Below are 113,542 nucleotides of genomic sequence, written 5' to 3'. Positions count from 1 at the left end.
CAAAAATTTGATCTACCCATGGAAAACCAGGAATTTCTGTGCCAAACCAATCAATGGGTACTCTTTGTTTCTCAAAGGCAATTGCAATTAGCATTCTGGGTCTGAAAGAGCAGGCCTAAATCCCCTAGGAATATCAGTGCTAAGTTAGGAAAGATGTAGGGGACAGACGGGTTATTATAATGGTGAACAAACATGTTGACTTAACTTCTCTTTAAATTATGCCAGTTTATCACAAAATAGTAGGAAAAATCTAATCCACTGTTAACAAGAGGCCATATGGGAGAATTATTTGAGGATGTGTAACTGCAGAGTACACTTGCTGCGTAAGAATGCAAGATCCTTACTGTGTAAGCTTTGTGCTAAGGAATGGCAATGAAGCAGCAGATCTGAGCCTGAAAATGTGACAGCACTGCCCAAGCCCTCCCTGTTGGACTTAGGCAAGCCTGAAACTGCAGCTTCAGCTGCTGCTTGCCGAATGTCACTGCGAAGAGTGGCTCCCGTGATCAGCTATTATGTCATGCCGTGCAGATATTTTTGTTTGAATTCTTGCAGCTTCATGTGAACCATGTGAATGAGACCCAGTGCTGTCTCCGAAAATAACAATGCATAGCAATTAAGTACAAGAGTCATGGTACATTCATGCTGCATCATAAAGTTCAGCCTTCAATAAGTTTCAGAGCCTAAAACCACAGAAACAAAAAATAAATGACAGTGACTCACGAGGGCTATAGAGGAATACTTCTGAATTAGTAACAATATTCATGTGCTGCTTTCCCATCAGCTTATCAACCACAAGTATCCAGAGGCAGTTGGTAGAGGGTATGACACAAGACATTCATTGTGGGGGATGACTGGTGATGGTGATGGTCCCATTCTGCTGATGGGTCCTTCTGCTGCCACCTTACTACAGGGTACAGCAAAACCTGTCATTTACTCAGTGCATTGGTCAGCCTGACAAATCTGCTCTGGTGGCTCAGAATAAAGCTGCTGGGACAGTTTCAATGCAGGGTTCAGCAGTTCAGAGCTTAAACTGTTTATGATACCTTGACACTGGATTCCTTTATTCAGGTCTTCATTAACATGGAGCCAGGTGAGAGAATAAGCTACAGCTTGGTCTGTCAGATCTGAAGCTGGGTCATAGCAGTTGCTTTCTTGCATTTTTCTGCCTCTTTGTTATTGATTATAATTCCATGAGCACCTTAACTGTCAGAAATAGCACCTCCTTTGTGTATATCTACTGACCATAACTGATATTTAGTATTTTATTCCAGAACTGTTCTTTAATAATTAACACACTATGAATTTGGCTGACAATTAACACTTATTCAATTTAGCTCCCATTTTCAGAAACATTGTTCATAACCCTGCTCTGTTCATAATACTCCTCTGGAAATTACTTAAAATTGACTCTTAAGGTTTTGAGGTATTTTGTAATGGGGAAGTAATTGTCAGGAAAGAATTTTCACACAAATTTAGTCACACCTACTTGCAGTACTTAATCAGATCCGCTCCAGTAAGGTCATAAGAGTCCCCATTAGCTCTTACTCAGCACGTAAGATCATTGACTCCCGATTTTACATATTTATTGCTGGATGGGCGAGAAGTGTCACTGCAATATATATTTGACCTACAAAGGTCCATATTCTTCTTCAGTTTCTTGGGAATTCCAATGGAGTAGTTCACCTACCATCAGGGTAGTCTACATTCAGTGCCAGGATTGGAGCAACTTTTAGTTGCCCAGATGAGCTGGGTTTGCTTTTTAGTGCTTCACCATGGCTACAGGAAATATTATCAAACATTATCCTGTGTGGGAGGGAACAATATGACAGCATCTTCCTTGATCATTTCCAGGAAAAGTTGTATCATGGTTTTTCAGGTACTATTGTATGAATTATTACTGCCACGAGCCAAATTCCTTTTACATTTTTTTCCTTTGCTGAAAGGTGACAGTATTCCAAGTCCTGCTCTTGGTAAGACAAACCGTCTCTTTTGTCACTGCCACTTGCGTAAGCAGGGAGGGACACGCTGGAGTTTGTAATAAAGGTTTATGTGGCAGTGTATAACAAAGCTCACATTTGTATCCTAAATTATCCTCTTTTCCTTTCACCCTCTTTTTTTTTCCTTCAATCTGTAGCTCTTGAACTACTTGATACTGCTTTTCCAGTCTTCTGTCTATCTTTGCCAGATAAATGGCATTCCTTTGACTCCTCCAAGTGTAGTAGAGAATATGAGATCAGGGACATTCTGGGTTTAGCTCCTTGTTTTGCTTTTTCCTGTTTTTAATTCCCCTCTGAACACTCTTGTTCATTTTTATGGTTTTTGCTTGTGCTTTTATGAAGAGCTGCCTTCCATCTGACACCCCCCACCCCCCGCCAATTAACTACTATACTTAATTAAGACAGAGAAAAGACTCAATCCTACTGGTTAGTTTTAAGAGTTGTGGGCAAAGCTTTCCTGGGTTCAGTTATCCATGTGATCCAGCTGGTGTTCTAGTTTGCTGAATCCAACTAGAGATACTTCATCTGGCCAACAACCTGTCCCTGGAGGAAATAAATTGAGCAGTAGATCCTTCCTGAGCAGCTGAACATCCCTGTCTGCCCACCAGCACCCCAGACAGATGGGTGACTGCAGCTGCAAGAGAGGGTTTGAAGCAGCGAGTGATGCTTTCTGTTGTGATGCCAACCCCTATCAGCCCAGAACTGCTGCTTGCACCTCATTTTTTGGTACCAACCTCTGAGTCTGGCAGCTCCAGGATTTCTCCCTTCCTCTCTGTGCCTCCTTTCAGCATCACCCAGAGCCTCGGTGCTGAGCACAGGTCCTGCACCCTCCACTTCTCTGAGACCAGCTTCTCCTCAGTCGCTGCTGCCAAGAAGGTGGGAAGCTGTCGGTGGAGGAAGATGACTGCTGCTGCCAGGATCAGTAATGGGAGACTGAGACCAGCTCACTCTGGAGGAGGGTGTACGCAAGTTATGTGATGGAGCTGGGAGCCCACAGATAGCCACCCCCACTCCAGTTTCCCTCTGTTAGGTACCTCTTGCAGGTATTCAGTACACCCTGCTTTTCTCTCTCACCCATTCGGACATACATGCATATGATGCTCATCTCCGTAAAATTTAGCCCTTAGCATTTAGCTCTTCTCACCAGCAAAAATGTAGTATATGTCTATAATCAGGGACTGGTTACAGAAAGGTTTGACTAATTCTCCTGAAAGTTGGAGACAAGCTGTGGGAGCCTTAAACACCCATGTTATTAGACTACTGTATCTATACAAGTATCATTAAGAGATAAAGCTCTTACAAAGCCAAATGTAGGAAACTGTCCTGCATCACTGTCTGGATGATTAGGATATTCCTGCAAAAGTCACTGAAGCCTGTCACTCAGGCTTCCTCAGCCTGACAGACAGGCTTCAGTGTTGTGCAGAGCCTTTTTTAAGGTCAAACTCACTTTGAAAACCAGAAATAGAGAACAGGGACGGAAACTGGCTGGGAAGGCTTGCCTGCCACGTTTTCTAGTCCACACACCACACTGGGCAGGCTGTTATCCCTAGGCCCACTGCCCTTGAGGAAAGCACGGCAATAAAACATATGCTATGAAGCATGTTGGTTCCTCAATGTATTTCTGTAAAGGGTAAATCCATTTCTGAGCAACGAGTCAGTGTATAGCATAGCCTGACCTGTGGGTCACTCTAGCTACTAATATAGTCAGAATGGTGCCAACGGGTTTGGTTTGTCCTCTGAGCGTGGAGATTTCCACCTCTGCTGTGTCAGAGAGAAGAACTAGAACAAGAATTTAAGTAAAATTGGACAGAGTTGTGGATATTCTTCCACTAGATGCACATTGTGGGTGTAAGTTGTGTCCTCTTCTGTCTGTGAAGCTATGAAATGATTCCTGCCCCCAGTAGCAAAGGCAACACCATCACTGTGAAAAACACATGCTTACATGATCTATTTTTCTGGGTTTTATTAACTCAACATTGTCTCCTACAAATACGATTTGTCATTCACCAGAAGATTTGAAATGTAGATTTAAGTTACACATAGGTATAAAAAGCATAAAACAGCACACACGGTACCACTGTTTAGACCAGAAAACATCGTGTTGTCCCACAGGTAAGAGTGCTATTCAAGCTCAGCTCTGTCGCCTTCTGCCTCAGGGATTCAGTCTTCAAAGCTGCAGATGCTTCTGCTTCTTTTCCCTCAGGTTGTGAAGCCCTGCTGGCTTTCCCCTGGTGTTTCTCACCTGCGTCTGGAGTGTGGACCTGGGAACCACAGGGCAATCCTGTCCTGGTCCACCAAAGGTTATAAAACCTTCGGTTCCTACTGGCTCTTCAGAAACGTTTTCCTCCTTCTCTTAAAATTTATGTACAATATATGAAGGGATACGATTTGCCTCTTTGATTTAGACATATCTCTTGCCTCATACTTAAACAATAGCTTGAAAAATATTTTACAAAGGAAAAGAACATTGTTCATCTGAATGTCATTCATTATTATATTGCTATATTTTATACCCTATTATTAATATATACAAAATTTCTTAATTGCCTTTTACAGACGCATGGAAGCATATAATATAACAGTTTTAAAGTATCCCATTTTTAGATTTTTTTTTTCTTGGCTCATGTCAATCTCTTTAATAAACTATGGTTGCTTGGAGAATATAGGAAGTATTTGGAATGTTGTTTAAAGTTTAATAATAACTGGTAGCATTGTCCATTTGCGGCCTGAACGGTTGGAACACCTGTCAGGGCGATCTGGTAGAGATAGCAGCATCATAAGACTTAAACAATCATGGAGGGCTGTTAATGTGCAGTGTCGACGGGTGCCAGGTTCTGTTCTTTATTTGGGGCTTTTCTTTTCTTCAGCTGTGTTTTGTTGCTGTTTTCCCTCTGTTCTCGGTTTTGTCTTCGGGCTGCTCGCCCTTTGCTTTCCTGTCTTGTCTCCTTGCTTTCGTCTTTGTTGGACTTTTTTCTTTTCTCCTCCCTATTTTTTTTCCCTGCAATAAAAATGATGGCACATTAGAAGATTTGCTCAGCCTATTGCAATTTCTGACTCCCTCGCTTTGCCATAGCCTGTAAAACCGGCCCTGGATTAGCACTTCCCATTAGAAGCTGGACACTAGTACTAGTGTTTACAAATGTCCAACTCTTCATCAAACTACTAAATTTGGCCACGGGACTAGCAGTCTGACTCTGAGCAAAGAGCCAAGAACTCCCTGGGGAGTCCCGTCCCAGTGCTTTAGAGCTGGTACAAATATCTCACACGCTCATAGCCTGTCTCCCACAGACAGGGGACGGCTCCATGTGCTCCACCAAAACACAATTGGTTGGGGGACATCTAGGACTGAAGCCAGGTAGCATTAACTATTGACTGGTCTAAACTGGGCTGGGACCCAGAGCATATGATGAGAGGAAATCAGCCATCATGTTACTCCCCTTCATTGCCAATGCTCAGCATCTACATCTTTTAAAAATCCCTCTCCCCTCCCTTAACCCCCACCACAGCCACATCCCAGGAGATTCTTGGTATTGCAACATGAATCCCATGACAAAGTCTCAGCTCCAGCACAGGTATGTGACCCTCTTCAGAATAAAAAGTGGTGTTCCAAGGCTCAAGTCAAGCTTTAGACCATCATTACAAAATTAGGTATTCAAGTACTTTATTGCTTTAAATACTTAGAAAGGTAAAACGTTGAGGATTTTGTTACTGCTACAGACCTCTCCAATAAAGCCTCCTGTCCCCTTAGGAACATTAAAACTTTGTGTATTGGCTGTGGAGATGATATCAGATAGTGCATTTATTCTTGGACATAAGGAAGAAATTCTTTACGCTGAGTGTGGTTTGGCACTGGAACTGGTTGTCCAGAGAAGTTGTGGATGTCCCATCCCTGGCAGTGTTCAAGGCCAGGTTGGATGGGGCTTTGAGCAACCTGGTCTAGTGGAAGGTGTCCCTGCCCATGGCAGGAGGGTTGGAACGAGATGATCTTTAAGGTCCCTTCCAACCCAAACCATTCTGTGATTCTATGGTTCTATTCCTTCTATTTGCTTTACAAACCAATGTAGGTATGACATTGCATCAAACTTGTATGTACGCACAAGCCTAAAACAGATGAGATTTGTTCTCTGTGGAACTGGTTCATCTACTGAGCTATACAGCTGAAATTCACCCGTGGTTAGATGAATCCCAGTGAAGTCTTCAAAAGCAACCTCACTTGAGATTTTCATCATACAATGTCATACTGACCTGTATGCCTCCTTACGTGGAGAAATTTCTGGACAAGTATTGAAAAGCATCTGCCCAAACTCTGTTTTATGCTATCCTGGTAATGATACTAACAAAAATAATCTATCCCTCTTTTTTACAGCAAAAATACTTCTTGCTTTTAAATAGCAACAGAGATAATCCAGGCTTTCCTACACTTATACTGGGGGAGTTAACACAAACCTGGCAATAGCTCTTGCTGTTGAGGGTGCTGAATGCAATGAATTGTGTCCATTCCAAGACTCAAAACCAGAGCTGGGAGTTTTTGGTGCCTCAGTGGGCTCTGTGGGAGTAGGTCACAGTGGGGGAGCAGGTGCAGGGGCAGCATCTTGGCTCTGAGAATTGATGACCATCCAAGGAGGAGTAGGTCAGATAAAGGAAGAGAGATTCAGAGGAGGTGAAGAGAAGGCAGAAAGCAAGGAGTAAGACTAAAATGTAAGGATATGCTGTATCCTCTTCTTGTTGTGTAGCTCTATGGGCTTATTTTACAGCTTCTCCATTCCTTACCATCACAGTCTGAGATCGCAGAGCAAGGGAAGTTTTAGATACGAGTGTTAAGTCAAGTAGGAGCAAACGTCTGCCTTTCTCATCTGTTGTTTCTGAAACATGCAGTAAAGCTTTAAATGTAAAACGGCACCTCAATTTTTAGGTAACCAGTCAGAGACTACCCCAATATATGCCTGCATACCTGCAGAATCTCTCTCTGAATTTGGCAATACCATCTAAGATGCCCACAGGAGACCTGCAGTGTGGGCTTGCGAGGCTCAGCAAGAGCTACCACCACTGGGAGAACTGGGAGAGCTCCATGCAAAAGCGAGCCTGCATCTTACCCCACTGTAATGCTGTCTCTGTACTAATGGATAAATGACAGTATGGAATTTCATTCCTGGGTTTGTAAATACAGTTGGCCCAAGATGAAATGTTATTTGAATGGAAACTGTCCAGACATTCAGTGTTTGACATTGTTCACTTGATGATTAGCCAAAATCCTTCAGCTGTGACTTTCTAGCCACAATTCTTTAAGTAAGTTGGAATGACATTTAATGGTTTCCCTTCTAGTCTTGGATCAAGATGTATGCATTTGTAAGTATGTCTGTGAAGATACTAATAATACACTATCTCTGTCTAGGTAGAGACTTATCTAGGCATGGCTTTGCTGTTTCTGTTTTAATCAGACTGGTGTCATTATAAGGGACAAAGAAAACTGATCTCTGGAAAGAACTTAAAACTCCATCCTAATTCTCTTCTGCTCTGAGGATAACTAGTTTGGAGTCTTCTGTGCAATTTTATACACGGTTTAATGTCATCATCTGCATGCTGGTGCCATTTGTGAAAGGAACGGACTGCCCTCTAGACCTGTGCTGTTCTGGTAATGCCATAGAGCATAGAAGGGTCATCTTTGTCCAGGCTGGTTGCTGAGCTCCTTTCACCACTGTTTTGGCGGTGGTTTTTATATGACAATATAATGCTACTTCCAGTCAGTCCTTGGTTCAGTTTAGACCCAAGGGAAGATTCTACCAGTAATTATCTGCTAGCATCTGGGGGTAGCTGGAGCCAAATTCTTGCATGCATCTCTCCCCGTTTGTATGCCTGCACTCTTCTTCCCAGAGTTTTGTTCCTGAATATTTTTTCTTCTTCTTACTACTTGCTGAAGCCCACTTCATAACAGCACATTGAGCTGGACACCAGAAGTTGTGGAAATTCATTGGAAATTTGGGCATTTGGCTATCTGTGAAATGCAAAGTGCAAAAATGACCTGGGCCATTACGTTTACAACTTCACCTCTGAACTACTTTGCATTTGAAGAAGAAGCAAGGCCAGCACTCAGACTGAAGCTCACCGAAGAAGTGAATGACGCGACGATGTAACTTAGGAGAAAACGCTCTCCTGAAATTGCCGTTTCCCTCGTGAAGAGTGGCGTTGTTAGAAAATCCTTCACGCGTTTGACGGTGTAACTTTTCACGCCTCTCTCTCTCTCGGTGTTTTTTTCACGGGACTGTACCGCACTCACACGCCGGTCTCCCCCCCAGCCCCAGCCCCAGCCCCGTCCCGGGAAGCGAGCGCCGGGGCCGGGGCGGCCGCCAGGGGGCGCCGCAGTGCCGCGGCAGGCGCGGGCGGGCGCGGGAGCCGGCGGGGGGAGCCCGGCGGGCGGAGGGTTTTTTTTTTTTTGGGGGGGGGGGGGGAGGCCGGCGGCCCCTCTGCCCTCGGGGGGGGAAGCAAACGGCTCCGCATGCGTGGAGGTTTCCTTCTTCTTAGGCTGGAGGTGGTTTTTCAGGAGTTAGCGAGGAGCGTTTCCTGTCCAATTCCCGTCCTCCGCGCTTCGTCTGCCGTTGCGCCTTCTCTCTGCGCTTTATGATAAACCTTTTTCTTTTTTTTGTATGCCAGGAAGGGGATAGGAAAAAAGGCAGCGTGTTGTGCCACAACATGGGAATATCGTTGTTTCCTGATGGGTTAGAGAATTCTCTTACAGTGGTGACTAACGCTACTAACGTTTATGCCCTCTTAACGGATTCAATAAAACCTTTCAAAATTAAAAAAAAAAAAAAAAAAAAAGAAAACAGAGGGTAAGTCTTTTTAAATAGGAGATAGTCAAACATTTTCCAAGAGAATGTTTTGCGCATGAAGATGTGGATTCATGAGATTCTAATAGTTCTGTGAAGTAATTATTTGGCATTAAAATAGCTTCTATTCCAGAACCAAAACTGTACAGCCCACTGTTCTGGAAGAATTAGTCTGTAGGCACTGTCCAGTGAATTTTTTTGTGGATAAGGGATACTTCACTGCTTCTAATAATAGCGATTTTGTATACTGAAGAAAGTCTACAGACATGCTATAATTTTGAGAAGTGCAGTAGTTCAAATTAAATGCAGACATGAAATTAATTTGGAGAACAGTATAATTACATGTCAAATCAGCTTAAACATGCTGAGTTCTTGTTAATCTAATTTATAGCCCCTGGTCAAAGAAATCCCTGCGTCAGTATTTATGCAATCCGTGTCTGAATACATCTTTAAGTATGCAAGCCAGAGTATTTCAGAGAAGTCTGCATTATCGCATCAGATGTGGTATTTCCACTAGACCTGTAGCTGTATTTTATGGAGTAAAGGCTTGAAGGGTTGGTGGTGACTTGGGAGAACTTGGTACTTAAGGGTACCATGTGAGAGAGAGTTACTTACTAAAAAAATCACAACTGACCTGGATTAACTACTGCAGGTTCCAGATTTCATCTACTTTAGGCATTGTCACTTAGTCCCACCCTATTATATGCAGCTGTAATTACTACAGGGAACTCAGAGCAGCGTATTTGTTCACTTGTCCCTTCTGTGGGCACTGAAACCCCAAACCACTGTAGGAAGGCATAAAACCTGACTCTGCAAACTGCTTCACTTTGGTGGGGGAGCTGTCACAGGGTAGGTCTCATGGAAAAACCCAGAGGGATGAGAATCTGGTGTCAAGCATTTGGGATGATCGTATTTCTTTTGGAGAGATCACTCCCACAGAGAAATTTACCCTGGGAGAGCAGAAGGGGTAAGAGGAGTCACCGAACAGCGCCTGGCGGGTTTGCAGCCACCGACGTAATTGGCCCCTATCTGGGAGGGTCCTGGCGCTTCTACTGTGCATGTCACCACGGACCACAAAATCCTCCCCACTACACTGTAGTAAGCTGAAGAGCTATAATAAAAGACCACAAGCCACAGCTGTAACGTGCCACAGTGTTCTTTGACACCCCTCACAGCCTCGGCTGACCTCTCAGCACTTTCCTAGCTCCTGGAGCACTGTCAGCACTGGTGCTCCAGTACCAGTGCCCCAATACCTCCGAAACCCATGAGGTACGGGGACAAAACTTGGGGGCTAAGTGCCACCACTCTGTGTCACCCTCCTTCCCACCTATCTACACCCTTCTCAGAGACTTTTTCAACTCAGTCTGTCACCCTTTCCTCATGATGCAACCTGGACAACAGCAGCATGAGTACTGGGTGAAGAGACCAGTAAGAGGAGCATGCCCCAGGCTCTAAACCCACTTACTACAGCACCATCTACAATACAGTTGTGTTATGTTATGCAAACAAGTAGATCACTCTCATTTTCCAGAAGAATGACACTTTTTTTTTCTGGAACACAGGCTGTAGCGTGTACTCACACTGCTTGCCAAGATAACAATCCTCCAAAACCCCAACTGCCCGGTGATGCAAAGGACATTCTCCTTTCATTCACAAGCCATTAGCGGCTGATTCATCTGGTATGTCTTTTGAAGTTTAAACAGCATAACTTTCTTATCAGCAATCATTGTTTTCCTAGTTAGAGTGGCCCTATTTTATAATCACTAGATTTTCAGGTGACCAGAGTGGCGAGGGTCAACAACTTCAGAATTACCTAGGTGCTACATGGCTCAGTGCATTTCCTGGCCTTACTTACTTGAAGATGCACCAACTGCTGAAGTGAATATGGGTAAAAATTTTAAAGGCCCTAAAGTCCAAAGGCATTCAAGGAGCAATTAATTTGGCCAAACCTAGGTTCTCCTGCTGTTGAGATGCCTGAGGACAGCCTGGCTGCCACATACCTGTCCAGATGGATACAGGTCTTAAGGTGTGTGTCATATCCACAGTCCTATATAGTGATCTTAGATAACCCAAGATACCTCAAATGATACCGACACTTACGGTTGAGCAACTGCATTAGGGGACTGAGTGACTAACTCGTACTTCTGTCCCCTATCTCCTATTGAAAATGGAAATACTTCTCTAGATGTTGACTCCAGGAGCCTGAAACCTACAGAAGTCTTGCTATGAGATATAGGATCCTTGAGCTTCATTTGCCTCTGAAAATATGATCTGGACTACTAGATTGCATTCGCTTGAAAAATGTTCTTATGTATGTTGTGTGTGCTAGCCTGTCCTGGCAAGAAGAGGACAAGGCTGAGGCAGGCACGTTAGGGGGAACGAGAAAGTTGTGTCTAAATACGAGAAGAGATCAGGCCTGTGCAACTGCCATTTGCGTAAAGCAGGCAGAGAGGAAAGAATGGAGGCTGAGCAGATCAGCTGTGTCGAGACAGGAGATGTCAGGCTCTGCTGCTGTAGCAGACAAAGAGCAAGTAGTATCCCATGAGGTGTATGGGAGGTAGGAAGGGATCATTCCTGCTTTGGGCTGCTTGGGAAATGACACTGCTATGCTCCTGAGCTCATAAGCAAGGCTTATGGAAAGACCCTGGCTTAACTGTCTTGTGATGACCTCTTTGCAATAGAAATGGGTTGGATCTGCCTTTCCTGTGCCATAGAAAAGACATTACCAGTTCCTGAAAATACAAGAATATCCTCCGGTCAAAGAAGCAGCCAGAGGAAGAGGATTTCTATAATGAGTTCTGTTTGCTGTTTGCGGAGACATTTACTGCTGTCTCTTCAAACCAGAGCCTGTGGGGATTTATTTTCTTTGCACTTGTCTGTTGGGACTAAGGGAATTTGTTAGCAGCCTTGTTTTAATCAGGACTAATGTTGTGCTAACAACAGCAATTTTATAATTACATAACAGTTTTCATCTTATAAGAACCCACAGCTTATAAACCCTGAACAGAGCTTCCAAAGACAGGAAAGTAATGGCTATTTAGCAGAGCAGAAAACCACTCCACATTGCTTAGGACGGGAAGTGATATACACCACGCTGGTATTTAGGAAAGTGACATTTTCTTGCCGAGCTCGCTTTGAGATTTTTAATGGTGGCTTCTGAATGGGATTTGATTTTGACAGCTCTCCTAAAAGTGGCAAAAAGGTAGATGAGTGTCTAAATCCACCTTATAAGCCTCTTTTAAGACGAATAGAATCAGATACCATACAAAGATTGGTGACAGTAGCAACTGGTACACCAAAACCCCTTACCCTGTTGTTCGAGCGTCAGGATATTGGCAGAAATCTATAATAGCTTGTTTTCCTTTTAGGCATCAATAATCCAAGCCCTCCCGTTAGCCTGGATTGAGGTCATAAATATAGTCCTTTTTAGAGACTTAGTTCAGCTGGTGCAGGCTTTTGAGCAAACCAGAAATGAAAATGTGATACTGCATTATGTCAGACCCGCATGTTTAGTCTGCCTCTCTAGAAATAATCAAGAAAAGTTATACATGATAAGAGACAGATGCTAGTGCCTCAGCAGACATTTGAACTCTTTCTAGTACAATAGTAAAAAGGAGAAAACACCCAAAGAAACTTGTTCCTTTAGTACTCAAATTTGTACTCGGAGTGCTCTGAAGGGAGGGATGAACAAGAAAAGATGTTTTCCTTGGCTTTACTTAAACCGAGAGCATTAATGTAACCTGCCAGTTCAGAAGATGCTGATATGACCCCAATGTGTGGATGCATCCATAAGAATGCCTTTTTCCCTAAGTGACTGTGGCTTGGATCTGGGCTACACCGATGACCGAGTACTGGTCCTGGAGGGGATTTGCTAGTGCCGACTCCAACGCTTGGGCCAGACCAGCAGTTCCTGCCCTGGTACTAGACACCAGGGCCAGGGAACCCGGGCGTCTTCCACCGTTTCATTTGCTGGGGTAGGTGCAGCTCTATGCTCCCTCTGGAGCCCCCTCCTTACATCTCCTTAAGTTTCCTGATGTGCCAGGAAGGTAAAGGAAGACGAGGAGTCAACAGGATGCACCTCTGGCCCTGCTCTGCACGGTTCACTTCTCCCCTCCACCCTAAGCATGGTTTGTTTGCATTCCCACCTGGGGTGACACCTGTGCTGACAGGTAGACGGGAGCCCCTGCACATCCCACAGGTAACCCAGGCCAGCCTGATGGATGGATCAGCCGGTCGGCTGTAGCAGGGGGATGGCAGCCCCTGATGGATCCACTCAGCAAAACCATCAGCCCAGAGCCAGGGTGCTATTACTTAAATTTGCCAGAAGCCCGATTCTGCCCTCTGTTGTACTTGCTCAAGCACTCAGAGGTCACCAGGGTTGGTCTCTGGTGTAAGTGAAGGGAGAACTTGCTTTCAAGGATACTTTTCAAAACAAGGTGTTGAAAAATGACTGTTTCTTTCTGTTCTGTGTCTCCAGTGTGTGTGTGTACTATTTCAGCTGGCCAAAACACTGATCCTCCCCTCTCTAGGTAGTGCCAGTATTTCCAAATACAATTTCATGCTGATTAAAATGACAGGTCAGGTTTCTAAATTTCATACAGATCAGGGACTCCAAAGGTCCCCTTTCAAAAAGGGGGACATGATATTTCACTTTGGCCATCTCCATATGTTTCTGAAGAGTTTTTCTCACCTACTGAGAGGATACCTGGCAGTTCACCAGGTAGAGAGCAACTTGTAGAGAAGGGAATTGGGATCACCAAGACTCTTGGGCTGCCTTTGAAAAAGGCTTGGGAAATTTTTATGCCAAAGTGATTCACAGCTTAGCCCTAGGAAGCTCGCAGAACTCAGGTGAGCAGGATGCTGTCAAAGGGATGTCAGGTTTTCAGGCTTTCGAGTCCTTGTCAGCCTGCCAGGTGGGTTGCCAAAGGCCAACCCGAAGGACAAGCTGGCACGATACTAGACAGAAGCGTAACACAAAGGCAAAGTTGTTTCAAAACCTGCCTACTCTCCACTGGGGCTTCATTGAAATCAGCAAGTTTCTGGGAAATGTGATGACTTTGGTAATCTGGTATTTTCCATTCCTTTGGAAAATTCAGCCCTATAAAATATTAAATAAAGATTTCTAAGTAGGGGTCATGAAGGACATGCATGAAAAAAACTTGAATGCAAATGTTTTAACACTGCCTGTAAGTTTTCAATTTAAAATGAATCACAGATAGAAATTGTCCATGTAAATTTTATCCAGTCTGTCTTGTCTTCTTTTTTTTTTCCCCCAAGAATGTGATAAGTTTATTCTTTTTAAATCCCTCTGGGAACAAACTGTGCATTTAGAGCTGTTTGTAGTAACACAGGCTTTGCACACTGAAGTGTGCAAAGCACCCGGCTTTATGAGTAGCTTGAATTGGAATGTGAAAAATGAGTATGCCATGTGACAGTGCATCACTGCAGCTCACTTGAATTAGTATACTTTATAAACTGACCACCACGGCATTCGGATCGGATATGAACGGGTTGCATGGCCCAAAGTTTAGAGGAGATGCAGCCTCCCATGTCAGAGGGCCATCAAGTGCTAAGGAAAGTCTGTAACCCCTTAGCCACCCCACTGGGAGATCTGCCCTGCATCCTACAATGGCAGTTCAGCAGAACTTGCTGTAGGCATGTTTTATTTTTCTGCTTGGTGCTTGGCTGGTGTCGTAAGAGTGCTACAGCAGTGCTGTTAAATTGGTGATGATCCTAGGCTTTACACTTGCAGGTGTGCCTGTGGGGTGTGCACAGCCCATATGGCAGGGCTGGTTACAGGAGCCGAATTGTAGGGCTGCAAAAAGGTTCTAGGGAACCCGAAGCAAAAGTTCAGCGAGTGATATTTTCTGTGCTACGATGCATTGCAAGAAGTCGGGACCTTCTCTAGCCTCTGAAAACTGGGACTGTGGGCACCAGCAGTGTCTCTTTCCAGCTGCCTCCTACCTCCAGATGAAGCAGCCCACTGTACACTAGTCAACTAATAGGTTCGTGCTTCTCTTTAAAACTAAGTAACTAATCACCTTCCTGCACACTCCAAGAACCTTTACCTTAGTCAAAAGGAGAAACTACTCACTATTTCTTCAGATCTGAGAGCCACCTGCTTTTGCTAGCAACTCCTTAGGCACTCTTTCAGAACATCTGAGACCAACCTTGTAGCCACTAAAACCAATAATATTTTGCAAGCGTCTGGAATGGCATGCTCAGAAACACTTTATAGACTGTCATACAGAAGTGTAGAAATCTCATGGGCAAGAAAACAACAAACAGTTGGTGCACACATACTGTAGTAAGATACTAAAAGGAGCAGGATGCTTTGTCCAAAGAATACAGACCAAATAGACCGTGACTCCAACCTCAACCAGAGACTCCAAGAAGTTACTTAAAATTGTTCGTGTACTTTTGAAAGTGTTACTTAAGATGTCTCTATGTCAGGAAAGTTAATTTATGTGCTCTGAAAGAGTTAGTTGCTTTCAGTTAGAAAATAGAGATTCCATCAACCTTAAACATACAGTATTCAGAGGGATTCACAGAGACTCTTCCATCTCCATATTGCATCTTCCACTGTGTCACATTTAAACTTAAGACATTTATCCATCATAGCTTTAGTTTAATTTAAGACTACTGGAGAAAAAAATCCAGCAACATAAAATATGCTGTGGCTGGGAATGTGATCCTTTGTCACAGTGACGAACCTTTTTTTTCTTTATAATACAGTCTTCATATGACTTCCTTAGGTTCCGCAACTGTAAAATGGAGATAAGAGTTCCTTAATTTTGGTAAGTGCTTTGGGATCTGTGGATAAAACCCACTACTCCTGCAAATCAGAGCCACTGAAGTGGACAGAGAGTCCTCCTTACTTCAGTTAATGTTTTGAAGGTCCAAACATCATGCTTCAATCAAATACAGAGCTCAGGATCCTTCTTTACAGAGTACCGTTTCCTTGCTCATGCTTAAATGTAGCAGGGGCTGGATCACCCACTGGCGTTCCCTCCCACCACCCACATCCGTACAAGAAATACAGTCACTTCTTCTGGATTTAAACTAAATCCTTCTGGTTTAGCAATGCACATTTCTACTTAAGCAATAAACATCTGTCGTCTGCCATTCATTAATATTAATTATAAATGGTCACTAGCTCATGGGATCCAAGTCCACCAGCTGAGATTTTTCCAACTTTGACCTTGTTAGGGTTTGTATAAAAAGTGTTCAGAAGGGTCCTTCGAAGCTCGAAGCCAACAAGAAGTGCAGTTTGCAGAGTACAGCATTTAGATTATGCACTTAGAACAAGGGCCGTCAGAAGGGGTGATGGGGAGCAGGGGAGGGAGGGAAGGAGGGAATACAGAGCCTGAAACAGCGTTCCTTTAAATGTGTAAGAGTTTTAGACCTTTCTGCAGACTAATGACAGGGAGAGGCATTGTCCACAATGAAACTGGCCCATCCATTAAACATTACTGTAAATGAAAGGTTGCATGAATTAAAGGTTGTTCATCTCATGTTTCAGGAATGTAGCTGTGTTTCATGTCCGAAGCCTGTTTTCCTTTTAAATGGAGTTCTTCAGATGACAAATGAGAGAGAGAATTTCAGAAAGCAAATGGGCAGAAGTAAATACACACTTAGGAACAAAGCAGAGACATAACTGTAGCTGTAAATCTTTATACTGGGGCTACTGTTTGCCATAGATATTGGGGAGGATTAGATTAGATTTGAGAAATTTCATTACTGGGTCATTTTGCTTGTAAACCAAAAAAACAATAGAAAAATCCCTGCAGTTAATTGTTAAATTCTAGCTTACTATCACCTGTGTATGCTTTGCTCATGGACTGCTGGTTAATTCTTTTGCTACTATTTTGGATTTCAAGGAACTAAAAAAAGAAAATGTAGGAAATGCTTTTCCTGAATTCTGTGTGGCCACTGCATCTTTAAATGATAAATATTGGGGGGGGGCGGTTCTCCCCTTTAATTTCTTGCTGCTGCAAAATTGCTTCAACAAATATTACTGAAAAATAATATTTGTTTGCATCAGTCCTTAAAATTAGCTTATTTTTTTTCAGGCCTAAGCATACAGCATTATACTCCTCATGGGCCACATCTTCATCTGCTCTTAAAATACTCATAGCTTCATTGGCAGAGACGTGCTAGCTTACATCTCTGGTGAATTAGTGTAACAAGTTCACTGAAATTTTCTGTAAGAAAATCCAGCCCTATACTCTTCCTATAACAATGATTCAAAGCTGCCGAATGCAAAGAGGAACATGAACAGATATCTCAGCAATGCAAATGACTAAACTGGACAAAATGAAAGTTGGTTTTAGTTCTTTGACTCAGGCCCAAATAAAAGTCTGAGCTTGGTAGAGACAGCAGGAGGCCTTATACTGATGTCAATGGACAGAGATACTTGGATTTGTGCTCTGTAAATGTGCAGCATGCTCACTCTCTCTGTGGAAGTCTTACAGAAAGAAATAGGCAATAAAAGATTTTGTGGAAATTTTGTAGCAATTTTAGAAATGCTTATTAAAGCATTATATAGTCCCTTACTAGGCTATGAAGTTGCACTACTATACTTAGACTGTCTCTGATGGATGTTTGTCTAACCTCCTTAAAAATCTTCCATTTCAGAGATTCCCACAACCTCTCTCCTGATCTTTACAATCCCTGATAATAACAGTGGATGTTACCATCTCATTGGGACTGTTCTGAAGCTCCTTTGGACCTTTACAAAGGAAAGTTATGGCAGCGAGCGTTTTCTTTTTCAAAGTTAGGATGTTGGAAGAGAGCTGGGAGGTGGCAGTCTAAGCAGACCAAAGGCTACATCAGGTGTCAGAGCTGGCAGGGAGAGTGAGCTGAGAAGAGACGACCAGGCTGGAGATGCAGAGACCTGGGTGGGGAAAAGCAAACATAGCTGCCTGGGTGGGGAAGAACAGGCAAATATCCAGAAAGATGAGGAGAAACAGCAGCCCCAAAGAGCTCCTTTGTTTTCACTTTGTTACAAAGGACTGCTGAAAAATCCCTTCGTTACGGCTAGGTCCAAAGTACTCTGAAGTCAGTGGGATTTCAGTGGGTCTTGGATCAGGCCCTTTAAAAGAAGGGCAGCTGTAACACAGTGATGACTGAGTGCCATTGCTGTCCACGGCTGGCAGTGTTATAACAGCATTGCTATACATGGAAGTGTTCCGCAGCCCAGGATTTAGCTGATTAAACAGCGCTGCGTGTGTCACCATTAGACTTGAAACATCCACTGCCTGATTTACTCTGTAGCTCACATACCCCAAATATTTTGCATTCTTGGACTAAATTTGATAGATGTGCCAGCAAACTTGCATTTGTTCTTCTTTCCAGGGCACACAGGCCAACATATTGAGGGGTTTAGGTCTCCAGGTGGCAAGGGCTGGGTGAGCCCTGCTGTCAGCAGCCGCTTCCCTTCACTTCGTGGCAATATTGCCCAAAGGTGAGGAAACAGCTTGCCGTGGTCTTCTGGAGAGTCAAGAGAAAGAAGTTGTCAAGATACCTTGCTGTGGCACACAGCCTGGAAGAGGCTCATTTCCTTTTCCAGCCGTGATAAAGGTGTCCCTCCCTCAGAAAGAGGTCCTTAAAGCACTAGAAGTTAGGGCAAGGACTTCGGAAGCATCAACTGCGAGGAGCGATAGAAAGACCGGTGTGGAGAGAAATATGGGTACGTGAGGATGTGCAGGCAGAGCAAGGAATTGATGTGGGGTTAAGAGAGAACAATACTCTGCTCTTTCGCACGTGGTCCCTTCCCTGCGCCGAGGGGGGAGAGGAGCCACGGTTTCCTATGTGCTTCTCCCTGAAACTCGACAATGTGAAGTTGCTGAAGGTGAAGGTGCCGCGGAGAAGTCAAGTACAGCTGTACCAGGGAAGAAGGCCAGAGACCAGGCAGACTCCTGCTTGACTGCAGAGCGTAACTGGTAGTTTGTTTTAGGACTCTGACCCTGCAAGAGCCATCCCTCTTCCCCAGTCAAATCCGTGACGGAGGGGATAGCCCCAGCTAATTCAGATGCAAGCCAGAAGGTGGCCCTTGGCCTCGGCCAAGGAGCGGAGCTTTGCCTGCTTTTCTTCAGCAGCATAGACATAGCTGCGGATCTTGCCTTCTAAAGCTGGAGCTGCTCCTCTCAATCCAAAACACGTTTATTCAAGAGGGAAGATTTTAGGCAGGTGCTGGGAATTTGGTGCTGGATGAATACCTGATAGGCACTTTGGCAGGGGAAGGAAGAGGGGTTTGTGAAAGGTTTGTATTCCCTCCTGTTTTTCCTACAGAGCTCGGGTATCTAAAAGATAGTCAGCCAGCCAATTCTGGAGCACAAGAAAACATCAGAAGGGAAGATCAGAATGAGAAAAAGAACTGACTTCTATCCCTTATTTGGTTTAGTGATCTGAGGAGAACAGCTCTCACAGCCTTCACATTTTTATAGAAGAATGCAATCATTTTTTTTTCTGATTCACTTCCCTTATGAGAGCAATTGACCACATGCTTCTTTCTCAGCCTTGACACCATTCCTGTTAATATGAGGTTGATGCTGTGTACCAGCAGTGTGTCCGGCACATTTTTTTCTAGCATGCTCCAGAGGACCTCAGGGCAGCTGAGCAACCTCCCCTCTGCTCCCAGACCAGGGAGGACATGGAAGGCGGTAAGAGAGGAGCTGGCAGCAGGAGAGGAGAACATCTGAGGAGCACAGAGACAGTGTCAGCCCAGCACCCTGCAAGGCTAAAACCAAATTTTGATACCTGAGGGTCTGACAGGTTGGTGTATAGCCACAGCCATTTTCAGCCTGGCTGTTCATTGAGATGCATATTATTCAGAGAATACAACCTTGGCATGGTACACATGCACACGGTGTGTGCATTCGTGTATAGTACCACATTACCTGCCTGCGTGGTTGATAGGTGTCTGTCAGAACTGGGAGGTATGATGAGAATTTAATGTTCACACTAACACAAACAAATGTACTTGTAGCAAAATGCAATATTACTATTAATTACTTCAGATTTTAAGGTCTCAGTTTGCAGGTAGCAACCTAATAAGACTCTCAGAACTGCCTGTGATTAAATTTTGAAAATGCTATGATTAAAGTTTAAAAATGGCTTTTTCAAACCTTTTCAGCCCTTGAACTGTACAGCCAGTACACCCTCTACTATTAGCTATTTTGGATTCAAAAATCGCTCCGACTCATATCAGTCCTATTTTTCCCCTCTTAACGCTTCTCACCCAGATCTCTTTTCTAGATTGTGCCCCTGACCCTGTGCTGTCCGTGCCCTGCCTCGCTCAAGGTATTCCTGGGACGCCATTTCAATTCGTGTTCCAACTAGTGGATTCCCAGTCTCAACAGCCTTATTCTTGGGGGCTGGAAATGTGTTAAAGTTAAAGAGTCAAAACCCCTGCAAGGAAAGGAAATGAGAGGTCCTCTTGGCAGCAACAAACAGAAAATAAACAACCAAACTCTTCACAAGACAGATTCCTCAATTATAGTAACTCAGGCTCACAAAGGCCAGAGTTATGACCCATTGGTGTATGCAGTATGTAAACACAGGGATGCAGTAATTAGCTTTGTGTTCATTTTGAGGCTTCAGAAGTCCTGTGACCTGCCACGGAGTAAGGTCATTAACCATAACCACACTAGTGACCTTCACACAGGACACCCCATGTCTCACAGTTATACGAGCGAACTGTGCACTGTGATGTCTCCCTGGCTCACATGCTCTAGCCCTCTTGTTTTAAATGCCACTGAGCTATACGTGCGGGAGAGGATGTGACTTTTGGGATGAACTGTGATTGGAATATCTTACTTTCCCATGTAGCAATGCTTAGGACTTAAATGTGATTAAGTAAAAACACTCTACCAAAAATACCCAGATTTTCCCCCAATTCCCTTTTTTTTTTTTTTTTTTTTTTTTAAATCAGAACAATTTGTTTAAAAATAATACACTCAGGAATTATCGGACTGGTGTGGGCCTCCATTGCCCTAGGAAGAGACTTATCTTTGGTGTGTGGAGTGTGTAGGGACAGACTATTCATAGCTTGTTCTGTAAAGGGTAATTCACCTTTGAACAAGCAGGTGTACAGCCATTACTAGATGCTTACCAACAAACACAATAAAACACTGCTCTAACCTTGATTTTGCCAACACTAAATGAAATTAGTATTGGGAATGAATATTTTTCAATTCTACTTTTTGTTTTACTGACTCATGAATCCCCTGAAACATGCTATCTTGCTTACAGACTTAGCCTGGGTGAACCTTGGTTTAGATTTTGCAGTGTTGCAAAGTCATTTCCGTGCAGATGGAGAAAATGCACCCTTTAATTTAAAAGTTAGCAGGTAAAAGTCCAGATCACTCATACTAGGCTGTCCTTAACAGTCATTGGAAAGAAACAGGCACTTTCAGGAGGCAAATTATTTTGCCCTTCTTAAAATCCATCTTACAGTGTCATGCATCCCCCTCCCCAGGTGCAGTTTTAACCCCTCCATTAACACGACCTTGCTTTGACAAAACCAGCTAATTTTTAGCTGTCCAGCTTATGTGCAGTGAATCCCGTCATGCTCTTGCCAGGCCTATGGAGGCTCAGTGGAGTCCCAGTTTGTCACTCCTTGTCTGAATTCTCAGATAGCAGAGCCCTCTCCGTGAAAATCGCATCCACGTCAAATTCAGATTGTCCAGTGTGACAACAGAGCTCAACAAAATGCACAAGGAACTGTTCCAGAGGCCTGGCAGTCCAGAGTTTTGGGGGAAAAATAGGTATTACCATATGAATAAACACATTGATGTGGCACATATCTATGCACGTCTTAAGTGGCTACATAGGAGTTTCTGTGGGTTGTGAAGATCAGGAAACCCTGATTTTCTGTGCCGTGATTCAAAATGTATACAAAGAAGTGTTGAAACTCCCACTGATTTAAAATAGTTTCCTTCACTACTGTACTCCCATGTACCTTTTAAAATGTAATGCAACTTACACATCTTTTAATTTAGTAGGGGCTCTCTTCTTTTTCTTTCTCTGTTTTGCCTGGGACAGCTTAGCTGACTGTTATTGAAATTAGTGCACCTCAAATGGAGATCAATTGCAGAAACTTTTCTTTGTGAGAAGGACTAAAGGGACAGCTTAGTTCAGACTCCAGAGCCCTCTGTGCTCCGTTGTTACATGGATCCATATGGCATCAGAGCATGTGCATTAGAGTGGTAACTCAATGAGATTAAGTTAAGTGAGTGAAATTAGTTTATTGCCTAATATTTTAAGTTTGTTAGTATTAAGTTACATTGTGTTCAGCTAAAGTAAATTCTTGATTAATGGCTTGAGATTTTTAGCTGAGTGGTGGGTTTGGAAATCTGATGGGTACCTGATAGGATTCCTTCCTTACACCATAGCCAACAGAAGACATTTTCAGCCATGATCTAATTAATATGTTTGAAGCATTATGCAGACATATAGCAATAAAGGGGGGAGGAATTAGTTCAAAGAAACAGCAGAGATGACCTGAGTCTCAGTTGTCTCAGCTATTCAAATCAAACCTGTTTTTTTTATATTCACATGTAGACAGTGCAGGATAGAAGCATTTCTTTTACTTTATTTCCCCAAAATATATACACTTCCTCATTAAAACTGCTCAACAACAAATCCCGTTCCCTCGGTTCCCTTCTGTTCACCAGTCTGCATCTGGAATTCAGCTGCTCATCAAAAAGTCACTGCTTTCTGTCTTATTCTTGTACACTAAAAAGAAATCACAGCATAATGTCTGAATTCCCCTTACAGCACAAACCATTAACTGACAAGCTACCTTGCCTCCAGGGGCTTGCAGTCTTGTGAATTTTGACTACAATTGCCCCTCTTCCTTTCATAACGGTATCCTGCTTTCAGACTCTACAAGGTGCCAATTTCTACACTCCACAGTGATAAAGAAATATGCTGTTCTACATTCATCCCACCGTGTCTTCATGTCTAATGCTTGAATTTTTGCCTGTCAGGAACAGGAACTTTCTTTGGTCTGTGTTTGCACGGAACTGGATGCAGTTAACATTAGTTCTCTCCTTTGAACATCTAAATGCCACCAGCATGCAAATGAATCGATATATGAACAAGCAACAACTGAAATGTATTATTTATTTGTTTACAACAATACAGCTGTGTAACCAATGTAGCCAATCTATTGGCATGCATAATACCCAGCTTTCTAAGATGTCTTCCTTCTTCCTAACTATGCACTTCATGTTTTGGTGAGCTTTTTTAGTCTCTTCAAACTGATCAGAACATGTTCTCTGAAAGCACTTAAAACTGTCTGCTCTCTGGGGGGTTTAGTTGGGTCTCAACAGAAAGTCATATGGTGAATGTTCTCTTCTTGGCAGAATTGCTCATGCATGAAAACAGGCAATTCCTTCCCCACAAATGCTTTTGTATGCAATTCTGATATTTGTCTTTTGGCCAGTAAAAGTCAATCATCTCACAGATTTGCAGATAGCAGTCCAAAGCGACTTGTGTTTAGCCAGAGCACATTTATTAAGGCAGAGAAATAATATTGATGGATAATGTGCAGTGTTTGAAGAGCTCTGCAAGTTATGCTTTTCCAGTACATGTATTTGCCATTTGCCAATAAAGGACATGGCTACAGGAGACAAGTGACTCTCAACATATGTCTGTCAGTGAAAGGTAGGAGCCAACAAGATGTTAAGTGTGGGAAGATAATAGTAACAGTGCACTGCACTGGGGGAGCAAGACAAAAAGTGTGAGGGAAGGAAAGGAAGAAGAAGAAACTGGAACTTAAAATCATGTAGCCATGCATACTAAAAAGAATTCACCACCATGGGACTAAAAGAGGAGAATTATGACATAAATTACAGTGAGGTTTGGATGGGATTGAACCTATAAAAGGAGCCTGTATGTAAAACACATGAAAATTACCACCTCAGAACACACTAGGATCAACTAATTTAGTGCTAAAATGAGTAAAAAGAACATTTTAGATTAGTCAGGCTATTTGTATCCTCATTATTCCCATTTGTTTGCATTCATCCTGAAAATATTAGCACCTTCTCTCAGTAAAACTTCATTTTATAGCCAGTGAGGGGAAAAAAAGTTGTAATAGATCCCACCAGCTCTAATGACACACCAGCAGATGGAAACAAAAAAAAACCCCAGCCTTTTTCATCCATTTTATCTTGTTTTATGTAGCCGTTCCAGAAACATGTCCTTGCTTCTGTGCGATAGCAGAGACTTAACTGACTAACATCCTGTCTCTGACCTCAACTTCTTGAGCAAAGTCGTTGAGGCATCTGTGACGAGCATACCCCGTCATCATGTGGTCTTTGCCCTAACTCCCTCGGCCACAGACATCTATTCAACATGGAATCAGCAGAGGCTGACCAAGCTAACTCTCTCTCCATGGCCATGGAGAAAAGATTAGCAGCACTGTTGGTAACTGCTGGGTCTGCTGCTAGACTTCAAATGCCAGTACTGTGAAGGCTAAACTCCAAGGCAATGCCTGAGAGGCAGTGGGGAGTCGTACAATACAGAAGAGCATTTTCAATATTTCTTAACAGTAAATACAAACTTATTTACTTTCCCTTCCCTTTCCCAAAGTGTTTTTTGTTGTTTCCTCCTTCTGCATGCACTGACTGGATGTAGCTAGGCATAAGAACAGAACCTGGCTTAGTTCCTCATGCAATTATTCTGTTGTTCAAACAGGAACAGAAATTTCTCTCTGTTTAATAAGGGACAGTGGCAGCAGGGAAGATAAGTTGCCTGGAGATTAAGTGGGAAAGCTTCATCTCCCCATTCCAGTAGGAACAGAAGGAAAACTTTTAGCTTATTTCCCAGTTTCCTGGCTTGTCACCATAATCCATGCCTTAAAGCTATCTTAACCTAATGTTTTATGTATGAATTTCCTCAGTTTTATTAAGAATTATCTTTTCTAAAAAATTTTAAATCCATTTCCCTGGGAAGGTGTATGAAAGTGAATAGGACAATTTTTGGTATACTGAGGAGTATATAGTGGCAGATTTCAGAACACTAAAAAAAAAAAGACTCACAGACATAGACATACAAATCCCAAGGGCACAGGTAGAGTTCGAACATAGGTTCCATCTGCCTGCGTTGGTTTTGAAGGAATTGTCTACCGAGTGTAAAACAGGCTAGAATATAATCTGTGACATGCTCAAAAGGAGGAAAAACCCCACCTTTATGCACATTGCAGAAAAAAAAAAAAGGAAGAAAAAGATTCATGATTGTGAACAAATTTTGTGGTGTGCAGTATTTTTCAAGTATGGTTTGGCTCAGATCCCATAAAATAAGAATTGACAGTAAAATACGTGAGTAGTTTCTTCTAAAGTACTTACTACACAGGAGTGGCAGGCATTTCTCAAAGAGAAATGTCTTGTCCAATCTGAAGAGACTGCCAAATAGCCATAAGCAAAAACACAACATCATTATCACCTCAGAAAAAAATAGCTTCACGGTTCCAAAACTGCAGTTCAGCCCTATATTTTCAGCTCTGGCAAAATAAGCTTTGGTACAAAACAAACCCAAGGACTCTTCCCCAAGTTACAGTGGGCTAATGAGAGGCTGTGCTTCAAGTTGTGGCACTCTGCAGGAGCAGAAGCAACCATGGACATTTTGGACGTAGATAAGGGAATCTGGAAATAGCTTGCCTTGGCTGCTCCCCTGAGGCAGATACACCTCTCTACCTCTTAAAGGCATTGCCTGACACAAGGAGGAGGAGGAGGTGACATCTACCCCACGGGTTCCCATAAATCAGTAGATCTAACCAGTTCTTGGGTGAGGGGGAAGCACCTGTAGCTATCTGGCTCATAAGATCCTCTTTCTAATGTTATTTCCTTTCTCATGGGAACCAGCCAACCTTCAAAAAGGATTGCAAGCTCCAAACCCCTTTAATGTTTCTATAAGTAATCTGCAGCAACCCTAGCGATCATTTAACAAGGAAACGGTAGGTTACTACTTGGTACCAGCAGCTCATGCTGGCTCACAGATGTTTACACGGAGGGGCAGCTGCTCCACATGTTCCACTCATCCTCAAAAGGGATGAAACCTTGCTTTTGAGTTGGGAGGGAAGGGGGAAATAGAAGGGATGGGGAAATGGGAAGGATGGGGAAAATGGGAGGGATGGGGAAAAGGAAATATTCCATCGACGCTCCTGTGCCCACCAGAGTAACTGCACTGGGGGCAGAGGAAGTAACTTCCCTGCTGCAAGACGGGCAGAAAAGGGAACAATGGAACAACAATCTTTACTGGGTGGAATTGGTATAAATTATTATTTCACAGACTTCTTAAGCATCTCGCATTCTTAACATGTGGGATGTCCTTCACTAGGTGCTGTGATGGGGAATAAGTCCAACAAGCTGGCTCGCATGGAGGGGTGGTTCTGCTGGCACTCTTGCTTATTGGGTGAAACCAAGCAGAGTTTCCCTTGGCTGCCACGCAGTGTTGTGGCCTTTCTCCCACACTGGGACTCCATGAGCCAGATACAGATGGCAGGATCAGGCCACGTTGTTCAGCCAGAGCTAGTAGAAAGAGTTCAGGGTGGGAGAGAGGCCACAGTGCTGCAATTGCAAGAATTATGGTCTTACCTGTAGGGAAGCACAAAATAGGAGTTGGTTTGGAGGAATCCCATGGCTGAACCATGAGACTTGGCTGCCTGATACCCAACAAACAACTCCCATCATGACATGTTTTACAATGGATCTTTTTGTTCTGATGTCCACATGCAACCCCTCATCTTGGCAGCTCTTTCAGCAGAACTGAGAGAGATGTGCCTTCCCATCCAGCCCACCCTGTCCTCTCTAGATCACACAAAGCACATTTTTTGAGCAGCGTTAGGACTTTATTTACTCCAGGCAAGGGCACAGTTGTCTCCAGCCCAAAGAACACCACATCAATGGGAGCTTTGGTGAAGCCTGCAATCGAGGTCTGGGAATTCAGATGCAAGTTATTAAACAAGCACAATACCAATCTCATATTATGATGATGATAACATGGTACCTTTTCCTTCCTTCTGACATCTCTTTCTCTGTACAATACATTTTCTGCTCTCGCTTGTAGCTGGGCAAGGATTGCCCCTTGCTGACGGATGCTGTACGATCTCTCTGACCCTTACTTCATTTCCTCTTTTGAAACCACATGTTTTTCCTTTCTTTGTGCAAGGGCTCCATGGACTCCACTCACTAGCTTCACAGTGCACTGCAACAAACATAGGACAAGCTGAGCCTGGCCAATATCTTTTTGTATACACAATGCATATGGTACATTAATTTCATTCTGCGTCAGCCAAAAGGTGGCAAAATTAATGCAATTAATCAGGATTTGCAGCAGTGAATTGACAGAAATTGGACTGCTGAGGATATACCGCACAAAAAATGTCAAATAATTACGTCAGTTACTGTTTTGTACTCGCTCTTTCATAATTCCATTCCTGAAATTGGGCAACAACAACACAATTGGTCTCAATGGAATCAGTTACTGGGGCTTGTTCTGAGGTTGCTTTGGTTTTCTGGAGGTATAAATCCTTGTAGCTTCAGTGGAATTAAACTTTGGTCATCCCTGTGTGAAAGGAGAGTGAAGTCATTGGGTCAAGCTGCTGCAGCTGCTCTCAAAGGTATTGAATTTGGAAATCAATAGAGTGATAAAGGACCAACTAATATCAAAAGGCATTATATTAACAATCAAGTATCTTCAGTGATCTGCTGCTTAGTTTTCAGCTTAAATAGTGAAAGAGCCATCATCTGTAGCATATACAAGCTGTAAGCAGGCAAAGCAGAGGAGAATTTGGGTTGGAGGGGCAGGGGGGTGCAAGCTTTTCAGAACAGTGCAGGTTACGGTTTCTAAACCATGGTGATCTGAATGCGCATCCTGTAGTATTGGGAACTCAAAAGGTGTGCAGCTGGACACCTGTCCAAACAGTGTATACAAAAATGGGAGTAACCTTGGAAGCTTGACAACGTGCTCTTAATAACTATCCTCCTTTGGTGCCATCTCCTCAGTATCCTTCTCTTGATAAAAAATAGTAAACATTTATATTTACTTTATGTTCACATGTGTGCTTAAGACTATAAACTACCGCTGAAGGAGGAAAGACTTCCAGCCATTCTATAAGGAGGAATTTGTAGGTCAACATTTTTCCAGCTCCAGAATTTACTTCCAAATTTTTCAAAACCTAAAAATGTAACTGATCTCAGGCAATCTCTGAGCCTTCCTCCAGTGAATCGTCATGTGGGTCGTTTTGTTTTTCATATTACACTGGAGCCCTCCTGTTAAAATAATTGGCCTTCACGTGCATAAAAAGGTTCTGTTTTTCCTCCGTAGCTTTAAATGGCTTTTCCTAGTTGAGACTGACTCATTGTTAAAGCAGCTAAGTCTACAGCACTTGGAAACAGCCATCAAGAAACAAAAACGACTCCTTGAATTTCTTTCAAAGATGAAAGTCTTTGCTTGAAAATAAAACCATAAAAACCATCACTACCACCTGAACTAATATACATTTGAGAAGGAAAATGCCAAACTACTGTACACTATTTTTGTTCCTGTGTTACTTCCCCTCCAAAACACATGATGCCAAGGAGAGCTATGTGCATGATACTGTGGGGGAGGAGATTTCCATCATGGCCAGGCTGTGCCTAAGTGCTCCCTGGTTGCTGGTGGCTGAAGAGGTTACGGCTTCCACTGCAGTTCACAGCCCTCAGCCACCACAATTAACAGCCAGCGGACTAAAATAAGCTGAACCTTGCCGCAGCTTCAGCGTGCCCATGGCAGGGGATGTCAACTGCAGCAGCCCGGAGGCAAATATATCACTGGTTCTGCTTTCAGCTGGAGGGATGGCAGAGGGATGGAGCAGACAGTTAGGTGTGGTGACCTCCAAAATCGCCCCAGCTTGAATAATTGGAGCTTATGAGTCAGAGGCTGGAGAGATACAAAAGCAGGTCTCTTCTCTGCAGCCAGTGAGTCACAGGACCAGTGTTGCCAATCTCACTCCTTCAGTGACAGTGCCACGCTCTTTGCTGTTTTATTTTAATCCTCAGTTTCTGGAGTCAGGTGATTAAGCACATGTACCATTTGGGGTTTTTGAGGATTGGGGGGGGCTTGGTGGTTTTTTTCCTTAGTGTTTTAGTTTCTAGCCTTCACCTTTGTGAAGGTAAGGTTCAAAATGCTGACACACACATGCTTTGAAGGCTCAGGTAGTACAAAGGAGCTAAAGCAAAGCAGTTAGTATTTTAATCTTTCAACTACATGTAGGGTCTGGCTCAGGATTTTTGAACCTTTGATGTTAGCTGTGCTGCGTAACACCGTAACAGAGCAAGTAAGAGACGGATGTCATTCTACCTCAGGGCAGACCAAACAGGCCGTATTTCCCGAGGCAGAATTGCCCTTAGCATCAAGGCTCTGTTTGTGGGGCACAACCGAGCTTGTGCCTCTTATGAAATGGCAGACTTGGGAAATACCTTGACTTTGTTGTGCTGGGGAATACATTTTGTGATGCAGAACATTTCCATGTTAAGTTGCACTTCCCTCATGGTGTAACCGATCTTACAACTCATTCTCTCCTTAGATCCCCCATCCCCTGTGAGAAAACCGGGCAGGACACAGGGGGACCGGACTTACCGATGCTAGTGCACTCCATCGTGTGATTGTTGGCTTCCAGCCCATCAGGGCACTTTTCAAGGCACTTTCCACTGTATAAGTAAAACCCACTTTTACACTTTGTGCAGAAGTTTCTGGTGAAGCAGGTATCACAGTCAGCTTTACATTCTGAAATGCAAACAGTAAACAATGTTGTCGCTCTTTGCCACAAAACGCCCTGGGCTCTTTCACAAATACCAGTATCACACAATTCTAGCAATGTTAAACAATCTTCAAAGGAAGCAAATTATATTTAGATCTTCGTGGCCTGTACACACAGTAAGGCCAGCCACAAGTGACCTTGGCATGAGTGAGGATTTAATAGGGATGGCCTGACGCTGAATGGCCTCACACTGCTTGTCTTGCAGACCTATGCAAACAGAAGACAGAGCACAGCACAACAGAATAACAATATACTGCTTCTGCCCTACACTGACACAGCATAGGTACTAATTAACCCCAAAGGGCACAGGTACTGGGCCAGTTCCACACTATCTATCTCCATTCATCCAGGAGAAATAAAAATATGCCAGAATCTAGAATCTGCTTAAGGCTGTTTTGCATCAAGATCTTTTTCTTTTTTTAAATGACTCCCTGATGTTCAATCAGAGGTCCTGTAGTATTTCACGAATTCTCTACATGACTACCCAAATTGGCATTAGTGGTATATTTCCCAGTTTTGAGATATTTTTAAATGAAATACATAAAAACTTGTGTATGGCACAGACCATGTCTGATATGTAAGGCCACACACTGCTAAAAAGTGAGAAAATACTTTACAGTGTCAAGTTACTCTGTAGGACTTTACTCTGGGGTCCATTCATTAAATAACTTTTATTACCAGGTAGAAACTGGGAGAGTTGCTTGGCCGTCGCTCTTATGTTTTTATATCACCTGCGGGATCAAAAACAGTGAATTCAACAACAAAAAGAGGAGTGGGGAGGACATTGTGATCTTTTCCAGTTCATTTATGGTTCAAAATACATAGTGGGGTCAAAATGTGGCCTGAGCGGTAAAGAACAGAGGTGGGTTCTCTGTCTCCCAGCCTGGAGGCAACAGTAACTTCCCCCAAATCAGGCTGAAACCTGGCCAGCTGCTACAGGCATTGAGAGGGCTACACTGAGGGTGAGACAAGCTATCAAGAGACCAGGGCAAACCCCATCTCCAAAGGATGCCACCTGCCCTCTTCTCTTGTCGCAGGGGTGAGGAGGGTAAGGGCAGCGGGTTAATCGGTTCCAGCCTTCGAGATTCAGCTCTTCGGAGCTGCCGCCGCTCCCTCTTGCTGCTGGAGGGCAGTGCCTGGTGCCCACTGGCACTTGCCTTTCACATGGGGGTGTAGAGGAGGAGACCACCGCCTGGGTCCTCGGCAGTCATTCATGCAGAGCTGGGATCCCTGAGCTTTAGGCCGTTTCGTGATCTTTCGCCTTAACTTCTTGCTCGGGCTAGTATTTACTGCGCTACTATAAAAGAACTGAGCAAAGAAAGACATGGCCTGTCCATCTGCTTTGCTGTTGGCTCGACTCCTAAGGGAACACAGCATTCAAGAGAGAACAAACAAATCCATGTGCTTCCCCTTTCCCCAGCACTTACTTGCACACTTATTAATGTCGGGATACCGTGTCCCATAGTATCCGCTTGGACACGAGGAAAGACATACTCCAATCTGTTTCATGCCAATCCTCTCCAGAACAAAAAAGAGCCTGGGCTTACATGACAGGCATCCGTTGTAGTCAGAACATGTAGCACACCCTCCTTGGCAACCCTGGCTCACATTAGGATGCACTGAGAAGACAAGCATTAAAAAAAAGAACAAAAACAGTGAGAGAACAAGATATTAGACAGGACCATGAAATAATGGCTCCTCTGTACTTGGAAGGGTGGACCGTCCACCTCTCTGACAGCTCTTAAAAGATTGCTTCATTTTTTCTTGTGTCTCTTATGACCTGACATTTCATTTCAGCGATTATTTCATCTGCATAAAAATGAGAAGCTCAGCTGATGTGCTCACATCTTGCAGAAATAGCTAACAGCAAATTATAGTTGAAATAGATTTTATGGAGCAGCAGCATCCTAGAGAACAGTTATTTTTCTTCTAGTTATTTTCAGTGGTTTTCTGCCTTGTATGCACTTGGCTCAGCAGATAAATACATGTTCACTTATCTTTGCTTTTCCTAGCTAGATCATTAAAAATCAACCTAGTGTATAATTTCCTTCATTGACTAAATGCCATTTGATTGAGTTCTGCTGTGCAGGAATATGCCCTGGTAAGATCTGATGCTAATTTGCCTTAATAAAAAGACAGAGGAGAGCCATCCTTCTCACCCTCCTTCTTTCCCTGGAATGTTCTCCCTGGCATGTTTTTAATCTCTAACAATTACAACCTGATGTTCAGACTTAACTGTGGCATTTACCCTGCTCCAGACCCAGCATGGAGCATAGGTAGGATTATATTTGCCTTTCAATTGAATTGTTCTAATTCTTCAGACAAGGAAAGGAAAACTTATTACACTCACTGCTTAAGACTATTCAGTTCTTCTTTAGGGGCTTGGAGGTAGCAGAAAAGAGGATGCTATTGCAGACTCTCTTTTCTATAGCAGACATTAATCAGTGTATTACTTCTCAGTGGTGGAGAATAATGTTTTGCCTCTTCCTGTACTTTAGGAGTTGTTACCTACTTTTACTTCTTTCTCGGTTGCATTCTTAAATAGGAGTTGGATCTGAAAAATAATTAAGCATCAAATAACTCCAGACCCTGTGTCCCCTGTGTTTTGGCCTTCTCTTGTGTGAAAGACCCAGGCATTTTTCTGAGTGTAAGCTTTCATCTCTTAGCCTGAGATGTCTGTTTCTATTTCATCTGCAAGAGAAATCCAGTCCTTGTTCACATTTGTAAATGCTATTTGTAAATACAAGTGGCTTCCTGTTCTGCCTTCTCTTTAGGCGAGTGATAATTTTATAAACACACACGTGACATACTTTGATTGCCTATTTTAGTATGTTGATTCGATTTTTGCCTGCAGACACTGCTAAATAGCTTGCATACACAGTGAACTTGTTTTTGTCAGCTCCTTTCTGTAGATCCCTTGGAGGCAGACCAGAAGCCCATATGACTCCATGGCTTACAGGTTGAAAGCCACCGCTTTCTGCTGGCTGAGGGGAGTCTGCCTGTGGCAGGGAAGTTCAGGAATACCTCTGTACTTTGCTCACTTGCAGTTTTGGCAGAAAAGACATGGCCCGTGAATGGGAAAAGCACTCCTCTATGCTCTGAGGTTTCGATGACCAGTCCCACAATCTGAGAAACCTCAAAGGGAGTTCAAGTTCACTTTTGCTCTTTCATTAATAGAATGAGGAATGAGGGTTGTTTCTCTCAGCAGGGCTGACCACATAGGAGAAGAGCAAACTTTGGCCCTGCTGCGGACAAACAATTTCAATGAGAATATAAGAACCCAATTCTCTGTGCCCCCAGCGGCACTCGCTTTGTAGAACAACCTGGAGAAAAGTGGTTTTACTACCAAGACACACCACTACTATGAGAATAAATGGCATTCTGCGTATTGAGAAGCTGCAGCCCCCATTCAGTTATCAGACTTGCTTTCACTAGAACCTCAAAATGATTGAGTGCTCAATAAGTATAACATATTTTTCTGAGAAGATTCCAAAGATACAGAGTATATTGACTTTGAAATTAAAAGCCTGAAAAATTGGCTTTCTTTTTAAAGTTAAATAAATTAAAATGTCCTTGTCTGTCTCTCCCCTGTCTTGTGGCTCTTGTATGAAGCTGCTTTCAAAGGCAGATGCAGTAATGTGATCTAAGAAGCTGACATTATTTAAAAACTATCCATGACTTTCCTTCATTAAGTCTGACAGAGGGAAGAAAAAGCAGCTGAAGTACAAAATAATTGTCATCAAAGCTGCTATATAAAATATGGATGATCACTTTTGACGGGAAACATATTATGTGTGAGCACCTGTGACATGTCATTATGAATAGATTCTCTTGACAGAGAAAACATTATGTGCAACTGCTCTGAGGTTAAGCTGTGTGTGTGAGCCCTTGAGACAGGCAATACTTCGTTACCGAAAGATGATAATTCTCTATAGCTAAGATCCATTACATGGCCAATTTCCATCTCCCTTTTAACTCCAGAAGTATTAAGTATAAAATAAAGTGTACTCCTAGCCATTTTCATAATTTCTGCCTCCTTTCATGCATCCCAGATAAATTTCATACAAATAACTCGGCAAAAAAAGAGAAAGCCTGTAGTTCCAAGAGGAGAATCATCTTGTCAGTATTATGGAGCAAGGAATAAGTTAAAATATGTAAGTCAAGCTCCATTTGAAGGCTGATTTAATGCCATGTTATAACTCAACGTGTGAAGCAAAACAAGCTCCTGTTCTTGGAAATGCACAGAGCAAAAGTCTTATTGAAAAGTCAGAATTGACATTTTAAATGAAGACAGACGTTTTTTTCTCTTAAAAGCTATTACAAGGATCCTTTTTTGATTGTTTCCTATTGTGCTTGGCATTTCTTTGAGCCCTGTATCTGTGTAATGAAACTGTCTCTCACTGTGCTTGTTCTGAATGCTCGGTAGAACCTTATTCTGGCTCAGGCAAGAAGCAAAGCAGGGACAGCCGAGTGCTCCAGAAATTGGTGCTTCTTGAGAGCACAGCACTGGGCTTTGTCATTGAACCTGGGAGAAAATAAATGGTGGAGGAAAAATACTTGTGTCTAGAAAATGAGATAGCATGTTTGAAATAAGGCATCTCCAAACTCCAGCTGAAGATCTCGTTCTCATTCCCTCTCAGCCTCCTCCCTCTCCAGTTCAGATCCAGGCACTTGTCTGATCCCTGCCATGTAGGGGATGGTCCCTCCCTTCCTGCAGAGTCCAAGTGGGGTAGAAGGATTCCAGAAGGAGATGGGGCAAACTCAGGCTCTGAAACATCTCTCTGCCACAGAAAGGGAACTTATCACTGCTGGTTACAGAACTGGCCCTTACTATTCCTCTCTCATTGCAGCAAGGTTAGTTAGTTAGTGCCTGCAGATCTCAAGCGCTTCGGCAACTGCACGCCATAACCATGAGGAAGCAACCAGAAGTTTTACCTCTTTTTTTCTCCCATACCAGACGCTGTGAGCTCAGAGTTTTAAGTGATGTGCTGCAACAAGCTGGGAACATAAACCCCATCTGGTGAAATCTGGCCACGGTACACCCCGTGTAAGCATTGCTTCAAATTTCTAAACTTGGGTCAACAGTAGAAATGGGTAAGTAATGTATATCCACTTTAAGAAATGCTTTGAAGTCTACAGGTGAAAAAGCACTAGGAGAGCGCAGACCACTCCTGTTAGCCCCAAGTTTTAGATGTGGTAAGAGGGACAAAGAGAGGTCCGGTCTCTTGGCAGAGGGGCAGGCCCTGTGGCCTCCTGTGTTAGGCACTGGCTGCAGAACCAGGAGGTCTGGGCTTTAGCATTGCAAATAGGTCCAAGAAATGCTCTTTCTTGTAACCACTTGGTCTTTGGTGCAACCTGCTCCATTATAAAGACAAATAAAATGAAATAGAAAAAATTCTCCACAACCCTCAGAACTGACTTAGATGATGATAAAGTATTCTATGCATGGGCTGTCAGGAGCAGTGTCTGCCATTAGCAGTCTGCAGTCTGCCCTCTTGTATTCAAACGCTCTTTTGAGCACAGTGAAATCCTAGACTCTCAAGGATGGAAAATACAGCACAGCAATGGTCAAAAGCAAGTGGTGGGAGCACAGAGACCCACAGACAAGTTCTTCCCCATCTCTTACACGAGCGTCAGCCAGACCTGCTGACTCATCAGGTACAAAGTATGTGTGTGCAGGCGCGTGACTGGCTTTAGGTCCAGAATCCATCCCTCCATTTTTCCTTTTATAAAACCTAAATACTGGAGATCAGAGAAGACACTAAGTTAATCTTGAACTATTCTCTTCCCCTGCCTGGCTTTAAGCCCTTTTTGGCTTGGAGGCCTTTTTTTGTGCAAGCTGTTTGTCCAGATATTAGTTTTAAGCCTCATTAGCAAATGAAATCACTGGGGATTTTCCTTTCTCAGAATATTTTCCAAAGCCCTGCTCTGGAAACAATGAGTTGTGGTCTCTCTGTTAAAAATAGAAAGTTAGGGACAAGGAGCTGAATTTGAGTCTGAACTTTCAATGATGAGACAATAGGAGATTTTGACGGCATGCAGCAAATAAATTCTAAAACCTTTGCAATGAAAATTTTCTATCAGCTTTACTTTATACATAGATTAAAATTTATGGGATCAAAAAACGAAAATAAGAAAATGCAGGAGGGATCCAGGTGGGCGTGTGTTCTGACAGCCAGAGGAAAAGCTCAGGGTAGAAGAATATTCTTTGCCCATTTGCCGCAGCTGAGGTGCACTCTCTCATCACCAATCTTCAACGACAAGATGTCCGTTTAGAGGCTCGCTCTTGAAATGGATGTGCTAGACAAATGAAATCCATGCCTGTTAGAGAGCTGCTGCTACTCCTGGTTTCTCGCCTTGGGCGTTCTCACAGGAAATATTTTCACAGCAGAACTGCTCTGGAATTTGGCCTCCCCAGTTGGGCTGCCCCTCGCCGCGAGACCCAGGACCTGCCTCGGCGTTACCCACCCTGCGGCATCCACACGGGCACCAGCCCTTGTTCTGGGGGGGAAATTTGGGACAGGATATCACGTTTTTTCTCGTCACTGATCTCTCCGTGCATTCACTGGTGTTCATTTCTCTGTCTCTCGCCTAGTGCGAAGTAGCTGCCTGTGGCAGTGGCCTGAAAACAATACTTCATGTAAAGCAGAGCTACTCTTAATCATGCGGACCATCCTTTAGGCAAACACAAACAGCAGTTGGCAGTGAGCTCTTCTAATGAGAAAGTCATTAAGGAATTCAGTTTGCAAACCACAGCGTATTTCCTCAGACTCTTTCTTGGACAGCGTTTCTCTGTGTGGAAATGCATTAGAAGCGGAACAGACAATGGCGGGGCAAGAACATTGAACCAACGTGTAGGCAACGTGCAGTGCGGAGCAAGGAGAAAGCCCACGAGTGGTGGGACAGCAGGGGGAGAGCGTGTACACATGGGTTTGATAAGTTTGTATTATCACTGCTAAATAGATTGCCAGCTTGGGCCGAGGTGAAACCTGAGCTCAGTCTTGCAGGCTAAGCTCTGCTTGATCACTTGGCCTTAAATCATCCACAGGGAGGGAAGGGACTTGATGTGTCGGGATGGGGCAGCAGCTGGGCTCTGCGGGGAAGATAGACCCAGACGTGGCGATTGCTACATTGGATTGGCCATAAGTTTTCTGGGATGCATCCAAACCAGTAGTGATAGCTGAGGAATGGGCACTCTCTGTCCAGCCTCCCCTGGATCTACAGGAGTCTGAGGCGGCCTTGAAAGGAGAGGCAGCTGCAAAAGGAGTGAATAGAAAAACCAGTCTAAAAGTCAACTGTTAAAGGCTTTACATCTTCTGTTTCTTTTTGTGATTTGTGCTTCACAAATCCTTAAATGTTTCTTTTTAAGAGGATGGCAACTCCTCCAGAGATTTGCCTGACTTCAATTTTACTTCAGAGCATTGCTGCCTTCTATGGCAGAAAACACATAGCAAAGAAGATCCTCAAGTGTCCTCCTGTGTTTTGAAGGAAAAAGATCCCATAAGGACTGAAAAAAAGTTTCCTCGAACATCTGTCTGGCTTGACAAAATATCTTCCTCCTCAAGAGGCACTTCCCATCTGAGGGAAAAGAAACCAACCTATTTTGTTCACCAAGTGTCAACGGTTCTAAAGAGCAACAGAAACATAAATACGGGACTGTCCCAGTCTCAGGGAGTATCTGTAACCGTTTTGTAGTGATGTCTATGAGCAAAGAGGCCCTCAGCCCAAATGGCCAAGATCTCACTGGGGAATGCCTCATCATTATTAAATACATGTCTGGCAAAGGGATCCTGGAAATTAAGTATACTGGCTGCCAGAACACATTTCCCCTGAATTTGGTTAGAAAGAGCATCAACAGGCTGAAAAATCTCACCAGGGGTGCAGAGTTTTATGCAGTCTCCTAGCATCTTCAGCACAACAGAAATCAGCCACAGCAACCACAAATGGCTCCTTCTCATTCCAGAGAGTTTTGTAAATAAACTGAAAAATTCTTTTCATGGAGAGAGAAGGGAAATTGACTTTTTTTTTCCCACGTACTATGGAGCACCACCAAAATTCAGGGATCCAGGAAGTTTAACCAGTATAGGAACCAAAGAGGATCCCTGAGGCAAGTTGCCTTAAGCACTCTGGTAGTGATGGTAAAGGTAGGACCAGGTCATGCAATACGTTCTCACATCAAGTTCTAAATCCTATAAGCAACTACAGATCTTACTTTTAGAGTCAGCTGTATTTGTTTCCAAATACCCAGCCATCAAGACTATACATTGTGTCTTCTCTAAAAATGGAAAGCTGAATTACATTATCTCCTCCTTACTGTTTAGCTAGGAAGACCTGTTCTAGAAGCAAAAGTATGGGATCTATAAAGAGTAGCAACCTAATAGTTGTATAGTTAACGTGTCATGACACTTGTCAGACTCAGCTACTTGCAAATAAAGCATCTGCGCTGAGATGAAAAAAGGAGGCCTGAGTTTTGGAAAGAGGATATATTTGATGCACATATGTTTAGATTATTTTAATACTCTAATCCTGCAAGATGCCGTCATGAAGATCTCCAGTTGATTTTACTCTGTTCATATGCACACAGAACTCTAAAAACAAAGTTGTCAACATCACTGTGACTTCCATGACTCCCCAATCTTTTCCCGACAAGAGACGCATACTTCCATCAAGTAAAAAAGCACAGCTGTATATTGCACATGCTCATTCTTTGAAGTATGCAGTCTTTCTGCTTGATTTTCTGCTTGATGCTAGCGTTCCATCTGTCGTTTATGTATTTCTAAAAAAACTCATTGGTGCTCAGGTTGTCCTGGTGGCAGCAGAGCCTGCCCCCTGCCCCCCCTCCCCATTTGCTTCTCCTGTTTTGTTCCTTTAACATACTGGAGACTTTTATTGTTGCGTATTACACAGATGCTCGTGTACTTCCAAGCTGTATAAGGATCGCTCAGCTCATACTGTCAACATTACACAACTACAGTAGCATTTGCAAGTTTCTTGTTTCCCACAGGGTCTTTTGAGACTAGAGTTTTTCTCTCAAAGTTTTGTTTCAGAAACCACAGAAAGAACAGCAGGATGTAACAGATTTTACTTTCCATGCTGGGGACTAGGGAGAAGGGTTTAGACAGCAAAAGCCTGTAATCCCATGTTGAAGCTATGATTTTCTACTACCATGTTTACAGCGTTAAAAAATTAATAAGCCAGACAGCAAGCCAGCCCACTGCCTTGGCATTGTTCAGATGTGCCTTTGGTCAATTATTTAATATCCTCCCAATTTTGTATATTTTCCTAAATGGAACTGATCAAAAGTTTGTACTGAATGAAATAATTTTTTCTGTGTAATGATTAAATTCATACCATACTGAAGCTAACTAAAAGCCCCAAAGTATGTTGTTTGCAGTGGAACTGTTCTGGACTGATGCCTGCAAACATTGAAGCATAACCTGTCTCTTTAAATGCAAGTGTCACATCAAGATTTGAACTCAGAGTATAGATACTAAGGAGTATCACAGTGCTGGGAGGTCTCTAAAAATTATTTTCTCCTATTTGTAACAAGGAGAAACTCTGATCTCAAATTTTCGTAAAGGAAAAAGGGTAAATTCTCCAGGCTGACCGGACCATGCATCTGTCAGTGACACAAAATACTGTCCAAAATTCTGGGTTTAAATTAATGATTAAAATACTAGTCCTAGTGACTGCTTCTCTGTGGTAGTGCTGTGCAGTGATGAATATGCCATCAACTCTCAGCAAATGATGACCCAACTATTTTCACCTTTCCCTCATGCCACTGGCACCCATGCCAGTCTAAAAAAAAGACGTCAAAGTTTTTTGAGAGCAAAGCGTGAACAGTATGATATGAAATTGAATTCAACTCTGATGGAAAACAGACAAGAGGCTTCATCACCAGTCAGCTTGGACTCACTGCAGAAGTCCTGGCCCACCAAAGCCAATGGCAAAACTCCTGTGAAGAGGCGGGGGTGAGGATTTCACTTATTTGTTAATCAACGTTAGGGTAGTCCATGGTTTGGAGTGCAGTTATCGGATTTTTAGAGGGCAGTGTGGTTGGATGGCCTGTTTTGATTGGAGTTAAGTAACAGATGAGCAAGATTTAGGTAGGCATCTGATTCTTGAGAAACCGACTCAGTTCAACAGCTCCGCGTGCCTGGCTCTTCTTGTGAAGTAACTATGAATGGCACGTAGTTAGGGCTTGTTTCATCACCCCTTCTGTGCGCTGCCCTCCCTTTGAAGTCTGAGCCTTCCCCTCCCAAGTGGCTTCGCTGCCTCACATGCTGACCCACATGAAAGAAATTTAGCGCTCGCACCAAGCATCATTCACTTCCCCAAAACCGTAATACACCTCACATCACTGCAGTGATACACAGCAGGCAGTTTACAGTCGAGCTAAAACCATGCTAGGAAGTATTTGAGCTGAATTATTGGGGCGCTGGTGATGAAATCAAGGGTATCGTCCATTTTGTGCTTAAGCAGGGATACAGTTAATTTTTCATGTGGTGGGGTACCACCACTTCTTCGAGGATTTGTGCACCAATCAGCTCAGCTGATTGCAAGAGAAAATGAATTAAAATGAATTAAAACTGCTTGGGGTTGGTTTTTTTTTTAATGTAATATCTGTAAAAGTACGTTCTTCATCCCAAAGCCAATTAACAGTATAACGCTGACGCATAAAACTTTCCAGATAGTTATATTAATTGAAAGCTTATGCACAGGCTGTATTTGAAAATAGAAGTTGCAGACTGCACGGGGTTGTTAGTGACTGTTGTAGCCAGCGGTTGCACAGACGGGGCGAGCTCCGTGCAGCCGCGCAGGTAAATGGCAGGCAGCGCCATTATGACCGCAGCAGTCAGTAAGCCAGTCGATCACGGCTTTCCCTCTAAACCTAGCTTGCCTGCAGCAATCCTATGGTGTGCATTAGTGGCACTAAGAGGTCCAGGCAGAGGCCAAGCCCCCCTGTTGTCCCCTTGCTGCCACCTCCAGCATAGGAGACACCCACCGCGGATGCTGGGTCAACGGCAGATGAAGGCGGGTTCCCTCTCACCTGCTTTCATGCACGTTCTTCCCACCAAGAGGAGCCCCATGGCCACCACCTCCCTTGCAATCTAAGGCTGAAAGCTGCCAGGCTGCTGCAGCCTCTTGAGGATGCCCTGGAGAGGATGTGCAGCAACCGGGAAATCAGTTTAATTGACTAAAGGTCCCTGTGACTGTTTTGCTTTGCTCTGATTTCTGCCCATAGGGATCACACCTATGGGGCATGACAGAAATGCTATTTCATAAGGATTTTCAAGAGTGGGATCCATGTGAAATTGCCATAAAATGCAAAAATTTATGAAATATTCCACAAAAGGTTAAAAGATAATCTGTTTCACTTTGTTGGGAATACTTGGTTTCAGTTATTTGGAAAAAAAAAAAAAAAAAAAAGACAAAATTATGTCAAAGCTTTTTTACAAAAAATTTCTAGAACTTCAATTTAAAAGAAAAAGGAAATTCTAAAGTAAAAAATTAAATAAACAGAGGCCACCTATTGACAATACTAGGTAAAGAAAAACAAACAGAGTTACATAATTGTGTAGAAACCCAAGAATTAAATAGCTAGGAAATTTAAGGTTTATGTTATGAGTGTTATTAAACATTTTATAGTAAGAACTGTAAAGCCAAAGGTTTTGAATCCACTTTAATGTTTTTCTCCAACAGTAAAAAAAATATGAAAAAAAAGCGCCTTATGTGTCTTTAAAACCAGTTTAACCTAACCTGAAGACAAAAACTTTTGGAAAGATTCATGGTTAATCTATAAATTATAACTTTTAGGGATGACTGATTTTTATTTGTCTGATATATTATTTAATTTTACTGTTGCACATCCAAAGTGATATCTGACACTTTTTTTTCACAATTGAACAAGCAGTCTTAAAAATATACTTTTGCTAAGGTATTTCACCAATAACAATAGTAGGAGTCACATAATTTAGGCTGGATCACAGCAGCATCCTGAGGGCACATGTTTAACCTTACACTGTGCGTGCAAGTACAATTTGTGAGACACCTCTTCCTACCCAATCTGATGCACAACAAAATGATCCATTTGCTGTTTCGTGGCCTGAGAGAGCTGCTTTGTTGGGTGTCGGATGCCTTAGCCAGCTTGCAAAGTATCCTTGGCACTTTGCAACAGTGCTCTGTTGAAGAACATTTTTCTAATAACTACAATAATAAGAGGACTGTTCAGTTCTGTTTTGTCACGCTGTAAAATAATGAAATTAAGCTGATGCAGAATAAATGATAGAAATAGAACCCGTTACTGCAAATAGAACCATCTAATATAAGCTATACCAACAATTAGTTAGGCTTCGGTGAAAACCAAACATCCCCTAGATATTAGAAAAACATGAAATCACAGCAGTTATTTTTAAAGCATCCAATATGATGAATATTTGGCAGCTTGACTGGTGGCTAGTGGCTTGCGGCACCACGTTGGGCTGCCATGAGACAGGGCTCGGATATGAGATGACCGCAACAACACCACTCCAAATGCTGGGCTGCTGCAGAAAAAATTGTGATAAAAAATGACACAAGCAGATGCCAAAATGGAATAAGTGAAAGGAAAGGTTGAACTGTGCCCTAGCATGCAAACATCCTTCATAACTGAATCCTTGACCTCATAAGAGTTTCATGAAGCAAGCCAAGCAATTTGCTGTCACAGAGAGGTAGCAGTTCCCCACAAGGACTTGCCTCCGGTGACAGCAAGCAAAATTGTAAATGCTGTCCTGGGGTAGAGTGATGGACCCGGTCATCCAGCTGTAATCTGTAGACCACCAGAGGTCTGCATAATGTTAGAAATGAGGAAAAACGATAGCAATGGCATTGGTTCCTCACCCCCAAAGCAAACATATACACAGTCCAGTACAGATAAAAAAGAAACAAACGGTGTGGAAGAAAATAAAAGCAATAGGTGTACTCTCAACATCTAGTTACTTTGTCTTTCCCTGTATGTGAACCCCTGCTAACAGCACCACTGGGTTACGTGCTTTTGGAGAAAGCTAGGGGTTCTTGGATTTGAAGGTTGGTGAAGTTGCCTGCTTATGGTCCCCTTCTAGTGTTGGAAAGTTAAAAGTATTAGCATCCACATTTTCAAATCCAGGGCCTCCAGTGAGACAACTAATCTCCTGCTTCATTCCTATGTACATAACCTGATTTTCAGAGTGCCTGTGGAAGATGCAAGATGGTCAGAGGTCTGAAAATGCAGCTATTTATTTGGGAGTCCAGTCAAAGGATTGCTGCTTTGCTTCTAGAGCCAAACTTAGAAGTTTTGGCCTTGTCATCTCTGGGCTTCAATTTCTTCATCTGCAAAGGAGAAATGATACCTATCTCTTAGGAGTGTTGAGGTGTTTAATTCATGGATGTTTACAGTATGTCCTCAGCTTTGGCCGAAATTCCTGGCTTCTTTGCACATGCAAGACTTCATGTGCAATTCTGTTCCTGGCACCGCATTAAACCTTGCTTTATATGGGATTCTCTCATATACATCAGACTGTTATGAACACAACTACTGAGTCATGGGTGCAAGTGTGGTAACAATTTATTGTAGTCACTCGCACAACCTTTCCATGCACAGATTTCAAAGGCGGACTGAGACAAGTTGAGAAGCCAGTTCTTTTAACTTTCTGATTTCTGCTCTGTGACTGAAGAGATTAGATTATTGGAAAACATGCTATTAGCACTGGCTTGCGGCCAAAGGGTCTGCTATGCATTCTGCAAGGGGTGCTGTATTTGCTGTAAATTAAGGAAAAGAACTGGGTAAGTTACTCCAGCGAGGAATGTTCCCTTTGGGAATTGTCCACAGCAAACGAGAGCTGTGGTTGGTGAGCAAAGAGCAACAGGGAGAAGAAAAATAACAAAAAAGGTCAGAAATTTCAGGGAAATAAAAGGCCCCTTTTCTCCTCTATCCTGAGCACCAAGTTAACAAGCTTTAATGTTTGTTGATCCCCTTTATGCTACTTTCTGCATACCCAGACCCAATTGAAAAAAACCCCGAACAATTACTGTGTAAGCCCGTGCTTAAATTTCTCCCCATTTGAAAAAGTACATCAGCATATGGTTACCTTCACACATGTGTTACAGACCCCTTGACTTCAATTAGACTTAAATACCTGATTAAAATTAAGGACACATTCTTGAATAGAGGCTCTTGTGCTTGGAGCAGACACATATCTTCCTGAAGTAGGCAAAAGCCTAACTCTTAACATACTACCCTTGAAAATAAGACCTTCAGCTTCTCAGCTGTTAACTAATTCAAAGTTTAAACTATTTTTCATTTTTTAACTTTTCAATATTTTTAGGTTAGAGAAAATAAAATATCAAATATTTTCAACACAATGACTTATGTTTTCATGGTGTTCCACAGAGCACAGCCATTATTCTTTTCTCCTTTTTTAAAAGATTAAAAAAATACATTCTCTTCCCTCATTCTACAGAGAAAAACATAGCTATGTGAATTCAAAAGGCTTATGAAAGGCTTTTGGTACTACTTTAATTTATTAACTTTTTAAAATTAATGTTCATGCATTTTAAATCACTGCCATTGTATTTGGGAGTAAGACTCCTACCATGCCTGGAGTTAGCAACTCCATTAGCTTGGAGTTACCTGTTTCTTTGCGTCTCAGCAGTAGACCCAACACAGATGATAATTTCATTGCTTTTTTAATATAAAGATTTTCAACTCTGAGATTATGAAATAATTTTATAAGGGGCTACTAAACTATATCCTGATAGTAAGGGAAACATGTTGCTTTGATTTCATTAAGAATCAAACTGGTGTCCTATAAAAGGAGAGACTCAAAGTCCGTTCATTAATCTCTAAAGTATCTTTTTCAGCTTAAATCTGCTGTTTACTATGTAATACTTTCCATACCAACAGCATATGTAACACTCCATATGGAAAAAAGCCAGTACAACAAAGGTGTTCTCACAGAAAATTAGAAAGAGGTGTTCAAAGGGAAGCCAAGTGAAAAGGAGGCCAAATGATCCAGGAAAATGATTACAAAGTTTTTCATGGATATGTGAAAAGGCGAATAAATATAATTATTGCAAACTGTATTGTGATTTCAACCATCATTAAAAAACCCCAAGAACACAATATAATCAAATAGCAACAGCAGCAGTAACAGTAAAACTCCAAATATACGTGCAGTTCTGTAGGACCTTTCACCTTGTGGTCCTCAAGGCACTTCATAGCAATCAAGCAAGATGCAGTTCCATGACGTAAGGAAATGCTTTACGGGTCGTATTACCTTTCTCTTAGGTGACTGCAGCAGCTCTTTAACAACACATGTTTGGAGAAGAAAGGGAATGCGCCACTTGTTTGATAGCTGCCATAACCAGTCTGAACCGAGACATTTGGGGTACCTCTAGCTCTGAAATTGTGTCTCTTGCCAGCAAACCCAGCATGGCTGCTGTCAGCCTTATTCTGCTCTATGTTGCAAGGAGGAGGTGTAGCCATCCCAATGCCCATGCTGAAACAATAGTTCAGTACTAGGGATTCAGAAGGGTCAGCACATCATCTCACTGCTGTTTTCTTCCCCCGAAGATACCCAAGCTTTGCAGAGCCTGGACGCTACGTAATGCCTGAGAGCTGCTGGTGGTAGGTGGGGCACAGCCATGAGGGCAAGCGGCACTGGGGTGTCTTCATGGTCTTCACGGTCTTCAGTTCCAGTTGCTCGGTCACAACGCAGGAACAGCACTGTGGTAGACCCTGCTCCAATGTTTCTGTTATGACTTTATAAGCAAAGAACAGCTCCGTGGAATTTTAACACTAGAAGAGTTACACTGGCATGGAACGGGGCAGAGATCAGATACATTAAAGCCTTGGTCATGCCTGTTCTTAGAGGTAAAAAAAACCATAGTAAAAACTGCATCTAGCTTTGTGGAGTGTTTTCTCCAAAACCAGCCTTGCCTGAGGTGCACTCTACAACAGCACCTCTTTTTCTGGGGGAAAAAAAAAAAAAAAGTCAGTCTGTAATTAAGTGTTCCCCCTAAAATATCGGATGCTATAAAGCTATCTGCTACTGGAATTAAAAATACAATGATCAATGGTTGGAACTGGGCATCAGTGAGTCTCAAGTGCATTATCCAAGATAAATCTCAGAAAGCCTTGGTAGTTACATCATTGCAACAGTCTTGGGGAGGCAGTAGAATCTCAGTCCCATGTATCCTTCAAATAAGAGGTCAGACATCTTTCTAAAAGCATGCTGTAGTTTAACCATAAATTATTGTGCCTGAGAAAGCAACCACTGAGTGGGTCCTACAGTTTTTGCTAGGCACTGTCAGACATCCCTTGCTGCTGCACCCCTGGCTAGGGGCTGAGCATGCTGGCGAGCCAGCCGTTTGTTAGCATTTTGCCTTAAGATAGCATCAGCAATACCATCATTTTCTTACTCGCAGTGAGTTGTATTATGGTCATCAATCTGATTCCGATGACATAAAAGAAAGAGAATTAAATAATTGTGGATAAAAGCAAATAAAATTGCCATATTTTTAATATAGGGTGATGATCCAATATTTTCTTTGTGATTTGAGAACTACTTGCTTCACAGGAGTTTTCAGAAATAAAATAAACTTCAGTTTCCTTAAAACAAACTCCACATTGTTGCCTTATGAACAAAATTGGATTTTTATGTCTCATGAGGTTTCAATGTAGCATATCTGCTGGATGAGGCATCAGTGTAAGCAAACAGATGGTAGGAGACTTGTTGATTTTACCACGATATATTTGTGCAGAATAGAGAAGGGGAAAATCTCAAGAAAGTATCCTTTTGATTTCACATGATTTTCTCTTCCTGTGTCTTAGCCACTTGTCTAATGCAGTTTAACATTCACATGAAATTACTGGCAAAACAAAAGAAAATTAACAATACCTTTTCATTTTTTAAAACCTAAATATGTATCTAAAATTCTTCAGCAATATGGACTCTTCCTCGGTTTGTTTATTCCTTATAGCAGAGGAAATTAAGAAAGCACTAATAAATTAATATTTTAAAGAGAATGTAACGATGGAATGTTGTTTCATGTAAAAATGGAGTGGAATAATGGAATACTTCTCCTTTTTCAAAAAGCAGAAGGAATAACAAGCCAAGTTATTCACTGTTCCTGTCTTTCCTAACTACAGCATACATTCCTCTTTGTTTTTTCAAACCAGCATCTGGGAGGAGATTTTAAGGTGCTGTCTTACATGGAACTTGGAGACACCATTACCTTAACCAGCAGATTTCCTCAGCCAGCATGGCTGTGAGCAAAAGAAGAAAAATTACCTTTATTATTATAGCCTCTCTTTTTATACTTTTCTTTCATCCCCATTGCACTGTGGCTCCTGCTCTGGAAGTGTAGGCTCCCTGCTCCTGCTGATCCTGGGGTATGCATTCACCTCTGGGCTAAGTGGCTGAAAAGTGCTTCTATTCTCAATCAGCAGTTTCACACTCAAATTGCATGTGCCTATGCTGTAACTGACCATATGGCAATAGAATAGGAAATTTTGAGAAACGATTGTTTTCATCATGATTGTTGCATTGTAAGATAAGTGGGAACGCCCCACAGCATCACAAACTTGAGGGGAAATGATGTCCCAGCAATCCCCCTGAAGTGATGTATAATTAAAACGTCTGCTGCACTTGAACATTCAGGCATGGCTCCAGAGTAGGAATTAAGAGCTCTGGAGGTTCAGTTCCCTTTCAACTACATTTTAGAACCTCTGAAAGATTTTTATCTAATTTTAAAAATTAAGGTGCCTGCACTTAGGGACCATCTGCCCCGGTTGTAGGCACTGAAGGTTTGGACATCCATGATTGATGCAGATGTCCAGGCTCCTCAAGCCTCAACATGGGTCTTGTTGGGTTTAACTCTTCTATGGACAGAGAGGGGGAGATCCTCTGGGCTTGGGGACACCAGACTTTGTAGTCATTGGAGGCAAACAGACGCTTCCAGGGCTCAGTCCATCTGAACTATCTTAAACCTCTGCCTGAGGATGGGATGGCCTGGGAATTGCCATGCTAGTCCAATGACTAGCTCACTTGTTGGTGTTTATTCTTTCAATGCCTGCAGTAAAGGGAGATGGTTAGATTATTTATTTGGATCAAATGTCACTGCTCTGTAAAAAATCAACAGAGCCCTGCCAAATTACCAGTGGACAATTTGTTCCTTGAGGTACGTAAGAGGTCTGACCACCTGGAATTCAGCAACATTTGCAAGTAAGTGATCTGTGTGTCTTAAAATGAGATCACTGCTCTTGGCTGGTCTTAGAAGATAACTCATCTGCCTCCTTTTCACTTTTTGAAAAATTATGACAATGCCCTCTTGCAAATCTGTCAAGAGGATTAATATGAGAAATGAACTGGTCTTTGTACAGGTTTTGAAAGGTGCATTCTCGCTGCTGCTTATTATTATTTTAAGGTGAATACAGTCGCTTAGGGGAGTTTTGTGCAGAACAACTCCAGTTGCTCTCAGGTATCCAAGCGCACTAGCTTAGGAACACTCCGTACTAATTTCTCCTCTTCCTTGAAGAGCCCATCTAGTCTGCCCCTCTGCAGCTTTTCTAGAGCATGAGCATCTCTTCTGCCTGACTTCCTGAAGCTCCTGTATATGCACGCATGGAAGTACAGAAGAAGATAAATCGCCTTGCATCCTACCTGACATTCATCATCCTTGCCACTGTCAGAAGCTCAGGACAGGTCCTCACCCTCTCCTCCTGCTGGCTACTGGCTCTAGAGGTGGAAAAGTGGCAGCACCTGGCAGCCTATAAACAAGTGCAGAAAGACCAAGGTCTAAAGAAGACTTCACAGCTTTCTGTCTCCTGCTCTTGGACACAAATGTCATGTGGTGCAAGGCCAGGCCCAGCCCGTAGCTGTCGTTCTCTGGCGGATGGCTACTGACTTCAGCCAAACGTCAGAGCTGGCCCTCCCTCAGCAGCACTTCGAAAAATGCACGGCATCTACTGGAGTCAGGCACACCACTGCCTACACTTCGAGTCTGCCTGGTGCTTGGGAACTGGTACTAACAACATGGTACTTCATTTGTGCTGGGTACCAGTTGACCATGCAGAGCGAAAGCTGGAGCAGATACTACCTTCTTTGCTCTTGACACCAGCCCAAGATCTGAACTAGTGAGGAGGCTGTTAATAACTTCTTTTGCCACCTCCCTTTCTGTTTAACTTGCCGAGGCCTGCTTCAGGTGATCACAAGCATTGTATCTTCCCCTTTTCTTTCTCCGGGAAACCCGCAGCACCAAACTTTACCTCAACAAGTTTCATCCTTGTTCCCTGCTGTGACACTGAAGCCAGCAACTCCATGAGCCACCAGGATGAGTGATGGGAGTACCCAACAAGTCAGCATGTTCCTGCTCACCAGCTCATACCCAATTCTCCCGTTGCCCAGCTTGCTTTTATTTGTTTCTTCAGTAAAGATCTGAACTCACATACAGAAAACAGTGACTCTGAGTTTGAGAAATCAGATGTGGCGATGAAACTGAAACGAAAGGATGAACACAGATAACTCCTTGAGACTATCCAGACATTTTCTTTAAGGTAGCGGGACAGGAAAGGAGAAGGAGGCTGCCAGCTTCAAAAATTAGATATGATGCTAAGAGGTCTGCCTTACGTGTATTATTTCTGAGTACCAAACATTACCACCCCAGGAAAGCATCACGAGTGGCCTGGATAAGCCCCAGGCCTTTTTGCTTGCAGGACCTAACCAGTGTAAGGTGGACACTGGAGCCAAGTCTTCTGATCCATTTTCTACCCCTTCTGTATTGGAACCAGCACGCTCTACTTACTCCAAACTGACAATAAATAATGTAATTAAAATGCAAAAACCCCAAGATCACCAACCTTTGTTGGGATAGAAAGTTCTGCTATGGTATGCACATGCATAGGCATATACCTGCTGTCCACTGTGTTCCTAGAATATCACGTATTTTTTCAGCAAAGAAATTGGCTAGTGTGTAGATGCATTTATGCATCTTCATTCATCTCAGTTTGTTGTAAATATGGCCTTTTTTATCCTCAGAATTGAGTCCACTGGAAGGTGACTTCTGTCAGCATTACTTCTTAAGCATCTCATCGTCAGCCCTAGAACATTGTTAGCGTTCATCCCTTCTCTGCTACTAATATCACACTGTACAGTGAACATTTAAGACACTGTATAGTCAGGATAATTTTAGAATACAATAAAAGTTACAAATTCCACCAGAGCAGTGCTTGTCTTTTCACCTATAACACATGATGATTCTTGATACAATTTGGGGTGGGAGGGGGCCTTGGGGTTTGGTCTGGGTTTTTTTTTTTATATTTTGGGAGCAGACCAGAAAAAGGCAAAGATGTCCAAACTGGGACTCTGAGTACTTTTGCAGCCTGATACAGATCATTTAAAATACGTTGGTCAGGGTAGCGCACTCTACTCATTGCTGTCTAGAAGATTTGCAAGCATGGTGCACGCATTACAGAATGCTGTCTCTGCACTGATTATTTATAATGATAACACACTGACACTCGAATTACACTGTGTTCTGGCTGCTGCCTTCCAGCTTGCCCTTTCTTACAAGCAGCCTAGGGGTAGAACTTTCATATGCATTTGTAAAGTGCCTATTGCTGCAAACATTAATAAGAGCTATCACTTCGCAGCAGTTACTTACACTTTGTTTAATCTCTAATGGATTCTTCTAAATATTTGCAGTAGAACACTTGTCAGACCAAATGCTGGAAATTACTGGCAACTTCCCAGCAGCCGGAAAGGAAAGGAAAGGAAAGGAAAGGAAAGGAAAGGAAAGGAAAGGAAAGGAAAGGAAAGGAAAGGAAAAGAAGAGAGAAGAGAAGAGAAGAGAAGAGAAGAGAAGAGAAGAGAAGAGAAGAGAAGAGAAGAGAAGAGAAGAGAAGAGAAGAGAAGAGAAGAGAAGAGAAGAGAAGAGAAGAGAAGAGGAACCCACTCATTGCATTCTTCTGTAAGTCAGGTTCTGGATTCTGTAACTTGGTGGCACTGAGCAAGGGTAGTCCAGAGAATTATGCACGCACCAGCCTCAAGTTGTGCTTCAGCCACATCAAACTGCCTCTATTCTTGCTTATCTTGAGGGAAGTGACTGTTTGCTTTGCAGACCCTGAAGTAAATAAACTGTCTGAAAGGGCAGCGGCTGCTGCCAGAGGTGGAGGAGCTCCCAAGTATATGGGGATGCCAGCGTAGGGCACGGTGCTGTTTGCTGTTGGTTGCACTGCACCCTGCGCTTGGGCAGTCTCTTGGCTGTTAGATCTGGAGCCTGCAGTATTCCCCTGTTGTTGTAGCTCCCCGGCACAGGCTGATTGCAGGCATACAGACTATAAAAAAAAAAAAAAAAAAAAAAAAAAATCTAAGCCCGTGAGGCTGAGGCTGAAAGCAAGCCTTTGGTGGGCTTCATGTCCAGAGCCTCTGAAGTTGCCTTGGCTCTGATGTGCAAGATGTGCGTGAAGGAGGTGTGGAGGAGGAACAAGAGGATGGGCAGCGGTGGAAGCCTGTGGCTCCTGGGAGGAAACTGCGTGCCAGCAGCAGCTGGCTGGCAGATCACCCACCAGGTTATCCAGCTGTGCCCAACCAGTGGGGGGACGGCGGCTGCATCGCTGCTTTACAGCTGGCAGAGGTGCCGGCCGGCCCATGGGAGGGGGACCTGGGACAGGAGACGCTTGTCTGGCTTGCTGTCTCCCACTGTGACACAGCAGGTCTGTACTTACACAAAAAGGCTTCAGGGATTGTTGTCTCGCTTTGGAAAAATTTCCATTGATTTGAAGCCGAGAGCCTTGCCTGAATAAAAATCTGTGAATTTATCCAGATATAGAAGTTTTCTGTAGTATTTGCTATTGTAAGGGCCTGTCATAATTTTGAGAGATGTGTGTGTGTGTGTGCATGTGTATGTGTGTGAATGCATGCGCGAGAGAGAGAGAAATCTCACTGCCTAAAACTGTTCTGCCAAGATAAACTTTGGAGCATTTTATAAATTAACTCTGCTCTATGTGTTTATTTTTCTTTTGGAGATTCTAAAAGGAGACTGTTCAACTCATCTTATTAGGGGCAGCATATTTTTTTAAAGAGAAAAATAAGTTCCTGCTCTGCACTGGAAAGTATTTGCTATTTTCAGCTAAAAGTATTCTTTCCTCCTGACCCGGCATATTAGATAAGATTTATATTTCTGACCTGACATTAGGTAGTTAAGATTTATTCTTCTATATTAACTTTACTGAGCTTGCAAGCTATTCATTTACAGCATAGGGAATATATTTATGGCAGAAGCAAAGAAAGTTCACTACAAAGTAGTAAAATATGTTATTAGGAGTGTCCCGTAGACTGATGAAAATTGTGAGTACCCTTGCAGCTGGCTCCCTTCTGGCTCTTTTTTCCTTCTTTGTTATTTCAACTTTAAAACTTGAATTTGAAGTCAGTTGCAATGGTGAATAACTTAAAAGAGTCCAGATGATTCTAATATAGCCACATATATATACGTATGTATATGCTGTGATTGAGAGGTGCAGGGAAGGGGATAACAAGTGACTTGAATTCTCTCCACGTTCTGCTGGCAGTGACCCAGGCATAAGTAACGCTGGACCTCGCTCTCCTGCCAGTATAAATCAGGAGGAACTCCACTGAGGTATAAAGCTGGTGTGTGAGTGAGAGCTGAATCAGATCTAGAGCTTTCCTCTATCCAAAGGTGTGGGCCTGGGCAATCCGTTAATGTCCAACCGACTTAAAGAGGGGAACCGCAGACTATGATGGAAACCTGGAAGCACTTCAAGCCTCTATAGACAGAAAGTTGGAAAGTCAAAGGCCTCCTATTGAAATCGGTGACAAAACCTCCCGTTAACTTCAATAGGAACAGAATCAGGCCCTAGAAATGGCTGGAAGCCAAAGAACTGGATGGCTCAAGAAATAGGTAATAGGAGCTGATGACTTTCACCAATAAATCACCAATGCAAACCTGGCCGTGCTCAGTTTAGACTCAAAATTGCTTTCATCTGATGTTTGTTTGAAACTGTTTGCATTGTAAAACCTTCAAGAAGAACTGGCAGTCGTGATAGCTGTCTCAGCAAGAGGCCGGCAGCTGGACGGGGTGTGGTATCTCCTCCGTCCCCATGTCATCAGAGGGAGTCCATCTTAAAGAGATGCGAGAAGCACTGGCCTGCCTATAGAGAGAGCAGTGCTTGGGCTCTGCTGTTAACCAGCGGTTTTCTATTTCAGAAACTGTCAGACTAACTCTGTAAATCCACTTAGACTGAATATATTGGGGGAGGGGGTTATGGCTTCACAGCAAGCCAAGAGGAGGAGTAGCTATTTCCATTTGTAGACATTATTCAACTGCTGTCACAAGAGAGAATAGAGATGTGCAGAGCTTTGAGGAATTAAATGTGTCAGAGAAAGGGCTTGGCATAGGGAAATTTTGAACCATCAGGCATTATGAAAGCTGGGAATTGCTTATAGAGTGCAGCAAGCAGTGCTGCGCGTTGCAGTTCAGCTGATGAACTCCGCTGCCCATCTCTTCTGCGACACCGCATCACTCCGCAGCTGAGGAGGAGGATTTTGCAAGTTGTACTAAATGGAGGCCAGTTGCCCTGCCATGTATCATGGCACTCCCTGACAAAGTTGTGGGGAAATGCAAAGCATTACATAGGGGACTTTCCTCCCCCCCAATATTTTTGCAAACAGTGAACTTTTTCTGCCAGTCCCTGAAGGGCCCTGTGCTGCTCCTTGGAGAGCAGTAGACAAACTGGGTGAATATTTTGGCATCTGTGCTTGGCGAAACAGCCATAGCCATGTTTGATGTCAACTGACACATTCTGAATAGTTCACCACTTTCCAATCTCCACCCTTCATATTCTTGTATTTGATAGACCTCAGGGCTATGTACTCTATTACAGTATGCAAACTTCTCCAGCTCCTTCCTTACTTCTACCAGGCCACATCTGACAAAGACTCCAAGGATTCACATCTTTTTGTATATGCAGAGATTCATAGTTTGTTTTTACAAGCTGTCTTTGTAAATCAAAGAAGCTGTTCACTGCTTCTTTTCTCTCACCAACAAACCCACCGCTATCATCAAGTCATCACACCACAGCTCAAGGGTGTCCATTCTCTTTCCACCATTTCTCCTCAAAACCCTGGGCTCAGAACTGTAAGCTGCAGTAACTTGTGGCTTGGCATCAAAAGGGAAAAGTATGCCAAGGAGGAAACTTGCTTACATATACAAGTAGGGGAGTGAGGGAGAGGGAACACTAAGGGAGTGTTCCTTTGGGGTGACACTAAGGAAGAACAGGAATTGAGAGGATGATAAGAAAAAAAAATATTTTAAAAATTCATTTGACAAAGGGCACATTATCATATACCCTACCTAACATTGTCACATGTGAATTCTGGTGTGTCTGCTCTGGTTCACTACATTCACCTGCTAGTTCTTGTTTCCAGCAGGCTTGGGTTGGATCCAGGCATCTTATGGCTAGTTAGGAGGAGTTGGACCACGCCTGTATTATGTCAGGCAGGCTAATGGAGCTGGTCTAGGGTTCCTTTACCACTTGCTGCTCCAGAAAATGCAGCATTTTGGGTCTATCTCTGTGCTCACTGATTTAACTAGTCTGGTTTGGTGTATGTTCTCACTCTGCGAAATACTTTGAGAAATAGTGCCTGAGTCCAATACCTGTAGGAAGAGAGGGAAGAGGGAAGCTTGACAACTGTAACTGACTGGATGGCAAAAGTAGGAGAAAGCTCACGAGTACACAGTGCCGGACAGGGTGAATAAGTACAGCATGGGGAAAGCAGTAAAAGCATCCCTCCCCCACTTCTAAGTGGCAAATTGCAGCTGTTCTCTGACAAAGGACACTGGAATACCCTCACACCCTTTACCAGCACCTCGCAAAGAGAAGTGCAGATTGCATTGTTGCTCCTTTTCTTGGTAAGCAAGAACAAAAATCCCCCACCAACTGTCGTGTTTTTTTAATAGCCTGTATAAACATTTAGGCTGGATTCTAAGCACATGCAAATTTTATGCTGGCAGAGCTCTGTGAGTTATTTGCTTCCTGACACGAGTTGTAACGAGAAGCAGAATCAATCCCTTAACCTTTATGAGATGTTTATTCTGCCTAAACCAACTCCCATTAAAAACAATGTAGAGGCTCGAATGGAAAGCCTCGTGTTAGTCCGGCATGTGCCTAATGATCATGATGTTTCTATTCGCTGATAAAAGAGGGGAATATTAACTCTCCTTGCCGTTTCCTCAGCACAGCTGGAGGTCCACGCACGCACCCGTACGCACAGACGTCGCCCCAGGAAGGTCAGCAGTAGTGCTGCTGGGTGGTCACAGCGGCAAGGAAAGACTCCTCTAGCATCACCCATTTCCCCTGCCCAGAGCCCAGCCTAAGGAACATCATTTTCCTTCTCAGTGGCTGATAAAATTTTCAGTCTAGTGATACACGTCGTAGTGAAAAGCCAGAAAGGTTTTGCCTGTGCACAACCAAAAAGGGAAGGGTCCATATAACTTTCTGGTATAGTTTTAAGCATGCCAGGCTCAACAGAAAGAGAAAAGGGTCCCCTACCAAGCCTCCCGTACAATTTTTTTTTTTTTTTTTTTAATTTAGTGTTTGCTTTAGCTTATATAAAACTAATGATTTTGTTTTCTGTGACCAAACAGACCATAAGAACGGTGGGGGAAGAGATGGAGTTTTCAGACAAACCAAAAGGCTTTGTGTGGCTTGAAACAAAACTTCTTCTGTCTGGGGCTATCAGTATCCTTTTTAGCTATATTCTAAGACAATTTTGAAGTGAAAATACTTTAAGAACACATCAAGACCTTTAATTCTTGCTTGTGTCTGTGTGAATTTGTGTGTATGTATGTGAACGTGTATATACAGATATAGATATGAATGTGTAGGGGAGAAGGGGGAGATGACTAAATGTATAAGCATTTATATTGGTTTTATTTATTATTTCTATGCCTGTTCTTTATATTTTTTATATTTTATAAAATATTATTATGTTTTCCATTAAAATGATGAATTTTGTCAATATTTTGTGAATGGTTTTAAACACCCCCCTGCACTTTTTTGTAGGTTTACAGTTTTCTGACACCTTTGTCAAGCATTATATATGCTGATGGTCAAAAAGGTCTTTTTAGCAGACCACGGGCACAGACTGTGTAAAGGAGTTTTTCCAACTCTAGGACTACAGCTGTAGGCTTAGGGGTTCCAGGGGATGAAGTACATAAGCCAGAGGAAGCTTATGTAGGAGTCAGGGAGTATGAGATGGAAGATTCTCCTCCTGAATAAGCTCTCTTATATGCAGTACTGCAATTTCTGTGGCTCATCTCTTTTGGACAAGATGTGCCCAAGGTCTCTGCATACTTCCAGTTGAAAAACACAGGCCCTTTTTGGTGCACGCAGCCGTAACCACAGTGGGTCATGGAACCAGGGTGGAAGGCTCGACCAGTGAGTTCCATAGATGAATAACCTATTTTTCAACAAATTATGAAAGGCTTCAGAAATAATTATGGATTGACTGTCATAATGCTTGGTGGTCTTTTAGTGGTAGATATGGTTAGAATCCTCCTTTTTTACATAATCAATGAAGCATGGAAATACAAGACTACTCTTTTGATGAATCTATTTTATCTTGACTCAGGTGTGATTTATACTGACGAAGAAATGAACTTCTCAGCTCACTGGGTAGTTGGGAAATGATGTGATTTCAGAAAGAGGTGAATAGCAGCCTGTCCTCATCTCGAAAGGGTACAGTTTACAGTTTCCTTTGTGGCCAGACAGATTCTGGCAAATAGGAATAAGACCCTCCAGCTCCGGTGACTCCCCACCCAGTGCTTCTAACCTCCATAAAGCTTGGAAAGACTTGTGTTCATCAGAATATCCAGCCACAATACGTAGATAAATTGTAAAAGAAAGCCTATGTGAAACCTCCTGCTTAGTTTTCACGTCCATGGAGTGATTGCACCCACTTTGACCTCTAAGAGACCACACAACCATAATATATGTCACCCCTTGTTATATTATTTCCTGAAATACACTGAACTCAGAGTTAGTCAGCTAACAGCTTACTTGTTCTAAGACACGCATTTGAAAGAAGCTGGGGGTTTAAAGCGTGATTAGTATCTTGGTGAATTACTCAGATGAAAGAACATGATATCCAGTCATGGAAGAGAATAAGCATTCTCAAATCATACTGATTTTGTAAGTTGTTAGCAGAAATAAATTATGCCAACAGAGAAAGGGAAATATTTCTGCCCACAATCTGTCCAGAGGAACTTTTTTTTAGGTTTACTTCTTTCTTAAAACGACTTCGGTCTTTTCTTTAGAAATGATGCATGACCTAAGCAGCCATGTGGAGGTCCTCTTGCTGACATTCACTCACAACTGAATCCTACTGATAAATTCTTACACCACTGAAGCTTCCCCTCGATGGGTAGCTTAAAGAGCACCTTAATTCCTACAGCCAGGGCCTGGGGCTTAAAAATGCTTGTCCAGGACACAGCACAAGTTATAAATTCTACACTCCTGTACAGAATTCTGCTTTTGCTTTTAATACACCCTCAACTCTGAAGCTCCTTGATTGCTCAACTCTTCGTAAAACACAAACACAAAAGATGGATGTGTGACTTCATTTTGGACTGCAAAACAGAAGCTGGTTTTTTTCAAAAGACCAAATGTTGTAATTTATTTACCTTTCGTGCCTTCAAGATCTTGTCTATTAGATTTTATGACATCTGTGGCCATCGTGCCCAGCACAAGGAGGTCTCATCTTAGTTGATTATTTTCAGGTCTGTGTTATACTAAAACTTTCTGCAATCTTCCTCCATCCATGTGTATTTGCTAAATACACACACTTAACATCTTCTGGCTCCCATGTTAAAAAAAACATCCTTTGGTCCCACTTGGTTCTATTTTGGAGGGGTAATTCTTCACTCGGCAGTGTAACATAAAGTAAAGTAAAACCAGCAACTCCTTATTCAGTGGTGTAGAAAAAAAGTGAAATTAATTATGAACATTCTAGGAAAAGGAAACAAAGTTATGAAACACTTGCCGACGCTGGTGTTTGTAATCTTCATGAATAAGCAATGCAATAATGCTGGGCAAGTGTGCGTGGGAGGCACACTCTGAAGAAACTGGCTGTTTTCCTCTCTGACCAGTTGAGCTGTTATGAATAAAAAATGCTGTTGCTAAAGAAACCTGTAATAAATCCTGTTGGGAGTATTACATGTGCTGATAACATACATAAACTTTGTAAACATATTAAAGTGTCAGGTTTTAGTAGCTCTGGTTCATGTGGATGTTTGTAAATGTTAGTCGAGAAATGCAACTGAAATCTTGTTCCACCAGCTGGTTGCTCTTACGTTCCTGGTTCACACGAGAGCCTTCTCTTCCTTCTCCTCGGAACAGAACCTTGCTTTGTGGGGGAGATAAGGAAAAAGGGCTCAAGCCCTAACTCTGCTGTAGCTTCCCACCAAAACACTATTACTGGAGAAGCTGCGCACCCGGTGAGTTATTTGGAGAGAAGTGGGGTGGATGAGCTGGTGCTTGATAAAGGATTTATGCTATTCTGAACATCCCTGCTTTGTGTAGTGATGCCCTCCATTGACGCCTCCATCAAAGTACAGTTGGCAGCCCTCGGCCAGGCATCTAAGTTGTCTTTCGGTAGGTGGGAAGAGTTGGGTGCCCCCAAAAGGGATTGACAAAACCCAGCACGCTGAACAAGGGATTCTCAGCCTAGTCACAGGGAAATGCTGGGGTCAGAAGCTGTCTCAAATCCAGGCTGTCCGGGGGGTTTAGCTGCCCTTGGCACCGCTCCCCAGCCCTGCAAGCCAATATATTCTTTAACAAAAGAAAGCAGACCTCACTCTTTTCGTTTGAAACACACCAAGAAGGCAGCAGCCGCCTTGCTGCCCTTAATGTATCCAAAACCTCAACAGCTAAAATATTCAGCCAGGAGTTGAAAATCTAAGTTAAATTAGTTCTTCTGTCAAGCATGACTCTAGCCTGTGTTGATCTGCTCTAATAAACTGGCCATTTATCCCCTGGATTTGCGTGCGATCTCGGGTCATTTGCTTGCGCCCATTTCAGTGAGCACAGAAGAGGGTGTATGGGAGCAGGCGTGTGCGCAGCTGTATTCCAGTGTCAGTAAGCGATCGCCTGTTTTATTGTTTGTTGTGATTGATTTATTGCCTTTTTTGCCCAGGGTTTCTTTAAGAGAAAATCTCCAAGTCTCTGCAGAAGGAACCCGAGCTCAGAAGCCGCCCGTGCCAGGTGGACGCTCGCTCTCAGGAAGCTGAAGTCTCACGTTAGAAATGACAAAACATCTGAGAAGTGCCCGTGCGTCAAGGGTGAGGTGGCAATTAAGCAGGGCTTTGAAGGTGAGGGACGCAGGTGTTTAAATCCTGCCCCAGACACACCTTAGGCACCTAAGTCCTGTTCTTGGATGTGAGCCTTGCTGTGTCTGCCCTTGCGCTTTACAGGAAGCCGCAGGAATCACACATCGTTGCTATTCCAACACCCATCAATGAGCTCCTGTTTTATTTTACAGTGCCCCCAAAATCTGCTTTACCCTGCAGGAAATATCAAACATCTGAAATCCCATCTAGGACCTTTCAAGTTTAAACATGAAATGTGTCAGGACGTAAAACTGACACACAACAAGAAGCTTGAAAGGAGAAAGTTGATAGCAGCGCGCTACCAGGACTTGGTGTAGACCTGTGGTTCGGGGTTTTACTTTCATTTAAAAGCATCACCGTACGCGTTCCTTTATGTTTGTCCTCCTAATTACTCTGTTGTGCGAAGCCGAGGTATTGGCGCAAGGCTGGGGTGCTGCTCGGAGCGGGCGGGAGCTGGGTGCCGTTGCCGCAGCCAGAGGCAAGATTCCCCTTCACGGCTCTCCTGGCTCAGCTCCAGTCCCCAGAGCTGAGTCCTTCCCTAGCAGCACTGGAGGGAGATAAGTTTTGTGGCTCCTTTGCTTCGGTGGGTGCTATTTTTGACTACGTGAGTAAATAACAGGAACGTTTTAAAATGCATGGTCTATAGCTCATAATTTAGAAATCAGCACACACAAAAATGTTTATTAGTCAGCTATTGTATAACTGTACTACAATCATTCCTTCTTTTTAAGTAGCGTTGCTCATCGCACTGCTCACTGCTAACAAAAAAAATGGGGTTAAAGTAATCACTAATAAAATCTGTTGGATTTCATTATGACAAAGGGTCCAATAAGTAATCGTTTTGCTATTGCCAGAAACTCAGTTATTCAATTATTTATAAAAAAGTTGTAGCTCTTCTTCTTTTTTTTTTTTTTCAAAAGCCATAACATGTTTTGCATGAATAAATATTCTCTGAATATTTTTATCCATGGCATTGTCTGTGGTAATAGCAGACAGACAGACTTTTGTATAAAAAAGTACATGGTTTCAGCTGCCTTTTGTCATCAGATAAGATTGCTTTGTTCTGAATTACTTTGGTAAAAAATTGGCAAAGTACTTTTGAGTAGTTCAGACTCCAAAATTAGAAATGAGACAAAAATATTATTTTTTTTATTAGCTTTTATATCTCCTCCACCAGGCTTTCGCAACTTTTAATTTAATTTCAGGAGCGAAAGGGACAATTTACTGCTGGGGAAAAAACTTCTTAAGGATCTCCATAGTTTTAACGGATGAGTTTTCCTAGTAGTGACGGTCTATAAATGATTGAATGTACAATGATAGACAGCTTATTAATGTTAGCAATAAACAGCAGTGGTCAAGCCAGCACACTAGCTTTATTAACCAGAAAGCAAGATGAGCACAGTAAGCAAGAGATAATGAGTAAGTCTGATTTTTAAGTCCTAGCTCAGATTTTATTAGGCGTAACTTCCATTATCTTCAGTGAAAAATTTACGGTAAGAAGAAGCAGCAGACTAGGGATTTGCAAAGGCTTGATATACTAATAACAAAGCTTAAAAGAAGAAATTAATCTCAGAGTTAACTTTATTGACTTCAGTTGGCTCAATAGGTCAAAGTAGTAAAATAGCTGTTCTTTTCATATGCCTAAGAAAGAGATCGCCTCCCAGGCAGGCTATATATCATAGTTCTGAAAGGTACAAAGCATTGTTTTTTCCTATATAGGAGTCGTACGTATTCGGATCATGCAATTTTGCAAGTACTCTAGCATAGGAATTCTTCCAAACTCAAAATGTTTCCTGAGGTCCTGCAGAAAAAGAGCCCTCTCCAGCTCCAGTGAAGTCCATGGGACTTTCTCCACTGAAAGCAAAGGAGGCAGGTTCAAGCTCTAAAACCATCTCATTAATAAAAGCAGTATTTTATTCTGCCTGCAAAGACAAATAGGACTGTTTATATATTTGCTGATATACCATCCTACATCGACGTCTTTGAGAAGTCGTGATAATGTATGCATTTACAGTTTAGCATTAATTTTATATAGTATAAGAAATGTCATCATCAGCTGAAAGAAACAAAATTTGAAATTATCACCCTTTCAGGTGTCAGGTATGAAATGGGAACTGGTCTGTAATGTCCTTTAGTCTCTTGGGATAATAACATGTATCGTTCCACATGCAGCTGGTATACTTCAAGCACAGATCTACATGCACAGAGTTATAAAAAACCCAACGCAAGCAGGCTACCCCTATAATACTAGTAACGCTTTCAGCAATGGGAAGTGATTTTCTAGTATTTAATTATTTCAGATATGGCTACAAGGAAATACGTTCGCAGTTTATTAAAATACGATGAAACAGTTCTCCATCTGCTTTTGTTTCTAATGACTGCAATAGGAGTTTCACAGTCTATTTCGAAACAAACGGGAACTCATCCGAAAATGAGAAATACAGTTTCGTTGCAAAAAAGATGCACTTGTCACCGGCAAAGTATTCACCCTGACAAGGCTAATAGGAAAACATCACAGAAAAAATATTATCAGCCGCATACAAACACTTTGAACGAGAACTAACACTGAATAATTTAATCCCACCCAAGGACAGATTCAGCTTACTTGATGGCTGCTTGCTTGGCTAACTTCTGCTTTAAATTATTGCAACAAAATTGGTAACACCACCTATATTATATATAGAATATGTAGCATTACCATCCCTGCCATGCCAACTCTAAACATAGATGTAGATGTCAGTAAGAAATATATTGATGGTGAGCTATTAAAAAAATTGCTTCCAAAATGCAGTGTTATTTTAACTAACAAGCAACTCCTCTTTTCTTGTTGACATTTTACCTCCATGTGAACGACACCTTCCACGAGGGTATAAAAAAACCGAAGACATAATTTTACCAGTGTGTGTTTTGTCAGTTCTTTCCTGTTTTGTTTTATTTTATATAGCTGTGTTTTCATTACGGACTGTTGCGCATCTGCTTAATTTTTAATTCAGCAGTAGTTGCATGCAAACCAAGCGGGAGAGGCAGAGCATTTGCAGAGTGGAGCCCTCCCCTCGTGACTGTGACCAGAAGCAGATGCTGGAAGATCTGCAGTCCCGCATCAACAGGGGAACCGACGGAGGAGTGACTGCAGGAACGAACGAACGAACGCACGCACGCACGCCGGGGTATCACAAAAGTGCCATTGCAGCGAAAGGCAGGAGGCGACTGCCCACATCAGATACTGATGGGCTACCGATGTTACACATCATGGTAGCTGTACATCCAAACTGCTGTTCCACTAAGTCATACAGATAGTTTTACTCCCAGACGTAGGAGTTGTGGTACAAATGCAGAATTTTCTATCACTTTGCTTACAATAGCGACTTCCAAATTTAGTCCGTGGCTCGCTGGTAGTCAACAGGGTCATGGCAAATGCTCTGCTGGTCATTCACAGACCCGCAGCAAATAATACTTCATTTCCGTCAGTTAAAAGGTCAATGGGAAAGGTGCATATCTGTCAGTACTAACTTTTGAGGGTATGTGGTGGCCTGCAGAGCCAAAATATTTTGGAACTATTGACTTAATCTTACTTTTTTTCTAAGCAAACTGTAATCACTGGCAGATACATAGAATTTCTTATTTATTGGTATGCTAGTCTGCATATTAATCAGCTGCATATTAATCTCTCTTGTAGGACCTGAACAAGCAGCTTAATTTGTTGATCTTAACTGCTCTTATCAGAATAAAATCACAAATCTCTTTGCTAATGATATGTTTGCTTTTGAACTTTTATTGATCTTGTGCTATGTCTAGTTATGGTCCCGATCCTCCGCCTGCACTCCGTTGCTGACTTCAGAGGAGTTTTGCCTCTGCACAGGCAACTACGCATTTACTACTGATCATGAGACAGAAATTTAGGATGCTCGAACTAGAAACTTCACTAGGAGTTTGGGGACTGAAAGGACTGCAGACCAGACTTTTCTCCTCGTAAAGATTACTTTGTTAATAGGTACAAAACAAGTAATGCTTCAGGGCCAGGTCCTTCTGATGGGGTAAATTAACAAAGAAACTTTGATTTATACCTGCCGAGTGTCTGGCCCAGCACATTCTGAATTAGTCAGATCAGGCTTTGTTATTCCTTTACCTTAAAATGTGGGAGTCGACAATGTAATACATAGAATGGGGGACTCGGGTATTAAACAAATGAAGTAACATGGGCTCGCCGACTGCTTGACGGCAAGTGGTTTGTACTATATTTAAAAATGCATAGGTTAAATGGAAATCTGAAAACACTTCCCTAGCAACGGGCTTAGGACTTCTGCTTAAAGGAGACTATCTGGGTGAAAGAAACACAAATCCAGAGAGTCTTCCATGTTGTAGATGAATTTGACAGGTGTCTTCTTTATCCGCACTTGATCATTTTTTTCGAGTTCCAGTATTCACTAATAGCAGATCATTGATTTTTAAAGCCGAAATGATCAGTGTGAGTGGTGACCGTAACCTCTTTTATAATAACTTCCATAAACGCTCATGGTCTAATTTTTCCCTCGCGCCAAATCTCCGCTAGTTACACCAAAGCACGTTGTACCACCATCACCAAAGCATGTCGTACAACCCCCACCGAAGCAGACCGTACAACCACACTGTACAACACCAAAGCATGTTGTACAACCGCCACCCAACCACCTTGTACAACCGCCACCCAACCACCTTGTACAACCGCCACCAAACCACAACCGCCACCCAAGCACGCTGTACAACACCAAAGCCCGTTTCACAACCAGCCCTCGGCCGGCGGACGTCGCACACCGTGTCCAGGTGAGGCGTTCCGACCGTCCTTCGCCTTCGCTGCCAGAACGACGAGCCAGATTTCCCTTCCGACCCTTTCTAGCGGGGATCTTTCAGCCACTTGTTCCGCTGTGGATTTAACTCAACTCTTGCGCTTTCACCAAAAAAACTTCGAGCGAGTCCTCGGTACCTCCACCGCGTTGTACCAACCGGCTCGCTGTTTGCCGCCGACGCTTCCACCTCGTTTTTCCCGACAATTCCACCCGCGGAACGAGGTTGCCCGAGCCGGACCTCGGTGGGACGGCGCTGGCTTGAGGACCCCACGCTGGCGAACCGCGCCTGCCCTGCGCCCACCCCCGACACCGAACCGAGCCGGACCGAGCCGGGCCGAGCCGAGCCGAGCACCTGCCGCCGCGGGCTGCCCGCCGCGGCACAGGACAGCAGAGGTCGCCGCCGGCCCGGCGCTGGCCCGGCGCGGCGCACACCAGGTACCGGAGCAAGGACGGGGTGGATGGGGGGACCCGCTCCCCGACCCTCTCCCCACGGGTGGGATGGGTGGGCGGGTGTCCCGCCCCACCACCTCACCCCCGCTGTGTCGTCCCCCCCCGGCCCCGCGGGGGAGCCGGGTGGGCAGCCGCAGCTTGTGGGCTCCGCGCCTGCCAGGGGTTAAAGGAGTGGGTGGGAAGCGATGGAGGCTGCGGAGCCCTCCCTTGCCAAGGATAATAAATCGGATGCCCTGACATGTTTGACTTAGCCCTTAGTGCTCCCTCCGCTGCGCGGCCGTGGGGATGGGCGGGCTGGAGCCCCGGGTTCTCCCGTCCCCGGCTCCGCTTTAGGGGCACTTCAGGTGAATCGGACCTTGTGTGCGGGAGGCAAACCCTACAAAGGAGGCTTTCAAGGGCTAGCCGTGCCAAGCAGGGGAAGGGAGCGAGCGCTGAGCGAAAAAAAAATAAAAATAACAGCACCCCCCCCGTCCCCCCGTCCCCTCCCCGAGGAAGCAACTCAGTTACTTCTTGCCGATTAAATGCAGGCTGCCGCGTTTGATGACATCCCCGCGGTATCTGGGCGGCTGTCGGGGACAGAGGACAGGCAGGAGCAGCCCCTCCGCGGTAGGTGCGCAGAAAATCCCTCCTGCCCCAGAAACGGCGACGGGGCCGGTGCAGGCGGGCTGCCCAAACGGGATCCCCCCCCCCCCCCCCCCCCCCCAGCTGCTGCATCCCTCCACCGGCGGCGGCTCTGCCCGGCGGCCCTGCCGGGGACGGGGGGGGGGGTCACGGCGGACCCGGGTGCTCGGCGCTGCCCGGCGGAGCCCCACGCAGGAGCCGGAGCCCACCCGCCCGTGGCAGCGCCCCGAGACCTGGACAGCGCCTTCCCGGGGCGGGGGGACCGGGGGCTGCCTCGCTTTTCTTCCTGCCCCGGTGCCGGGGGGGGTCTCCTTGGCTCTGGTCTCCCATCGGCCCCCAAGGAGGAGCTACCAGCCTCCCCCCCCCCCCCCCCCCATCCCCGGGTACTGGCCCTGGCCCCCCGGCCCTCCCGGCTCCCTCCTGCCGCCACCCGGGACGCAGGCGGCATCGGTCAGGGGCTGGCTAAGTCGGAAGGGACGAACTCCCTTCATCCCATGGGATTTTAAAAAAAATAAAAAATAAAAATCAAAATCTAACCTAAAAAACCCGCGGCCGATGCCCATGGATGACCCAGGGCCTTCCCGCCCGGTGCCACCGACGTGCCCGGGGGCGAGGGGAGGCTGGAAAGCAGCGGACCGGGCAGAGCCGCGACACCTCCGGCCCCCCAGCCCGCATCGCCGGGCGTCAGGCTTCACCCAGAGCGATAAGGTGTCCTGCTGGGTCTTGGGGTGGGGGCTTCTCTCTCTCCGCCCTCCCCCCGGTTGCTAACCGGTGCCCGGGATGGAGAAAGGCGCTTAGGGCATCGCGGCAAAAAGTTACCTGTCGTGGCATCGCGCTTTCCCTTTAGGGAGTGGAAAGAGCTAGGAAAGGACGTTCCCCTTTAGCAGACATTAAAATATAAAGGAGCAGACGCAGGTCTTCCCGGAGCCAGCTCTGCTCATCCCGGTGAGGTGAGAGAGAAGAGCAGAAGCAGATGAAAAATCGCCTTCATCCCTCCAACTCAAGGAAACCGCCTGCAACGCGGGCGCGGAACTTACTCGCCCAGGCACCGGGGGGGACAAGAACCCCCCGGCCAGGTGAGGAGCACCACGAGAGGAAGCAGAAGTTATCAAAGTATAAATCTCTTCGCACTTACTTCTTCCCTGTCGCCGTACCCTGGAGGCGTGCTGGCTGCCAATGTATTCCATAAAGTTCAAAGTGATAAAAAACCAAGAAATCAGTCGCAATTGCATAGTAACCCTTTGAGAGTTCGACTTCTCCTTTTCCTTCTTTTTTTCTTTCCTTAAAAAAAAAAATAATAACCCGGGGTGGTAGGCGGCAAGGGATGAACACAGCAGCAGAAATACCTGCACTGAGATCCGAGGCTGGGCTTGGCCGGCTTGATGGCTTTTGCCTTTTTTTTTTTTTTTTTTTCCTCCTTTCCTTTCCTTTTTTTTTTTTTTTTTCTTTTTTTTTTTTTTTTTTTTCTCTTCTCCTCTCCCTTACCCCTCCGCTTTTCCTATTGCACTTTCCAACCTTCCGCCCCGCTACCTGCCGCAAACCTCAGAGGGGAGTCAGGAGCGGAGAGGAGCCGAGCAGCCGCCGCCGGGGTCCATGCCGGCCCGGGGACCGGCAGCATGTTGCGGGGGGTGGAGGGGGGGGGATCGCCGGGGGTGCGGACGGCGGATTGCCGTGTGTGTGCGCCGGGCGGGCGAGGTGCCGACAGGACGGATGGATGGCTGGCGGTGGGAGAGGAGTGTGCGGGGGGCGGGAGCACCGGGGGGGGGCGGGAGGAGGACCCAGCCCCGCCGCTCCGGAGCAGCCGCTTTCTGCGCTGCGGGCACCGCCGGGCGCAGGTGGGCTGGGTCCCGTCCCCCCCCCCCCCGTTCCCTCCTTCCCCACCATCACCCCCCCACCGTCACCCCAACCCCCCCAGCTCCCCGAAGGGAGAGACCCCGGGGCGGAGCGGGGAGGGAGGAGATGAGCCCCAGAGTCCCGGTACGGCGGGGGGGGGGGGGGGGGGAGGCTCGGCGAGCCCCCCCTCGGGGCAGCGAGAGCCCCAGCATCCTCCAGCGGCGGGGACGGGCACGGCGGGGGGGGGGGGTTCTCCCCGAGGGGGGCACAGCGCAGCCCCCCCGCCCCCTTGCCTGAATCTGCCTTCCTCCCGCCCCCCCCTCCCCAAGTCCTGCTCAAAATGGAGTTGGGGAGACGGGAGGGGGCTGAGGGGTCTCCAGCCTCTCCCTCTCTCTCTCCTCGGGATTTTCTCCGTTGTTGCCTTTCCCCCCGGGACAGGGATTTTCCGGGACGGGGCAGGGCAAAGCCGCTAGTCCCGTCGGGGTCGGGGTCCTCCCCACGGCCGGCTGGCAGAAGGGGGGGGGGGGGGGGGCGGGCAAAGCCGAGCCTAAACTGAGCCGAGCCGAGCCGGACCGCAGCGCCCGGGGGTGCCGGCATCCCCCTCCCCACCGGCGGCGGGACCCCCCCAAAGCACAGCGGCCTGTTTGACAGAGGGGCATCGCCTTTCCTTTCTCCGGCAAGGGTTTCTTATTTTTGGGTTTTTTTGTTTGGTTTTTTTTTTTTTTTTTGTGAGGGGGACACGCAGGCTAGAAAGGGGGACATGAGGCTGATTGAGGGGAAGAAGTGCGACTTCACCAAACCCTTTCTTGCTTCGCTTCTTATCTTGGTGGCTGTCGCTGGGATGAGAGAGAAAGGCGGATAAACCGGCGCTGATCGCATCAGGAACCTCAGGCGGTGTGAGGAGCAGCCGCTCTATTTGTAACTGTTTTCCTCGGTCTCTCCCCCCGCTGCCCCTCTCAGAGCTGTTAAATATCTGTACCATAAAATGTGGGGGATTTAAAGGTCTGTGGGAGGCTCCCTTTGAAAAGGACTCTGGGGAAAGTCTTTCTAATCCAGGATACTTGAGCCGGATGGGGTGGGATTGCCAGAGAGGCATAAAATAAAAGTCATTCGGCAGACAAGGCGAGGGGCTACGCTGACATGGAGAAAGCGCATTCGCCTCGGCGGTTTGGTTCGTTTTGTTGGCGATTGAGGCTTCTCGTGAGCTAGTACGTGTGTGGAAATTTCTGAGCGAGCCGGGCGAGCGGCATAAATAAACACGGCTGCGGAGAAAGGATGGGACACGCGTGTGCGCCAACCTACAGCCAGCCGGCCAGCTCGCTCGAGGAGCGTTAGCACCAGTGGGCAGAGAAAGCATGTCAAAAAATAAACGCTCCGCGAGAAACATAAGGAAAACATTAAACAAATGGGGAGTGCACTCCCTCTCCTTGCCCTGACAAAGCACGGCTGAGAAACTCCGCTCGCTGCCTCTCCAGCCTCTTCCCTTCCATGCGTCCCCACTGCGGTGGGACGCGTGGGGCAGAGGTGTCGGGAGACGGTCCTGGGGACCCCACGGGTCACCCAAAAGCCTCGGCCAAACCCACTCGTGGGGTGCGTGCCGACCAGGGGGGGCAAGCAGGACAGGGTACGCGTGAGTGACTGGCGGCGGCGGGGGGGGGGGGGAGGTCGCTTATTTGCGGTGGAAGAGGGGCAGAGGCATAGACCGGGGAGAAAACAAAAGCTGTGCCTTGACTCGAGATGGGATCTGAAGAGAGGCAGGGCGAGAGGATGCCGGAGACCCAGGTTACCCCCCCAAACCAGCTCCGGTGGGGGGGGTAGGGGGGTGGAAAAACACCCAACAACAATAACAAGCCCAACCCATAAACAGTTACCGCCGCTCTGCGATAAAAGGAGAAGATTTATATTGCCGAAATGTGTGGAAGGAGCTTGTTCCAGAGCAAAACTCTGGCGTGCAATTCTCTGTTTATGTCGCTCATCCCGATGAGATATCGGTGGCAAAGTTCAGGCTGACATCAGCCCTCGGGAGGCCGAGCCGGCCGGGCTGGGCTGCGCAGCTGCGCGTGGGCCTGCGGCCGGTGGACCGCCGGCGCTGGGGGGATCGGGCTCCTCGGGGGGGATCGGGCTCGCAAAAAAACCCTCCTCTCGCCAGGCCCCGGGGACGTGAGGAGCGAGCCAGCGGCGGCGTACGCGGCCGAGGGAGCTGGACGTAGTATTTCCTTGCCACTGAAGCTAGATGAATCAGAAACGGCTCCGGGGGGGGGGGGGTTTGTGCGCCTCTCTGTTTTGGGGTTTATTACAGAGGGTGGGGAGGGGGAGAGTGGCTGATAGTCCGTGTTGTTGCTGGAAAGTCAAAGATGTCAGAGGCCTCTGTTTTGCTGGACTGCGTTAAAACCAGCAGCAGGAGCCTGTAAAATCAGCTAGGTATTGGTTTTGGTTTTGTTGTGGTTTTTTTTTTAAATAATCCTTTAGGTCAAAGAGGAATAGCGTGTGGTGGTTTCACTATTGCAACTCCTGCCCAGTGGTTTCTCTGTGCAACTTTCCATAGCTAGAAAACGTTAATTTCGGTTTTCTGAATAGCTAATAAGTTGGGGGAAGAGAAGGTGGCCCCAGGATGCTCAGATGATATCCAAAATAAGATAATAATATTCAATTAATAGCTGATGTTGGGCGTGCTTAAAATTGCACTCTGGTCATAAAAACTAGCCGTGTGAACAGGACAGCTGAATGCTAACCCTTTGTCATTCTTCTCTAGACTGGAAATAGTTTGTGTAAGTGAACAAAAGGGTCACTGATTTGCCTTTTCAACTTGGGAAACACAGTAAAGAAATAAAGGCCTTGCATTACTTCTGATACGTAACTTGAAAATGAAGCATGCTGTGTCCAATATGACAACCTTATTTTTCAGGTGCTGCTCCGACTGGAGATGACATAGGTGAGGAGGTATCACGGTAGCATCCCCACGGACCGGCGTCAGTAGTGTCTGCTGAAGGGAGAAGGGTTAGAGGACTGGAGCAGGCATCCCGAGTAAAGGTTGCACAATCCAACACATCTACTGTTTGTTAAACACCAACAATATTCTTGGCACTGCACGGGGCCCCAGATCATGGCAGTCTTTGCCCCAGATTTTTCTTTTCCTTTACAAACTAAGAAGCAAGCACAGAGCAGGCAAGGCATGCAGAGAGGCACAAATATGTAAGAAATTACCCAACACACACACACATACATACGTAAGTATGTGTGTGTGTCTGTATTACTATTCTTTTCTGTATTTCCCAATCTGACAGTTGTTACATTTCTCTGTGTTTCCTAACGTAACCTGCTTGTTCTTAGCCGTATTGCATTTAGGAGGTTAGCCTTCTGTAACATCACGAGCGTTCTCAAAATCTGTCAATACCACAAACAGAAGATTATAAATGCATAGTCCAAATAAACCGAAAGAAGGGAGTGAGTAGAAATCCTTTACACACAGTAAGTTGAAAGTATGAGAGTATGTGTACGTTTTTAAAAATAAAATGCTTCCTAAAGATCCAGTCCCGGTATCTTTCATAATGTCTTTATGCTTCAGACATTTAAAAGATGTAATGGCAGAACATTAACAAAATGTGCAGTAAGGAACAATCCTAGACTGGCAACAAATAGACTAGATGATCTAATTGCTTTTTCCCATCTCCGACTTGTGCAATTCTGTCATTGTAATAAAATCCCAGTGTAATCAAAGTCTGCAGGATCAGGCCCTAAATTAGCATGTCGGTCAGGACTATCCCTCAGCCTGGGCCAGGTCCAAAGCCTGCTGCTGTCAGCTTGACCCTTCATCAGTCCGAGAGAGGTTTGGATCTCGTCTTCTGGATCACACTGGAAGAGAGCTGGATTATTGTTTTATTGTGCATAGGAAAAAAAAAAAAGCATATTTGTGGGAAAAACACATGGGCAAATTCTGCAGCGCAAACCTTCCAGATGCAGTTCGGTTAAGAAAGTCCAACAGGGAGGCCTCCAAATGAGAACTTTTTGGCACAGAGGAGGTTTTACCAGTTAATATGAGGATGACCAAATCCTGCTAAGTCATTGTTTCCCTGTATTCGTCTATCAGTTGGTCGTCTCTTGGACTTGCGATCAGATTGTAAAACCTTTGGGATGCAGACCAACTTTTTGTTCTGTGTTTGCAGAATCTGTGCCTAGAGCAACTGTATCTACAAGAAAAAAATCTCAGCATTGCCATTTTGTACTTTAGGTGTAAATACTCAACCTAGAACAGAAGTGGTTAACATAAATGTTTTTGTCATGTATGCTAAGTTGAAAAAAAAAACCCAACACTTTTGGTCTAGACTAATTTTAACCAACCAGAAAGCAGTACCAGAATAACTGCACTGGTTTAAATTTGCGCATCAGTTTGCCCAAGTATACTTGTCCTGTGGTGACAGCCCATAAAGTGGAACTATAACTGGGTAAAGCTGGAGGACGTGAGTAACCACCAACCAAGGTTTCACAGGACTCTGACACATCCGTTTGTCTAGGCACTGACTTCTCTGTGATTTGAGTATTTGGGAAGGCAGTCCACAACACCTAAGTTAGGAGCTGTTTTTTTCACTTTGGCAGTGTTTCCCATGAATTTCTATGGTGGTAATGTCAGCCTAAGTAGATCCCACACTTCACTTGCCCAAGTGACTTGCCCATTCTCACTTCCTGGGCTGTGCTGGTCCAAGAATTAGCAGATGTACATTGGATTAGGGAACTATTGGGCTGAAAAAATGAAATCCTGGTGGGAAAAAAAAAAAAAAAAAGTTTCTTTCCAGCAGATTCTGTTCCCTGATCTGGTTCACCATGAGGACACAGGAATGAAAAGCCTCACATGTGAAACAGTAAGGGCAGGGAGTGTCTCAAAGGGATCACTGAAGCAATCTCACCACTGAAGGTGAAATTACAGACGTAGGGTCCTTTGGAAAGGCAGGGAGTAGAAAAGCAGCCTGGTTCTTAATATGTGTGCTCACCCCCAGCACAGTTGATGGGCATGTTGTCTAGTGTGCCTGGAGAGGAACAGGCGGGTGTGAAGAAGGACGATGGTGCACAGTGTGGATGGAGTCCCTGGGCTGCTCTTCCAGCTATCCTCAACAACCCCATCCCATTGCCAGGAAATCCTGCAGCAGTTCAGCTCTGGTGACCTGAAGGCGTAAGAGGTGCTACAGGGCTGGGAGGAGCTGTAGACCAGGGAGTGGGCAGCCACCATCACAACATGAGGCACAGATTGGGGAAGCAGGGGGTACCCTGCCCTCTGCACCAGGAATCTGGCTGAGCCACACAAAATGGGTCTTGGGTCCTGTGTTAATAAATATAGTGAAACAGCGGCGCTGCCCCTCCTAAACAACCACATCAGGGTTGGCACATGAGGAAAAGTTGTCCCACTGGCCGTGCTTTGTGGCACTTAATTAGAATTTTATCAGGTGAAGACAACTATTATGCTATTTAAAATGTTGCAAGAGATGGTCCTTCACTAAACATTGGTAAATGTGTCACCGATACTTATTCAATGAGACATTTCAGTAACATATGATTGTATTAGGCAGATAATGCTGAGCAATCAAGAAACGCTTCTGAACTCAAATGCTCTTGCTGCTTATTTCAAGGTGTAAACTGAAGGTCCTGAAAAACTGCAAAATGGTAGTTCTGAAGAAGGATGTTCTCTGCTTGACTCTGGCGCACCAGAGACATGGTACTCTTGAGAGGAACTTTTAAGCACAAGCTGATGTCAGTCCCTTTGCCTGGAGACCTTGAAGCAGATGTGTATGTTGCACCGACATCATCGGAACTGAAATTAGCCCTTGCACTTCTCCGAAGAGAGAAGTGTTCTTTCCTCAGGCAGAACCTTACCGTTTTTGTGTACCTTCCAGCATATTTCTGACCGCTATTCGTAACTGGAAAGAACCACGCTACAGTTTAATTCTGGACCTAGTTCTTTTTCATATGAGGCTGATGGCTGGCAGTGGAATGTCAAAGATTTAGTGATGTGGAGCCTCTGCTAAGGGAATATCAATGATTACTACATTGAAAGAGTTACAAACTGGGCATCAGACAGCTACAACTTGAAAGCCAAGATTTAATGAAATATGGAGGCATCTTCAACTTAGGAGTAACAAATCTTACCTTGTAGGCATATGACTTTGCAAGTGACATCCAACACTCAACAGTGAGATGTCTAAACTCCCCAAATAAACTACTACCAGAACCAGCATTCATCCTGAATTGAGAGCCAGCAGGAGCTGGCAATAAGGAAACACCCAGCTCAGCTGGATATCCGTCCGTGCCTGATCCAGCCAGCCTCCTCCATCAGGGGAGAAAATCACATCCTTTCTTTCAACAGAGTCAGCTTTCTCTCTTTTTTTTTTTTTTTTCCTTTTTCTTTTCAGAGTCCCCTTCAGTATAACAGCCCAATGGCAATAAAACTTGGCCAGTGTGTGGACCCGTGCTCCCTGTGTACCTTCCATGTGAGTGCGATTCAGGGTGCAATCTCACCCTGCACCCCAGGTTCCCAGTTATGGGATTCTTCAGCTGGGGTCACTCCTCCGGCTGCTCGCCGTGCCTGTGCCACCACATTAGCAAAGGAGACCAGATTCGTAGCGTCAGACCATAAGAAGGAACCAATTTTAAGGCACATGAAAGGAAGTCTTGATTTCTGTCTCTTTTTGTAGAGACTGCTCGCACATTTCACATTAAGCGGAAATTTATGAGCAGACACTGGTTATCTCCCGGCTGCATACATCCTAACTACTAAGCAAAGGCATGATCATTACCATTTCTCTTTTTCTGTCCCTGTTTTGTAAAGAAGCTGTTGCACGCTGCTTGCTGAGAGGGCTCGGGTCCCACTGGTGGCTGGGTCTAGCTCCTCAGTGAATTTAGCTCTGCTCTGCTCAGCTTTTGGCCCACAAGCTGCTCCCGCAGGAGTCCTGCCTGGGCTGGCTCTGGGTCTCCGCAGGGGCTGAACTCCCAGGAGCATTCACCCCAAACAAGGAAGGACATTGTGAATTTAATTAGGTGCTTCCAGGCTGAGCTGCTGCTGAAGATGATTCTAGGATCACAGCTTTCTGCAGAGCCATCAAAGTCCCCGTTTGGCTCAAACTTCTTGTACCAACCTGCTTTAATGTGCCTGCGGAGTTACATGCAGTAATAACATTCAGGACGTTGCAGGGAAGGGTTTCACGGTTCCTTACATGATACTGTGCCACCAACCCACCATCTAAAAGTGAAATAAAATCTCCAGCTGCTTCTCTTTAATAGTTAACTGTTTGAGAGGGGTTTGGTACCCACAGACCCATAGAAAGGCATCTAGAGTACCATTTTTGCAGCAGGACTTAACGATCATTGTTAAGAAATTGTATCTTCCTGGATAAAACTCTTATTTATAACGTGTGGAGTTAAAGAGTATTTTTTATCTGCAACGGTAGCTTCTACAATTGTTACTGGCAGGCTGTTTTAACGGAAGCCAGGCTGTTTAACCGTGGGGTATGGATATAAAGAGCACATGTATATATATTTCAGGAACTAGAAAGCTAATTTTGTAATATGGAGTCAAGCAGGGCATATGGTAGATAACAGTCCCCTTTCACATTCTAACACAGGATTGAGATTTCTTAACAAAGGCAATAGAGTTGCAAAACAGCATGACTTTGTTGCAGTTAGTAATTAATGAGGTGCTAAAAGTGCCTAAACAGAGGATCCCAGACAGAGAATGCATGACTCAAGAGGATAAGAAGCCCCCATCATTTCAAACAACAGTGTCATTTAAATAAACAAGCAGCAAGTCCCTGGGCTGGTGGGGTGGGAAGGGGCACTGGCAGCCCCGGCTGCAGCAGCACGTTGCCAGCGCTTTTCTGCCTGGGAGAAACCAGTTGTGCTTTTCCAAATGCAGCCCTGAGCCTTCAGGTGTGAAACATTTGTTTAATCCATTATTGGGGCGGGGGGGGGTGGGGTGGGGTGGAATCACACACTCCCCCTTGCTGCCGCTTTTCTGGTGGCACGTTACTCGATTCGACTTAATCGAACAACACCGGCTGCCCTGAAAGCTGTTCCAAGCTACACGCTATGCAGGATGGAGTCTACCTGGCAGGGCCTTTCTTTTTTTTCCTCATAAAAGACATCATTTCTGTGTTCCCAGATGAGGTATAAATCATGTGGTTTATGCTTTTTGATTTTTTTTCTTTCCTTTTTGCATTTTAACAAGCATGGGAGATTTTGTGTTATTCTGCGCAGCACTCAAGGATTATTTTTTTTTTTTTAAGCAAAACCAATTCCATTTCGGGTATTATATGAAAATAGCAAAGGTTTATAAAGCGTTTGTCCTGTAATGTTTACTTTCTTTCCAACCAAACATTTATAAATAGATTGAGAGAAATGTGGCAAAGCACCAAAGTCATCCACTAAAATATTTCATAAGAAACTATAATGTGAAAGGGGAATAAAGGCGGGCTTTTGGAAGTGAAGTTTGTTAGTGAATTCTTTTTTGTGTAGGGGGATATGATGCAATATGTCATGTTGACCCTTTGGAGTCTATGGCATAGTGATCCAAATTTATTCCTGGAGGGACTGCAGCACAGTACATGTGTTGTAGTCAGACTGAATTTATCTACACATTTCTGCAGCTAAAAAGATGCCAGGTTTGGGTCCCCCCCGTCCCCCCCCCCCTTTCTTTTGTGGCTTTAGAAAACTAGTAACTGAGAATCCATCACATGCTGGGAAGTGATGGAGCTAATTAGTAAGAAATCCAATGTCTCTGTTTTCCAATCCAGGCAGCTACAGTATATTTACACTTTTTTTTTTTTTTTTTTTTTTTTTCTCCAGGTATCTTTCCATCTTACTGCCTGGCAAAGAGAGAAGAAAAATTGTGCATGTCCCTTATTCTCTCTTTGTTCTTACATATGAAACTTATGGAATGTATTTGATGTTCTGTTTGTTTTTCATTAGAAACATAGATATAAATGCCTTGGAAGACTCTGTGTCTTGTTTCCACTGGGCTCTGTCTGGGAAGTTCAGTTGCTTTTTCTGTACTACCTCTTCTTCTGTTCCATATCTCACTACGAGTTGTAACCCTCTGCGGCCCCCCCGGAGTGAGCGGTGGTGGGAGCACGAGGGGGTGCAGAGCACGGCCGAACGTCAGGGTTTCTTCTTGCGCACAGCGGGACTGAGGGAGCGTCACTGAAAGGCTTGTGAGGACCTCGGTAACGACATTGGCACTGCTCGCTCTGAAATGCGGAACTGACCCTCCTTTTTTTTTTAAAAAAAATAGACCTTTGGGACCTGCAGATGTTGCAGCACTGTGGTGAGTTTGACTGAAGCCCCAAGGGAGCCAGTGAAGGAAGGTCCCGCAGTACGAGAGCTCCCAAGGACCTGGGGCCACCCTCTTCTCCCTGTCGCTACAGACCAAGCGAAAGCTCTCCTACTGCCTTCCGTTGACAAGGACGGGCAGAATTTGGTCCCCTTTCTGGAAAATGTAGGCACGCGCTATTACAGCTCTTTCACCTCTTATTAAAGAAGATCTTCCTTTGTGTCCCGGTCCCAGTGGGGCAGGGAGACGTGCTGGTGGGAGCCTGGCTGTGGGCGGCTGCAGGCAGAGAGCTCTGCTGGGGAGAGCTGCTGGGCACGGGGGGGTTATTGCTTTTGGGGAGAAGGACGTGTCGTGGGACTGCCCTGAGAGAGTTTCTGCAACAAAAAAGGAATCTCCTGTGTCGAGCTTTTCCTTAAAAATACTCTAGAGGGAGTCAAATCTAAAAGTTTATTTATCTTTAAAGTATTTCAACTGCGGTTCCTTCTGTTCAAAAGTTCTGTTTGTTTCCTGTTTATTTATTTTAGGCCTGTCTATTAATACAGCATTTTTGTTTGAATGTGTTTGTACATTTTCAGATCAGATATGTGCTAATAGTACTTAAGAGGCATTACTTGCAGTCGTGTGTCACTGTCACAACAAGAAATAGCTCCTGAAACCAGCAAATACCAGTTTTAGTTTTGAAGGAGACAGAGCCCTAGGAAACAAAAGCAGAAAAGAAACTGAAAGAGTTTCACATCCCAGAGAAATGGAGGTATTGCTTGTACCAAAGATCATTTGCTACAGTGCTTAGTATGACTTCAGCATCTGGTGACACGCTAAGTCTATTACATGATAACTTCATGTTAGAAACGTAACTGAGTCAGATCTAACACCCCATCACTTACACGCTGTTATCTTGGATGAAGGCTGTGGTCCTGTTCTATTTTAAAAAGTCACTCCATTTTAACATTGTTTTGTGGTTTGAACATGCAACTATCCTTGCTTTGCAGTGGTCATCGGACTGCGTTTTTAAGAATTAAACCTATATCAAGGTGGGAGGGGAGGGATAGCTGTGCCACTTCAAAAATTACTCTGGGTGACAGCCTCTCCTGGAGCAGCGCTTTTTAACCTCACTTTGTGTGCGCATCCAGTGTAGCAGCGGACTGGAATTTTTCTGCTTTTCTTTAGCTTCCACTGTTACAGCTGCTAAATGTCTCCTGGCTTTCTGACAACAGCAGAAAACAAGCATTTGTCAGAAAACCATGAATTCAATTTCTTTCGTTAGAGGAGAGAGCGAGCAATGCTCATGAGGTTCCCTTCTAGAGATTCCTCCACAGTCATTGCAGGAATTACGCCCACTGCCTCATGGAAAAGACTATCTGGTATCTGGAAACACAGAAACTCCACAAATTCCCTGAGATCTAAACACCCAGCAGAGATAATGAGTGGGAGGCCAGAGCTAGCAGTTGAATTTCAACCTGGTTTCACTCATCCGTGAACACAACCTGGTGCGACTCTGCAAGCAGAGCCCTGCTCGGGCTAAGCCTTGTGCTGTGAGGGGTTCCCTATTTTTTCCTGGGGGAAATGGGAAGGATGTGGGGGGAATAGTCATGGGGTTAGAATTGATCTGACCACATATGTGCGTATGAACTTGTAATTTAGACTGCTTTTGTAGTCAGTGGAGAGACACAGGTATTTTATAACTGGTTTATTTGTCTTGTGACAGAAGTCTAAAAAAGCTGAGCTGAACTGTGTCCGAAAATAGGTAAATGCCTGAAGTCAGACGAAATAACTTCCCTTCTGCATTGTTGTGTATAGACGAAGGAACGCGTAGAGGGAAGGTCAGGCTAACGGTGTTCATCACGTGGACACAGGCTTTTCCAGCCCATCATCTGCAGCTCACCGTCAGTGCTCTCCCCAGCTTTTGAGCTCCAGAGCAGTGCGCTGCTGAGATTGCTCCCACTGCCCGTCTGACCGGCACCGGGGATGGGTGACCAGGTCTCTGCACAGCAGCTGGGCATCCCTCTCGCCGCAGGCTGGAGGATCAACCTTCTTCTGTGACAGCCTCCCTGCTGGAAAAGTCCTAGCTGATTTGGGAAAAAGGAAGCGATTGATCAGAAATCACTGGTTACAGCAGAGCAGAGCCACCTTGGTATTCCTGTTTGAAGCCAGGAGGGATGGGGTTTGATGTCCAGCTCTCCATATCTTCAGAAGGTGCCCTACCCTGCCCTACCTAACCCAATCCAACTGAACCCAGCCTAATGTAATCCAATGGTTTCTATCTGGTGCTGGCAGGAAATTCTCCAAACTTTCCTGATAGTATTAATAAGACCCCCACAATTTCCATGAGAGACTTTAGCTTCATTGCATGCCCTTTTCTTGCAAAGCTGCTAGATTGAAAAACCTAGTTAAATTCCTCAGCAGTATTTTTCCTTTAGCTCTTTCTAACCATAACATTGAGCCTCCCTGAGGAACAACACGGGCCATAGGAACAGTGGATGAACTATGGCTGTGTTTTTCAAAGAAATCAGCTGGATGAAGAGGAAGCCGGGGTTAATATGAAACATTGCCCTACACCTCACATTGGCTCAAAGAACGTATTTTCTTCTCTCTCTCTCTCTTTCTTTCTCTCCTTTCCTTATTTTGCTTTTCGTTATTAAATGAAATGGATCAGGTTTTCCAAAGTTCATGAAGAGGAAGTGCATCTCCTGGTGTCATTGTTTATGTACAGAGATGGACTGCCCTCTCCCACATTCAACAACCAGCATCACTAGACCATTATAAAAGGACATTTTATTTGAATTAGATGGTTGGCTGCTGCTTGTGCCTCAGCTATGCTTTCATAATGAAATAGAATATTTCACACTTTTCATCTTCAAAGCACTTCATAAGCATTGGCTCATTAGTCTTCACAGTAACCTTGAGAAATAACACTACTGTTATCATGTCCATGAAGAAAGTGGAGACAGAGAGGACCTGACAAAAATCACATTTTCCTTACAAATTGCCCACCAGCAGAACTTCTGTTGTAGTACTGATGATGGGAGATCTGGTGTGGACAAGCCAGCAGCAGCCACCAGCATGGATTGCAAATACTGCAGTCTGCCCTGGGCCACCATTAGACAATATGGTTGTTGAAATAACAGCGATTAACAGTGTTACAACTACTCCTACCTATTGGTGGAACTGCAGCAGTGGGAACGTTCTTTGGACCAAAATCAGTACAGACACAGCAAAACAGACTTGCCCACAACCAAGCCTATTAGCTATTGCAACATAATTCTTGTGTAAATACTCCCATTAAGTTCAGCTGGAATTATGAACTCTTAACTCAGGATGCTCTCTAAGTCACAGCTAGGTTGTGGAGAGGTGAAAATAGTAGTGCCAGTAATTCAGTTTAAATGGCTTTTCCTGTTTGGTGGTTTTTTGGTTTTTTTTTGTTTGTTTGTTTTTGTTTTAGTTTTTCTCCCGAAGCAATTGTTGATCTTGAAAGCAGATGCCTCCAAGCCTGTCTTCTCCTTCCTGGAGGAGTGTGTTGCAAACGCTCTTACATGGCAATGGGGCCTGCATCCCACAGGGCCTTGGAGGGGGAAAAAGGCAGAGGGCATGTGTCAAAAACTGGGGATGTTGGGCAGCTCCCGAAGGACAGCGAGGAGCGTTGGCCCCGTGAGATGCTAATGATCTCATTAATCAGTTAATGATAGAAATGCGATGCTGTCATCAGAAGTACTGTGGCCCAGATTTGTACTCTCAAGTGATCCTGCCTGCAAAGTCTTTCCAGTTGTCTGCCTTAGGACAAGAATGTCCACATATATAAAAACTTATTTAGGGATAGCTCATCAACGTTAAATTTATAACCAGTCTGCATCCAGATTATTTTGTAATAATCATCAGCCCCCAACATTTTGGCTTCACCTAATTTACTTAAAGAGATGAATTCAACCCCATCTAAGCCCCTACATAAATATTTTTATTTCATTTCTTAAAACTAGCTCACTTTAATTCACGTTAACAGCTCTTCTTGACAATTAAGAAGGCATTTTAAAAGAGGCAGAACTACCTCACCATTTGGGATTTATGCCAGCTATTAAAACCATGGAGAATGTCGCACTGGGGCAGATTATGTTGCATCTGCCCTCCTGGGCATTCTTGCTCCTGCCTCTGCAGTGCCTTTTCCAAATTATTGCCAAAGAAGACAAACACTGCAGTATTTGCAGATTCAGGGTGGTTATGCCTCTGCTGCACCAGAAGTCCCTGGTTCAGCTAAACCACTTACATCCTAAAAAGAGCCTGTTTCATGCCCAGGCTTAAAGAGGAAAATTCTCAATTTTTTGCCCTTGCTTTTCTGACTCCTCACTAAAAACACTGAGGAGCTTTCCTGTCCTTTGCAAAATTTCACACGAGCAACATGTCCCCTGGCAGTCAGTGCCTGTGTGAAAGGGAGAAGCACAAGGACATAGAACTAAACTAAACTCAATTCAGCTTTCTTGAACTCGCAGGAAGAAGGGAAAAACACTGAAGGGGGGTGAAGCATATGCAATCTGAGCTCTTTTGCAAATGCCATTCTTGTGGCATTGACTTCTTATGGTGGACTTCTTTGGTGGCACGGGTCCTGAATGAGTCTAAGATGGTTATAAGACATGATTCTGCAATCTCACCCAGTGTTGGTCAGCATTAACGTCTGCACAGTTATTTGTAGAGGTATGCAGTCTATGTGGATAGCAGGGTAACTGTGCCGAGATTAAAGAGAGACATGAGTAAACGCCACGCTAAAGATTTGTAACTCAGGGGTAATTTCGAGAATAGGGCTGTACCACCTCGGGCACAAGGTGACACGAAGGCAGATGCTCAGCTGAAGCCTGGCCCGGTGCAAAAGCTCTCGTCTCCTCCTGGGTGCCCGTGTCCTCACAGGGTAGGTGCGTGCCAAGGCGGCTCCAGTTTGGGATGTCTGGCATTGCCCCGCAGGACCCGAGCTGACGCCGTGCTCTGCGTACCCCTGCTCGTTTCTGCCCTCCTGTATTACCCCAGACTCACCTGGGGTCCCTGCCCTCCTCGGCCCCCACTCCCCACTCCAGACAACAGAGGGTTAACCGGCTCTGTTGGAGCGGCTGAGCCTAAACCTTCATTTTCTCCTGCAAAAAGAGGCCACGGAAAAGCCTTTGGTAGAGATTAGTCCGGCTACGAAAAGAGATGTCCATCTGAAGACTAAGAATAAAAACGCCACCCTAAAATGAAAACCCCGGAAAAGACTGAGGAAACGGGAGAAAAACATCCACTTAACGATGCTCCAGACTGTCTAGGTAGCAGCCTGCTGGGGCAAGTGCCCTGGGTTAATGGAGTAACCTCTCACCCCTGGAAACTAGTTTAAATCTTGCCTTAGGGTAATAAAGGAAAATTGCATCTGATGGTGTCAAATTAGTCCCTAGTGGACTTTTTTCCACATCACAAATTCACCACAAATTTCACACAATTTGTCATGATTGGCAGAATCTGTCAGGGAGAAGTTTAGAACGGGAATAGCTCGGGTTTTGTAGGCTGGAAGTCAGCGGCTGTTTGCAAATGGCTTTAGCACTATCAGGCCTTCGCTGTCAGAACAAAGCCCAGGGACTCAGCCCCACTCTTCAAAGCAAGGGAAACAAATAGAGGAACCGTCATCTCATGACAGAATTAAACCATTATTCACCTCTAGAGCTGAGGAGGTTTGTCAGAGACAGATCTGACCCATCCCAGATTGACATCGATGCCTCATTCGGTGAAGTTATTTGGGGTTTACATCACTCTAAATGAGATTAAAAAAATCTTTATTTATTTATCTTTAAAATAATCAAGTATTTCAAATGGTAGTGGCCTTGGCATAAATAAAACTGCAGATTGTGATGAAAGTTGGCCATTTCGCATGGACCATGGTGTATGAAATACCAGTTTGGAGACTCCCGCTGCTCAAGTCTGCAGGCGTACATCTGCTTCGTGCCCAGGCACACATCTGAGTCTCACACTTGCTCTGTACTCAGGGGATTTGAGGACAAATGACTTAAAAAGCATATCCTGTGCATTAGAATTTTGAACAAATGATTCCTAAGGAAATAAAAGACTCTTTTGGAAGGCTTCAAGGAAGAATTACGAGGATAAGGGAAGAAACAGGGGAAAAAAAAAGAATGTAAATAAGCAGCAGGAAGGTGGGGTCTGGATTCATTCTCATTGCTGATGGAACGTCAGGTCCCTCTCCTCTCGGTTCTGGTACCTCAGCAAAAACACCTCTGATGGAGCTGGGAGCCTGCTAAGAAATGGGCTGGAGAATTTAGCCCAAAGTCACTTCATTCAACAGTGTAACGTGGGAAATAAAGTCCTTATCTCTGGATGCTGTGAGAAAGAGCCAGCGTGCTGGCCCACGTGGGGCGTTGGAGTAGTAACGCTGCCTACTGACGCAGCCCGGTGTTCCTGTGCGCTGCCCTTGAAGGCATCACAGCTCTTTTCATGTTATTACTGGAAGTCCTTACTGCAAGTCGTAGGACTTGTCAAATGGCCGCTTTCCAGATTTATTGACTTTGCTCGCATCCTGTTGAAGATTCTTAATAACGTTGCTGAATTGGACATTAATGTCTTTGAACATGAACCTTGAGCGCTTTGCCAAGATTAGCTGAAAGGAGCGGCAACAACACGTGTGTTCTCTTTTAAACGGCAGGCAGAACCTCTCTGCCCATTTTTTATGAACAGGCTCTCTTGACAAAACATACTTTAGAAGCTTTGAGTTACCCTGTCCCTCTGGTCATTTTGGCTGGTACCCACTGACCTTTTCTCGGTGCTGGCCAAGGATGGAGGCGGCGGCGCTCGCCGTGGGGCCGTGAAGGTGGAAGGGGATGGCGGGCGGTAAGCCTGCAATAGAAAAGGGCTCGAAGCCCTTGCTCAAAAAGTTAGAGCCGTATCTGGGGGTCTGGGAGCACGAATCCAGCCCTTGGCTCGTTAGGTGCCCCTCCGGGAGGGCGGTTTCTTGGGGTGTTCTGTCTCGCCGCCCCTCCTGCCTGTTCTTCTTGCCCGGCCCGACAGGTGTTTCGTGGAGACCCCTCAGCGCAGTGCCCCTACCTGCTGCGGGGGGCGGCCGCTGCATAACGCAAATGAACGCTACGGTGCACAACCTAAACTAAAACTTTTTTTTAGTATATTCATGTAAAATATATAAGTTTTCTACATAACTAAATTACAAAAAAATGCAAATCAGATAAACCTTAGAAGCTCTGGCTGAAAAGTAAAATTCTTATGTCCGTTCCTACCTGTTCACACCCTTAGCAGCTCCCTTCGAATGATTAATACCACAACTTTTGCATCAAGCTTTTCTTTAGCATAGTCTGTTGTATTGCAGATCCCTGTCCAGCTCGCTAATACAAGCAAGTGCTAACATTTAAACAAAATAAATCTATTTTGTGGTGGAAGCCATTAGGTGGATCAAGCTTTGAATGAAGTGAGCTTTTATAACTCTAAAGGCCAACTACAAAGCTGAGTTAAGAAGTGCATGAACGTGAAATACATGGGTTCAAGTCCTCCTTCAGTACTGGGAAGGTGAGGAAAGGAGAGCTGACTCAGAACTGAAATATATTTAAATTGTTTATAAAAAATTAGTCTTTTTCTAAAGTACTCTCTCATTTCCTGTTTTTCTGAAAGAAAAAAAAAAAAATATTCCCCAGAGCGCACCGACTCACAAAACCTCCTACACCATTTGCCAATACTTAGGAGTAAAGTTGACTTGAAATTCATCTTCAGCTCAGCTTCATATTCCATATAAGCAAAAAAAGCAAATGATTCTCAGCACGCGCACAGATCAATACGGGCATGTCTATCCCCTGTCACACATAACTCGTCTCAACCTGTTCAAATAATACTTTCATCAAAAACTCCTGATAGAGGGGAAGGTCACGGGGTATGATGTACAATGGGTAGCTGAGGAGAACCAGAGATGGTGTCACGGGCAAGAGCTGACAGCAGAGGAAGGATACAGATCTACACTTACATTAGTCATGGTTTCTGTACAAATCTGTGTAGAATTTTTTTTTTTCCTTCAAAAAAATACATCCCTTAACTGTTTTAATCTAAAACAGCACTCCGTTAGCTAGTAAAAACAGTGAGGTCTCATCTTTTTGCTAGCTACTTGCTAACAGCATAAATTAGACTTAGAAAATTCTTTCTGCTGTGGATGTCTGAGGCATAAATAACACCATATGTTCAGCAGCAGTTTAAATAAAATATCATTCTTACCTTGACAATGACACTCTAATTTAGGAACTGTGGCCGTAATCAAAATGCAAACACTGAAGCGTTCTGCTTAATCTTTGTAAAATGCTATATTCCTTTTGCACTGCCCTTAAACTACATAAAACACTGTATTAGATTTGCAAGGGGAAATCCCCATCACCTTCTAGCTCTGTGCTGCCAATATATACCAATCAGAAAATCTAAATGTCATCAGAAATGACCCACAGAGTGAAAAACTTGTTCCTAAGAACATACAGACCCCACTGGCCTCAGGAAATATTTGAAGAGTGCACATACATTTTGTCAAGATTTTTGAATTCCCAGGGGGAAAGGAAGGAATGAAAATGTGACAGAGTAATTTAAAATGGCAGGTATTGCACTTTTCTTGTTCAACGCTGGAAATCAGAAACCAAATATTAATAGAAGTCATTATTTTTATTACTCCTATTAAAGAGGCTAACACCTGCCATCTCCTGGATTTCTAAGAGTGGTTTTAATTTTTCCTTCCCCTCTGCAGCGGTGGTTATATTGCTCCAGGAGGGGGCAAACGCCATTACTTTAAAGAGTGGAATCTATTTTATCTTCCCAGGAGACTGTACCTGTACCTGCTTTCCCCTTAGCTCTTCTGCTCTCCCACAGCCTGACTTCAGGAAAGTCATTCGCCTCCTGTGTTTCCCTCTGCCCTTTGCAGGGATTATTTAGGGATAAATAAGGAGGGATGATCTCCTTTTCCTATTCAGGGCTGAACGGCTTTTTGAACCCGTTTCTGTAAAAAAAAAAAAATGGAAACCACTTACAATTGATGTCAGGCGGTTGAATTCCTCCTCTTCCTCAGTACATTTCACTGCCCGCTCCAGCCATTCTGCCTGCTCATTGGTCCCGCATTCTCAGGGCCCTGCTGGAGAAGAATTCATTTTACTTCCAAAGTCCTGGAAAAACACTTTTAAATACTTCAGTCCTGCACATTAAGTGTCCTTTTCAAGGCTAAATATAATCGTCTCTCTCTTCCCCACCCCCCTCCCCCCCCAATAGGACAGACTTTATAAACATAGATAAACTTTTTAACCTTCTGACTATATGCAAAAGCGATTTGGGGAGTCTGATATAAGGTCTGTTACCAGGCAATTTTTGCAGTTGTTGCTCTGCTGTTGCAGTAGTCTCTCAGCACAGGCAGGTAGCCACATAGGATGGTGGTGAGAAATTTTCTACCAACCCTCAACCGCAGGATTTTCAAAGGCACTGCACATATTTTTCAGGCTACTGCATGAAACATTCCCTTGAGAGCACAGAGGGCTTGGATTTACTGCCGCTGGCACAGGGTACGTGTTGCACTCATCTAGTTAGAGTTTTCCCCATAAATCACATGCAAGTTACCTACTTTTGCCTTTGCAGCAAAGGAATGAGAAGCCTGCCCCTGGTGATGTATGGCTTAATATTAGATGCTTTATAGTAGCGTGTAGCTGAAATATTGCAAAGCTGGAACATTGTACAGAGATGAGTTTGCTGCGCTGGCATTCAATGCCGCAAAACGCTGCCACCGCTTCCGAATTTCTCAGAGGTTTTCACAGCTTATTTTCGCTCGGGTTCAAGGACGCATGAGTCATGTTCCCATCAACAGGGGAAAAGCAAGCTTTGGTGGTAGAGCCCACTCCAAGACTGCTGCTTCATCTGGGCTTCTTGTGCGGTCGCTGCGTTCCTCAGAGAGGCACTAAACCAGTAAGGCTCTCCCACAGGTGATGTTTAAGTATATCCCTTCAACTTTCAGGCCTTTACAACTGCCCACCCCCTCTGGGGACGTGTTTTGTGGTATAACAGCGCTGAGCATCCCACAGGGCACAGATGCATTTTCAGTGGGTGTTGCGGAGAAAAGAATCTGCCTTGGCAAAATGAATGTGTGCAATTAAAACCCCAGAGATAAGAAACAGGAGCTGCTGAGATAGACCAGGCTGGCAGAGGTTTTCAGTGGCCTTACTGGTTGCTGGTGCTGCTGTGTGTGGAAGCAGACCAAACGGTCAGCCTTGCGAACCCCATGAACAAATGACGTTGGTGCCACTTGCAGGTGGCTTTGTGCCTATATGAAAAGATCTGGCCAGCGTATGCTGGGAGAAGCGGTGAAGAAGAAATATGAGAGACATTAACAGACAAGAACCCTCACTGCGCGCATTGAACTCCAGGTTCAGAGATGCGAGTCCAACTTCAGCCCTTCCATGGGGGCCAGTGGTTAACCCTCCCTAGTTTTCAGTGAACACATAGGTCGTAAAGGGAACTAGAAACATGGACTGGTAATTACCATTCATAAATTTCACAGTTAACGCAACTCTGTGTGATGAGATTCAGTGCCAGATGTCTGGGTTGGCGCTGGATGAGGTTGCTCCAGGAACAGAAACAGTGTCACCACATCGGTATGGCACGGGACCCGAGCAAACGATCCGTGCGGGGAGAAGCTTCTCACTGCGCCGTTTGTCTTGCTTCTGGCGTTGTCGCTCATCTCTTCGCAAGGTGCTGTGTGGTGCCACGTGGCAACGAGAATGTGCTCTAGGGTAATGCAAGGACATAAGGTCTGGCTGGAAGGTGCCATTCCCAGAGCAGAGCTGTAGAGGAAACAGCCCTCATTGCTGCCAGTGCAAAATCAGCGGGGGACTTTTAACAATCTTTGCTGTAGGATGCAGAGGGATTTGTTTCCTTTCTCTTCTGGTATTCCCATGCATTAGGCAAACCCCAAATCTTTATTTAGTAAGCTTTTGCTTTTCAGTATTGCTCTACCACGTAGAGCAGGGATGCTCAGCCAGAGGCTTGCAGGCAGAATCCAGCCTGTAGGTTTGATTCGCCTCCCAGAAGAAGAGTGTAAACAGAGCCAACACAGCATGTACCAAAGTAATCCTTTCCTTTTTCTCAGGGAAGAGGTGTGGCTGGAGAGGAAGCGTGTGCTGCCTGGCCGCCTTTTCCCACTCATCCTCTTTCTCCAGCGTGCCAAAGACATCGCACCATGTGCTGCACATGCCTGCACTAGAAATGCCAGAGACTGGGGAAGGGAGAGGAAATATCAAGAAACTGATGACTAGGAAGGTAGAGATAGCAGATATTTGAACTGGGTGACCTTGTCAGTCTTTATCTATGGATGGTTTATCTAAGCTATTAATTAGCCATGCCACGGGTGCAGAAACCCCAGAGCGGACCCACGCATCACTAATTCCAATTTAGCAAGATTTATTAAGTCAGGCCGTGCAATATGTAAGTCAGCTATGCTACTTCCAAGGCCACTCAGCCACTTTCCAATGTCGTCCAGGCTAATAAACCCTGAAAAGATTATTCAAATTCCATGCAGGGGCAAAATGATCAACCTTGCTAGTGAATAAACTAATTTTGCTAGTACCAATTTGCTGAGTTGATTGCACTGGCTTATCTTTCCATCAATTAGGTTGATGTGACTCAGGCATTGTCAGTCTGGTGGTTTCTACCTTGGAAGCACAAAGTTAACAAATTTTAAATAATGTGCTCCAGTTCATGGGTTGGAAGAAGGGTTTTGCATACCCGCATTGTGTCCAGATCAAACGTTTGTATCTGGATCAGCTGGGAGGGCTCAGATCTTGTGTTATCATTGTGGACCCATGGCCAGGCACAGCAGGAGCTTGGACGGGAGCAGAGAAGGAGGAGCTGGCTCCAGTTTTAGGCAGACACCGTGGTCTGGTCTGCTCAGTGCTGCTCACTCTGCTGGCCCTCCACCTCACTCAGTCATTAGCTGGGGAAATTCCAGCCTCGCAATCAACCTGTGACACCCCTTGTGAAAAAACACTGACACCAAAGCATAATACAAATAGCTGCTTCTGTATTACGTGGTAGTTCTCCCATAATGAAAACCCACTCCCCAGATGTTGGATTCCCCATAGAACAGTAACAGTCCTCAACAGCAGAGAAGTGGTTATGAAGGTGGGAAGAAGACTCCAGAGATGTAACGCTATTTATGTCAAAGAACACTTCCCACATGAACGAAGGCTTCTTGCTGGCTCACAAATCCAATCCAAAAAATTCCAAAGCCTTTGATTGTTTTCTCTGCAGATTGTCTGAAAGCACGTTGGACGAGGATGGTTTGACTCTTCCCGCAGTTGCTGTAGCATGCATAAATTCTGCTTTATGATAGGACTGGTCAGCATGCATGTGATTTTAGGAGGTGGGTGGCAAGAACACCCAGCATACGTGCACTGTTGCTGTACAGGTGATAGACTACTGGGGTGATGACAGCACTGGATTTTCTTTCTGCTGGCTTAAAATTTATTTCACATATGTTTCGCTTTCTGCTTTAACCAGATGATGATTTCATTGATTTGATTGCTGTCTTATGAACCCCATATCATCTTATATCACCATGACTGCCTACAATGAAACAGCTCTCCCACATGAGAAACAAAATGCCGAGTCAACTTGTATTGCATACTGGTGATAGTGTTATGTGCCCTACTGACAAATAGCAGAAGAGAATAAAACAGTGTGAGCTTTATAACAAGTTTTAGAGTGACTAGGAGTGTTTCCAATGGTCAGGCAACCATGTTTCAAAAGTCCCGGAGCTTATCTTGATCAGTAGGCTTTATTGTCATGACTCATAGTACAATTTTTGTCAAAGTTTCACAGTAGCAGATTCCTGGTCTACATGTCTTGCCTAAGAAAAGGTAGAATCAGTTGAGATTAGACCTTCATATTATACTTGCATATGCAAACTAACAACTCTCTTTTCTATATTTGAGAATCTTGGATTTAATTAATTGTGCAGCTTTCTGCAACTTTTGATTCTTGTGTGATTTTAAAGCAGATCTTTTTAGTCTCCAAAAAAGCAACTGTATGTCTTCCAGCCGAGCCTTCACAACACAGAACTCTCAGCCTAGAAAAGTACGACTGACAACAATGCTGTTACATCCTTTCACCCACGAGGTGAGATTTGCTTCTGTTCTTCAGGGGGAGAGGCTTTTCTTTGTCAGTCTATAGATCTGGAACAGTGGGTTTGAAGCAGCCCATAGTGATGTGCTCATCTCACTAAGCTACATTTCAGAATAGGTATGGTTTCTCACGGCCAGTTGGTATTAGCATCTGCAGGAAAACTTGGACAACTGGAGCTAGCCCCCAGGGCACCATATTCCCCTTCCAGCTGGTTAAGGTAATGCAGTGGGCTTTCTCCTTATTAACCTACTCCTCCTGAAACAAGGGCACACCAGGGAGCAATCACAAGGTGAAAGGGGCTGATATTTTGGCAGGTACCCCATTTACTTTGGACTAGCCCTGGAAATAGTACCTGCTCAATTTAGCGTAGGTGGGACTAAATTCTGCCTCTTATTTAGCACAGACTTTGTTACTGAAGTTGCTGGGAACTGAACGCACTCCCAGCAAAAGGGTTTTTTGCAGAAGGTCCATCATTGCCTTCGTCTGGGCGAAGCGAGCAAGGCTGACACGACCAAGGGGCTTCACAGACCCCAGCTTTTTGCTGGAAAAGCCCGATTCACAGCTGTGAAGTATGCAGCCGGCTTCAGAGAGCCCCAGCCGGGGCATTGCCGTGGGGTCGGTGTGTGCCAGGAGGCAGCGCCGCCGCGGCTGCAGCAGGGACACGAGGCTGTCGCCTCTGCTGCCCGCAGCATGGGACCTGTTGCGCAGTGCTGTGGATCCACAAAACCTGTCACTGCGAGGGATGAGCAGGCAAGTTAGCCGGCACAGAAACTTGCCGCCAAGGAGAAATCCTTGCCAGCACTTGCCCATCAACAAAGCGGCTCTGCTCCCATCAGCCCTAATATCCTGCCTCCTCTTGCCGGAGCGCTGCTGTCAGGGATGCTCAGGGGAGAGCAGGGAGCTTCTGTTCCTTCATCCTCTTGCAGGATGGAATTTCTGACCCGTGTTTTGCTCTTTCCTATTGCTGGCAGGCAGGACAGCTTTGTGTTTCTGAAGCTGTAAGAAAGGAGTTGATTCAGCAATAAGCATAGCCTCTGCTGATTTGGTTTTGCAGTGGCTGTGAGCAATGGGTATTACTCATGCTGTACCTCCAGGATCATTTGAATCTGGTATAAATCTAATCTGCTGCTGAAAGCGGTGGTCTCGTCCTGTCCTGTGGGCTCAGTCTTTCACTCCCACAGCCCTCCCTCGTGCTGTTACTAGCACTTATGTGGGCCTGTGGTGAGCTGGATCAAAGAGGGCATCCCACTGCAAACTAAACTCTCTCACCCAGTCCTTTGACCATGAAAAACTCCATACTGATATAAGCAAGTGCTACCTCGGAAGTGCTCGATCTGTCTCTGTTAGGAGTTTGCCTCCCATAAATGGCTCAGGATACCAAGGGAGGAAATTAAAGTGGCAGGAAGCAACTTCTTGTTGCTTTCCAGCAGTCATGACATTTGTGTTATACTTGCTTTTAGACTCTCTCCAAATGCCAAAATGGGATAAGACAGATCAAAACTAACTTGGATAACTCAAAACACTTGTGAATTCACAACACCTCTGTGTAGAGGCCATGAAAGTTGCACCTGCTTAGTCCATGCTGCATTATTTTGTTTCATGTAGTGCTTCAACATTCCCTGCTATTTGAGAAAACTATACTTAAAGTGCCAGGAAACCTGATTGAAAATATGTTCAATAAACTCCCCAGGGCAGTTTGTGAAAAAGACAGTGTAGTTCAAGTAGCATCACACATGTTTAAAATTGCAACAGACACTTTGAAAACCATGTGTTGTGTAATGATCAGGGTGCTAAATCATGTGTCAAAGCTGAGGGATCTGGTTTCTCTGAAAAGTGCTAATGTTTTTTGATGCTGAGTAGAAGCTGTGTTTAAAAGAAATGATCAGAAAGCACAAGCCAGTTTATGAGAGCATTAGTGCTTCAGATGTGGTTTATCTACTTAGCAGCAAACCCAGCCTGCAGCAAACATATTTTGGACATACGAAACGAATCACCCTATCTGCACACAAACCTCACATAACAGTTTGCCTTGGTAGTAAAAGTAACCAGTGATTAAATTGCTGCAACAGTGAAATGGGTAAAAAGTGATGTGTCAGAGAGAACATGTTGTTTAACGGTAGGTGCCCTTCTGTTGAAAATGAAGGCTTAATGCTGCTTCTTGGCCAAATCTGAAACGCATTAGTCATTTCAGTGATTTGAACTTCATCCAAGACTTTCTCAGAACTGTTCCTAATAATCTGTCTGCACTGTCTTGCACTTGGAGTTGCCCCAGTACGTCCCTGCGAATCTGTTGCACCTGACATTCGTGGTGTCCGTAAGCCCGACCAGTGTTTTCGTCCGGTAGCTTGCTAAGAACCTGTCTATACTGGACCAATTGCTTACCATTTCCCCACAAAGAAAGACCATTTTCATTCTGAAAAATGGCAGCTACTACAACTCAGCTATGAGCAGAAAGACAAGAAGAGCTGGAGCAGGCATTAGCAACTTTGGGGCCATAGGGAAGTAAGCAGCTACAACCCAACTGGGATTCATTGACGTCTGTGAGGATAAGAGGGAAGACCAGACTGGAGAGGACAACAGAGAAAAGCCGGCCACACAGCAACCCAGAGGCTGCCCTCTTTAGTCTTACTGTGGGGCCCTTAGCTGGTCCAGCTTTGGCCTAGTACTGACAAACCACTTATTCAAGTGTAAAATATTCCCTGAGCTAAAGTGAGGGTTTTCACATACAGCTTTACTTGAGGGCAGGAGCTCCATGTTCTTTATTTCACTTTTTGGTCCCTAGCAGATGTGACTCAGGACACCTCTAAGCAGAGAAACCACATTTTCAAATATGTAAAAAGTGGTTTATGGTATCAAATGGAGCACAATGCAGGCATTAGTGATAGAAATGCAGCAATTCCTGCAAGTGAAATTTCAGGATGCACGAGCATAGGTATATTGACCCATATGGGTTTTTTTACCTCACTTGAGTTTTCAGAGGAAATCTGGGTTGGAAGCCCAGTGCGTAACTTCACTCTACTGGCTGACCTGAGCTCATTTTAAGCCCCAAGCACTTGCAAAGTGCACAGATGCCACAGCAGCTTGCAGTGAACAGGAATCCTGCAGCCTCACTTGGCATCCTGTTCCTATTGGCCCAATTTTCAATGCCTGCACAGTGGTGCAGCGCAATTTCTTTTGTAGTAGAAATTTCAAGGCAGCGTGTTGGAGAATGAACTTCTAGAATTTTCTTGTAACACACAAATTTCCCCAGTCTTCAGTGTACTCTGTCACCAAAGCTTAAAAGAGGTCCACAAACACAGGCAGATAGTCTCCCACCAAGGTCCCAGTCCTTAGCTAAGTTCAGCTCTTCCAGTGCCACTCAGCCTCAAAATACATTAGCACTATAGGCTAATCAGAGATTATTAGCCTACAATATCTCCTGTCTCTTCCTTCACAATGTCCAGCTCAACAAACTAGATGGAAGCCCAGATATTTGATTTGTTTGAGGATTTCAGGAATTTTAGAAGTCTTCAACGGTACCAATACCGCAGCAATAGCTCACCTTTCATTACAATCCCAGCAACTGGCAGCATTAAACTGTTGTAAACCACAAACCTTTGGCCATTTAAAAGCCAGTTTATAGGGAGATGTTTAATAACAACCCATTTCTGGCTTGCTAGGACCCTTCTGATTTGTGTGCCCGGATCTGGGTTGGAGCACGTCCCTCATGCCCTTTCTTAAAGGCTAACCCAGAAAGCATGGTGATACAGCCCTGCCACTCTGTTCCAGTATTGACAATCAGCACAAGGAAATGCTGTAGTTATTAAAACCTGCTGTATCCACTTGTAATCTGTGTGATCTTCTTAACAAAGCCAAGCTGCCTTCCTTGGATGCCAGGTTGCTCTTCTGTACACCTCACGTCACAAAATCTGCTGTGGGGCTACGAAATGAAAGCTGGATTAATGTCAACAGCTAGAGCAAGTCTGCAGAGTCTGTGTCTTGCCATCTGTTAGAATAAAAATCCCAGACAGAAATATGGAGCATAACAAATAGGAAGGAAGTGTTGCTGGGTCGGTGGGCTGCGAGCACGTCAGCGTAGGCATCTGGAAAGGAACAGGGTCTCTCCTAACACATAATGAAAACAACTCAGAGTAGTGCCACTTCATACGGCGCTGTGAGTCACAGGATACGTCCTTATGAGTCCTAGCACCTCATACGAGAGGTGTGCACATCTGGATGCAGTAATGAGAGGATGGCCTTCTGCTCTAGCTCCTCACATCCACACTCAGCTCACCCAGATACCAGGGAGCACCTGAATTACATTCACCAGGGGTGGCATATTCTGAAACACTCTGTGAAGGCACGAAACTCTTAAGATTTACTCTCCGCACTTGAAAAACCTGCCGCACGACCTCTATTTGAGCAGCAGGACACACGTGGTCCAAGTCAGTGTTTAGGATGAGGATCTGGATTCAGGGACCAAAACAAAGTCAGTAGTCAAAAGCCAAGCTGAAGGTCAGGTGAAGGGCTACCAACGACCGGCTTCAGTTGTCAGCCAGCCCAGGAGCAACTGCAAGTTCTGGCTGCTCTCTCCAGCCAGTAACCCGGGGTTACTTTAGCATGACCCAAAGCGGTTGCTTATTCAGTCATTCCTGCCAGGCCTCACTGGCAGGGAGGTCTGGTCCAAACCTAGGACCCAGAAGCAACGCACTTGGTTTTTATCTGAGAAAATAAACAGAGCTAGAGTTTCAAACTGTGGGTGTTAAATGCCCATGAAGAACTTGCACGGTACAGGTCATTCTCCCTCCTCGGCTTGAAATATTCCACATGAAAATCTGGCAGCCCATATCTAAGCAACAAACACATTTGTCCTACTGTGGGATCTATTTTGAGACAATACTTAACCAAAGAAGGGCTCAGCCTGAGGAAAACATTTTCCCAGTCACTAGTAACTTGCAGAAGCAGTTTTCAAACATGCTTAACGTTGGACAAAGTCTGCTATTAAAGTGAATGTCTAAATTCATGGCCATCAACAGAAGCCAATTAAGAGCAGACAGAAAACATTTTTGACAGTCTACCCCATATAAGTCCCTGTGTTGGAAACACTGTGGGAAGATTAATATCCAATGAAGTTAATATGAAGAAATGAAGAAAGCAATCACACTTTCAGCTTCTTGCATTTGTGTAATTCTCTTCTTGCAAATGTTAATCCTGTCAAATGTCATGACAGTTTTGTAATTTTGGGGTTTTTTATATGACAGGATACTTTAATGGCCATTACTAATATCTCTTGGTATGCAGAGCATGACCATGATACAATGCAGGAAAACTTCACAATTCAGAGAACAAAATGATTAAATGCAAGCCTCAAAAATCTTTTCCAGTTGTGTATAGATTTGTATGAATATATTTTTCAGAAGAGACTTGCAGGTTGTGGACAGTATTTTTACGTTCTGCATGAGTGAAAATTGAGTGATGATATCAATTGCATCACAGTGCAACTCCTTTGGAAAGCTAAAGTAATTTGATTGACTCTAACTGGAAACATTCCGGATTTGTGGTAATATATCTGAGAACAGAGCTCAGTATTTATCTTTCCTTTAATCAGTGAAGTAGCTCCCAGTCTTATAGGAAGTCTCACTGAAGCTGATGAAGTATCTATTTGTCGTGTATGGCACAACTCATTTATTACGTTTACACAAATTACAGATGCCACTTAGGTTTGCCATGTGTTGCCTAACCCCTGGTTTTAGTGAAGATTTAAAAAATTGTTGCACTTCTGATCTGACGTTTTGCCATGCTGACAAAAGAAGTATCACAACATTTTTTAAAAATTGCATTTCATAGGAAATGGAAAAATGCATTTGTTGCATTTCTAAATTAAAGCTAGTAGCATTAGCTTCTGTATTTCTTATAAAGCAGAAATACTAATTTTTTTCTCAGCTTTATTCATCAGAGCAAAAATGGGAGTACTTTAGAACAGGTGATTCCAAGTATTCCAGAAAGTTGTGTGTGGATTTACTTGTAGCTCTGGAAATCCTCAAGAGAATGGAACTGAAAATAACAACACAAACAACAGCTTCTTCAGAGAATTTTTAAGGATCTCTGAAATGTATAGTTAGAATATGGTATTTCCTCAGGACAGTTACACGAACAACAACTTTGATGGCAAAGCCGGTGTACACATACTCTCTAGTTCCTTTCCCCACACCTATTACCTCACTACACATTCTCATCCTGCCCTGCAGCTCACAATTCTTTCAAGTAGGCCAGGGAAAGCTGCTGGTGGGTCCACACTATACACCAAGCTACTGTGAAGTTAACTCAACTAAAAAAAAAAAAAAAATGCTTAACAAGGAATGAAAAAACCAAAATTCTCACAGACTTGTGGCTGCTTTCTTCCATAAATGCTTGTTAAAGAAGATACTGGGAGTTCTAGGTAAAGTTCCAGTTTTTCCATTTCATTTCATTTCATTTCATTTCATTTCACTTCATTTCATTTCATTTCATTTCATTTCATTTCATTTCATTTCATTTTTCCTCTTTCCTTTCCTCCCCATTTTGCTAAACCAGATCAAGAGGTTAAGCAGGCTGTCATATACATGCTGAGATTGAAACAGAATCATATGGTAAGAACACAGATTTTATCCGTTGGGGTTCCTGGCATCTTTGCTGCAGAATGTGACAAGTTTGTAGTGAACAAGGCAGGGAATTGCAAGGAAGAGACAATCTCACAGGAAAGGAAGCCAAGTGCTCTCCCAGAGAACCTTGATTCCATCACAGCACGCTTTCCAGTGCAGAAATTTGCAAAACTTATCCATATCATAATTCATTACATACGAAGATGGCATATTTGCTTGTAAGTTTTACATTATTTGGGGCTTCTCATGGGTACGGAGTCCAGACACTAATACAGAGAAGAAGGAAATCTAAGCCTTTCATAAATATCTTTCCATATTTTGTCTGGGGTTTTTGGGGGGAAGTATAGTGAGCTCTTATTTCCTGGAAGCTTTTTTCCATGTCTATAGTTTGGAAGTATTCAGAAAGCCACAGTCTAGCTGACAAATACACTATAGGTTTCCAATGTATTCTCTGCAGTTTGGCTACTAAACCCGCCATAGTAGCTTTAATTCTGTTTACTAGTGTGACCCTAGTCCTCTCCAGCAAATATCATTCCAGTAAGCACAGGCAGGCTTTGCTCTCTTGTTTGAATGATTTTCTAGGCAATGTGCTGAGGTACTGTAGTATTGATAGCAATAGAAATACTCTTACTTTTTCATTTAAGTGTCAGTACTTTTTTTGGCATCCAAATATAAACATGGGATTTTATTTATACTTTATGTTAATGCAGTTTAATTTATTAGTCTCTATTTCCTTAACTTATTTACATAAACCATCATTCTTCAGCTCTTCCTTCTTGCTAGAAAGCAGTCTGTTGTATGGCAAAATCTTCCCTGGCACTTCTGCTTTCTGTTGCATGCAGGAGATAATTTTGGTTGTTTTCTTGCTGATTTTTCCAGTCAAAAATATTTCTTCTGTCTCATGCTATTTTACTGTTAGCATCTCAAAGTTCATCTCTCAGAATACTCAGTCTGCAAGCATTTGTGGGGAAGAGCTATTTGCTTCCATGAATTTTTTCTTTGCTGTTTTAAACTCAAGCAACTAATTGCTTATTCTTAGAATATGGATAGAGCTGATGCCAAGGAATTTCCCCAGAGCAGGGAAATTTTGCTTCTTTGGCTAGACTTGCAGCACATCTAAATTGATATAAATTCATTTGAGACAATTACATATTACTTATTCATATGGTGATAATCTAATGCTTTTTAGTTTAATTATTTTATAACATGTAGAAGGTTGGTGTGTATGTATCATTTTGATCAATTCATATGTCTCATGTTAAATCTCTAAGGAAGAGGGACCCAGGAATAAACGTAGAGGTGTCAAAACCTGTAGTCTTACAGTTATTTATCTTGGGAAATGTAGAAGGAAGGCTGGTTGCCATATAAGATTCTTTTCTGCACAACAGCGTTTCTTCTACCTCAGCATCAACAGGTCTCTGTTTTGCTTTATGGTTTGCTAAATTCAATCCTTATCTAAAGGTTTTTTAGGAGGCCTTGATGTTGGAAAAAACCAGGCAATAATAGTAATCTATATAAAATGGAAAACTAAAAAAAAAATGATCTCCCAACCCTTTGATAGAAAGATTATTAATGATATTCATATAATCTGTTATTCATATTGCTGTGCACATGGTTCTGATTAAATCCATTTTTTCTTGCCATTTCACGCATCTGATGAACGAAATGGCACATTAATTTGGCATTTGCAGGACAGAACAATCATCACCAGGATTTTCTGAAGTTAGCTTTGCTCTTTTCATATATCCTTTTCCAGTTTTGCCAGTAAAGAAAGAAACCTCAGCAAACTTGAACACAACTTTGCAATCTGTCTGTTGAGGGCTGTGCCAGTGTACTGCCCTTGTATGCTTCTTTTAAGGAGTGTGGATTTGCTAAAAGCAATTATAACCACATGGGAACATTCAAGGCAGGCAAGGGAGAGAATGAATTAAAAGTGAAAGAACCTGGAAAAGTGTCTTGCAAAGAATCAATGTCAAGAGCCACTAGTGTTTTGTAGGAATGAAATTATGCAGATATTATCCAAACCGCCACAGTGAGAAAGGACAGTAGGTGACATTGCGATACAGGTGATGTGGAAAGGAGTCCAGCTAAATGACAATTCCTGGATAAAGCCAGCAGTATACACAACCGTGTGGTGCTGGGCTGTGCTGTGGCAACCTGTCACCCTCATTATGCATATATTTTTTGTTCTCTTTAGTTACAAACTAGGACGACTCAGAACACCTAATGTTTTTTTAAATTTGCTTCAGGCATTTGCTGCTTTTTCGGAGCTGAGATTCACCATATGCCCAAGGCTACCCAGGTGGCATGGGGGGAAGCGGAGACCTGGGCACGGATGAAGAAACATGGGCCTGCCCTCCCTTTTGAGTCTGATGCTGGTCCGGGCAACATCTGGGTCCTTCCACACCTGGGAGCTCGAGCATTTCCAGCATCAGAGCATGGACTGGAAATACTCCAGTGCCTGCCGCCATTGTGAAAAGGGAAACACTAGGGGGAGGGTATGCGTCCTAAGAAAATCAGAAAGCCCAGAAAGCCCAAGTGACTGACGCTTTGAGTGATCCTGGGATCCACAGGCTGGATGTTGCTTTGCCTTCCTCACCCACAGCTGAGAAAATGCTGACACAAACCAGGTCTGTGCAAGGCAGTGCTGTTAGCCATTCCCCCTCACGACAACTGGAAGAGGTAATGGTCCTTCTCAGCCTTTTCAGAGAACGTGCTGTGGGTAACAGCATTCAAGAAACGAGAGCATTACTGAATACCCTCCTGCCCCTGAGAAAGTTCTCACTCTCCGTCACCAAGGGAGAGGCACTAAACCGCAGAGATGCACTCACACTGGTTCCTTCTTACCACGTTCATGAATATTTAATTCCTAAAATGAAAAGTTAAACCACTGCAGCTAAAGGGAAATGATATGTTGCATTCCCCTCATTAGTTCCCCGAAATGAAACAATTGCAGGAACACGGGAGATGCGGTATGACGTTTTTTCAGCCAGGGCAAGAAACCAAACCCAGGCGGACACCTGTGCCGCAGCGGTGCTGAGGAGAGAGCCCAGCAGGGAGAGAAAAGGAGCATTTCAAGTATTCTCCTGTTTTCCACATTTCATAGTAGTTGCAGTGGGCACGTCTGTGTGGAACAAACTGGCTTCTCTGAATTCCCTGCAGATCTCCCTTATTCCCTTTGTAGCTGTAGACTGGTGGAGCCTGGGAGCTTCACTTCAGGCTGTCCTCTGGGAGTAGGAGGAACTGGCAGCATAAAAAAAGCTGATAGGCAGCATAGAGACCACATAGACTTGGAGATCCAATCTTTGATCTCATTAAGGTTTAGTTACCCATCCCTAAGATAACTCATTTTTAACTCTCAGACCAATCAGTGGAAATATCTCTCGTTAAAGACAATGAGAAACAGAAAGGAAGACTTATGCTTACAGAAATACTTATATTTGTACAGATCTCTTTTCAAATGGAATTGTGCTTGCAGTACTAGGAAGACAACAATAGCTTTTATGGCAGCTGGAAATTCCTCAAATAGCACTGAGGACTTTTAGAATTAGCAAAAAATCTCCTTAGACACTACAGATAAAAGCCTGGCTCCTGGAATTCAGTGGGAGTTTCATCATCAGTTTCGGTGGAGTCTGGATTTCAACACACAAGTATGAAGTCATAGAAATTAGAGATGGAAAAAGCTGCTTAATCATTCAGATCAGACCCACCCCCCCTTTTTAAATTTTTTTTTGGTTTTTTTCCCCACATCTTCTTTGGCATCTGAGAACATTTTGCAGATGCTTTTGTTCTGGGATGTTCTTTTCCTTACTTCCTAAACATCTCAGACCTCTTATTTAGCTGGGGAGCTGAGGAGAAGGGCAAGAAACTTGGAGCTCCTGATGTTCCTGACCAATGGGTCCATCCCCCTTCTCCCTTCTATACCTTGCCAGCCCTAACATCCCCTCGTGCTCCCAGAAGGATGGGAAAGAGCTTCTGTCCCTCCACTTCACCTGCAAGATGCTTTCCTGCTGCAATGTACACATGAAAACCCCTGCCAACTGAATAACCCACAGCAGCCTCCAGGAGTCCATCTTTGGCTACTATGACTTTAATCTGTCTGTGCCAGTTCAACATCATACCCTGCAAGGGAGCTTCTCCAACCTTTGTAGGCTTTACACACCTAATATTTTACATGGTCTAAAAAAATCTCTGTTAAGGTATACCCTAACCTTAACAATCAGGGTGCAAAGGCAAGAGTAAACAAGATGGTGTTCTCCAAGTGGGAGGAAGATGACACCCACTCATAAAATATTGTTTGAAAGCTGAGCAGATTTGGTCTATATAATTTCAGTTAATATCTTCAGTCAGTCAGGTCTCCTGAAAGGGGAAGATAGGTCAGAGAGGGAGTGAGCATGAGAGTCAGGACATCTTTATTCATATCTTGGCAACTTTGTGGAAAGCAGTAAGCTAATGGTGCTTCACAGGAGATCTTGGGAAGAGAGTTGAGCAGGTGCACTAGCACGGTTAAGGAAGGTGGAGGAAAGTGCCAGATATCTGAAGTCATTAAAGTAGCTAAAGCAGCAGATGACCTGCAGGGATATTTGCAGAAGTGTTAGGGGACCTCACACCTTTTGACCACAACCAGGTCTGGGAATCCGTGCGTGTGCTGTGTGTCCACCGTGTAATGCCTTTGATGGTCAGGCTTGAAGACTTCTCTTTTATGCCTGTTGAGAGTTCACTGTTAGGAAGCTTTAGGAAACTTTTTCTTTTCCCTTATACTTATTCTGTGTGTTCTTATTTCTACTTCATTATTTCTAGCTATATGTCTTAGCCCAGTCTTCTTGACCCCTGGAGATGTAAGGTGTTGAAACACAAGACTGATGCAGGAGGGATGGTGAAAAGGGGCTTCTAGGCATGGGTGCAGGCACAGGAGGTGGCAGCAGCTCCTGCAGGGCCCCATGGCTGCATTACAATGAAGCGGGATACTGGTACCCTCTGGTCTCCTTCCTCCCACATTCGGAGATTGGCTGGTCCCAGCAGTCTGCAGGCAAGCTCAGTCTTATTGCCACTCACCTGATGTAGATAAATCTGGGCAATCCCAGCACATCAGGAAAACTTTTTCTTTCTTGGTATTTATGATGCTGAAGAATGTGAAGAAGGGCTTGTGTAACAGCTTAACCAGGCTGTATTAATGTGTTAGCATTTCTACTCTTTCCTCATGTGTTGTCCTTCTCACTTCCAGTTTTTAAACTTGGTTGCGTTTCATTAGCCCCGTGGGTTAGTCAGCAAGGTGTGTGCAATATCTGCAATGCAGATGTCTACATGGGGGCTAGTTCTCTAGCTTCTCTTTATTGTCAATGTAAAAAAAAAAATAAAAATGCATTTTTAGGGTGCAATTAACAGATCTACTTAAGAAATCTACTTCAGGAAGAGATGAGCAGGGCCTTACAGGAGCCTCTTCTTCTAACTGAAAGAAGAGCTTAGAGGACCAGCTCAGATGTACACATTTACACTGCTGACACACGCATGAAGTGAGAGGAAGCCCAACTAGGTACCTGTTAAGACAACTATGTGTCTGGATGACATTTTCATTTGGAGGTGCTGAAATCAAGTCTTACAAACCTAAATAAGCTAAAAGCTTGAAATGGATTTATGGGTTCTAGACTTTCAAATGTGAAAATTTGGCCTTTCAAGTTTGCAGCAAAGAAATATATTCATCTTTTCACCATATTCTAGTTTCTCTAAGACAAAATCCTATAGTTTTATCCCTATAGGGCTACGTGCTATATCTGCAGATCAAGACCTAAGGATCTGGTGATCTAGACATCTGTAAAATCTTAGATAGGGTCTAGAAGATGCAAACCATATGTTTGTCATGCCCATCAAATCCTGGAATTAGACTCATCTGTAGATCTGTGTTCTATCTACTGCTATATGGGAGGGGTAGAAAGTATAGACTAAGATACAGGTTTAGGTAGAGATGAAAAGTACCTGGTAAGAGCACTTTGCATTGGAAAAGGAATGCATTAGTGAATACGTTGCTTGCTCTTTATGGTGGATATGTGCATTACATCTTGCATGCACTTATCTAAGAGCCTGAAGTGCAGCCCAGTAAATAATTTCCCAGTTTTCCTCTCTTCTTATCAACAGTTATGTTCTATGGAGCTTTATAGTTTAATGTGTGATCATCAGAGAGGCAGATCACATTCTCCAAAGTTTCCTGTGTGTGAAAAAATAGCATAGCATTTAATTTTCAAAACTACTTGTCAAGAACTGCATAGCAAATCACACACGATCTCTCCCTTTTCCAATTAAAAAGCCTACCTTTAAGAAATGTGGCAGTAAGCAGAGGCACATGGGCTGTTTGGCAGCCTGCCTAAAAATCCCTGCAGCCAATGAATAATGATTACACTACAGAGCATCTGCCATCCAGAAATAGACTGTACTGTCTCTTGAACCTGCTATTGTGTCTTTGTACACAACATGGTGGAGGTAAAGGCATTTTTTTCTTCTGGATGCAGTGAGGAGCCAGATTTTCATTTAAATTAGAAATGTGATTAGACAAGGCCCAATAATACATAATGTTAGTCAAATATCAAAATATATCATTGATTCTGCTCCAGATTTTTCCATATGAACATTAAGTATTTTGTTCCTTGTTGTGTAAATGTAGAACAGTTCTAACAGAAAGTTGTTTTCCAGTAGTCTCCTATTAAAAATTCCAACACTGATTGAGATAAATGGCTGACATCCCAATACAAATGTTTCAGACAAGTTACTAAACACAGAGAGCTGTCAGGGCAGGTGAAGCCATTGCAAGCACTCCTTCTCCACCCACAAAAGGAAAGTATTTTCATTCTCATAAGGGAGTTAGCTGATAAACCAAAAGCCAATCCAACCTTTCTTTACAGGCAGAGGCATCCAGAGAAAGTGCTGAAGGGTCATGAGGAACAAAAATGCCTCCAGAAGATTAGGTGGAAAGAGCAAGCCATAAATAGCTGGTACAGTTATGAATTGGAGAGAATGAAGAAAAGATCTGCTTTCCTGCTTTTTTTTTTTTTTTTTTAAGCCATGGTGCATCTTTGTTAGAAATTAGTAGGCACTCAGCACCTTCATATTGGTACCACTCTTTCATCAAACCAGATCTACTTCTATTGCCTAATATTAAAGGTACATAAATATTGAACAGTGGCCCTTCTTTTTCTCCTGTATGTTTCAGTGACCTGAGTAGAAAGCACAGGGATTTCCTTTGACTGCTGAGCAAGGAAAATAATAATTATTCACAATTCTTAGGACTTCCAAAAGAATATGAAGTTATCAACTGAATGGGAATTTAGGAAGTTTACATATGCACATGCTATTCCAATCTATGCCTGGGTTTGACAACCAAGTAGAACTTAAAAAGCAAAAGATTGCATGTTAGGAACTTGTCAGTATTGGAGTAGCATTAATAGGAATGCCAGCTCAACTCTCCTATATGCTTCTAAGTGGCTCGATTTAAAAACTGGTGGGTTTAGGATATAAAACTGAACATAACACATACAAAAACAAATGGCTAAACTAGGAAAATGTTTCAAAATTTTTGCAATTGGTGGATTCACCTTTTCTCCAGAAATCCCGAAGACAAAAAATTAATACATTTTCTGAGCAAGGCTTCATTTTTGTTTGCTTTCTTATGCCTTAGAAAGTATGTTAACTTTAGTCAGATTATCACAACTTGAAAAGTTGTATGAAGGTGAAAAGGATGATCTCTGCTGCGCTGTGATACTGATTAGGATGTGAAGCTGCAATTGGTTATGCATTAACTACATCTTCTTTGTCACTGGCTGCATGAAGGTGAGTATATATAAAATTATGCATAACCCTAGACATTGGCTGGATCAAAGTCACAGATGAAGTAACCAGAAAACTCTGGAATCATGGATCCAAAACTTTACTTGCATGGTTTATAAGTATATTATCTTCTTTTCCTTCTGTTTTATACAAAAAAAGGTTCACCTGGTCTTTCAGGGCTGGACGTTTAGCTCTCAAGAAATTACTGGGGTTTTTTCAAGTCTATAAAGAGAGCTACATATTTCTTTATTTGCTATAAATATCAAAGAAAGTGAAATGATAGTTGTAATTTTAATACACGAAGTGAAATTTGTCCTCTAACATACAAGCTATTGCTAAAGCGAAAGAGCATTTAAAATGTTAAGACTGTGTATAGTTTTCTGATTCTTTTCCTTATAAGGAAGGTTACTTATTGCAATTGTTTCCTCTCAACATCATTCTCTTATTATATATCAAACTTGGTTCAAGCATCTTGATACTATTGTCACATGTCAAACCAAACATTACTTTGCAATAGGCAAGGGCAAACAGATAGGCTTACAGTTTGCTTTTATAATTAGCTACTGTGTCAATGTGAAAGCTAGGAAAAAGTCTTAGGATATGTGGCTGAGGTACATGATTGTGAAGTGCCATGTAAGTCTACCTGCTAGGCTCATTTGCAGCAACGACTGTCATGAACAAATAGGTATGTCGCAGTGTGTAGTCTTGGGCAGGGCAAGGACAGTTTTGATGATTAAAATGCCCCATTACTGAAGCTGCATCTAGAAATTTAAGTAGCAAAGGACCATGACAGGTCATCACAGAAACCTGGAATCATCCCACCTAATTTCAGGTCCTTGGCAATGGTGCTTAATTTATGGGCAGAGACTCGCTAAACTTCTTTTTCTGTCAGTGGAGAGAGAGAGGATCACTGTGAGAGGCAGATGTCTAAAGTTAGGGGGGATGAGTGAGAGTGCAACTGCTTCCAGGGGTAGGGAAGGTGGCACGTATTGCCTTCACATCTTTCCATGTATGTCCCTATAGAAGGGTAGTTTACGTGCGGTGTAACTGAGCTGTGGCTGCTGCAGGCTCCCCCCTGCCCACAATGAGTAGATGTTACCCATTGTAGGAAAACTTCAGAGTTTATGGGTTACATGAGGACCACCTCCTCAAAGTACTTGCCTTTGTAGGCTGAAAATCATACTAGAGTGTTCTTCATACATTATATCACAGTAAAAGGAATTGTCTGGACATAGGGTAGACGTGAAGTGCTGGGTGCAGGTACGGTGGGAGCAAGGAAGCTGATCAGTGGTGTGGCTGCTACCCTGGGAAATACCACTCAGGGTGCTGGTGCAAGAGGAATTTTAGGACCCCCTTAGGTTCCCCCCAACCCTCCCAGGAAATTTGCCACTAAATAATGCATTGCTTAAGCTGTGTGAAACTACATGGCAGTTTTTCATTATGTCACATTCTGTTTGATAGGGGGATGTGCTATGGTGGGCTACTTGACTGTGTTGTCTTCTCATGCCTTGCAACAGCTTAGGAAGTAATGCAAACACATTTAGACTGTATATGAGTAGATGAGTTTGTACATATATGTGCATGCAAAAACTGTTTGCTGGGCTTGGTAATTTCTGTGGGTTGAAACTGCATATTAAGTACAACCGTTCTCTTTTGACAGGGGTTTTGTACTGTGTTGAGCTATGTGGTTGGTACAACAGGACGTGCAAGAAAACCAGGACCACATTGTCCAACTTCAGTTCTAGAAAAATAAGGAGGTTAGTTTTGTATTTTGGATACACTTCAAGAAAGTGATTATGGATGTGTTTTGCTCTGAACACATATTTCAAAATGTTTAAATACTTTTCTTTGTCAGGGTCTTGTTTATCTTTATGTCATTGTTCTTTAATGTGAATGCATCCGGTCAACATTTTCCTGATGGCAGAATGCTCTCTGTGTAATGTGTGCATTTGTTTTCTTGAAAATGTAATGACTTTGAGACACTTTCAGTAAAACAAAAAAGTGTTCTGCAAATTCTCTTCATTCTTGACAGCTCTTCTCCAAGGACAGGACCATTGGGTCCCTAGCCTTGGGCAATGGGTTTTGTCTGAGAACAGTGAACCATCAGAACCTCCTGTTAGGACTCAGGAAAAGTGTTGATTTCAATAAATAGCTGCAGGATAGAGGAAGGGATGATTTGGGTTTAACCATTATTTGGCCCAGTATGGACCAAACACTAAAGGAAATCTTGCCCCCTTTCCCCCATGGAATTTTTCTAAGAAGTGATAAATCTATTTCATTATTGTCTCTATCAGCAAATATAATTTTGGAATAACTCCAGACCAATGGCTTAAAGTTTCAGAACATTCACTCAGTCATTTGGATCCACAGCATGATGGAGATAAGGGGTTAGGTGTTTAAGTACTTTAGTCATAACAGGAGGGGTGCAGAGCATCCAGATCTATTTCACTGAGCACAACAGAAAGCAGAACATTTTCCTGGAGCCCGGAAAAGATCTATAAATACTGTGCTATTATGTGTCAAAATAGACACCTCTGCATTGCAAGTTGATTCAGGTTACTTGACTATTTCTCTGATCAGACACTTATTGCTCCCTATCTTTTGCTTCTCTGATCTAAAGCAGCCGTAACTTGCAAGCATGGATTTAACACAGAGGTGAGAGGAGAGAGCTTTAGTTCCCTGAGCCATCGGCCAGAGCAATATGTGCTCCTGCATTACCTGGGGCAGTTGTGGCCACACGGCTGTGCAACCCCTCTGTTCAGATCAGGGCTTCAGTTCTGTCTTAAAAGCATTGCCCCTCCAAGAACTTCACCCCAGCTGCCTCTGTAAATCTGAATAATAAAATAATGACAACTGCCAGCTAGTTTCTCTACACTCTCTTACCCCTCCTTGCAGAAGGGATTTGGGCAATTTTAAAGTATGTCATAAAAAAAAATTCCATTGTAAACATTTTTTTTTCCTCTCAAATGGCTGTAAAGGGAAGCAAGAATGGGCAGCTCAGGGACTGGTATCTACTCTGTAGACATTTATAGTCAAATGGCTAGGGTTTTACCACCTTAAGGAACTTCTAATATTTATGACAGCATAAAATGGCCTGAAAATGAGGGTACTATTAGTGTGATGTGAATTAGTTGAATTTAGAATGCTGAAAATTTGGCCTCAGAAATGTAGAGGCCAGTTGCTCACTCAGAAGTGAGTATGGTCCCTATTCCTGTAGTATAGAACCACCACAGGCATCATTGTTTCTATCCTTAATGTGTGTTAGAGGGGAAAATGTCATAATTCCTATTTATGCTTGAAGAACCAAGGATATGGGCAGATGTTCTTTTACTTAACTAGCCAGGGTAGCTCATCAGTTCACCGTCTTGTCAATTTGTTACCACAAGCCCACCAGAGCTTATTGCCACATCCCTTGCTGGGATGACATGACCGTCCATACGAGCTCTCTTAGTTTGTCTCAAAGCCTGCTCAGCGCTGCTAACTTAGACCTTATTTGCAGTTTTCAAACCACACAAGTGCTGCAAAGGCACATCCGTCTGTCCTCTGAGGCGGCAGCAGTGGCTGCATCTTTAAAATCAAGAGGCCAGAGGGCTTCAGCTCACATAATGGCAGGAGGAGGACAGTGTGGTGCAAGAGAGAAGGACAACACTCTCCATTCTCCCCCTGTCTCTGCCCATGTCCACAAAGACAGAGGGATTTCCCCCAGGCTATACAAGTGGGCTGTTTAAGAGTCTGGGATTTAGATCCAGGTCTGTCGAGCTTTAGGTTGGTGACTTCGAATCTAGACCCCTCAAGCAAAAATAAAGGAAAGGAAAGAAGTTGATTTATGGAGAAATTAATGAGTAAAAATGCTTTGTTGGATGTGAAAATAAGTAATGTTCCCTGCTGTAACCTGAGCAAGGAAAGAGTATTAAACAGAAAAAGATTTAGTCTGGAATATAGGTTGAATGCAGACTCTGCAATGCTGGGATAAATTTATCCTCTAGTGTTCTTTTTCACTTCACTAACTTCACCATATTCACAACATATAGGACAAAACAACAGAAATACGGCAAAGTAGATGGCACTTTTACAAGGTAAGATGCTGCCTCGTACCTTTGTTTGAACAGAACTGGTCCATAATGCCTCCTTCAGTGCATGGCAGTCATGGGCTATTCCAAATTGACCAGACTTACTTCTTTATGATATTCAATTTCCTGGCTTTTGCCAAGATTAATAAAAGCATCAAAACTCGCTGTTGCATAAAATGACAAATGGATGCAGTAGAAGGGGAAAATGAAAAACAAAAACAAAAACAAAAAAACAACCTAACGGTTTAAATCAATGCTGAGCAAAGTAATTGAAATTCTTAAGAACAGATGTTACTTAAAATTCACAAGCACAGATCAACATTTCAGAGAGTAAGAAAGTTTATCATTTAAAGATGGTGTTGGAATTCAGGAGCCAAGCAACAGCAAGCAGAAGAGATGCTATATTAGGATTTGGGGAGGCTGTATGCCTGGATTCATAGATGGCAATTCCTATGTACTCATTAAATGTTCTTTAAAAAGTTACAGGCTATATAGGACTTCCAGAGACATTTTCTGTGGTCACAGGCAAACAGCACAACTAGTTTGCTGGCATTTCAGATTTTCTCCATCTTGTTTTAAATTCTTTAGATTCACTGTACTGTATAAAAATGTGATAGTTTGCATATAGGGAGTTGTGGTTTTGTTCAGATCTGTGGTTTTTGCATCCTGGAAGTCTTGTTTTGAGAGCAAATCTGGTCATTCCGAATTGATTACACAAAAGCTATAGAGTAGGTTATAATTTCCATGGTGTGTGTAATATGTGGTGTAGCTGATTGGGTGCTCAGAAATTGTGGTAGACCCTCCAGCTTGCTAACTTCCTAACTCAGCAGATCACAAGCCTTTAGATATATATATGTCCCATAACAAGGATGGTGATGTTATTACTGTAGGTCTAATTAGATATCCTTTAATGTTGATTTCACTCAAAAATCTTGGAGATGCATTTCATCTGGATTTGGTTCTTTTCCAGATTTGTTTAAAAAAAAAAAAGGAAGAAAAAAAAAAAAAGACATTTATTTTGTAGCTCTGCCACAATTTAAAAAATATCACTAAATACTTGTAGGAGATTGCAGACTGAAGAGAATTAAAATAAAACCTCCCCAGAAAAAGGAAACTTACACCAAGTTACAAAAAAAAAAAAAAAAAGCCTCTGCATGAGTAATTGGATCCCAAAATGTAATGAAATGTTGGCTGAACATTGTGCTGCATACCAAATACTCCCTTTAACAAGCTGAAATCTGAAAACAGTGGAAACATAGGTCAGAGTTTCTGCTCAGAAATGATAGTGTAAGAACAAGAAGCTGTATTAGAAATAGGTTTCCCATTCATAAATATCTTTATGATAAGCATTGTTTTGAAGAGACCTTTTTTGTCATGAACAGCTAGAATCAGAAAGGAAAAAACCATCAAATAGAAACTCACCAGGGCTTAAGGGAACTGACACATCTCATTAGGAGAATGACAATTTTCCTCCTGAGACAGTATTGTCACTTGGCAGAAATTAAGAGGAGAGAGAGGAAATAGAAAATGTAATTTATACTCCAGCAATAAATTTAAGTTGGGGAATTTTTTAACGGAAATATCGGCTCTCACAGAAATAAAATAACGCGTGAGTTTGTTCGCAGTCACTGGATCTATTAATAACACAGACTCAGGTTGTAACCACTCTGGAAAAAAAAAGATGGGATACTGCATGAATGCACTTGCAAGAGATTTCCCCCTCCTTTCCTCTCTCCAGCTCTGGAATTTCCCGCGCAGTGTGGGACAAGGATGGATGAGGCAGAAAGTGAAGCTGGGCAAGATTGCTGTGGCCCTTCCCAGATTTTAGCAGAAAAGCCACTGAAAGCTTAACACAGCGCGAATGTTACTTGACTCACCCTGACACAAGAGCGGGATGCTGAAAGACAGACGAGGGTTTTAAGTCTCGATTCTGTAAGTGAGGAGCAGAAGCATGGCGAGCAGTTGCAGGAGTGAAGGAGAAGGAGAACTGTCTTGTGCATTCTGCTCAGTATTCACTTCCACACCTACGTCCCAGCTTGCAAAGTACCACACCAGTCCCACAGGACTTCAATATTCTCTCTGGGAAGAGGAACTTCAGTATCTTCTGTTGACGCCTGGAGATAGGGACAGAGACAAACAGAGGGAGAAACAGCTACTGTAGGTCCAGGTTTGCTTTATAAGGTCCTAAACTTTACTGAGATCTTAAACTTCACTGTATTAATAGGAAGTTATTTAAAAAACTTGAACTGTGTTTTCAAAATCTAGGCAAACACAAAGACAAAGGAATTTGAGTTTCTCTTCATTGTCTATCTCTGCGACAGGTTGAGTGATATTCCATTCTATGATTCTATATAACTGCAAAAATCCCAGGAAAAGGAATCTCGCCAGGCCCTTTCCTTAAGTGTGGCAGATTAACATCTACCACTAAAGTAAATCCCTCTGGATTTCACTGGCTGGCTATGTGGCACCCATGCTTCTCCATGAGAAAGAAAAGTAAGTGAACCTCTTCCCACACAATGAAAACCTCATTTCTTTATCAGAAATGGCCTTTGGATTGATAATTTCAAATTTAAACTTGCTGCAATCAGGAGAGGTCAGAACTATAAGTACTGTCAGACACCCAGGGCTCAGTTCTCCTAAACATAGGAGAGTATCCCCTCCACCCCTGCCCTTATCATAAAGATATTCAAGCTGTTGATCCAGAAATGTATGATTCCATTGGAGGTCCTATTTATATCTTTTATACCTGCCAGTCCTGTGTGGCAGATACACTCAGACGTTGTAAGGTCTCTGGAGTGACACTAAGTATCTGTGTATGAGCAACTGAATCAAACCCATTAAGACATTTTTCACAGGATTTTAAAAAACTTTTTGTCACTTGTCTTCCACTGAAAGTCACTCAAGGTGCATTTGAATCATTATCATCATTAGCAACCTAAATAACTAGCGTGAATTGAGTATCTTGCACAATGGCAGGTACATGTCTACTAGATAATTTGCAAGACACCAGGAAAAGTGTAGAAGTGTATCTATGGGCAGGATAGAACACAGGACTTTAAAATCAGCACACAGTTGACTATTTTTAGAAGTTTTTTTTTTATTGCTATATAAAAGCATTATAAATATTCATTAGTAATATCAACCTGTAATCACAGAAATATAGAATTATATATAAACTTGACTGTATTTCAAGTAAAAAATATAATGTACTTGAAAGTTTTAAACATATTTTTAACAACGTATTTGAAATACAGGTCATATTTTGTCCATTTTTCACCTGTCTACATTGCCATTTAGCAACTTTTTCACATAACTGATGCACAATTATCTTAATTTTGTCCAGTTCTAGAATAGTAATATGGTTTTATTGTCCAAGTTCTAGTCCAATATCATGTATCCTCCATCAGTCTCATAGCTTATAATCCTGTCTTTCAAAAGGTGATAATGACACAAAGGAAAAAATAAAGCACAGCACGAAACAGCAGATCAAGCAGCATAGTAATTTTTCACATTCCAATCATAGCACCATAGAATCACAGAATGGTTTGGGTTGGAAGGGACCTTAAAGATCATCTAGTTCCACCCCCCCTGCTGCTGTGGGCAGGGACATCTTTCACTAGATCAAGCTGCTCAAAGCCTGATCCAACCTGGCATAATCTTTCCTCCCAGTCTAACTGTGGATTGCAGTCTTACGCCTTGCCTGCCTGTGTTTGTTAAGTCAAAGACAGAGAAAGAATAAATTCCCAGGGTACCATCACTTAGTGATGTTAGCAAGGTCATCATCTCTCCAGTCCCTTCCCTACCCCTTTTCCCCTTGAATTTCTCTCCATTCAGTAGCAGGAAGAGATCATCCCTTGTTGATGCAGTAGGACATTCTTCAGCAGGAACAAAATTATGACCTGCTAAGACTGCGTGAGGAGCCGTAGCACTCATGATAGAGAGCCAAGGCGTCCCTCCATGCCACGTCTTCTCCCCTTGCTTGTGCTCCACAGACCTGTGAGCTTTCCTGGCATCGTGAACTGCTGCTGTGTCCTGTGGAGGAGCTGCAGCCTTTCTCACTGAGTCCTGAGGCTACGGTTCTGCAGAGTTTCTTCCCCACCATTTCTCATTGACGCAAGTTTCCCTTGTGTAGGATGGGAAGATGCCTTGAAGGTATAAGCATCTTTTGAATAGGCTGAATGAAGAAAGTGCTTTCCTTGGTACAGCCCCTGCTTTCTGTTACCCTGACCAGCCCAGCTCATCCCCAGGGGTGCCAAGCAGCTGGGGAGCACAGGCCAGGCTTCATCCCCCCTGGAAATGTGTGAGAGCAGTTGTAGATGCAAGGGAAGAAATAACACTCCACAGAAACACTGTAGCATCCCTTCACATTTGTCCTTGCAAGACATCTTTCCCCTGGAATAATGGAGCCATTTACACCACAGGGGCAATGTGAAGTGAGCAGACAAAGTCCACCACTCTAACAGATTGTGCGTGAATGGAAGACATGTCTTGTTTCTTCACTTTGGCCCGTTAACTCAGATTTCACCTCATGTTGTGGCTGACAGGTTGTGCGGTGTGTTGGAAAGCAAGGGCCAGCCTATGTAACGATATCGCCTACCATCAGCTGCTACTAAATCGGTTTCCCTCAGATGAGGATGCCTGGGCAGAAGAAAGAAAATCTGGGATTTTTCTCCTCTGTAATAGGCAGAGCACTTTCTCACTCCTGTGAGACCAGGTTCCCAGCTGGCATAAAGTCACCGACTTTGCTGGAGCCCCACCAATGTAACACAGCTGAAGAGCTGGGCCAAAAGAGAATCACACATCCAGATGAATAAATATTTAAAAATTTTTATGCCTAGAGGGGAGAAACTGAGGAGGAGGACTAGCTATGCTCCAGGCTTTCAAGGTGTGGATAAGTAAAAGTCGCTATTAAGCATCCCTACCTTTGGGGCTGTGAGTAAGGTCTCCCTCACCTCTGGGTTTTACTCTTCTCTCTCTTCTCCTCCCCCCACCCCAACATGTTTGGCATTTGGAAGTTTTGAAGTAATTTCCTCCCTTGGCCTCACCTGGGATCTCTGCTGTCCCAGAACCTCCTCCTGACCTCAGTGTTGTGTTTTCATTTAAAGTCAGGGATGTCTATAAATGTCAGCAGTACAGGGCAATTAGAAGTTTGAAAAGGGCTGTAACATAAACCAGCATTATAGTGAAATGGATACCGCCTTAAGCTGCCTGAAATTCACTTGCTGTTGGAAAGACAATATCCTGCCATTCTCCCATGGTGGCCTTCAATTGAACACATTTGGCTGAGGGTTGACCCACTATTAGGATAAGTCTCTGCATGGCTTGAAACAATGAAGAAACACAGGGAAAGAGAAGCCAGCAAATTGGGCTGGTAGTTAGCCAACACTGGGCAGAAATGTGACACTGGATTAGGCCTTAATAGCTGTCTGTGGTGCTATCTGTGAAATCCAATGCTCTCCTTGTTTCCCTGCATTGCAGGGCAGAAGCATGTGGTCAGATGTTGAACGAAATCTGCCCCCCCCCCCCCCCCTCCTTTTTTTGACTAATAGCCTCTAAAACATACCTCCTGTAACTCTAAAAATAAACATTCATTGCAATAACAATTTGGTTCGTTAACAAGGTCCCCTTTTTTCATATGTCATCACACTGTGCTAATTTATGATGTTTCTGGGCAGCTCTGTCCTTGTCCCTCCAGTGCACACGCGCTGCTTTCCCTCCCTGCTCTAAGTTGCTATATATAAACTCTACTTCTGCCTTCACACTAGCTCCAGTAGAGCCTTTTGAACACCCTCAA

At 43.8% G+C, this 113,542-nt stretch overlaps 1 protein-coding gene across 1 annotated transcript; it reads right to left on the bottom strand.

The window, feature by feature from the left end:
• Window positions 1-3,957: 3,957 nt before the first annotated feature.
• On the bottom strand, window positions 3,958-66,355 carry RSPO3 (R-spondin 3). Its single transcript, XM_049818148.1, has 5 exons — window positions 66,084-66,355; window positions 31,061-31,252; window positions 29,453-29,599; window positions 26,840-27,037; window positions 3,958-4,995 (listed from the first exon to the last, which is right to left on the bottom strand). Exons 1-5 carry the CDS (start codon window positions 66,178-66,180, stop codon window positions 4,802-4,804), a joined length of 828 nt encoding a protein of 275 aa, XP_049674105.1. The 5' UTR covers window positions 66,181-66,355; the 3' UTR covers window positions 3,958-4,801.
• Between the last annotated feature and the right edge of the window lie 47,187 nt (window positions 66,356-113,542).

The sequence above is a fragment of the Accipiter gentilis genome, chromosome 15, assembly GCF_929443795.1.
Source record: "Accipiter gentilis chromosome 15, bAccGen1.1, whole genome shotgun sequence".
Lineage (NCBI taxonomy): Eukaryota > Metazoa > Chordata > Aves > Accipitriformes > Accipitridae > Astur > Astur gentilis.
Note: the sequence above shows the minus strand (reverse complement) of the source record. Positions and strands in the feature narration are given on the sequence as shown.

Excerpts from the sequence above, each read along its gene's own strand:
- RSPO3 (XM_049818148.1), bottom strand. The coding sequence starts at position 66,180 with ATGCAATTGCGACTGATTTCTTGGTTTTTTATCACTTTGAACTTTATG. Across the intron at positions 31,253-66,083 it reads GGTACGGCGACAGGGAAGAA|TGCATCCTAATGTGAGCCAG; the intron begins GTAAGTGCGAAG and ends TTGTCTTCTCAG. Across the intron at positions 27,038-29,452 it reads GATGGAGTGCACTAGCATCG|TGCACTGTGAAGCTAGTGAG; the intron begins GTAAGTCCGGTC and ends TGTTTGTTGCAG.